At 40.5% G+C, this 144,179-nt stretch overlaps 2 long non-coding RNA genes across 2 annotated transcripts; both read left to right on the forward strand.

The window, feature by feature from the left end:
* The first annotated feature begins 8,076 nt into the window (after window positions 1-8,076).
* On the forward strand, window positions 8,077-10,827 carry LOC149124814 (uncharacterized). The gene is made up of 2 exons (XR_016211552.1): window positions 8,077-8,263; window positions 10,436-10,827. It is a non-coding gene; the product is annotated as an uncharacterized LOC149124814 (long non-coding RNA).
* A 43,358-nt stretch (window positions 10,828-54,185) lies between these two features.
* LOC149124815 (uncharacterized) lies at window positions 54,186-103,360 on the forward strand. The gene is made up of 3 exons (XR_016211551.1): window positions 54,186-54,441; window positions 56,558-56,816; window positions 100,905-103,360. It is a non-coding gene; the product is annotated as an uncharacterized LOC149124815 (long non-coding RNA).
* The last annotated feature ends 40,819 nt before the right edge of the window (window positions 103,361-144,179 follow it).

Consider the following 144,179-nt stretch of genomic DNA (forward strand, 5'->3'; position numbering starts at 1 on the left):
CTTCCCCTGTCAGGGGTTCCTGTTGGCATCAATCCTATTCATGTTAAAGATATGATGATGTTATCATCAATCTCCTTGGCTTAAAATTCTCAAAGATAACTCTGAAGTGCTTTTCCTTTGCATCCCGTGTTCTACCTATCTCCGATAGTTTCCTGCCAGCGTTCTGTGCAACTGTACCAGCATTTCGTTGTCAAACCCACAACAGATTAAGCCATTATGACCTCCAGTTTGTACTTTGATCTTAGAATTTGCCTTTAGAATTTTTTCAGATTGAAATATAAGACCGTTTTCAGAAGTATGTCATTTATCTTCTAATAAATGAATAATAAGTACAAATACTTCTAATCCTAGAACTTGAGAATTTAATGTAAATTTGTCTGAAATATTTACTACAATGAGTTTGGTTGCTGGCTCTTTTTTTTTAAATATTTTATTTGATAGTTAGAGTTACAGACAGTGAGAGGGAGAGACAGAGAGAAAGATCTCCCTTCCGTTGGTTCACTTCCCAGATGGCCACCATGGCTGGTGCTGCACCAATTTGAAGCCAGGAGCCAGGAGCTTCTTCTGGGTCTCCCACATGGGTGCAGGGGCGCAAGGACTTGAGCCATCTTCTACTGCTTTCCCAGGCCATAGCAGAGAGCTGGATCAGAAGAGGAGCAGCCGGGATTAGAACTGGCATCCATATGGGATGCCGGTGCCGCAGGCGGAGGATTAACCTACTGTGCCAGGGCACTGTAAGCTGGCTGGCTCTTTGAAAAGTATGGCATTCTGAAAACTACACAAAGTAGATGATGAGGCAGAGTATATCTTCCAGTAATAAAATATGGGATATATTCATTTATACCAGAAAATTCATTTGCCATAATCCTTTCAAATTTGAGGCGGTCACAATTGACATAGAGTAGGTAAAAAGACTTTTAAATGTTAAGAAACTTTTTACTTAAGATTGTTAACTGGGCCGGCGCCGCGGCTCACTAGGCTAATCCTCCGCCTTGTGGCACCGGCACACCGGGTTCTAGTCCCGGTTGGGGCGCCGGATTCTGTCCCGGTTGCCCCTCTTCCAGGCCAGCTCTCTGCTGTGGCCAGGGAGTGCAGTGGAGGATGGCCCAAGTGCTTGGGCCCTGCACCCACATGGAAGACCAGGAGAAGCACCTGGCTCCTGCCATCGGATCAGCGCGGTGCGCCGGCCGCGGCAGCCATTGGAGGGTGAACCAATAGCAAAAGGAAGACCTTTCTCTCTGTCTCTCTCTCACTGTCCATGCTGCCTGTCAAAAAAAAAAAAAAAAAAAAAAAAAAAAAAAAAAAAAAAAAAAAGATTGTTAACCAGAGTCTGGGTTGAGATAAAGCAGCCTGTGTAAGAATGAAAAATTTCTGCTGCACCAGGTACTAATGAGAGTCAAGTGTATGATGGCTCATGGAGGCACTGATTGGTACAGAAGTGTGAAATGTTAGGTGAATCACTGCATGTCCTATTCGAAGTCCCACAGAAATATGTGAGTCAAATGAATCCAATGTAGTCCTAGAACACCGGATGAAGTTGAAAAGGTAGAATTACCTTTAAAACTATTTTGGAGGAAAAGAAAGAATGTCATGTAATTACAGTTTCAAATAAAAAACGGCATTTATGTATTTATTTTAAACATTTCTTTATTTACTTTAAAGGCAGAGTTACAGAGAGGGAGATGGAGATGCAGGTAGCGAGGTTTTCTGTCTGCTGGCTCGCTCCCCAAATGGTCTCTATAGTCAAGGCTCCATCAGGCTGAAGCCAGAAGCCTGGAACTTCATCTGTCTGGGTCACCCATGTGCGCGCGTGAGCCCAAGTACTTGGGCCATCTCCTGCCCCTTTTCCAGGAGCATTAACAGGGATTTGGGTTAGAAGTGGAGCAGCCAGGATTGTTGTAGGTAGCTGCTGAACACATGTACTGCAACTCCGATCATTATTTTAAAAACAGTTTAAAAAGACAGGTGCCAGCTAGGCTATAATGATCAAAATAAGGCATGTACAGGTCAGTCTGTGATCATGTTTGGATCAGGGGAGAGATAGTTTATCAGTGATAACCATATCTTGTCCTCAAATCTGATTTCTAGATAAAATGAAATAAAATAACTAATCAACAAATCACCATTTTTCCTGAGGGTTTTCAGTACAGCATTGGCCACCCATTCCTTAATCATCCTATGGAGACAGCTAACACACGCTAAAACTCAACTTTCCATCCCTGGACCCTCCATAGTTCTTCCGGGGCATGTGATCACTTGCGGTATGGAAGCTGTAAACCTACCATCTTTCTGACCACAGAGAAGTCCCTGATTATTGGTGGGCTTCAACATCCACAAATGGTGAAGACTAGGAAGGCGTTTCAGCCTCTTTCAGCCTCAGTGATGTGAATAGGATTTATGCACGCGCCACATTTAAAAATTACAGAAAAGCAATCAGAGTGAAAACTTCAATATAAGCAATAAAAAGTAGATAGATCAGAATTCCGACTTGTAATATGTGCATAATAATATGTTTTAAATTTGATTAAGATTTCATTATCTTATATGAGGGACATCAAACAGCTTATGGAAAATGGAATTAAAAGATAAGTTTATTCTTCTGCAAATTTTTGAAACTCTTGCCTACATCTTTTTCATGATACACAGTTCCCATGAACTTTTTGAAGACTCCCTTATATGTATAAAATAAAAGTCTAGTATGGAATCATACTTTTTTTTTTTTTTGACAGGCAGCGTTAGACAGTGAGAGAGAGAGAGACAGAGAGAAAGGTCTTCCTTTTTCTGTTGGTTCACCCCCCAAGTGGCCGCTACAGCCGGTGCGTTGAGGCCAGCATGCAGATTCGAAGCCAGGAGCCAGGCACTTCCTCCTGGTCTCCCATGCGGGTGCAGGGCCCAAGCACTTGGGCCATCCTCCACTGCACTACCGGGCCACAGCAGAGAGCTGGACAGGAAGAGGAGCAACCATGACAGAGGCCAGTGCCCCGACTGGGACTAGAACCCGGTGTGTCTTTGTCGCAGGTGGAGGATTCGCCTAGTGAGCCACGGCACCGGCCATGGAGTCATGCTTTCTTAGAGGTAACACAAACTACTTGTGTTACTAGGTGCTGGAGGTGAAAATGCATACAAAATGTGCAGTTGCTACTCTCAGTGAACTTCCCTGAGAATTTAACATAAATAGACAGTTACAGGCCGTTATGAAGTATAACAGTGAATGTTCTAATATAACGGAGGATTCCCTGAGCGGGTCAGCACAGGCAACCTGAGGGTTCCAAAGTTCAGCAAAAGTTTTGAAGGAGAAATGGGCCTTGGGCACAAGAATAGGTTGATAGGGCTTCTATTTCTAGTTGTTAAAGAAATCTCCACACTGTTTTCACAGAGTCTGCACTGATTTACATTCTCACCGACAGTGTATAATTATTACTCTTTCTACACATCTTGGCCAGGATTTGTTACTTTTTTTATAGATTGATTTACTTTTCTTGAAAGTCACAGATACACAGAGAAAAAGAGAGGCAGAGAGAGAGAGAGAGAGAGAGAATTCTTCCAACCGCTGGTTCACTCCCCAGATGGCTGCAAAAGCTGGAGCTGTGTCGATTTGAAGCCAGGGGCCAGGAGCTTCCTCTGGGTCTCCCATGGGGGTGCAGGGGCCCAAGGACTTAGGACATCCTCCACTGCTCTCCCAGGCCACAGCAGAGAGCTGGATCGGAAGTGGAGCAGCAGAGACTTGAACTGGCGCCCACATGGGGTGCCGGCACTGCAGGCAGCGGCTTTACCCACTATGTCACAGCACCTTCTCCTACTCTATCTTTTTACTATTAGTCATTCTGATAGGAGTGAGGCGATATCTCATCATTGTTTTGATTTGCATTTCTCTGATGTCTAGTGATATTGAGCAATTTTTTCATATATTTGTTGGCCATTTGCATCTTTGTTTAAAGATTTATTTATTTATTTATTTGAAAGTCAGAGTTAGAGAGAAGGAGAGGCAGAGAGAGAGAGAGAGACAGAGAGAGAGAGAAAGTCTTCCATCCTTTGGTTCACTCCCCAGTTGGCTGCAACAGCCAGAGCTGCGTCAATCTGAAGCCAGGATTCAGGAGTTTCTTCCAGGTTTCTTAAGCAGATGCAGGGGCTCAAGCACTTGGGCCATCTTCTACTTCTTTCCCAGGCCATAGCAGAGAGCTGGATTGGAAATGGAGCAGCCGGGTCTAGAATCGATACTCATGTGAGATGCCAGCATTGCAGGCGGTGGCTTTACCTGCTATGCCACAGTGCCAGCCCCCATATCTTCTTTTGAAAACTGTCTATTGAAGTCCTTTGCCCATTTCTTAATTGGGTTGGTTGTTTTTGTTTTTGTGTTGTTGTTGAACTTTTTAAGTTGCTTATATGTTTTGGATGTCAATCCTTTGTCAGATAGGTAGCTTGCAAATCTTTTTTCCATTCTGTTGGATGTCTCTTCACTCCATTGATTGTTTCTTTTGCTGTGTAGAAGCTTCTGAGTTTGATATAGTCACATTTGTTTAATTTTTATTTTGTTTCTTGTGCTTTGAAAGTCTTGTCCAAAAAGTTGCCCCTAATACCAATGTCTTGGTGTGTTTCCCCTGCATTTTCTTCCAGCAACTTTGTAGTATCAGGACTTAAGGTTATGTCCCTGATCAATCTGATAATCCAATATTTTAATTCCATTTTTCAGAAACTTTGAAAATACCCTTATATTGGAATACAGAATTATTTTTTAAAATGCAGTCTGCTGGGGCCAGTGCTGTCCTGCAGCAGATTAAAGCCCCAGCCTGCAGCACTGACATCCTATACGGTCCCTGGTTTGTGTCCTGGCTGTCGTCTTCTGATCCAGCTCTCTGCTATGGCCTGGGAAAGCAGTAGAAGATGGCCCACCTCCTTGGGCTCCTGTACCTGTGTGGGAGACTCAGAAGCTCCTGGCTCCTGGGTTCAGATCAGCTCATCTCTGTCCTTGTGGTCATTTGGGAAGTGAACCAGTGGAATGGAAGACCTCTCTCTCTCTCTGGCTGTTTACAGCCCTTGATGAATAAGTTTGACTAAAGAGAGGGAAAGAAAGAGAGAGAGAAATAGGGATGGACTGAGTAGTGTTCTTTAAGAAGGAACTCAGATAATGAAGTCATATAAGAAAAGGAATGAATTTGGGATACACAATTATGGGCCTGGGTTTGTGTCCTGGCTGCTCCACTTCCAATCCAACTGCCTGCTAATGGCCTAGGAAAAACAGCAGAAGATGGCTCAAGTGGTTAGGCCCCTGCCACCCACATGGGAGACCTGGAGGAAGCTTCTGGCTTCTGGCTTCAGCTTGATACAGCCCTGGCTGTTGCAGCTGTTTGGGGAGTGAAGCAGTGGATGGAAGACCTCTCTCTGTCTCTCCCTCTTCATATGTAGCTCTGACTTTCAAATAAATAAATAAATAAATAGACCTTAAAAAGAAAGAACAGTACAGACTCTGTATCTGTGGCTCCAGATATGAAGCAGTACAAATTAGCTTTATGTTACACACTGAACAAAGGAGCTTCAGTGAGCAAAGAGGAAGAGGGAGGTTAGTAGAGAAGAGAGTGGAAGAAACAGAATTAGATGGGCATGTGGCCTTTTGCATACCATCTGCAGTCTAACCTGTTTCAGAGGGAGAGTGAACGTAGGCAAGAATGAGTAGGCACAGATTGTTCACTATTACCAGCACCACGATTTTCAGCAACATTTCTGCAGAGCTTGAGATTTTTACAGCAAAACTGTTAGAACAAACACTCCCAAACAATCTTCAACCACCTCAATCTAACACTCAATTAATTTTAAACATTGGTATAAAGTCTATTTAAACAAATAGACAAAGGCAAAATGATCCCGCGTATGCCTCTATAGTGTGCTTAGCCTCTCTGGTAGAAGTATGACCGGGAAGCCTAATGGCTTTCAAATGTAATTCCATTTCTAATGGTGATCTTGTCACATCTGGCACGGGGACACTGCCGTAAAGCAGGGAAGGTCTCTAGAGTCTTCTACAGCTTATGGAGTCTAAAGGCAGGGACCAGTAAATCCACAGAAATTCTTTACCCTTGAGAACTGTTGAGGACGCTCCTCACCCCTACCCCACCAAGAATATTGACAACCTGTAAGCATGGTCAAGGGGAATAAAGATTTCATGGTAGGATCTGGAAAAACTGAGAGCAAGGCCTAGGGGAATGGGAGGCGTGGGCTGAAGTTCTCTCGCTGCAATATCATTTGTAGCTTTAGAATACGAGGCTGCTCTCTGCCCTTCCTTCATGTCACTTTCTGTGCCATAGTCCGTCAGATACCTGTGGTCGTCCCCTTTCCTTTTATAACAGCAGACATTGGACTCACCAGTGTTAGCTTCTGGAATGAGGCGTTTGTCCAGTGCATCCAGAATGGCACAACAAATAGGTTTTAGTTCAGTCTCAGCCATTTGCTAATATTTTGGAATCATTTTCAGTTTGTCTTCTTCCCCCTGGGTTCTTTCTGTTCCATGCTGCTGGTTATTCTCCAGTGGGCTCTTTTAGTTTCAATCACAGTTTTATAGGAAACAGATGGGAGGTTTCTTTCTTCAACTCTCAGCTCTCCCTCCTTCCCTGCTGTTTTCTTCATTGCTTCTAGCGGTTCTTCGTATGGCTCACCTTGTTCTGCCAGCCTCACCTGGTCCAATCAGATCATCCATGGTGGCAGTGGCTCCTGCAGGGTCTACATGGCAGACAGAAGCTGAAAAGATCTCCAACTCTCTCAGCCTCTCGCCCCGTGTGGGGGCAGCCAAAACTCTATTGTAAGATGTGGAAAATCTGGTCACATTTCTTTGCTGTGGGGGAAGGATTAGAGGAGTTACATTTGCAGAAGGGAGAGCAGACCAAGGATGGAGACTTGATGCTCAAGGAGTGGATGCAGTGGAATTCAGAATGGTGGTGGGGTGGTTTTCTCAGGTATTATATTGTAGTAATTAAAAGAATAGGCTCTGGAGTTCGTTAATCTTTGCTCTGCATTTTAGCTGTGCCACTAATCATGCAACCTTGACTAATTTGCTAAATTATAATAACACCTCCCTCAAGTCAGTTATTATCACATTTCAATACGGTGGTGCAAGTAGAATTCTCTGAGATAGAACTTAGCAACAGACTTTGAGAGAGTTTTGTATAAAGTGAAAGAAGGCACATCAGCAAAGAACAAATGATAGAGAAATGTATGTGTGTGAATTCTGAACTGAGAAAGTTTCTTCTTAAGTCTTCTCCATGTCCAGTTTATTCTTCTCCCTTTCCTTGTTCTTTACCCACCTCCTGCTCCTCTCCTGCTCCTGCTGCTGCTCTTATTAAAGAGACACAGGAGTATAAAAGGCAGATTCATTCAGGATCAGGGATTACTTTCTGAGTGTGACATAGGGCAAGTGGCTTAAGGGTATTAACAAAAAAGACTTAGCTTAAATGGTGAAAAGGTGGAAGAAAGAAATTTGTAGATTAGACAAAAAGGATGGCTTAAAATATCCTTGAAGAACAAGATGTAGGAGATGAGGGTGAAAAGAACTCTGTGGATAGGCATTAAAATCAGAGTAAAAGATACAGATTAAGATTTCATGGATGGCGTGACTGGTGGGTTATGATAAACTTGGCAACAATCTATGTGAAGAGAAGAATTGAAATAAGTGCCAATTTGAAAGGATTTGAGAAGTAGGCATTATTTATGTCAGTTAGATGGTCACATGAACCATGTGCCAACATCTTAAATGAGTCTTAAAAGGTAACCAAATTGAAAGAGACAATGAGGGCGAGTATTTGGCACTGTGATTGACACACTTCTTGGGATGTCTGCATCCCATATCAGAGTGCCCAGGTTCAAGTCCCGGCTCCACTTCCGATTCCAGCTCCCTGCTAATGTGCGCCCTGGAAACAGCAGGTGATGACTCAAGTACTTGGGTGCCTACCACCCACAAGGGAGAGCTGGAGACAGCTTCCGACTCCTGACTTTGGCCTGGCCAGCCCCAGCTGTTGCACATTTCCACACTGGCATCCTACACGTGCTCAGAGTAGAACCTTTTTTTCTTTCTTTGTCTGCTTTCTTACCCTCACAATCTGACTTTTTCGCTTCCCGCTGGTGCTTCTAGGATCACCTCCCAAACAAAACAGGTTCCATGTGCCTTCAGTTCCTTGTTACAGGGAAAGTGAAACTAAGACCACACGGTAGCAAATGCCAACCCTCCTCATATTCCAAAGGCAGGAGCCAGGTCACTTACACAGGACTTGCAAAGGAGCAGGTAAGAACAATTTTTATCCTTAGTTACCAGACTATAAGGACGACGTAGGGGGCCAGGAGTGGGCCTGGTGATAGAGTGAGAATCCCTTTAGAGAGAGTGGCAGGTGTGCCTAGATGGATCCATCAGGGTGCAGGGTTGCGTTCTGCTTCTCCTGGCCTCAAGTCTGACGGTTGGGGTTCCTGAGACATCTAAACAGCTATCTAGATTTCCAGGGAAGTCTGTGCGACACAGAAGCTGAGCTGTGCTTGTTCGTGTTGTGATGGATGTGTGAGGTGTGGCCTTGAATGGCCTGCATGCACACCCAGTATTTCTGGAGGCACAGCATGTAGGTTTCTCATGGTCCAGGAGGTTCTCTGTAAGAGTGAGCTGGTCTTGAGCCTCCGTAAGAGTCTTCTGCTCTGTGGGGGTGAGGAAAGTCTGCCCAGTGCACCTCAGGGAGACCCCTGAAATCATTTGGCTTGGCCCTGCCTAGGCAATCATAGGTGGGACTTGGAACTCCATAAATCGGTAGCAGGCTAACTTTTTTTTTTTTTTTTTGACAGGCAGCATGGACAGTGAGAGAGAGACAGAGAGAAAGGTCTTCCTTTGCCATTGGTTCACCCTCCAATGGCCACTGTGGCCGGCGCGCTTCAGCCAGTGCACCACGCTGATCCGATGGCAGGAGCCAGGTGCTTCTCCTGGTCTCCCATGTGGGTGCAGGGCCCAAGCACCTGGGCCATCCTCCACTGCACTCCCTGGCCACAGCAGAGAGCTGGACTGGAAGAGGGGCAACTGGGACAGAATCCGGCGCCCCGATCAGGACTAGAACCCGGTATGCCAGCGCTGCAAGGCGGAGGATTAGCCTAGTGAGCCACGGCGCCTGCCAAGCAGGTTAACTTTTAAGTCGATCATTTTGTATGACCTGCAAATGATCTAACTACCTGAATGGGGCAGAGACAAAGGTTCTCCATCCTTGAAGGAACACAGGGAATTCAGCAACTTTAAGGAGAATTGGGTTATATGACAGAAGAGGGGCAGGAGACCTAGGTGCTGGAGGGAGGGAAAATTTCCTTGGGGAAGGGCAAGGGAGGAATTGTCACTATGTCACTATAATCCTGGGGGTGGGGGGGGGAGAGTTTAAAAACAGCATGGCCAGAAGACATTATTGTGCAGATTACATCAGTTCCCCTGGGATCAAGGGAGGAAGTGCTTGTCTGCAATGTACTTCCTCCACATAATCCCCACTTAAACTCTGCAGGGGCTCAAAGCAGGCAAGCTATCATGTTGTCCCATTCAACCATTTCCTCCTCTTCCCCAGTGCTTCTGAGGCTGAAGCCAAGGGAAGAGGAACATTTTGTAATGATTATCATTGGCAGATCCTGGGTATTTCAGTTAGATAATATGACACTGGGGACTGAAAGTGATGGCAGGATTTTTATTGTGCAAGAGAGACTTGAAATCCTGGGATGAGAACTAGTTTCACCAAATGGAGCAGCATCCACAGAGACAGTGGGGAAAGAATCTACTTTTTAAATCTGCTTTTGACCTTTGGAATCCCACTTTTCAGCATAACTGGTACAGTCTTTTTTGATATACATAAATTCATATTTGTTCCTTGGTAAGAAGAGATCCAAAAGTCTCAAATCATAGTTGATTAAAACTCATAGAATATTCTGGAAAGATGTGTATCATCAAAATTAATACTAATGATCGCTAGTGAGAAGCTGGGGAATGCTTGCCAACTTTGAATTCTAAATAGATTAACCTATGAATATTTTACTCAACATTTTTAGTCGGACACTTTAGTTCTACAAATGATGATGACCATTGATGTGGGAATCATACGTCATTTTTTACATGATGTTGCTTACAATGGTACATCAAAAGTTTGTTGAAAATAATATCAAAATGCGTCTTTTTGGAAAAAATGGAAATCTAGCAAATTTTTTCATACTGTGCATTTTCTATGAGCTCTTGGAAGGCTGCACATGTCTGTTTTGTGTGGACTAGAAATAACTGTTTAATGAATTGCCCCATTCCTACAAACTGGCTGGCTGCTCTGGCCTTGTTTAAGGCCCTCCACTCAGTGTTAGGGCGTATTTCCATCATTTCCTGTTGGGCTCTCTCCACTTTCTCCTGCCTGACAGTTACTCTTGTATTTCTCCTTGCCGCCCGGTTTCTAAACATGTCCAGCCCAAGAAGGCGAAGTGCGGTGAACTCCTGTCAGGCTGATGGACTGGCTGGCTTCCAGGCTCTGCTTGCTGGTGATCTTGTCGGACCATTACATGCTGATTATGGTTTATTGATGATGCCCGTGAAACCACTTACAGGCCAGCTGCAGCATCTTCGAGCAGCTGAAGCCTCCTGGCTGGTTCCTGTCGTGCACTCCGCTTCTGCTGTCTACACGACACGCTGCTGTATCCGTGATGCTACACCTGATAACGTCCCGAAGGGCGTGCGGTTCTTCTTGGCTGCTTTACTTTCTAGTGTCTGGATGAGTCAGTTCACGTTACTGCCTAAGTGGAATCTTGAAGTCACTGTGTACTCAATGGTATTTTTTTCTGTCATTAATAAAATGTGCCTGTTATACATATTTTCTGACTATAAATACATTTTTGAAGACTATCTTTATAGTTGAAGGTTGGTAGGTGAGTAATTTAAACATTGGAATCATTGAGTATTTAGACTGTTGAGGATGAGGGTGTGTGGATTAAGCTTGGCAAATGTTCACTCTGTTTTATTCGATCTCACAGTTCTAGAAGGATCATGATCATAAATATTCCAATTTGCACATGCCAAAGAATTCATTACAAGAATTTTTCAAAACTTTGTTTTACTTCTAAGACTGAGATAATACAATCTGGAATATCAAGAACTGTTTATTTAGTTTTGTTACCAAAGTTTTTGTGATGTGTGATTTCAAGTTTATGTAATTGCTAGAAATAACTAATCATTAACCAAGAAGTCAACTCCAAAGCAAAGCTGACTACTTGATTTGGTCAGTTGATTCTGTATGCATCTGTTCAAATATTGCCCCATGCCCCCATAAAGGTGTACAAGTATTACATGATAATCAGAATTTTAAAAATGAAGTCAAAAGAGTGAATCCTGAGTGAGTTTAGTTCCAGGCGTGAGCACTTCTATTTTTGAGCCTTACTAATTGGACAGATAATTGCTCAGTGTTACCCTTCTACTTAACATGCTATGCTTACGTTACGTCCTAATAGGTAACAATGCAAGACTCCACGACTGCTGAAATCATACTTAAAACTGGAGTCGGCCGGCGCCGCGGCTCACTAGGCTAATCCTCCGCCTTGCGGCGCCGGCACACCGGGTTCTAGTCCCGGTCAGGGCGCCGGATTCTGTCCCGGTTGCCCCTCTTCCAGGCCAGCCCTCTGCTGTGGCCCGGGAGTGCAGTGGAGGATGGCCCAAGTGCTTGGGCCCTGCACCCCATGGGAGACCAGGATAAGTCCCTGGCTCCTGCCATTGGATCAGCGCGGCGCGCCGGCCTGTAAAAACAAAACAAAACAAAACAAAACAAAACAAAACAAAACAAAAAAAACAAGAAACAAAAAACAAAAAAACAACTGGAGTTGTTCTGGGAGATTCGTGCAGTAAATTAGCTCCTGACCACTAGATGGGGCTGTAAAACCTCTTGCATTATTAACAGGGTGCTTGCGTGCTTGCTTTCCTTGAAGGAAAAACAAAAATTCCCTGAAAATTTCTGAGTCTTCTTCTCTTTCCATTTTAACTCCATCTTCCACTGATGACTGAAAACTGCTCTAGATTCTCCGTGCCATGACAAAGCAGCCTTGCAGTAATGACATGGATGTGTAATCACTCTACGAAACAGACAGATTGCTAAGGTCACTCCACAGTTAATGCAGCTCTCTGCTAATTGTAGTAGGTCCATCACGGTGACATGCTAACCTTTCTTTCTTTTTCTATTCATTGGTCCATATACAACTCATTAGTTCATCTCTTGGGTTGCAGACCACAGCCTGCTTCTGGGATATAGCGGACTATGCCAATGTGAATACACGTGGAGTGAGTGCATCCATCACTAGCGGTGTATCAAGTACAGATAATAGTTTTTCTTTTCCTTTTGTCAGTTCCTGTTGAGACTGACTGTGATAATCAACAGGTCCTGTTCCTCTCGAGTAATGATCGCTACTGAACAATCAGCATTGCCTGTGATTGAAGTATACCATTGGGTCACTTAGCTTTCATCTCTCTCTCTCTCTCTTCTTTTTTTTTTTTTTTTTTTTTTGACAGGCAGAGTGGACAGTGAGAGAGAGAGACAGAGAGAAAGGTCTTCCTTTACTGTTGGTTCACCCTCCAATGGCCGCCGCGGCCGGCGCACCGCACTGATCCGATGGCAGGAGCCAGGTGCTTTTCCTGGTCTCCCATGGGGTGCAGGGCCCAAGCACTTGGGCCATCCTCCACTGCACTCCCGGGCCACAGCAGAGAGCTGGCCTGGAAGAGGGGCAACCGGGACAGAATCTGGCGCCCTGACCGGGACTAGAACCCGGTGTGCCGGCCCCGCAAGGCAGAGGATTAGCCTAGTGAGCCGCGGCGCCGGCCTCATATCTCCTTTTATTTATTTTTTAAAAGAGTCACAGAAAAAGAAAGGGAGACAGAGACTGAACCAGAGGGAAAGAGAGGGAAAGAGAGATGGATCTTCTGGCCACTGTTTTGCTCCCCAGATGGCCACAATGGATTGGGGTGGGCCTGGCTGAAGCCAGGAGCCTGGAAATCCCTCCAGGTCTTGCGTGTTGGTGGCAGGATTCCACAAGCTCGCGCCATCGCCCGCTGTTTGATCAGAGCACTGTCAGGGAGGCGGACTGGAAGCAGAGCAGCTGGCACTCTGGTCAGCTCACGTGGGATGCTGGCTTGTCCGAGGTGGGTTCCTGGTCAGCTCACGTGGGATGCTGGCTTGTCCGAGGTGGGTTCCTGGTCAGCTCACGTGGGATGCTGGCTTGTCAGAGGTGGGTTCCTGGTCAGCTCACGTGGGATGCTGGCTTGTCAGAGGTGGGTTCCTGGTCAGCTCACATGGGATGCTGGCTTGTCCGAGGTGGGTTCCTGTGGCACCACAAGGCCGACCCCTATGTTTGCTTTGAAAGAAAGAGTTATTTCAGTTTGACTTAGAGGCATTTTGACTTTTGCGTATATTTAGTCCGCAAAAAATTTAAGAATCAGTTTTGTATTGAGTAGTTCCTAGTGTATTTCATTGTACCCTCTAATAGGAAACCATACCACTTCGCAGAAAGTGATAATTAATCAATAAATTCTTATTAGGTAAATTATATATTCATGACACCATTATTCTCTATTATATTATGGAAGCAGTGTATTTGTGTCCCTAGCTGTCATTAATGTTTTAATTTATTGAAATATAAAATTTTAAGTTACAATTATTTTTAAATTGTTAGACTTAGTATCCCATATTTATGCCATGTTTTTGGATGTTTAAATAACAGTTAAAAATCTAGAGACAACTGTTGTTCTGCATCATTCAGTTACTTAAATCTGAGAATCACAGACTGTAGTCATTTAATTAAATTGCTTCTTTTGAATCAAAGAACAGGGAGAAATTGGTAAATGAGAAAAAGTTAATTGTTAGTCAAATATTTTTCCATGAAGAATGTTTGTGAATGAAAGCATAATCAAAAGGTTTATTTTTTTAATGAATGTCTTTGGTAGAGTAGGGGAGTAAAGTGGAAGGGTGCTTCATACAGGTCTTGCTTCTAAAATGAGGCAGTCCTGGTAAACCACAGATAAAGAGTGACCCATTAATCTCTGTTGGCGTCCAAGGCAACTCAGCCTATAAAAAGAATTAAGACGATTCCCGGCCTACCAGAGAGGAAACATATTCAAATATGAATTTCATCCTGAAAATGAAATTAACATAATCCCTTGAATGGGACAACAAGAAAAATTCATGACAAAATTCAAAAATTATTAAACAGTAAACAAGAATTACCCACAATCCTATCATTTAAAGCAACTTTCTGAGTTAGATATATGTTTCTACATTTTTTAGGACAAATTGATTTCATTTATCTCTTGCTTTCTTTTCCTTGTAACATGCAGAATTTTTTTTTTTTTTTTTTTTTTTTGGACAGGCAGAGTTAGAGAGAGAGAGAGACAAAGGTCTTCCTTTTCTGTTGGTTCACCCCCCAAATGGCCGCTACAGCCGGTGTGCTGCGCTGATCCGAAGGCAGGAGCCAGGTGCTTCTCCTGGTCTCCCATGCGGGTGCAGGGCCCAAGCACTTGGGCCATCCTCCACTGCACTCCCTGGCCACAGCAGAGAGCTGGACTGGAAGAGGAGCAATCGGGCAGAACCGGCGCCCCAACCGGGACTAGAACCCGTTGTGCCGGCGCTGCAGGTGGAGGATTAACCAAGTGAACTGTGGTGCTGGCCCAGAAATTCTTTTAAAATGTCACTAATTTTCTAAAGTGTAATTAATAACTGTAAAAATTGTGTTATATAGATTTATGATGATAATTTGACCAAGTATCTATTGTGGACAATTAAATGATTTCTTATTAATCTTGACTATTGTAATCAATGATAGAATGGTCTTTTTAAAAAAACTTACTTACTAAAAAGGCAGAGTTACAGAGAGGCAGAGGCAGAGAAAGACAGAGGTCTTCCATCCACTTGTTCACTCCCCAAAAGGCCGCAATGGCCAGGGCTGGGCTGATCCGAAGTCAGGAGCTTCTTCCAGACCTCCCACACAGGTGCAGGGCCCCAGGCACTTGGGGCATCCTCCACTGCTTTCACAGGCCACAGCAGAGAGCTGGACTGGAAGTGGAGTAGCTAGATCTCGAGCTGGCACCCATATGAGATGCCGGTACTGCAGGCGGTGGTTTTACCTGCTGTGTCATAGCCTTGGCCCCTAGAATGATTTATTTAAGTGGGCAGATCTATGGTGAAAGTCTGTTTTGGGAATAATGCTGTATATATCCATTGTCACATAGTGATTACATGGTAAAGTATTTGTGCATGTTGTCTACTCATCTCTGTGTTTTAGTACCATTTTTTACGTAAAAAGGGAAGCCTTGCTCAGCTATCCAGCCCTTCCATTGGGAAGAAGGAAGGTTGGTGAGGGTTTGTTCCGTTGTAGTTGTGAAGAGTCGTCATGGAAATGTGAAGACGTTTCTACCTACACTTTCCTGGGTATTTGAACTCCTTGATTTCCGAGAAGAATCTAGACCTAGAAGGATGAGCACGGAAGCAATCGAGTTTGTGTTACGTGAAGCCGGCGAATCTTTCACACTGAGGAAAGGAATGACTGGCCTGCCACACAGGCCACTCCTGGCAGTGCCGCTGCAAGTGTTTACTGAGTTTCTCTATTTGGCCGTGACTTTATTCAAGGTCCCGTTTGTAGCAAAACTTCCGTAAGCTTAGCTGCCTTCTCTGGAAACATAATGAAAATCATGACCAAAGTCACGCATTGCTCACCGACATAGTATTACCAAGCAGTTGGCATTTGCTCATTCTACTTTAGGTAAAGCTATTTTTTTTAATTTTCTAAAGGACAATTTTTAGCTATTTTTTAAAATTTATTTACTCTTTCTCTTAAAGCAATTCCAAACTATCGAAGTTTACAAGGACAGTAGGAATGATAATACCCATAACTTTCAACCACACTTTTTTTTATTCTCTACCTACCTCGTTGTCTGCCTTCCCACCAATCTACCTTCCTACGTATCTGTGCCTGTGAGCCTGTTGGGAATATACAGAAGTGATGCTGTTCTATTTGAATAGCACTTCACACTGCAGGTTGTTTTAATGTCGACACTCTCATTCTCATGATTTGTGACTCAGCTCCGATCACGTGATTAAAGAGATGTCTCGAGGGTAAATTAGTGTTACTCTTGTCAGGAATATTACTTAGACTTTTGTCAGGAGACACTTTGAAAGTGTGTTGAAATCACTTTTCTCATCAGACTTTCACCAGCTTGTTGTAGAATACATTGAGTATTCTTGTCAAAAATGGTATTATTATTATTTTTGCCAATAACTTTTTTTAAATTTTTTTTGACAGGCAGAGTGGACAGTGAGAGAGAGAGAGAGAGAGACAGAGAAAAAGGTCTTCCTTTGCCGTTGGTTCACCCTCCAATGGCCACTGCGGCCGGCACGTTGCGGCCAGCGCATCACGCTGATCCGAAGCCAGGAGCCCGGTGCTTTTCCTGGTCTCCCATGGGGTGCAGGGCCCAAGCACTTGGGCCATCCTCCACTGCACTCCCTGGCCATAGCAGAGAGCTGGCCTGGAAGAGGGGCAACCGGGACAGAATCCGGCACCCCGACCAGGACTAGAACCCGGGGTGCCTGCGCTGCAAGGCAGAGGATTAGCCTATTGAGCCGCGGTGCCAGCCAACATTTTTCTAATTCCATTATTCCTTACTTACATGAAATGCCAACTAAAAATGCCATTTCTTCCCTCCTTAAATTGCTGAAATCTGGCAGTTGAGCCTCTTTGAGCTAGGTTATACATCATTTTCCACCGTTTTCCATCATCCTGTGGGGCTTATTTTCAGCACATTGATGTTTTCCAGGCTACTGGTGTTTTTCATGCCCCATCCCCCGAGTCAGCCTTTACTCACAGAAGTGGGGAATCTTTTTTCCGCCAAGGACCATTTGGGTATTTATAACATCATTCACAGGCCATACAAAATTACCAGTGTGAAAAGTAAGCCTCTATAGATTTACTCGATTTTGAGTGCTGCCTGCAGATGCCTTGGTACAATCAGACTAAATGATTTCAAGGGCCTTATATTGCCCGTGAACTGGACATTCCTCACCCCTGCATGAGTCTTGGCTCCTATTAGTGTGGAATGGTATTCAGAAAACAAGTTTGGTATGCTTATTGTCACTTACATTCGCTGCTCTTAGCCTCACTGTATTGGCTATTGATTGGGCTAGTAAAAAATAATGTATGTAGCTGTATACATATGAATATGTATATAGGCACAGTTGTATACACACATTGACATTTACGTTCTTTTTTTCACCTTGAATTCACACAGTGCTGTCAGTAGACCCAACTACCCCTAATTGTAGTCCAAACTCAAAAATTCATTCCAACTTTCCTCCTTTATAGTTAGAAACCATTAGAAAGCCAGCGCCGTGGCTCAATAGGCTAATCCTCCACCTAGCGGTGCCGGCACACCAGGTTCTAGTCCCGGTCGGGGCACCGGATTCTGTCCCGGTTGCCCCTCTTCCAGGCCAGCTCTCTGCTGTGGCACGGGAGGGCAGTGGAGGATGGCCCAAGTGCTTGGGCCCTGCACCCCATGGGAGACCAGGAGAAGCACCTGGCTCCTGCTTTTGGATCAGCGTGGTGCGCCGGCTGCAGCGCGCCAGCCGTGGCAGCCATTGGAGGGTGAACCAACGGTAAAGGAAGACCTTTCTCTCTCTCTCTCTCTCTCTCACTATCCACTCTGCCTGTCAAAAAAAAAAAAAAAAAAAAAAAGAAACCATTAGAAATCTTTCATCTGCTTGCTCTTCTCAATACTGTTCTTTTTTTTTTTTTTTTGCATTGGAAATATTTTTTGATTGATAAACTGTTTTCTCTGCTCAATTATTTTTTTTGAACTTTTATTTAATGAATATAAATTTCCAAAGTACGATTTATGGATTACAATGGCTTCCCCCCCATACCGTACCTCCCACCCACAATCCTCCCCTTTCCCACTCCCTCTCCCCTTCCATTCACATCAAGATTCATTTTTGATTATCTTAATATACAGAAGATCAGCTTAGTGTACATTAAGTAAGGATTTCAACAGTTTGCTCCCACACAGAAACATAAAGTGAAAATAATAGATGATTTTTTTTTAAATGATGATGAAATCAGATCAGACCTATTGTCATGTTTAATCCCAGTGAGAGTCAAGTTGGGAGTTGTTAATTTCTTTTTCTTTCTTTTTTTTTTTTTTTTACAGAGGATCAGTTTAGTATGCATTAAGTAAGCATTTCAACAGTTTGCACCCCCATAGAAACACAAAGTGAAATATATTTTTTGAGTACTCGTTATAGCATTAAATCTCAATGTACAGCACATTAAGGACAGAGATCCTACATGAGGACTAAGTGCACAGTGAATCCTGTTGTTGACTTTACAAATTGACACTCCTGTCTATGGCATCAGTAATCTCCCTATGCACCAGTCATGAGTTTCCAAGGCTATGGAAGCCCCTTGAGTTCTCCGACTCTTATCTTGTTTAGACAAGGTCATAGTCAAAGTGGAGGTTCTCTCCTCCCTTCAGAGAAAGGTACCTCTCTTTGAAGACCTGTTCTTTCCACTGAGATCTCACTCACAGAGATCTTTTGCCAGAGTGTCTTGGCTTTCCATGCCTGAAATACTCTCATGGGCTTTTCAGCCAGATCGGAATGCCTTTAGGGCTGATTCTGGGGCCAGAGTGCTATTTAGGACATCTGCCATTCTATGAGTCTGCTGAGTATCCCACTTCCCATGATGGATCACTCTCTCCTTTATTTGTTCTATCTGTTAGTATTAGCAGGTACTAGACTTGTTTATGTGCTTCCTTTGACTCTTAGTCCTTTCATTATGATCAATTGTGAACTGAAATTGATCACTTGGAATAGTGAGATGGCATTGGTACATGCCACCTTGATGGGATTGAATTGGAATCCCCTCGTATGTTTCTAACTCTACCATTTGGGGCAAGTCAGCTTGAGCATGTCCCAAATTATACATCTCTTCCCTCTCTTATTCCTACTCTTATGTTTAACAGGGATCACATTTCAGTTAAATTTCAACACTTAAGAATAACTGTGTATTAATTTCAGAATTCAACCAATAGTATTAAGTAGAACAGACAAAAAAAATACTAAGAGGGATAACGTATTAAGTTGTTCATTAGCAGTCAGGGCTATGCTGATCAAGTCACCATTTATCATAGTGTCCATTTCACTTCAGCAGGTTTCCTTTTTGGTGTTCAGTCAGTTGTCACCGATCAGGGAGAACATATGGTATTTGTCCCTTTGGGACTGGCTTACTTCACTCAGCATGATGTGTTCCAGATTCCTCCATTTTGTTGCAAATGACTGGATTTCGTTGTTTCTTACTGCGGTATAGTATTCTAAAGAGTACATATCCCATAATTTCTTTATCCAGCCTACCATTGATGGGCATTTAGGTTGGTTCCAGGTCTTGGCTATTGTGAGTTGAGCTGCAATAAACATTAGGGAGCAGACCGCTTTTTTGTTTGCCAATTTCATTTCCTTTGGGTAAATTCCAAGGAGTGGGATGGCTGGGTCGAACATTTTTAAATGATGATGAAATCAGATCAGACCTATTGTCATGTTTAATCCCAGTGAGAGTCAAGTTGGGAGTTGTTAATTTCTTTTTTTTTTTTTTTTTTTTTTTTTTACAGAGGTTCAGTTTAGTATGCATTAAGTAAAGATTTCAACAGATTGCACCCCCATAGATTCTGAGGAATCTCCAGACTGACTTCCATAGTGGCTTGACCAGTTTGCATTCCCACCAACAGTGGGTTAGTGTCCCTTTTTCCCTACATCCTCGCCAGCATCTGTTGTTGGTAGATTTCTGTATGTGAGCCATTCTAACCGGGGTGAGGTGAAACCTCATTGTGGTTTTGATTTGCATTTCCCTGATTGCTAGTGATCTTGAACATTTTTTCATGTGTCTGTTGGCCATTTGGATTTCCTCTTTTGAAAAATGTCTATTGAGATCCTTGGCCCATCTCTTAAGTGGGTTGTTGGTTTTGTTTTTGTGGAGTTTCTTGATCTCTTTGTAGATTCTGGTTATCAACCCTTTATCTGTTGCATCATTTGCAAATATTTTTTCCCATTCTGTCGGTTGTCTCTTCACTCTCCTGACTGTTTCTTTTGCAGTACAGAAACTTCTCAATTTGATGCAATCCCAAATGTTAATTTTGGCTTTGACTGCCTGTGCCTCCCGGGTCTTTTCCAGAAACTCTTTGCCTGTGCCAATATCTTGAAGGGTTTCTCCAATGTTTTCTAATAACTTATGGTGTCAGGACGTAGATTTAGGTCTTTAATCCACGTTGAGTGGATTTTTGTGTAAGGTGTAAGGTAGGGGTCTTGCTTCATGCTTCTGCACGTGGAAATCCAGTTTTCCCAGCACCATTTATTGAATAGACTGTCCTTGCTCCAGGGATTGGTTTTAGATCCTTGGTCAAATATAATTTGGCTGTAGATGTTTGGGTTGATTTCTGGTGTTTCTATTCTGTTCCATTGGTCTATCTATCTGTTTCTGTACCAGTACCATGCTGTTTTGATTACAACTGCCCTGTAGTATGTCCTGAAATCTGGTATTGTGATGCCTCTGGCTTTGTTTTTGTTGTACAAGATTGCTTTAGCTATTCGAGGTCTCTTGTGCCTCCATATGAATTTCAGCATCATTTTTTCTAGATCTGAGAAGAATGTCTTTGGTATCTTGATTGGTATTGCATTGAATCTATAAATTGCTTTTGGGAGAATGGACATTTTGATGATGTTGATTCTTCCAATCCATGAGCATGGAAGATTTTTCCATTTTTTGGCATCCTCTTCTATTTCTTTCTTTAAGATTTTGTAATTCTCATCGTAGAGATCTTTAACGTCCTTGGTTAAGTTTATTCCAAGGTATTTGATTGTTTTTGTAGCTATTGTGAATGGGATTGATCTTAGCAGTTCTTTCTCAGTCGTGGCATTGCTTGTGTATACAAAGGCTGTTGATTTTTGTGCATTGATTTTATATCCTGCCACTTTGCCAAACTCCTCTATGAGTTCCAATAGTCTCTTAGTATAGTTCTTTGGATCCTCTAAGTAAAGAATCATATCGTCTGCAAAGAGGGATAGTTTGACTTCTTCCTTCTCAATTTGTATTCCTTTGATTTCTTTTTCTTGTCTGATCGCTCTGGCTAAAACTTCCAGAACTATGTTAAATAGCAGTGGTGAGAGTGGGCATCCCTGCCTGGTGCCAGATTTCAGTGGAAATGCTTCCAACTTTTCCTCATTCAATAGGATGCTGGCTGAGGGTTTTTTATAAATTGCTTTGATTATATTGAGGAATGTTCCTTCTATACCCAATTTGCTTAGAGTTTTCATCATGAAAGGGTGTTGAATTTTATCAAATGCTTTCTCGGTGTCTATTGAGATAATCATATGGTTTTTCTTTTGCAGTCTGTTAATGTGGTGAATCACATTGATTGTTTTGCGAATGTTGAACCATCCCTGCATACCAGGGATGAATCCCACTTGGTCTGGGTGGATGATTTTCCTGATGTGTTGTTGTACTCTATTGGCCAGAATTTTATTGAGGATTTTTGCGTCTATGTTCATCAGGGATATTGGTCTGTAATTTTCTTTCAGTGTTGCATCTTTCTCTGGCTTAGGGATTAAGGTGATGCTGGCTTCATAGACAGAATTTGGGAGGATTCCATCTTTTTTGATTGTTCTGTATAGTTTGAGAAGAAATGGGATTAGTTCTTCCTTAAATGTCTGGTAGAAATCAGCAGTGAATCCATCTGGTCCTGGGCTTTTGTTTGTTGGGAGGGCCTTTATTACTGTTTCAATTTCTGTTTCAGTTATGGGTCTATTTAGGTTTTCTATGTCTTCATGGTTAAATTTTGCTAGATTGCATGTGTCCAGGAATCTGTCCATTTCTGATAGATTTTCCTGTTTGCTGACATGCAGGTCCTTGTAGTAATTTCTGATGATTCTTTTTATTTATATGGTGTCTGTTGTTACATTTCCTTTTTCATCTCTGATTTTATTGATTTGGGTCTTTTGTCTTCTTTTTTTAGTTAGTTGGGCCAATGGGGTGTCAATTTAGTTTATTTTTTCAAAAAACCAACTTCTCGCTTGGCTGATTTTTTGTAGTGTTTTTTTTTTTTTGATTCAATCCTGTTGATTTCTTCTCTGATTTTAATTATTTCTCTTCTCCTACTAGATTTGGGTTTGGTTTGCTGCAGTTTTTCTAGGTCCTTGAGATGCGCTGAAAGCTCATTTATTTGGTACCTTTCCAATTTCTTGATATAGGCAACTATTGCTATAAATTTGCCTCTCAATACTGCTTTTGCTATATCCCATAAGTTTTGATATGTTGTGTTGTTGTCTTCATTCACTTCCAGAAAGTTTTTGATTTCTCTTTTGATTTCTTGAATGACCCAGTGTTCATTCAGGAGCATGTTGTTCAGTCTCCATGTGTTTGCATACTTTCTGGGGTTTCCTGAGTTGCTAATTTCCAGCTTCATTCCCCTGTGGTCTGAGAAGCTGCATGGTATGATTCTAATTCTTTTAAATTTGCTGAGACTTGCTTTATGGCCTAGTATGTGATCAATCCTAGAGAAGGTTCCATGCACTGCTGAGAAGAATGTGAAGTCTGTAGATGTAGGGTTGAAAGTTCTGTAGATATCTGTTAGATCCATTTGGACAATAGTGTCGATTAAATCTGCTGTTTCCTTGTTGATCTTCTGTCTGGATGATCTATTTCTGAGAGTGGAGTATTGAAGTCCCCCAGTACTATTGTATTGGGGTCTAAGTCTCCCTTTAAGTCCCTTAACATATCTTTTAAATAGACCGGTGCCCTGTAATTAGGTGCATATACATTTATAATAGTTACATCTTCCTGTTGAATTGAACCCTTAATCATTATATAGTGTCCCTCTTTGTCTCTCGTAACAGTTTTTGTATTAAGTTTATTTTGTCTGATATTAATATGGCTACACCTGCTTTTTTTTGGTTTCTGTTGGCATGGAATATCTTTTTCCAACCCTTCACTTTCAGTCTGCATGCCTCTTTGTTAGAGAGATGTGTTTCTTGTAGGCAACAAATAGTTGGGTTGTGTTCTTTGAGCCAGTCAGCCAAACGGTGTCTTTTAACTGAAGAATTCAGACCATTAATGTTCAATGTGACTATTGATACGTAGTGACTTTACCCTGCCATTTTCCCGGAAATATTTTCTAGTATATGCTTTGAGCTTCCCATGCTCTTTTACTGGTAGGTGTTCTTCCTTTCCCTTCTTTCATATTGATGGCTGTGTTTCTGTGTTTCTGAGTGTAGCACATCTTTAAGTATCTTTTGCAGGGCTGGACGAGTGGCCACAAAGTCTTTCAATTTCTGTTTGCTATGAAAGGGCTTTATTTCACCTTCATTCACAAATGAGAGCTTGGCAGGATATAATATTCTGGGCTGGCAATTTTTCTCTCTTAGCACCTGTGCTATGTCTCGCCATTCCCTCCTAGCCTGTAGTGTTTCTGATGAGAAGTCTGCTGTGAGTCTGATTGGAGATCCTCTGAGAGTAATCTGACGTTTCTCTCTTGCACATTTTAGGATCTTTTCTTTATGTTTCACTGTGGTAAGTTTAATTACCACGTGTCGTGGTGAGGATCTCTTTTGGTCATGTTTATTGGGGGTTCTATGAGCTTCCTGTACTAGGATGTCTCTGTCCTTCTCCAAACCCGGAAAGTTCTCTGCTAGTATCTCACTAAAAAGGCCTTCTAATCCTTTCTCTCTCTCCATGCCTTCAGGAACTCCTAGAACTCGAATGTTGGGATTTTTTAATAGTATCCTGCAGATTCCCAACAATATTTTTTAGATTTCTAATTTCCTCTTCTTTTCTTTGGTTTGACCATATGTTTTCTGTGCTCTATCTTCTAAGTCCGATATTCTCTCTTCTGCTTCACCCATTCTGTTTTTAAAGCTTTCTAATGTGTTTGTCATTTGATCTATTGAGCTCTTCATTTCATTTTGATTTCTCTTCACTATCACACTTTCCTGTTCTACTAGTTTCTGAGTTTCATTTTAATTCTTCCTTAAAATTTCATTTTCACCAGACAGATTTTCAATCTTGTCCAATAAGGATTTCTGTAGTTCAAGGATTTGCTTTTGAAAACTTCTAAATGTTCTTATCATAAATTTTTTGAAATCCGTATCTTGCATTTCTTCTATCTCATCATCTTCATAATCTTGGTTTGGGGTGTTTTGTTTCTTTGGAGGCATCATAGTGTCATCGTTGATCTTGTTCCCTCGATTTCTGTGTTTGTTACTTGGCATAGTTAATTCTTCTTGTGTCACTGTGCGTTTCTTTTTTAATTTTTTTTTTTATTTTATACTATGTCTGTGTTAAGTGGACTGCTTGCTGTTGGAGGAGCCTTGGAGGCTTGAGATGGGTGTGGCCTGAGAGCTCTGCTTGGTTCTTCCTGGTTAAGGGTGTGCAAAGGTGACACCCTCAGGTTATGCGTGGTAAATCTCTCTCTTTTTATTTATTTATTTATTTATTTATTTATTTATTTATTTATTTTATTTATTCAGGGGGTAAGTAACATCAAGGCACGGCTGTGCAGAATTGATTGTATTTAGCTTCCAGTCTCTGGCTTCTACACAGTCTGTTTAGGCTCCTCTGGACTCCCACCGGGTTGCCTAGGCTACTGAATTGTAGTGACTCAGTTCCTTAGCTCTCCCCTGTTGATATGTAAATCCAGAGAGGGGGCCTGCTCTTTGTCTCTTAAGAATTCTTCAAGCCTTGCAGCCTTGCAACCTGTGCAAGGTTAGGGGATAGAGAAACCCCCAAGCTTTTTTTTTTTTTTTTTTTCCTTTCTTTCTGGTAGTGAGTTTGCTGCACTTTCTGGCCCCCCTCTAGATTCTGACCCCCGTTTCCCCGCCAATGTCTCAGGTTATTGAGCTCACCTCCCCTTCCAGCGCCGATGTGTGGACTCGGAGCCCTGGATGTCGCAACTCTCCCCGCTGTTGTCTGTGTGACATGCACTCCCCTTCCCGCACTGGCACACAGACCCTGCGGCTTCCGCGGCACCCCTCAATACTGTTCTAAATCATCAGTCTTGTTGATCCTTCAGAGTTTGGTAAGTTTGCTGCCCCAAACTCTGTATTAGTTTTGGATGGGACTATCCCACCAAAACTCATGCTGAAACTTGGTGTTGAAAGCTGGAGCTACCCTTAGGACGTGGCTGGGTCACAGGAGGGGTTAAAAGCCTTTCTAAGGGGAGTGAGCTCTCCCTCCTGCAGGATTGGATTAACTACTGTGTGTGCAAGTTGCTATAAAACAGGACAGCTGCTCACGTTTGTCTCTTTTGCAGAAGCCCATTTGCCCTTCGGCTTGCCTCCATGAAGTAACAGAAGACCCTCACAGAAGGTGAGTGTATGCCAGTACATGCTCTTAGACTCCCAGCCTCCAGAATCATGAGCCAACAAACTCCTTTTCTTTGTAAACTACCCAATGCAGATTTTCTGTTCTAGAACAGAAAATAGAAGGACATTTTGTCTAGTGGTCGGTTTTGCAAGAATGTCTAACTTCCTTTTTCAGCTATCTGCAAGTACTGGGGAGGAGGAAGAATAAAGAGAAAAAGAACAGAAATGAAAGGGCCCTTGTGGCTTTTTGACTAAATTATACAAGAAGGGAGGGAGGGATGGAAGGAGGGGAGGAGGGAAGGAGGGAAGAGAGAAGGAGGGAAGGAGGGAAGAGGGAAGGAGGGAAGGAGGGAAGGATGTCTATATATGTTTTAGAGGACAAATAATTTGTTTAGGAAAACATTCAAATTTACTTGAATTCCTTTAATTCAATAATCAGATAATTTTTTGGTCAAACATGGTTTCTCTAATTCTATTATTAGTTCTTAGGGAAAATGATTTCAGATTTTTGAGTATCCTTAATTTAGTCATCAGACTATATATACAAGGTTATTTTAAAATGTTTGTGAAAAATGAAATTAAAAGATAAGTTTCTCTTGGTGGTTTTTCTACTTGCTATTTGTTGAATTCTTTCTTTAGTGGGGGCTTAAGCTTGTGGTTATGAAGAAAATTGACAGCATGTCACTGTAAAAATTAAAAGAGAAATAAGAAAAGAGGGAGGAGAATGAATGGGAGAAAGTGAAGGCAGGTATGGTGGGAAGTATCATCATGCTCTTAAAACTGTATACATGAAATGAAAAAAAAGTTATTCCAAAAATTAAAGGGGAAAAAAAAGGAGGGTGGTTTGAGGAAGGGAGGCAAGTGTGGTTATCATTTTAGAATTTTATTAATGAAATCCATTATCCTTATAGTAATAGAAATTTAAGATTTTTGGTATCTATGAATATGTTTTTTTTTTTGACAGGCAGAGTGGACAGTGAGAGCGAGAGACAGAGAGAAAGGTCTTCATTTGCTGTTGGTTCACCCTCCAATGGCCGCCGCGGCCAGCGCGCTACGGCCTGTGCACTGCACTGATCTGAAGGCAGGAGCCAGGTGCTTCTCCTGGTCTCCCATGGGGTGCAGGGCCCAAGCACTTGGGCCATCCTCCACTGCACTCCCAGGCCACAGCAGAGAGCTGTCCTGGAAGAGGGGCAACCGGGACAGACTCTGGTGCCCCGACCGGGACTAGAACCTGGTGTGCCGGCGCCGCAAGGTGGAGGATTAGCCTAGTGAGCCGCGGCACTGGCCCCATATGTTTTCTTTTTTTTTTTTTTTAACTTTTATTTAATGAATATAAATTTCCAAAGTACGATTTATGGATTACAATGGCTTCCCCCCCATACCGTCCCTCCCACCCACAATCCTCCCCTTTCCCACTCCCTCTCCCCTTCCATTCACATCAAGATTCATTTTCGATTATCTTAATATACAGAAGATCAGCTTAGTGTACATTAAGTAAGGATTTCAACAGTTTGCTCCCACACAGAAACATAAAGTGAAAAATAATAGATGATTTTTTTTAAAAGATGATGAAATCAGATCAGACCTATTGTCATGTTTAATCCCAGTGAGAGTCAAGTTGGGAGTTGTTAATTTCTTTCTTTTTTTTTTTTTTTTTTTACAGAGGATCAGTTTAGTATGCATTAAGTAAAGATTTCAACAGTTTGCACCCCCATAGAAACACAAAGTGAAATATATTGTTTGAGTACTCGTTATAGCATTAAATCTCAATGCACAGCACATTAAGGACAGAGATCCTACATGAGGACTAAGTGCACAGTGACTCCTGTTGTTGACTTTACCAATTGACACTCCTGTCTATGGCATCAGTAATCTCCCTATGCTCCAGTCATGAGTTTCCAAGGCTACGGAAGCCCTCTGAGTTCTCCGATTCTTATCTTGTTTAGACAAGGTCATAGTCAAAGTGGAGGTTCTCTCCTCCCTTCAGAGAAAGGTACCTCCTTCTTTGAAGACCTGTTCTTTCCACTGAGATCTCACTCACAGAGATCTTTTGCCAGAGTGTCTTGGCTTTCCATGCCTGAAATACTCTCATGGGCTTTTCAGCCAGATCGGAATGCCTTTAGGGCTGATTCTGAGGCCAGAGTGCTATTTAGGACATCTGCCATTCTATGAGTCTGCTGAGTATCTCACTTCCCATGTTGGATCACTCTCCCCTTTATTTATTCTATTGGTTAGTGTTAGCAGGTACTAGACTTGTTTATGTGCTCCCTTTGACTCTTAGTCCTTTCATTATGATCAATTGTGAACTGAAATTGATCACTTGGAATAGTGAGATGGCATTGGCACATGCCACCTTGATGGGATTGAATTGGAATCCCCTGGTATGTTTCTAACTCTACCATTTGGGGCAAGTCCGCTTGAGCATGTCCCAAATTATACATCTCTTCCCTCTCTTATTCCTACTCTTATGTTTAACAGGGATCACATTTCAGTTAAATTTCAACACTTAAGAATAACTGTGTATTAATTTCAGAATTCAACCAATAGTATTAAGTAGAACAGACAAAAAAAATACTAAGAGGGATAACGTATTAAGTTGTTCATTAGCAGTCAGGGCTATGCTGATCAAGTCACCATTTATCATAGTGTCCATTTCACTTCAGCAGGTTTCCTTTTTGGTGTTCAGTCAGTTGTCACCGATCAGGGAGAACATATGGTATTTGTCCCTTTGGGACTGGCTTACTTCACTCAGCATGATGTGTTCCAGATTCCTCCATTTTGTTGCAAATGACTGGATTTCGTTGTTTCTTACTGCGGTATAGTATTCTAAAGAGTACATATCCCATAATTTCTTTATCCAGCCTACCATTGATGGGCATTTAGGTTGGTTCCAGGTCTTGGCTATTGTGAGTTGAGCTGCAATAAACATTAGGGAGCAGACCGCTTTTTTGTTTGCCAATTTCATTTCCTTTGGGTAAATTCCAAGGAGTCGGATGGCTGGGTCAAACGATAGGGTTATCTTCAGGTTTCTGAAGATCTCCAGACTGACTTCCATAGTGGCTTGACCAGTTTGCATTCCCACCAACAGTGGGTTAGTGTCCCTTTTTCCCTACATCCTCGCCAGCATCTGTTATTGGTATATTTCTGTATGTGAGCCATTCTAACCGGGGTGAGGTGGAACCTCATTGTGGTTTTGATTTGCATTTCCCTGATTGCTAATGACCTTGAACATTTTTTCATGTGCCTGTTGGCCATTTGGATTTCCTCTTTTGAAAAATGTCTATTGAGGTCCTTGGCCCATCTCTTAATTGGGTTGTTGGTTTTGTTTTTGTGGAGTTTCTTGATCTCTTTGTAGATTCTGGTTATTAACCCTTTATCTGTTGCATCATTTGCAAATATTTTTTCCCATTCTGTCAGTTGTCTCTTCACTCTCCTGACTGTTTCTTTTGCAGTACAGAAACTTCTCAATTTGATGCAATCCCAATAGTTGATTTTGGCTTTGACTGCCTGTGCCTCCCGGGTCTTTTCCAGAAACTCTTTGCCTGTGCCAATATCTTGAAGGGTTTCTCCAATGTTCTCTAGTAACTTGATGGTGTCGGGTCGTAGATTTAGGTCTTTAATCCACGTTGAGTGGATTTTTGTGTAAGGTGTAAGGTAGGGGTCTTGCTTCATGCTTCTGCACGTGGAAATCCAGTTTTCCCAGCACCATTTATTGAATAGACTGTCCTTGCTCCAGGAATTGGTTTTAGATCCTTGATCAAATATAATTTGGCTGTAGATGTTTGGGTTGATTTCTGGTGTTTCAATTCTGTTCCATTGGTCTATCCATCTGTTTGTGTACCAGTACCATGCTGTTTTGATTACAACTGCCCTGTAGTATGTCCTGAAATCTGGTATTGTGCTGCCTCGGGCTTTGTTTTTGTTGTACAAGATTGCTTTAGCTATTCGAGGTCTCTTGTGCCTCCATATGAATTTCAGCACCATTTTTTCCAGATCTGAGAAGAAGGTCTTCTGTATCTTGATTGGTATTGCATTGAATTTATAAATTGCTTTTGGGAGAATGGACATTTTGATGATATTGATTCTTCCAATCCATGAGCATGGAAGATTTTTCCATTTCTTGGTATCCTTTTCTATTTCTTTCTTTAAGGTTTTGTAATTCTCATCGTAGAGATCTTTAACGTCCTTGGTTAAGTTTATTCCAAGGTATTTGATTGTTTTTGTAGCTATTGTGAATGGGATTGATCTTAGAAGTTCTTCCTCAGCCATGGCATTGTCTGTGTATACAAAGGCTGTTGATTTTTGTGCATTGATTTTATACCCTGCTACTTTGCCAAAATCGTCTATGAGTTCCAATAGTCTCTTAGTAGAGTTCTTTGGGTCCCCTAAATAAAGAATCATGTCATCTGCAAAGAGGGATAGTTTGAGTTCTTCCTTCCCAATTTGTATCCCTTTAATTTCTTTTTCTTGCCTAATAGCTCTGGCTAGAACCTCCAGAACTATATTGAATAGCAGTGGTGAGAGTGGACATCCCTGTCTGGTCCCAGATCTCAGTGGAATTGCTTCCAACTTTTCTCCATTCAATAGGATGTTGGCTGTGGGTTTTTCATAGATTGCTTTGATTGTATTGAGGAATGTTCCTTCCAAACCCAGTTTGCTTAGAGTTTTCATCATGAACGGGTGTTGTATTTTATCAAATGCTTTCTCAGCATCTATTGAGATAATCATATGGGTTTTCTTCTGCAGTCTGTTAATGTGGTGTGTCACATTGATTGTCTTGCGCACATTAAACCATCCCTGCATACCAGGGATAAATCCCACTTGGTCTGGGTGGATGATCTTTCTGATGTGTTGTTGCATTCTATTGGTGAGAATTTTATTGAGGATTTTTGCATCTATGTTCATCAGGGATATTGGTCTGTAATTCTCTTTCAGTGCTGCATCTTTTTCCGGCTTAGGAATTAAGGTGATGCTGGCTTCATAGAAAGAATTTGGGAGGATTCCCTCTTCTTCGATTGTTCTGAATAGTTTGAGAAGAATTGGAGTTAGTTCTTCTTTAAATGTCTGGTAGAATTCAGCAGTGAATCCATCTGGTCCTGGGCTTTTCTTTGTTGGGAGGGCCTTTATTACTGTTTCAATTTCTGTCTCAGTTATGGGTCTGTTTAGGTTTTCAATATCTTCCTGGTTCAATTTAGGTAGGTTGCATGTGTCCAGGAATCTATCCATTTCTGATAGGTTTCCCTGTTTGCTGGCATACAAGTCCTTGTAGTAATTTCTGATGATTCTTTTTATTTCTGTGGTGTCTGTTGTTACATTTCCTTTTTCATCTCTGATTTTATTGATTTGGGTCTTTTCTCTTCTTTTTGTAGTTAGTTGGGCCAATGGGGTGTCAATTTTGTTTATTTTTTCAAAACACCAGCTCCTCGTTTGGCTGATTTTTTGTAATGTTTTTTTTGAATTGAATCCTGTTCATTTCTTCTCTGATTTTAATTATTTCTCTTCTCCTACTAGATTTGGGTCTGGTTTGCTGTAGGTTTTCTAGATCCTTGAGGTGAATTGAAAGCTCATCTATTTGGTGCCTTTTCAATTTCTTGATATAGGCACCTATTGATATAAACTTTCCTCTTAACACTGCTTTTGCTGCATCCCATAAGTTTTGGTATGTTGTGCTGTTATCCTCATTTACTTCCCGAAAGTTTTTGATTTCTCTTTTGATTTCTTCTATGACCCATTGTTCATTCAGGAGCATGTTGTTCAATCTCCATGTGTTTGCATATGCTCTAGGGATTCCTGAGTTGCTAATTTCCAACTTGATTCCTTTATGGCCTGAGAAGCTGCATGGTATGATTCTAATTCTTTTGAATTTGCTGAGACTTGCTTTATGGCCTAGTATGTGGTCAATCCTAGAGAAGGTTCCATGTACTGCTGAGAAGAATGTAAAATCTTTAGCTGTAGGATTGAAAGTTCTGTATATATCTGTTAGATCAATTTGGGCTATAGTGTCGTTTAAATCTACTGTATCCTTGTTGATCTTCTGTCCTATTGATCTGTCTATTTCTGAGAGTGGAGTATTGAAGTCCCCCAGTACTATTGTATTGGGGTCTAAGTCTCCCTTTAAGTCCGTTAACAAATCTTTTAGATAAACCGGTGCCCTGTAGTTAGGTGCATATACATTGATAATTGTTATATCTTCCTGTTGAATTGATCCCTTAATCATTATGTAGTGTCCCTCTTTGTCTCTCTTAACGGTTTTTGTGGTAAAGTTTATGGTGTCTGATATTAAGATGGCTATGCCCGCTCTTTTTTCATTTCTGTTGGCATGGTATATCTTTTTCCAGCCTTTCACTTTCAGTCTGTATGGATCTTTGTTGGAAAGATGTGTTTCTTGTAAGCAGCAAATAGATGGGTTTTGTTCTTTAACCCAATCAGCCAATCTGTGTCTTTTAACTGGACAGTTCAGGCCATTCACGTTCAATGTGACTAATGATAAGTGGTAACTTTGCCCTGCCATTTGCCAAAGATAAGATCTAATATATGCTTTGAATTCCCTGTGATCTTTTGCTGTGAGCTTTCCTTCCTTGGTTTCCTTCCTTTACCTTCTTTCATATTGATGACCGTGTTTCTTTGTTTCTGTGTGTGACACATCTTTAAGCATCTTTTGCAGGGCTGGACGAGTGGCAACAAATTCTTTCAATTTCTGTTTGTTATGAAAAGTCTTTATTTCACCTTCATTCACAAATGAGTGCTTGGCAGGATATAATATTCTGGGCTGGCAGTTGTTCTCTCTTAGTACCTGGGCTATATCTCGCCATTCCCTCCTAGCTTGTAGAGTTTCTGATGAGAAGTCAGCTGTGAGTCTGATTGGAGATCCTCTGAGAGTAATCTGACGTTTCTCTCTTGCACATTTTAGGATCTTTTCTTTATGTTTCACTGTGGAGAGTTTAATTACAACGTGTCGTGGTGAGGATCTCTTTTGGTCGTGTTTATTAGGGGTTCTGTGAGCTTCCTGTACCAGGATTTCTCTGTCCTTCTCCAAACTTGGGAAATTTTCTGCTAATATCTCACTAAAAAGGCCTTCTCATCCTTTCTCCCTCTCCATGCCTTCAGAAACTCCTAGAATCTGAATGTTGGGTTTTTTAATAGTATCCTGAAGATTCCCGACAATATGTTTCAGATTTCTAATTTCCTCTTCTTTTCTTTGGTCTGACTGTATCCTTTCCTGTTCTCTGTCTTCTAAGTCCGATATTCTCTCTTCTGCTTCACCCATTCTGTTTGTAAGGCTCTCTATTGTGTTTTTCATTTGATCTATTGAATTCTTCACTTCAGTCACTATCCCAGTTTCCTGTTGTACTAGTTGTTTCGTTTAATTTTGATTCCTCCTTAATATTTCATTTTCACGAGAGAGATTTTCTATCTTGTCCATTAAGGATTTCTGTAGTTCAAGAATTTGTTTTTGAGAACTTCTTAATGTTCTTATCAATTTTTTGAGATCTGCTTCTTGCATTTCTTCTATGTCATCATCCTCATAATCTTGAATTGGGGTGTCTTTTTCATTTGAGGGCATCATGGTGACTTCCTTGTTTTTATTACCTTGGTTTTTGCATTTGTTATTTGGCATATTGGAGATATTTGGTTTCTTCACTGTGGTGCTTTTTCTTGTTATACTATGACTCTAGATTAAGTGGACTATCTGTTTTTGATGGAGCCTTAGGGCTTGAGATGGGTGTGGCCTGAGAGCTCTCTTTGGTGTGCCAAAGGTGACACTCCCAGGTTAGGCATGGTAAACCTCTCTCTCTTTCTCTCTTTCTTTTTTTTTTTTTTTTTTTGATTCAAAAGGGAAGTTATTCTGCACAGCTGAACGAAGTTGGAGGTAGTTAGCAGGCAAATGATATACCCGCAGGAGCCAGAGATCAGAAGCTCTTTCCCAAGGACCACACAGGGAATCTGTTCGGCCCTCGGAGTGGGCTCAAATTCTCCTTCAGTCTCCCACTGGGTTGCCAAAGTTACGGAATTGTAGCGTCTCTGGAGAGTGCTCACGTGAATTCCGTGAGATCTGTCCCCCACCGTCTCTTTTTTCACAGTCTCAGTTCAGTAGCACCACAAATTTACTAGGTCCTAATCTCCTGTTAATTCGCCCCGCCCAGAGTCAGGTTTTTCTGCTAGGCTCAGGGCCGGTGCAGACCTGAGGTTGCTCTGCTTATGACGTATGTCCAAGATGGCGCCTGCTCTTTGTCTTGCTCGCCCTTGAGAGGTGAGTGGAGAGAGAGAAACCCGTGTCCGTACCAGTCACCTTTTTTTTTTCCTCTCTCTCTCTTCCAGTTAGCTTGGTGAAGTTCCCCCCCCCCCGGGGGGTCGTTCCCTCTAGTCTCCTCTCTCCGCTTGCCTGCCGGTGTCTCGGGCTATTGAGGTTCGGCTCACCTCGCGTTCCAGCGCTGGTGTGTTGAGTCTGCCGCTGGTGTCCCGAACTGTGGGCTCCCACGCTCTCCACGCAGGTCCGCTCCCCTTCCAGCGCCGATGTGTGGACTCGGAGCCCTGGATGTCCCAAGTCTCTCCGCTGTTGTCTGTGTGGCACGCACTCCCCTTCGAGCACTTGCGCGCAGACCCTGCAGCTTGCACAGCTCGGTCCCGCGGCTCGGCTTCCGCGGCTCGGTCCCGCGGCTTGGTCCCGTGGCTCGGCTTTCGCGCGGTGGGTGACCTTGTTCTCCCAGTAGGTCCTCCGATTCACGACCACTGGATCCAGAAGAGTTTCCTCTGCAATATTTTGCTGGTTCTTTTTTCTGAGGCTACCGTAACTCCCCTTTTATTAAACTAAATTTTCCCGGACTATCGGTGCGCGCCCTCACTATTCCGCCATCTTGGCTCCGCCCCTGTTTTCATCATTTACATTTTCCATGAACTTTTTGAGAATTCCATTATATACACAGAATTCAAAAACTTTTTGGACAAAAATATACTTATCCTTTAATTCTACTTTTCTTTTTTTTAAAAAAATTTTTCTATGTGTTAGAAAGGTAGAGTTACAGAGAGGGAGAGACAGAGGCAGAAAGAGAGTAATTTTTCATCTGCTGGCCACTCCCCAAATGGCCACAACAGCCAGGGGTTGTCCAGGCTGAGCCAGGAGCTTCATGCTGGTCTCCCACATTGGTAGCAGGGGTCCGAGCACTTGGGCCATCTTCCACTGCTTTCCCAGGTGCCTTAGCAGGGAGCTGGACTGGGGGTGGAGCAGCTGCTGGTCGAACCTGTGCTCATATGGGAAGTAGGCACTGCAGATGGCAGCATTACAGGCTATGCCATAGTGCCAGACCCTAGTTCTACTTTCTGTGAACGTTTTGAAGAAACGTTACAGAATATTTGAAGGAAGCATCTTAACAAAAAACATGATTCAGGTGTTTGATTAATACTGAAGGCCAATTTCATGTGAATTGATTTGGCAATCCACACAGTTTATCTCTAAATCATGATTTTTCCCTGTTCAACTTGATGATACATGCACAAAGCCATAGAGCTAACAAACATGAGTTTATCATTAATTCATTTTGATGTGGTCAATTTTGTTTAAAGTATATTCAGACGTTAAAGTTAACTGTTCAGAACACGGACTTTTGATTTTTTGAGTTGTATTCACTCAGGAGTATGAGATTCTTTCATAAAGCATCAAAGATACCCAGGGCATTTTCTATTTGATTCTTAACTGAATGAACATAACAAAATTAAAGTCACCTTCCCTATTCCTTAATTAATGACATGGCTTGCCAAATTCTTCAGTGGCACAGAGGAGTTGCGTGCAAAGAATAAAAAGTTAAAAACCCCAAAAACCATAATGAAAATTGAATATTATTTGTGAGAATATTGCACACTGGGTTGAGTTCTGTCAAGGGAAGAAAAATGTTTTGTAATACAATTAAACTCTGGACATTATGTTAGAAGGCTCCAAGGAATAGAATATAGACTTGCATGCATTAACCTTCCTAACTCTCAGGCACAAATGGTCTTATGTTTTTGAATGTTTTTTTGTTCTTTCAAGGAAGTAAGAGTTGATGTTATATAACATCATTGTCACACAGTTTTGAAATTGACACATTTATTTATTTATTAAACAAATATGCATTGAATGCCTACTAAGTTGCCGGTACTATCCTACTTTCTTGCAGTACAGTAATAAATGTGATCAATAAGTAAGATAAATGAGATTAGCTGATAGATAACCTCTGCCTTCACAAATCTTATATTGGAAAAGAGGAAGACAGTAAACATTACATATACATATACACACATTCAGATACTTCAGATAGTGCCAAAGCCAATAGAAAAAACAAAGAAGGTAAAAAACAGATTGTCAAGGTAATCTCTAGACTATTTAGAAACACTAACCCTACGGAGTAGTTAAAACCTTACATATTAGAACCGGAAATTCTTCAGATGTTGTTTAGCGCAATCCCTTTTTTCAAATATTGAGTAGCAGCTCCACAAAGGCTGTGATTTTCTTACGGCCCCTTGGTTTGTGTTGCCCGTGTTGGAATGTGGGCTTCATTAGCACAGATAGTTACCACATGGTACCTGCAGGTACCAGTGGAACCACAGAGCTCCTTCTTGCTCTCTGGGATTCAGATCCATTATGTGCTACAAAGTTTGGTTTCTAAAGTACCTTTATCCTGTGCATATCTTAACACTTGTGTACAACCTTAAATGACAAAGTACATTGTGCAATTATGTTCTATCACACATTTTCTGTTATAATATTTATAAAATAAAATAACATAAAAAGTCACAGTCTCTATCCATATCCCAGTGCCTGAATCCTATTCCTAGAAGGAACCAAGTTCCACTGTTGCTGGTTCCTTCTGGAATGTGCCTCCATAGATCCGAAGGCTATGCCCATACTTCCTTTTTGTTTTTTAAATTTTTGTACCTAATTGATTCATTGAACAGGCACAATTCCTGGCATGTTGTAACAGCAGGAGTTAAAATGTCTCCTAGCACTCTCTTAAATTTGTATTTATTTGTAATTTTCAGTAGTATTATCATTGATCCTAGTGAAAAGTTAGGACAATCACTGTGTGGGGAGCAACTCAGACTAGACTGTTACTGGAATTAAGACTTATTCTATGCATCTGCTCTCCCACAATATGGCACTGGGAGAGGAGTAAACAGCTTCTACACAGCTGCTTCTCACCAACTTGACAAGCTGTAGGAGCTGCTCCTGATTGGAGGAGAGCAGCGTACTCGGCGTGTGGGCAGCAGAGTTGGGATTGGTGGAAGAGGACTATAAAGGAGGAGAGAGACAACATGCACCAGGAACACCTGAGGAACATCTGAGCAGCCCCCGAGAGAGCTGGCCGGCGGTGTGCCGCTCCCCCGCGGAAGTGGGGAAAGTGGCAGGGGGAACCGCCCTTCCACGGAGGTGGAAGGGACGGTAGCCAACCCGGGAAGAACCAGCAGCAAACCCGGGGAGGGCCGAGCAGACAAAAGAACAACGCAGGGTCCTGTGTCGTTCCTCCGCGAAGAGGGGGAGTGACATAATGGTGCCGTGACTCGGATAGGAAGCCTAGGCAGGGTTTAGTGTCGTTCCTCCACGAAGAGGGGGAGCGACATCACTGTGTGCTCAACTTGAGGATAAAATAAAATCTGCTATATTTGGTAACTAATAGTTGTGTTCTAAATCATAATGAAGCATTGAAACATGGCTACATGTTGAGGAACCCATGCTTTTCTCCTGTGTGGGCTGTTATGGGCTGTTTGCTTGCAAAGTTTCACACCCAAGGGAGACCCCTTCAGATTCTTTGACTGCTGTTCCCTCTTTGGGCTTCTGTGACTTTCCTCCCTCATTCACTAAAACTTTAAGGTCCACTGTTGGGGTGGGTATGAAAGCTGAGAAGGGCTTTCTAGGCTGTAGTAACTTGAGATGGTAAAGTTCCATGCAAGGTTTGGTATAGGCTGATCCATTCTCTTGTGAAGTTGTTTCATTGAGCTTTTAGAAAAGTGGTCTATTTCCTTAAGAGGCACACACACACTCACACACACAGCTCCCATCCACTGGTTCACTCCTCAAATACCTGCCAGGCCAGGGTGGCCCAGGCCAAAGCCAGGAACCAGGAATACGGTCTAGAGCTTCCACATGGGTGGCAGGACTACAAATGTTTGTGCTGTCACCTGCTACTTCTAGGGTGTACACTGGCAAGAAGCTAGAATCAGGGCAGAGCCAAGATTTGAATCCAGGCACTCCGATATGTTTTTGTTTGATTGATTTTTTTCTTTTTGAATCTGTTTATGCACTTACTATTAATTAGCTATAACACATTACAACTGAATTAAAAATATTTCTCTAATATGTTCAAAAATCAGTAAAAGACACCAACTTTATTTTTTCAGAGAAAATCTTCATTCTCAGGCACCATTGGGACTGCCCTTTCTCATTCTCTGTCTTTAAAGATTTATTTTAAAGGCAGAGTTACAGAGAAAGAAGGGGAAAGAGAAAAAGATAGAGGGAGGGAGAGAGAGAGAGAGAGTGAGGGAGAGAGAGAGATACGAGAGATCTTTCATCTGCTGGTTGGCTCAATCCTCAAATGACCAAAATGACTGGGGTTAGACCAGGAAAAGCCAGGAGCCAGGAGCTTCTTCCAAGTGCTCGGACCATTTTTAGCTGCTTTTCTCAGGCTGTTCACAGGGAGATGGGTTGGAAGTGGAGCAGCTGGACCAAACCAGCTCCCACGTGGGATGCCAGCAGTGTAAGTGGTGGCTTAACCTGCTGCGCCCCTGTGCCAGCCCAGCCCCCTCACTGCTGGGGACGGGTGGGAGATTGCCTTCTCTAAGTTGGCTGCAGGGCTCTGATTTGGGGCATTTCTTTGGTCATCACTGATTTTGTGAGAGTGTAAAGGAGGTATGCTTTTGAGCTTTAGTGGTCTGAAAATGTCTTTTCAACATTCACATTTGATTGATAGCAGAATTAAAAAGAATATTTGAGAGGGAGAAGGAAAGGGTGAGATTGAGAGATCTCCTTTACTGGTCCAGTTCCCCACTTTGCCGTTGGTTCACCCCCCAAAGGCCACTCCAGCGGCGTGCTGCAGCCGGTGCACCATGCTGATCCTAAGGCAGGAGCCAGGTGCTTCTCCTGGTCTCCCATGCGGGTGCAGGGCACAAGCACTTGGGCCATCCTCCACTGCACTCCCGGGCCACAGCAGAGAGCTGGCCTGGAAGAGGGGCAACCGGGACAGAATGCGGTGCCCCAACCGGGACTAGAACCCGGTGTGCCGGCGCCGCAGGCGGAGGATTAGCCTAGTGAGCTGCGGCGCTGGCTGGTTTGACAGCTCTTAAATCCTGGCGGATGTTTTTATAATTTCCTGAATAACTCCTTTTATCTCTATCCCATATTTCTATTCTTTTCTGGAACATCCAACTTGTTTTTAGAACCTGCTTGGTGCTAGCACTGTGGCATAGTGGGTTAGGCCTTCATCTGCAGTGGCAACATCTCACATTGGCTCTGGTTTGTGTCCTGGCTGCTTCTCTTCCGATCCAGCTCTCTGCTATGGCCTGGGGAAACAGCAGAACATATCCCAAGTGCTTGGTCCCCTGCACCCACATGGGAGACCCGGAGAAAGCTCCTGGCTCCTGGCTTCAAATCAGCCCAGCTCTGGCCATTACGGCCACTTGGGTGGTGAGCCAGCAGATAGAAGACCACTTTCTACGTCTCTCCCTCTGTCGGTAACTCTGCCTCTTGAATAAATAAATAAAATTTTAAATAAAGAAACTCTTAGATCCTCTAATTATTCCTGTTATGTTCCTGCAATTTCCCGCATTTTTACCATTTTGTTTCTGATTTGCAAAGAATTTTCCCATTTTTTAAATTCTATAACTTCTGAATTTTAATAGTACTTTGGGACAAATATTTTCCAGAAACTGCTTATTGTTTTTTTGAATATTCTCATTTAAAAATAGCAAAAAGCAACTGATGCTTTTACCTAAGCCATACTGTACCTACTCTCCTCTGACTAGGTTGGATATTTGTCTGACGTTCCCTGATGGTTTCCCTGGATTCCTGGTTTATATTGTAATAGTCTCTGAGAGCAAAGCCTCTTTCCAAACCTCTGTCAGTCCTTTCATCTGTTCCTGTGCAAACCTGAGCACTGAAATGCAGTTTGAAAGTGGTTTATGCAGAGGTCTGCAGTCCCCGGGACTTGACTGTGGTGTCAGCAGGAGGGAACCTGCCAGTCTGATGGGCGTACCCTCAGATAGCAGTGTTTCTGTATCTTTTCCTGGAGGTTAGACTTCCTAGAAAGGACTCTGCAGATTTCCTGCCAGTGTTGTTGTGAATATGGTTCCTCACATTACTGGAGTTAATTTGTAAGGTAGGCTATAGTTTTCACCATTTCCTATGTCCATTTTTGCATAATTCTGCTTTTTTTAAAGATTTATTTATTTATTTAAAAGATTTACACAAAGAGAGAAGGAGAGGCAGAGAGAGAGGTCTTCCATCTGCTGGTTCATCCCTCAGTTGTCCACAACACCTGAAGCCAGGAGCCAGGAGTATTTTCCAGGTCTCCCATGCAGGTGCAGGGGCCCAAGGTCTTGGGCCATCTTCTACTATTTTCCCAGGCCACAATAGAGAGCTTGATTGAAAGTGGAGCAGCTGCACTGGAACGGGTGCCCATTTGGGATGCTGACACTGCAGGAGGCAGCATTACCCAATAAGCCACAGCACCAGTCCCCACATCTTGCCTTTTTAACACAGCACCCCACCTAATGCCATCCCTATGCTTTTGTCTAAAAGCTTTGTCCTCCCAGCTCTCCAGACAGTAGATTTGTGGTTTTCTATTATAGTAGGGAAGGAGGAGAACTTTCTTGCTGAGTTGGATAGATGATGGTTTTGTTTTTTGGCCATTTAACCACTGCCCATAAAGACTTTCAATCCATCTTTTAGCATTTGGTACAAGAGTACTTCAAAACGTTCATGGACAATGGAGTGAAAAGCTAAGTTTACTTTGTGGCAAAAACATAATTTGAAGTCTTTGTATGTGAGGAATCTTCAAGAAGTTCGTGGAGGGGCCAGTGTTATGGCACAGTGAGCTAATCTGCTGCACCCAACACTTGCAACCTGTAGCACTGTTCCAGGGCCTGCTGCCTGACTTCCAAACCAGTTCTCTGCTAATGCATCTGGCAAAGCAGCAGATGATGGTCCAAGTGCTTGGGTCCCTGCCATCCATGTGGGAGACCCTCATGGAGTTCTAGGCTCTTGGGTTCGGCTTGGACCAGCCATAGCAGTTGTGGCCCTTGGGGGAGTGAACCAATATCTGGAAGATCTTTCTCTCTCCCACCATCCCTCTCTATCATTCTGCCTTTCAAATAAATAAATGGATCTTTTTAAAAAGTTCATGGAAAATGTATATTATGGAAAAACTATGAATGAATTGCATCTTTTTGGTCTTTTAATTCTGTTTTCCTACACAATTTTTAAAGTACCCTTCTAACACATAGAAGTCTATGTTCAGTACAGATTTTCCCACTCAGTTGGGTTAGTCAGCACTCCTCTATTCACATTTTGAAATTCATTTTTTTTTTTTTTTGACAGGCAGAGTTAGACAGTGAGAGGGAGAGACAGAGAGAAAAGTCTTCCTTTTCCATTGGTTCACCCCCAAAATGGTCACTACGGCCAGCGCTGTGCCGATCCAAAGCCAGGAGCCAGGTACCTCTCCTGGTCTCCCAGGCGGGTGCAGGGCCCAAGCACTTGGGCCATCCTCCACTGCCCTCCCGGGCCACAGCAAAGAGCTGGACTGGAAGAGGGGCAGCCAGGACAGAATCCAGCGCCTCAATGGGGACTAGAACCCAGGGTGCTGGCGCCACAGGCGGAGGATTAGCGGCGCCGGCCGAGTTTCTTTTTTTCTATTCTTTCTTTCTTTCTTTTTTTTTTTTTTTTTTTTTGAGAACTGTTTCTACTTTTCTGCATTGGGCTCCTCATTCTTGCAGATGTGCAGGTTTTTAATTCGTTTGTTCCATTATCAGTAAGTTTTGGAGATGGAGTAGAAATAATCACATCAGTCAACCGCTTGTTTTGTCAGGAAGTCTCGGCTCTTCTTATCCTGTCTGTTTATTGCACATTTGAAAAGGATCAACTTCAAAAAATCAATTTAATTTGATTTTTAAGTCCTGAGACATGTTAACTTATTTTCACAAAAAGATAAAAACTACACATATTTATTAAGAATTATTTACATGGTTTGGGGAGGCATATTAATGCAAAAATGCATTTCATTTGTGTATCTCTTTTTACTAATAAGCAAATTAGTCTCTTCAGATTGCACTCTTCAGAAGAACACAAACTGTGATAAACTACATATCATATGCAATGTTACTGCTTTTTGCATTGTCATTGTGTGTTTCAGAAGTGAATTCAGAAAAAATCTTTTGAGGATAAGACAGGGACAGAAATTCATAAAAATAATTTCAGGTGAATATTCAATAATGAAATATAATTTTATTATATATCAGTAAGCAAATCCTATCATCCAGTATTCCTTATTGTTATTATGTACAAAAGGTGTTATTCAATAATAACAGTATTAAATTTTAAAAGTATTTCTGTGGAAAGATGTAAAAATACAGAAGATAATTAAGTTTTCCTTCTTACTAAGCTATGATTGCATTGATCAGTTTTCTTTTTAACTTTTATCAAAGATTTATTTTATCTGAAAGCAAGTTGCAGACATAGAGAGAAAAAAACATTTCATCCATTGCTTCATTCCACAATTGGCTTCAACGGCCAGAGTTTGGCCAGACCAGTCAGGAGCCCAGAACTCTACCCAGGTATCCCACATAGGTGGAGGGACACAAGTACTTGAACCATCTTCTTCCATTTTCCCAGCTGCAGGGAGCTGGATGGAGGCAGGTGCTATGGAATGGGATGCCAGCATTGCAGGCAGCGGCTTACCCCACTAGTCCAGGATACCAGCCCTCTTTAACTTAGTTCTTATACAAGCTAATAATCAGAGTCAGTTTATTATATAAAAAAATTCTACTTATTCTTTCTACTACTTTATATACCTTTCATCCCCTCCCTGCCAACACACTGCACATACGTTTTCAAGCTTGACTTTGTCATGCAGAACTTGACTGTGATCTTGAACTGACTGAGTTCAGATAGTACCGCTCTCAACTTTTCATCTGCTGTCTTGGAGACATTGCGTATAGATCTAAATGTCTAGAATTCTGGAAGACATACTGTTATTGTTAAGGGATCAGGGCATTTTCTTGTTATTAAAGAGTTATTTACAAATCCAGTTTTTGTTATCCTAGATAGTTAATAGCAGAAGAATAGTGAATTTTTCAGTCTGTTATATGACATAAAGTACTGATAAAGCATAAACTCGGCCGGCGCCGCGGCTCACTAGGCTAATCCTCCACCTTGCGGCGCCGGCACACCGGGTTCTAGTCCCGGTTGGGGCACCGGATTCTGTCCCGGTTGCCCCTCTTCCAGGCCAGCTCTCTGCTGTGGCCAGGGAGTGCAGTGGAGGATGGCCCAAGTGCTTGGGCCCTGCACCTGCTTGGGAGACGAGGAGAAGCACCTGGCTCCTGCCATCGGATCAGCACGATGCACCGGCCATAGTGCGCCGGCCGCGGTGGCCATTGGAGGGTGAACCAACAGCAAAAGAAGACCTTTCTCTCTCTCTCTCTCTCTCACTGTCCACTCTGCCTGTCAAAAAATTAAAAAAAAGAAAAAAAAAGCGTAAACTCAGAAAAAAAGGGAAAAATTAGGTAGGTGACTATGTCAATATGAGAGTACTACAGAAACCTAAGCTCTAAATGTGAACGCAAGTGTGAGAAATGAAAGAAAGGAAAGAAAACCCATGATGCAGATAGGGAAGGAAACTGAAAATTTTAATAAGTGTTTAGATATTATTAATGAAAAATATTCATGAAGGTCCCAAATAAGAGAGAGTATAAATGGAGAGATATTTAAAGTTGTCTGTGGTGATACAGAGCACAGCTGCCAGCCCATTATAGACAAATGGAATAGTCGAAGTTGCATTTAACCAAACTCCATTATTACTAAATCTTCTGTAGGTTACGTGAGTCTGATTTCTAAATATCCTGAAACCTTTCTGGAGTCATTTAATAGCGTTTTCATGACAATGAGTAAAAAGAATGTACTTGGTCAAAGTGAAACGGGCTGTAATAAGAAATTTAATGTTTTTTAGAGAAAAACAACAACCACTTAGCATGATCAAGGAGTTCATTTATAAGAGTAATTTGTCAGAGACAAATAGGAAACCACTAAGAAGTACTCAACTTCTACAAGATATATGTCCCAATTGCATAGAAGGCTGCACTTGACATTGGGAGTTCTTTGCTCTTTGGAAGTGAAGGGTTCTATTAAACAGCAAAACGCTCTTCTTATATGGACTATTGCCTCTAATTTGTGTTATAAATTTCTGCAAATGACATTTCAAAGTCAAGAGAGTTAACACCATGGATGCTATTACTACGAATGTGTGAATGATTTTAAATGTTGCAATTGATTTGTATGCTTTAATTTGAAAATGCTGAGTAACTACTGGTGTTTCATAGAAATTAAAAATATTGATTAGAAGTTGTACACTGGTGTTATTCAATAGTGTGAGAGTTACATTATTAATAGCTTTACTGTTTGTAAATTTAAAATTTATTATATTGATGTTTATTATATATATATTTAATATAGTTTAGGGTTAGTTTATCTCTTTGAAAATGATTTTGCTACTTATGGGGTTTTATTATAATTTATAAATTTGAATTTTTTGTACAATTTGTTTCACTTTTTATTTTTGACAATGACAGTGAGTACATATTCATGATGATTATAATTACGTTTCATTTAAGTTTCTTTTTGGCTCCCTAATAGATTTAGAATGTGGAATTCTCACCTTAATTCTAAATATTTTAACGTTTTAACTAATGGTTCCATTTCAAATTCATTGGTCTCTTACTAGTATATATTTGAAGATTGGTAAAGAGATTTTCTTTTGATTTTTGTTTTTTTCTTCCTATTTGTCAGTTTATATCATTATTGATATAGGTTAATGAAAGTGAAATATTGAATTTCTGGAAATTACCAAGACATCATTTGTAAACCACTTACAGTTGATTTCTAAAATAAATATTCCTTGTTTTTTCCCAAAATAATCAGCATATTTTTTGTTATAAATAATGGCATGGCCTTGACAAAGGTCTTGCATGGATCGGTGCTCAGCGGAAAGCTAGTGAGGAATGTCTCACAGACTTCTGAACATGCTGCATTTACCTCCGCTTTGCTCTTGCATTCTTTTCCACAATCTCCAGCTTTCTCAGCAGTCCAAGCACTAATATTTATCTCCTCAACGCAGAGAGCCCACTGTCCTTTTTTTCCCAAGCTTTTATGTATTGAACACAAATTTGATAGGTACAATTTTAGGAATATAGTGGTTCTTCCCCCAATACGTGCCTTCCCACCCCTACTCCCATCCCACTTCCTACTCCTTCTCCCATCCATTCTTCAGTAAGATTTGTTTTAATTAACTTTATGTGCAGAAGACCAACTCTATGCTAAGTAAAGATTTCCACAGTTTGCACCCCCAGCACGCAATGTATAAAGACTGTTTGAGAACAAGTTTGCAGTTAATTCTCATAGTACAACTGATTAAGGACAGAAGTCCTACATGGGGAATAAGTGTACAGTGACTTCTGTTGTTAATTTGGCAATTAACACTCTTACTTATGACGTCGGTGATCACCTGAGGCTCTTGCCATGAACTGCCAAGGCTATGGAAGCCTTTTGAGACCACAAACTCCATCAGTATTTAGACAGGGCCATAAGGAAAGTGGAAGTTCTCTCCTCCCTTCAGAGAAAAGTACATCCTTCTTTATAGCCCCTTCTTTCCACTGGGGTCTCACAGAGATCCTTCATGTAGAACATTTTTTGCCACAGTGTCTTGATTCCCATGCCTGCAATACTCTCATGTCCTTTTCAGACAGATCCACATAACTTAAGGGCTGATTCTGAGGTCAGAGTACTATTTAGGATGTTTGTCATTCTGTGAGTCTGCTGTGTGGCCTGCTTCCCATGTAGGAACTTTCTCTGCTTTTTAATTCTATCTATTGTTGTTACCAGACACTTGGTCATATTTATGTGATCCCTTTGACTTTAATGCTATCTATATAATCAATTACACACTTAATATAATCACTTTAATCCATAAGATGGCATAGTACCACCCTGCTTAATGGAACTTGGTGTCCCATGGCAAGTTTTTAGCTTTATCTTTAGGAATAAGTCTGTGGGAATGTGTGCTGGACTATACTCTCTTACTCTCATTCTTATTTTTTTACTGGGATCTATTTTCAATTGACTTTATACACCTATGGTTGATTCTATGTAAAGTAAGGAGTTCAACCAATGGTGTTAAGTAGAAAAATATTAAAAATGTAAAATAAAATAATAAATTATTCATTGACAGTCAACATAAGTGCTGCGCAAGTCATTGTTTCTGTGTCAATCTCATTCTACGGGTTTCCTTTAAGGTGCTCTGTTAGTTATCTCAGATCAAGGAGAATAGATGTTCTTTGTCTCTTTGGGACTGGCTTATTTCACTATAAATGAAGTTTTCCAGATTCACCTATTTTGTTGCAAATGACCGGATTTCATTTATTTGATTGTTGTGTAGTATTGCATAGATTACATATCTCATAATTTGTTTATCCAGTTTTCCATTGATGGGCATTTAGGTTGATTACATGTCTTAGCTATTGTGAATTGAGCTGAAAAAAACATGGGGGTATAGATAACTCTTCTATTTGCTGATTGCATTTCCCTTGGGTAAATAAGCAAGAGTGGGATGTCTGAGTCATATGGTAGGACTATGTTGAGGTTTCTTTTTTTTCTTTATTTTTTTTAAAACTTTTATTTAGTAAATATAAATTTCCAAAGTACAGTTTATGGATTACAATGGCTTTTTCACCCCCATAACTTCACTCCCACCCACACCCCTCCCATCTCCCACTCCATTCCATTCGCATCAAGATTCATTTTCAATTATCTTTATATACAGAAGATCGATTTAGTATATATTAAGTAAAGATTTCATCAGTTTGCACCCACACAGAACATAAAGTGTAAAATACTGTTTGAGTACTAGTTATAGCATTAATTCACATTGTACAACACATTAAGGACAGAGATCCCACATGGGGAGAAGTACACAGTGACTCCTGTTGTTGACTTAAAAATTGACACTCTTGTTTATGGCGTCAGCCATCTCCCTAGGCGCTAGTCCTGAGTTGCCAAGACTATGGAAGCCTTTTGAGTTCGCCAAATTCGATATTATTTAGACAGGATCATAGTCAAAGTGGAAGTTCTCTCCTCCCTTCAGAGAAAGGTACCTCCTTCTTTGATGGCCTGTTCTTTCTACTGTGATCTCACTCATGGAGATCTTTCATTTAGGTCCTCTTTTTTTTTTTTGCCAGAGTGTCTTGGCTTTCCATGCCTAAAATACTCTCATGGGCTCTTCAGCCAGATCCAAATGCCTTAAGGGCTGATTCTGAGGCCAGAGTGCAGTTTAGGACATCTGCCATTCTAAGAGTCTGCTATGTATCCCTCTTCCCATATTGAATCGTTCTCTCCCTTTTTTATTCTGTGAGTTAGTATTAGCAGACACTAGACTTGTTTGTGTGATCTCTTTGACTCTTAGACCTATCAGTGTGATCAATCATGAACTGAAATTGATCACTTTGACTAGTGAGATGGCATTGGTACATGCCACCTTGATGGGATTGAATTGGAATCCCCTGGCACATTTCTAACTCTACCATTTGTGGCAAGTCTGATTGAGCATGTCCCAAATTGTACCTCCCCTCCCTCTCTTATTCCCACTCTTATATTTAACAGGGATCACTTTTCAGTTAAATTTAAACACCTAAGTATATTTGTGTGTTAATTACATAATTACAGAGTTTAACCAATAGTATTAACTAGAACAAAAAAAATACTAAAAGGTATCTCCAAACTGTCTTCCATAGTGGTTTTACCAGTTTGCATTCCCACCAACAGTGGCTTAGGGTACCTTTTTCCACACATACTCACCAGCATTTGTTGTTTGTTGATTTCTGTATGAAAGCCATTCTAACTGGGATAGTTGAAACATTTTTGTGATTTTGATTTGCATTTCCCTGACCACTATGATCCTGAGCATTTTTTAATGTATCTGTGGGCCATTTGGATTTCCTCTTCTGAGAAATGTCTGTTTACGTCCTTTGCCCAATTCTTGACTGGGTTTTTTGTTTTGTTGTTGTTGACTTTTTTGATCACTTTATATATTCTGGTTATTTATCCTTTATCAATTGCATGGTTTGTAAATAATTTTTCCCAATCTGTGAGTTGCCTCTTTACTTTCCTGATTGATTTTTGCTATACAGAACCTTCTCAATTTGGTGTGATCCCATTTATTAATTTTGGTTTTTATTTCCTGTACCTTTGGAGTCTTCTCCAGGAACACTATACCTATGCCAATATCATGCAAGATTTCCTCAAAGCTCTCTAGTAATTTGATGGTATTGTGTCATAGACTTAGTTCTTTCATCCATTTTGAATATGTTTTTGTATAAGATGTAAGATAGTGGTCCTGCTTCATACTCTGCATATGGAAATCCAGTTTTCCTACCACCATTTGTTGAGGAGACTGTCCTTGCAGTGGCCCCAGCAATTGTTGGGTGTGTGCAGGGGAGGCAAATTTGACAGCCCCTGCTTACATTTGAAAATGTGAACAATGTAAACAATCAATATGGCTTCTCCCCACTGGCTGCTGGTCCGGTTGTGGGGAGGGATGAGATGTAGATGGATAGGGGCAAGCCCGACCTCTCTTCTGGTTCCACTATACTTTTTCTTCTTGCTTGGAGCTTCAAACACAGTTTGCCAGGTCCCCCCACCCACTGCTATCCCTAGCTCTGTGGACTTGCAGTTTCTCACTTGTTTCACTGGGTGAGTGGTGCTAGTCTCTGCCTGGCCTTCATTATGCCTCCGCTATGCCTCTGCCACTTCCTTTTTTTTGCTCCCTCAGCAGGGACCTGCCAATCTCTGTTGTTCTCCACCCATTGTTCTTTGAGATCAACTTCATGCCATGGTCCCAATGTCCAGAAGTGATCCTGGCGTAAAACTAGGGGAACAGGAGCCTAAGCTACCCAATTTCATTTCTTTCAAAAATCACCTGTCTGCATTGCATGCTTTCCAGTGCTTTGAACCCACTAGTCTCCTGCATATTATCCACTTATATATTCACTTAGGGTACAGGGCAACTTCAGTCACAGACCTAATTTTTAATAGTACACATTTGAGACATTTTTATCCAAGAAGGAGAGATGAGCAGTATAATTTCTGAGCTCCTGGTCTTTTGAGAATATGTTCTTCTTTATATCAAGCATCATATGAGGAAACCTGATTTATATTTCCCCTCAAACTCTGTAAAAGGTGTACCATTTTCCCTGAGTATTTTTGACAGAAGATATAAATTTATAACTATCTTAGAGCTCCTATGAAATATATGAATACATGTATACAGTGTGTACTGATCACAACAGGATAATCAGCACTTCCCCTTCTCTGACATCACTTTACGACTGGGGGTTTGGAGCTTTTCCTTTTGTTTGTTCATACATCATATACTAGGTTGTGAACTATATCCCCATACTATGCTGTGTGACACCAGGAACTTATCATGACTTAAAACTGACATGGTAACCATTGTACAAACTCCTCCTATCCCCACCATTTCTTGATGTCTCTAGTAATTACCATTATGATTGAGCTTTTTATTGCTCCCACATATGAGGCAGAACCTACAGAATTTCATCTTCCACTAGCTTTTTTCAGTTAACATTATGTCTGCCAGCTTCATCCGTTTTGTTGCATACATATACTTAAACACATACACAATGGACTAAAATTCAGCCATAAAAATAATGAAATTCTGGAAATCCAGTTTTCCCAGCACCATTTATTGAATAGACTGTCCTTACTCCAGAAATTGGTTTTAGATCCTTGATCACATATAAATTGGCTGTAGATGTTTGGATTGATTTCTGGTGTTTCTATTCTGTTCCATTGGTCTATCCATCTGTTTCTGTACCAGTACCATGCTGTTTTGATAACAACTGCCCTGTAGTATGTCCTGAAACCTGGTATTGCGATGCCACCGGCTTTGTTTTTGTTGTACAAGATTGCTTTAGCTATTTGAGGTCTCCTGTGCCTGCATATGAATTTCAGCATCATTTTTTCCAGATCTGAGAAGAATGTCTTTGGCATTTTGATTGGTATCACATTGAATCTATAAATTGATTTTGGGAGAATGGACATTTTGATGATATGTGCAGAAGCATGAAGCAAGACCCCTACCTTACACCTTACACAAAAAAAAAAACACTCAACATGGATTAAAGATATAAATCTATGACCTGACACCATCAAATTATTAGAGAACATTGGAGAAATCCTGCAAGATATAGGCACCGGCAAAGACTTCTTGGAAAAGACCCCGGAAGCACAGGCAGTCAAAGCCAAAATTAAATATTGGGATTGCATCAAATTGAGAAGTTTGTATACTTCAAAAGAAACAGTCAGGAAAGTGAAGAGGCAACTGACAGAATGGGGAAAAGTATTTGCAAACTATGCAACAGATAAAGGGTTAATAACCAGAATCTACAAAGAGATCAAGGAACTCCACAACATCCAAAAAAAAAAAAAAACAAACAAACAAACAAACAAAAAACACGTAAGAGGTGGGCCAAGGACCTCAATAGACATTTTTCAAAAGAGGAAATCCAAAGGGCCAACAGACACATGAAAAAATGTTCAAGGTCACTAGCAATCAGGGAAATGCAAATCAAAACCACAATGAGGTTTCACCTCACCCCGGTTAGAATGGCTCACTTTCAGAAATCTACCAACAACAGATGCTGGCGGGGATGTGGAGAAAAAGGGACACTAACCCACTGTTGGTGGGAATGCAAACTGGTAAAGCCACTATGGAAGTCAATCTGGAGATTCCTCAGAAACCAGAATATAGCCCTACCATTCAACCCAGCCATCCCACTCCTTGGAATTTACCCAAAGGAACTCAAATTGGCAAACAAAAAAACAGTCTGCACATTAATGTTTATTGCAGCTCAATTCACAATAGCCAAGACCTGGAACCAACCTTAATGCCCATCAACGGTAGACTGGATAAAGAAATTATGGGATATGTACTCTTTAGAATACTATACAGCAGTAAAAAAATGAAATCAGGTCATTTGCAACAAAATGGAGGAATCTGGGAAACATCATGCTGAGTGAATTAAGCCAGTCCCAAAGGGATAAATATGATATGTTCTCCCTGATCTGTGACAACTAACTGAGCACCAAAAAGGTAACCTGTTGAAGTAAAATGGACACTATGAGAAATGGTGACTTGATCAGCCCTTTTCCAGACTGTTGATGAACAACTTAATATTTTATACCTTTTAGTATTTTTTTGTTCTAGTTAATACTATTGGTTGAACTCTGTAATTAACACACAATTATTCTCAGGTGTTTAAATTTTAACTGAAAAGTGATCCCTGTTAAATATAAGAGTGGGAATAACAGAGGGAGGAGATGTACAATTTGAGACATGCTCAATCAGACTTGCCCCAAATGGTAGAGTTAGAAACGTGCCAGGGGATTCCAATTCAATCCCATCACGGTGGCATGTACCAATGCCATCTCACTAGTCAAAGTGATCAGTTTCAGTTCACAGTTGATCATACTGATAGGTCTAAGAGTCAAAGGGATCACATAAACAAGACTAGTGTCTACTAATACTGATAGAATTAGCAAGGAGAGAATGATCTAACATGGGAAGCGGGATACACAGCAGAGTCATAGAATGGCAGATGTCCTAAACTGCACTCTGGCCTTAGAATCAGCCCTTAAGGCATTTGGATCTGGCTGAAGAGCCCATGAGAGTATTTTACGCATGGAAAGCCAAGACACTCTGGCAAAAAAAAGAGGACCTAAATGAAAGATCTCTGTGAGTGAGATCTCAGTAGAAAGAATGGGCCATCAAAGAAGGAGGTACCTTTCTCTGAAGGGAGGAGAGAACTTCCACTTTGACTATGACCTTGTCTAAATAAGATCGAATTCGGCAAACTCGAAAGGCTTCCATCGCCTTGGCAACTCAGGACTAGAGCCTAGGGAGATTACTGAGTCCATAAACAAGAGTGTAAATTGTTAAGTCAACAACAGGAGTCACTGTGTACTTACTTCCCATGTGGGATCTCTGTCCTTAATGTGTTGTACAATGTGAATTAATGCTATAACTAGTACTCAAACAGTATTTTACACTTTGTGTTTCTGTGTGGGTGCAATCTGTTGAAATCTTTACTTTATATAAACTAAATTGATCTTCTGTATGTAAAGATAATTGAAAATGAATCTTTATGTGAATGGAATGGGAGAGGGAGCGGGAAATGGGAGGGTTGCGGGTGGGAGGGAATTTATGGGGGGTAAAAAGCCATTGTAATCCATAAGCTGTAGTTTGGAAATTTATATTTATTAAATAAAAGTTTAAAAAATGACATTCTATCATTTGCAAGGTATTGTCCTGAAATGTGTGTGTGTGTATCTATATATCACATATTCTTTATCCATTCATTAAAAATCATGGACACCTTGGTTGATTCTTTATCTTGGTTGCAATGAACAGTGCTGTGATAAATATGGTGGAGCAGTTTTATCTCTTTGATACATTGACTTCATGTGTTTTGGATACATAATCCCAGTGGGACTTCTGGATCAATGGTAGTTTTCAGCTCTGAAATTCCTAGTGCATTCTCTTTTCATGATTTCTATCTCCTTGATAGATATCATTCCATTTCTCATTCACATCCTGCAATTTTTTACTCATTTCTTTAAACTGTCAGTATTCCCTCACATCTCATTGAGTTTCCTTAACACCATTATTTTCACCTTTTTTTTGCAGGCATTTCATAAATCTCCTTCACGTCAGGCTCATGTCTGGAGAACTATTGTGTTCTTTCGACATTGGCATGCTCCCTTCCTTCTTTTTTTCCCATGTCCCTAGGTGGATATTTATATATTTGTATAATTGCTCCTTTTTCTTTATAGGTTTTTTGTTAGAAAATACTTTTTTACTTAGAGGGAATGAGGGCTGTCAGTTGAGTGGTGATTTGGCAGTGAGCCTAGAAGTGTCGTCACTGAATGATCCCTTCAGCTATAATCAGTGTCATCTGTGTCTTAAGAAGCCACAGTTAAACACTCTGCTGTGTTGCATGCGGGTAGTATTGTGACTTGGAAATCAATACAGGTGTGTCTTCAGTCCCAAGAGAGTTGTGTATCTGTCACATTAGGGTTTTGATGGCTATAACCACACTGCTGGTGCTATGAAAAACAGAGCGGGGTGTCTCCTGTCTTGCCAGGCAAGGCTGACTGATGCTGAGGCTTGTGGTACCAGTATCTGTGGTGATGGAACTGTGTTAAGTAGACGGTACCTGATCCTCCCAGGTGGATGTGGGTGATCCTTGGGCTTATGTCACCGGCAGCTCTTATCTTAGCTTTGAGGGTTGTGACAGGAACTTTGCTGTGGTCTCATGGGATAAATACAGGTTAGTCTTGGAATTGTGCACTGACAGCTGTATGCCTGGAGCAGCACTATACAGATGGGACCCTCCTTAGGTGTCAGAGAGTGGATGTAGAAATCTTGGGCACAGTGGAATGGAGACAGAGTGCTCTTCAGGTCCCACAGGGAAAGTGCAAGTCTTCCTGGGAATTATAAAACCAACAGTCTTAGACTCAGAGAGATGCAGGGTGCAATGGCTACCTTCCCTACTCCTTGCATTTCATGTGCGAGTTATACTGGCATGGTACACTGGCAGGCTCAGGCTGGAGCAGCGGAACGCAGATACAGTCCTCCCTGTTTCCCCTGGAACAGAGCTCCAGCAATCCTAGTCTCAGAGCTGCAGGACCTTGAGGATGTCTTACCCAGAGCCCACAGCTTAGTTACAGTTTATTCTGGGAATTGTCCTTTAACCTGGGCAAGCCTGACTCAGTGGTATACAAACGGAACATTCCCCAGTGCACGTAGGCAAGGGCAGGCATTACTGGAACTTGCAAACGGTAATAGAACCCACACGACAGAACGCACTGGGGCTACTCCCGTCCTTGAGGAGATCTCAGGTGACTGGGTGGAATATAATGAGGAGTTCGGAGGTCACCTCAGTCATGGCCCAGGTGGTGACTGCACAGTAGAGTGGGTGTTGTGCACTTCAAGTGACATTCTGGAGAACCATGCAGATAGGGTCTCTAGGCTGCCCGAGAGAGGGCAGGTGTGTCTGCACTTACAGAACCATTCAGTAGGATCTCTAGGCTGCCTGAGAGTGGGCAGGTGTGCCTGCACTTACAGAACCATGCAGATAGGGTCTCTAGGCTGCCTGAGAGAGGGCAGGTGTGCCTGCACTTACAGAACCATGCAGATAGGGTCTCTAGGCTGCCTGAGAGAGGGCAGGTGTCCCTGCACTTACAGAACCATGCAGATAGGGTCTCTAGGCTGCCTGAGAGAGGGCAGGTGTGCCTGCACTTACAGAACCATGCAGATAGGGTCTCTAGGCTGCCTGAGAGAGGGCAGGTGTGCCTGCACTTACAGAACCATGCAGATAGGGTCTCTAGGCTGCCCGAGAGAGGGCAGGTGTGCCTGCACTTACAGAACCATGCAGATAGGGTCTCTAGGCTGCCCGAGAGAGGGCAGGTGTGCCTGCACTTACAGAACCATGCAGATAGGGTCTCTAGGCTGCCTGAGAGAGGGCAGGTGTGCCTGCACTTACAGAACCATGCAGATAGGGTCTCTAGGCTGCCCGAGAGTGGGCAGGTGTGCCTGAACTTACAGAACCATTCCCAGAGCTGCAGGATGTAGTGGAGATGTTATTCAGGTCTCACAGGCAGAGCTCCAGTTGTGTGGATATTGTGGACTGGCAGCTGCCAACCTGAAACAGAGGATGCAAAAATACCATCCAGGTCCCTTCAGTGAGTGTAAGTTAACCCAGGGGTTGTAGCAGCAATAACCACAGTCCCAGAACTGCAGGAAGTAGAAGGGACTGTCCCCAGTCTCACAGGGCAAATAAGGATGCTGCTGAGGACTGTGCCCTGGCCACATGGCACCTTGCGCTGATACGCGGAAGCAGACTGCCTCGGGACTGGTCTCCTCACCTGGTACATCTGCTACTGTTGGCACCAAGCCCCAAGCAGTAGAAGGAACTTCTCTAGGCTGTGCAGAGTGAGGAAGTATGGTTTGGAGCTCAGCAATCCCACAGCTTCAGGATGCAAGAGGGGCCTGCCTTCTGTTGTGTGAAGTGCCCTGGCTCTGAGTCGGGGGGGTTCTGGGTAGGAGGTTCCTTGTGCTTTGTCCTCTCCTGGCTTTTAGAGTCTCTGTGCTGATAACAGTTCCCATTACTTCTTTACAGCAGTTCTGTTCAGTGACTCTCCTGGAAATGCAGGCATACCTTCCATTCACTTTCTGGTTTTTTTTTTTTTTTTTTTTTTTTTTTTTTTTTTTTTTTTTGTAGAGTTTTCATGTACTTAAGTGAATTATATTGGGGCTCAAGAATTGATGAAAATATGCTTTCTCTTGCTATGTCATTTTTATTGGTATATGACCTCATAGTAGGTAGGCATGGGCAGCTTTTAGTGCTGGAATATTTTTTAATTTGGAAATATGTATAGACATATAAAATTTTGATTGAGATTCAGTCATAGAGACAAAGCCTCTGTGTACTTCAGTGTGGAGGAAATTCACAGAAATGTTAGCTTACCCCTGAAAGACTGGGGACCGTGGAGGACAGAGGTTCATTGCACCGATGTGGGTTATTCACAAGAATATCCTGTGTGCCTTTACCTGCCAGTGCCTATCCTTGTAGAATAATGCTGCTCTAGATTTTCCAGATCTCATGTTTGTCCTGAGGGCTCTCACGTACAGCCATACGGGGAAAGGGATTCTGAGGGATGTAGTTCCTGACCTCCTTGGAGAGCATTATAGAAGATCACCTTGGCATGCTGCTTTGATAACAAACAGTTCAGGACACTATGGTTTGCCGCAACATCTCAAAGAATTTGATTTTTCTATATAGGGAAAAACAAATTTGAGAATTATTTTTATAGGCTGGGAGTTCTGAACATAGTTCAGTTCTTTACATATTTTACTTTTTGACTTTATTGAGTTATATGTTTAATAGTTTTTCTGTGTGAACTGAATGCATATATATATATATATGGGATATGTTTGAGAACATCTGAGTTATTTTACACATGGAAAAAGAAGTTTTTGATTATATTATGAAGTTAAAATAACTATAATAATCTTAAGAGAAAATATTGTCCTTAAGTTTTAAAATTAAACCTTCTATAAGTTAATGTCTAAATGCTCATCTAAATGTTTCCCGCTTTTTTACGTGTGTGGAAATGGCTTTGTGTAGCACTCTAAATTAATTTTAAAGAACAAAATTAATAAAGTGAGTACTTAAAAAGCAGAAAAGCATCTAAATTTTGTTCCTGGTGGGGCATATGTTTTCCTCCAAAGACAGGGAATATTCCCTCTCCTTTAAGGCATTGGTAAGATGCCAGCATTGTGATGAAGAGAATTAAGCCATGGCTCATGATGCTGGGGTCCCATATCAAATCACCAGTTCAAGCCCTGGCTGCTTCACTTCCCATCCAGTTCCCTGTCAATGCACCTGGGAAAGCAGTGTAGAGATGCCCAAGGACGTGGATTCCTGCCACCTCTTGGTAGATCTGATGGAGATGCAGGCTCCTGGCTTCAGCCTTGCCCAACCCTGGCTGGTGTGGCTATTAGGGAGTGAACTAGTGATTGCAAGGTCTCTCTCTCTCTCTCTCTGCCATTGTCTTATAATTAAAAAAAAAATAAACCTGTAGAAAAGAAGAAATGCTGTCTTTTCACCAGGATACTACCTCCACAGTTTGAACCTGGAGCGTGTTGTGAAATACGTACAACCCTTCGCACATCTTGATTGCGTGGCCATTCACCGGTGCCTATTTCATGTGTCACAGGCAATCTTAGGTGGAATTGGTTGTTATGCTCTTGACAGCAATTTAGGTATTCCCAAATGCCCATGTGTTCGTCTTGTATTTCTAGGATTAGAGTTGGAGCATAATCTAAAGTTGGAGACTTTGGGAGATGATTAGATTAAGGTGCTGGGATGGAGGCTGCAAGATCCAACCGTGGTGGCTTTATGAAGAAAGACCCATGGATATGGAGGAAAAACTTGCACTCGAGCTCTCTGCTTCCTGGCTTAGCATGCATTTCTCCACAGCTTCTCTGCCAGTGACAACTTCCACTCTCATCAGATGCCAGACCAGTGGAGTTTGAGTTCAAACTCTCATCCAACTAAACTGTGAGTGAAAATAAGCCATTTCCTTTATACATTATATCCTTTTTGGTATTTTAGTTGTATTAATGAAATGATGAAATAATTAACAAAACATATTAATGAATTATCCAGTATCCTTTAGTATTTTAAGTCACAGTACTGTGTACCATGGTTATTCCTGGAATACAATTGGGAAAAAGACTTAAAGCACAGTGGGAAAAAGTAGAGGTTAGCTAACCTACTGGGAATAACAGATCTCTTTAAGAAACTATGGGCTCAGCTTTCTAGAAACACCATATCAGTTATGCCAGCTTTCTCTATCAAATTGTTTTCACTCACTACTCTAAGCACTGTTGATGTAGACAATATGGCTGCCATTTCTTTTTTAATTATTACTATGGCATTTCCTTGTTTCTTTTTCATTCATTTTTTCAGCAATATATAGTAAATGTTTATCATGAACCAAGAATTTTACTAGGCTGTGGGTATACAATGGTGATCAAAATGGTCAGAAATCCCTATTTTCACAGACATTGTATTGTAGTAACTAGAGTAATAAAATGTAGAAGAGTTAGGAATTGTTGATATATAGAGTTACTAAAGTTGTGGTCACCTGAGGTAGTAGTTGAATAATCAATCATGTGCTCAGAGAAGACTCCTTTAAAACTCTAACAGTTCAGCCATTTGCAGCAGTTGTTTGCTTTGTCTAAGTACTTTGTCTAATACTTGGTCTAATACTTTGTCTAAGGTCATTCCAATTTTTTTTTCTCTATCCTCCATCCATTCTTTACATTATTACTTATAACTCTTTAGCATACTACGTGTATACAGAATCTTACAATGTTTACTGACCCCATTAGAATACAAGCACTAAACAGTGATTTTGGTTGGAATGCTTTGTTCGCTGTGGTATCCCTAGGTTGTAGAAAGTGCTTATGCTGTATAGAAGTGATAAATAAATATAAGAGTGAATGAGGGAATGAATATAGGAATTTCAGGCAAAAGGAACAGCAAGTTCAAGGACCGTGAAGTGAGAATGTGTTCAGTGAATTAAATGAGCAATCAAGGGAGAATTGCAGCTATAGTGGAGTGAGTTTGGGAACCAACAGCAGATGATGAAAGTAGAGGAGAGATGGTGTAGGGGAGGGCAGCAGCCAATGCAAGGCTGTTAGGCCACTGTAATGACTTTGGCTTCTACCTCCAGCGAAACAGAAAGCAATTTGGATGGGTCATATTAGTGGCACAACCTCACTATCATTTTCACAGGATCACTCTGACGGTTGTGTTGAGAATTGATTGAAGAGCCAAGGATAGAAGCAGAAAGACCAGTTAGAAGTTTATTTAATAACTGCCTCCTCGATGTTTGCTATTGTCCAATCTCTGTACTTTAACTACCTTGTTGTCCAGAGTCCCATGTCTTCAGTTCAAAGCAGGGAATAATAAAAGAAAACATAAAGTATCATTATAGATAAATGAAGAGAGAAAGATCCTGAAAATTATGTGACACTAATCATGGGCATGAGATCAAACATTTCATACCTAATACTAATTACCCTTAATGCCACAGTCCAAAAATTTCAATGAATGTAAATGTGAAAAGAAGGAACACTTCAAATAACACACAAAAATACTCTGGTAAAATAATAAATAAAAATAATAATAAAAGATCATTCAATCATGTCTGAATATGATATATTTTCTAATCCTGATATAAATTTAATGTTCTCTGGAGGATTTGGGATATTTTCAACATAAAGAAATAAATATTTGAAGAGATAAATGTATTTATCTGATTGGACATTACACAATGTATACATGTATCCAAATACCACATAGTACCCTATACATATGTGTAATTTATATATAACTATTCATTTTTACAGTTTTGAAAAATAAAATTTTTTTAAAAAATGGTAAGATGAAGTTCTTATATTTAGGCAACATGTTTCCTACTCTAAATAAGTTTTCATGGAGAAACTTTTAATGGAAAATTGGTATACTCCTAATTTTGGCAATAATTTTATCCTAAATTGCCATTTCAATGAAATAGTTGCAAGTTGTCATAACCTTAACTGTGACTATAATGAGCATACCAGCAACAAATTCTAACCTGTTTCCATGGACTTGAGGAGTCTTTACTCTCTATGGCCCCCACACACATGCAAACTTACCGTCATTTACCAACCGTAGAGATCACTTAGAAATATTTTGGCAGATATACAATAGTGAACTCTGTTCTTTGTTCTTGTGTGCATGTATTGAGAGTCTTGTATATATTTCTAAAATTTCTTTAGTTATTAATAATCTGGAAACTAAGAGTGACAAACATTTCATCAATGCTCACTCATCATGTGCTAAGCAACATGCCGTATGCATGCTCTCTCTCTCAATGTACTTATTCTCTTTTAAAATTTGCCAAATCTTGTGGGTAATGGGCTATCATAATGGTCATTTTAGAGATGAGAAATCAAGGCCAATGTTCAGTTTCTAGGTTTAAATGGGCTGTACGTACTTCCCTGAGATTCAGACCCTGGTTCTATAAGGTAGACATTACCTGGAGTCCCAGGGGGCTGTGGTCAGATGCAAGCTGAACTTGAGTGATCTGAAGGCTTGGCTGGGCTGGCCATTCACGCTGACTCGACTTCTGGCAGAACAGAGGATGACAACTTAGAGAACAGGTTTAGCTGGGTCTGTTGATGATTTAAAAGGGTCCTGTAAGACTCCCCTTCTCTGCATCCTTGCAGCCTTTGCTATTTTTTGTCTTTTTGACAATAGCCGTTCTAACTGCAGTACATCTCCTCCTGGCTTTGATTTGCATTTCCCTGTGACTACCAGTATTTTAAAATACATGTTTCTTGGCCATTGTTACTGCTTTCTTTGAAGAATGTCTGTTCATTCAGATCATTGTCCTATTTTATAATTGGATTTTTTTTTGTTATTGTAGAGCTTTTTGAGTTCCTTATGTATTCTTTATTATGTATGTCTGTTGGAGAATGCTATTTTTTAAATTTTATCACATATTCCGTATATCCAGATTTAGGAACATAGTGACTCTTCCCCCCTACACTCCCTCCCACTCCCACTCCAACCCTTCCTCCTCCTCCCTCTCATGTATTTCTTGATATTAGTACTTTGTCAGATGGATAACTGGCAACTGTCTGCCCACATACTCTAGATTGTCTTCTAAGTCTGCTAATCATTTCCTTTCTGTGCAGAATATTCTTAGTTTAATGAATGAAATCTCATTTGTCTGGTTTTGCTTTTATTGCCTGTCATGTGTGTCTTATCACAGAGTATCCCATACATATATATATATATAATTAATGTAACAAAGATAATTTGTGAAAAAGGAAATTAAAAATAAGTTTATTGTGATGTGAAGAAACTTTTAAACTTGTGTATAGTTTTTCCATGATACATATTTTCATGAACATGATTATTTTTGCACCGAAATAAACTTAATTCCATTTCTTACAAGTTTATTAAATTTTCATCATATATGGCCATTCCATGATACTGGATTTTTCAGAACTGGGATTCTGAGTGTACAGTTCTCAGCTCAAAACCAGGTCTTCCTGGAACCCACCTGGAAGCTATAAAAAATTCCCAAAACATCGCTGTCTTACTACACCATACAACAAATCAGTAAAGCCAACCAAGGTCAAGGAGAGAGAAATTAGATTTCTCCTCTTGATGGAGGATATGGATTAAAGAATCCATTTGGGAATAGAGTGATGAAAGTCATGATGGCTATATGTAGGGATGCAATATACTTTTTAAATCAAATCATTGTCACAATACTATTGATAGTTTCAGTTGTATTTGAAAGCAATTGATAGATTATGAAATGAAGTACTACATGAAAAGCTTAATGCAACGAAAGACGTTCATGCAACTTGTGATATTTCTTCTTTTAAAGGACACATATGAAGCGGACATTTGGTGCAGCACTTAGAATGCTGTTTGGGTTTTTCCCACATGAGATCATCGATAGCCTGGATTCAAGACCCAGTGATAAATTCTGCCCTGTTTCAGTAAGGTTGAGCAGCCTTAACTCCCTATGGTTATAAGGTTTGATAAAAGGGCTTTGGTTAAAAACAAACAAACCTGCTAATGTGCACCCTGAGAGGCAGCAGGCAATGATTCATACGGTTATGTCCCTGCCAGACACCTTGGAGGCCTAGATTGAATTGCAAGCTCCAGGCTTCTGCCTGGCCCAGCCACACCTGTTGTGGGAATTTGGGAGTGTATCAGTGGATGGGAAATCTCTGTCTGCCCCTCTATCTTTGCCTTTAGAGAAATTTTCAAAAATTTCATAGAAGGGACAGGAGTTCAGATTTTGAGAAGAAAGCAAAAACAAAAAACGTGTTGATTTAACATAACCAAGAGTTTCTATCTGTTGTTTAGACATGAGACACCTTAAAGCAAGTGTTGTGGAATGCATTTATGTCTGTTTTTTAAATAACAGCCTGATAGTAAACTTGGCATTTCTGGACTTAATAGAGGAAAATATTTTTACATTAAAGACGAATTAAATTCACTCGCTTTATAGAATAAATTAATTATAGTAATTTGAGTTGTTTCCATTCAAAGACAGTGGTATAGAAAGGGTGACTTCAGTATGGATTTAAATGGATGAACCTCCTTTTATGGAGGTTAACTATTGAAAGGAACTTTTTTTTTAGTGGGATATATTTGCTAGAGATGCCATAATAAGGTACCAAAAACTGAGTGATTTCGACAACTGAAATTCTTCGTCTCATAGTCTCACTGTTCTTTCAACTGGACGCCTGGGAAGGTGTCAACAATTCTGGTTCTTTTTAAGATTTATTTATTTATTTGAGAGGCAGAGTTTCAGACAGAGAGAGATCTTCCATGCACTGGTTTTCTCTCCAGATGGCCACAACGGCCAGCTGGAGCTAGGCTGATCCGCAGGCAGGAGCTTCTACCCAGTTCTCCCATGTCAGTGCAGGGGCCCAAGGGCTTGGGCCATCTTCCACTGCTTTCCCAGGCCATCAAGCAAGGAGCTGGACAGGAAGTGGAGCAGCCAAAAATCAAAGTGACTTCTATATGGGATGCCTGCACAGTAGGCAGAAGCTTAATCCACTATGCCACAGCGCTGGCTCCAAGGTTGGTTCTTTCTCAGGACTACGAGGAAGAAACTGTTCCAAGGACCTACTCCACACCTGTTCACTTCTGGAGGTTAGCTCGCCAGCCTCGGGCCATTTTGGCCTGTAGAAACATTCGCCTCATTTCTGTCCTCATCTTTTTACACCATTCTTCACAGAGTGTGTGTCTCTTTTCCAAAGTTCACTTTTATTAGTCATATTGGATTAGGGCACTCTCCAAGGCCCACTGAAAAATTTTAGTAGAACTGTTTACTTGACAATCTACTTATTTTTAGATTTTAAGTTTCTTGTAAAATCAGTGCTGCTGATTTTGTGGGAGATTGAGTTTCTGTTATTTGGTCATCTCTTTAGACAGTTATATCCTACACTTTTATGTTCACATAATCAGTAGCTCAAGCATTTTGTGAGGAGGAGGTCCTACGGTAGTTTGTACCTTGTTTTATAAAATATATCAGTGTATTTATAATATATAAAGGAACAGGTATAATATATGAGATTCAACACAAACCCTGTTACGTAGCAATAGAGGGTGAAAGTGTATGTCTCAGAATGAGGTCTGGAAATGCATATACCCACGGCACAGAATTTCAAACAGGAAATTCTCGTTTCTTTCCTTCCCTCCTGCCTCCTTCCCTTCTACTTTGATTGGAGAATAAAAAAAAAATGATCTCACACTCTAAAGAAAAATTGGCTATTCTTTATTTATGGTAACCAATAGCCACCTAAATTCATTCCTTGATCAATAACGCTTCTTTACAGTGAACACACTTCTTTAGTCTACGCATCAGTGATAGTCCCATACTTTGGAAGCCAGGCAGCCAGGAAAAGACTTCAATAAACATACCCCTCATGCCAACCAATCAACTAGTACATTCTAGCACCAGCCAAGCTTCCACACAGAGTTAGCCTTTGCAATTTTTTAAAGATTTATTTATTTATTTGACAAGCAAAGTTAAAGAGAGAGGGAGAGAGAAATCTCCCATCCACTGGTTCCCTCCAGGCTGACCCAAAGCAGGGAGCCAGGAGCCTCCTCTGAGTCTCCCATGTGGGTACAAGAGCCCAAGTACTTGGGCCATCCTCCACTGCTGTCCCAGGCCATAGCAGAGAAGAGCTGGATAGGAAGTGGAGCAGCCGGGCCTTGAACCAGTGCCCATATGGGATGCCGGTGCTTCAGGCCAGGGTGTTAACCCAGGCCCGTCGTCAGGGCGCTGGATGGAAAATGGAGCAGCAGACACCTGAACTGGTGCCTGCATATACACCAGCATCATATGCATCAGCCTCAGCTTTTATGCCACCGCAGCAGCCTGGCCTTTGCAGTTTTCACTATTCCTGGGCTTCACATTTCCCCCAAACCCTGTGTAGGGTCAGTAGTACTCTCCACCCTAGAGTGACTCTGTCTGACCAGTCTAACTTTCTCTTTTTTTTTTTTTTCTTTTTGACAGGCAGAGTGGACAGTGAGAGAGAGTGACAGAGAGAAAGGTCTTCCTTTGCTGTTGGTTCACCCTCCAATGGCCCCCGCGGCCGGTGCATTGCGCTGATCTGAAGCCAGGAGCCAGGTGCTTCTCCTGGTCTTCCATGGGGTGCAGGGCCCAAGCACTTGGGCCATCCTCCACTGCACTCCCTGGCCACAGCAGAGAGCTGGCCTGGAAGGGGGGCAACTGGGACAGAATCCAGTGCCCCCTAGCTTTCTCTCAATATGCCTCGTAATAAGTTCAACGCTGTCTTTTGGTTTCAGATATTAAGTAATATTTTATCATTCATTATCAGATTGAACTAAATATATTAAATATTTATCAACAAGAATATATTAATGGCCCTTCAGTCAGTAAGTGGTAGTTTATATACTAAATCAATGCAAAGGATCATATTGTCAACTTGTGTGCAAAAGAAAGAAAAGGCTTTACCCGATATTAGCCTTATTAACAATTCCCAGGGTTTAAGCCATCCTGAGACCCATATGGAGGACAGATTCTTGAGTTTCAGTCTCTGTTTGGGCAAACGTGTAATGCCCATCTGTAATATCCATGCCTGTGCTATTTACACAGGATAGAACCTTCTGGCCAAGAGGAGCAGGGCTGTGAAACTGAAGAAAGAGGAAAAATGTAAGATTACACGGAATGCAGTTTATTGGAGGGAGGACCCAAAGACAAAACCATGGTGTTGTGGCTGAGGGTTGGCTACTAGACATGCGATTTCTGCCCAAGGCACAAGAAAAAGTGTTTTATAGACAAAGGTGGTCATGGCTAATCAGAATGCACTTGGCCATCTTTAAGAAATTGTAACATTGCAGGTATTAGAAAAGGGACATTGCAGGATATGGGCCAGCAAGGCTAGTCTGATAGGAGCTAAAGGAAATCACTAAGATAACCCTAGGCTTGGGATGACTGTCAGGGTTACCTAAAGGGCAAGGTGGGGGTTGTATCCAAAGAGGCCTTGGTATGCTGACCTGAATCCCTACACTGTCATGACACCTTTTCATTTTATGCACAGTTACTTTATACACAGATTGTTTTCCAGGGAACTGACATTCATAGATTCCAGGTTTGCTTACCTTAAATGATTCAGGACAACTGAGCCCTCCACAGATAAGAACATTTTATCTAGCAAATAAAATTTTGGTTGGCCATATCCGTCTACTACATTGCCATGGATAGTGGGGACAAAGTGTATACTGACCTGATACTTCCTGTGTTCTTGAAAATTATCAATGAAAATGTAATTAACATTTTGGAATAATAATTAAATGGTAGAGTGGTATTTGGTACAGCGGTTAAGTCATTGTTTGAGATGTTTGCAACCCATATTAGAGTGCCTGGTTTGAGTCCTGGCTGCTCAATTTCCAATCCAGCTACTTGCTAATGTGCACCTTTGGAGGGAGCAGGTGATAGTACAAGTATGTGGGTCTCTGCCATCCAAATGGGAGACCAAGACTGGGTTCCTGGCTTCTGCCTGGTACAGCCCTGTCTGTTGGAGGAAATTGGTGGGTACATCAGCACATAGAGGTTCTGTCTCTGTTCTATCTGTCTGCCCTTCAAATAAAATGAAAATTAATAAAAATTTTAAAATTAATATTTAAATGGTAAAATTTTCTTTTAGGATTAGGGCAGAGGCTTTACTTCATAGCTCTTATTATTATTAACATTAGTATTTAAAGATGAACTCCAATATAGAAATAAAATTATTGCCTCAAGGGCACTGAGACATTCCTCTGGTTTCCCTGACAATATTTAAATCAGAATGCAACATAAAATTTTTCTGATAACACTATAACACTAAATGCCTTGAAACTTAACCTAATGTATAAGTGTGAGACATGATAAAATTATTATTTGACACATTGTCTAGAAGAGAAGTCTGGTAAACTTGACTTTTTACCCTCAATCAGGAGTCAGCATTGCCTGAGCTCACACAGACACCACTGCATTAACTTCCTGTATCTTACCACAGTGTTATCCCAATTTGTCTGAATTAGCTCATTCAAGACCAAGGAGAACATAAAAGTGGATTCTCGCATCAGAGATGTCAAGTGTAGTAGATTATTTCCAAAATGAAAGCTAACAATTTCTTCCCTCTAAGCACATGTCACTTATCATACCAATAGGAGAGGTCTAATTCCAATTTCCTCTCATTAATCAGGGAAGGAAAACTCATCCTTTGTCCGTTGATTCACTCCCCAATGGCCGCTGCGGCCGGTGCACCGTGCTAATCCGAAGCCAGGAGCCAGGTGCCTCTCCTGGTCTCCCATGCGGGTGCAGGGCCCAAGCACTTGGGCCATCCTCCACTGCACTCCCGGGCCACAGCAGAGAGCTGGCCTGGAAGAGGGGCAACCGGGACAGAATCAGGCACCCCGACTGGGACTAGAACCCAGTGTGCTGGTGCTGCAGGCGGAGAATTAGCTTATTGAGCCGAGGCGCCGGCCCAGAAGAATTCTTATAATTTCTTCCTGAGTCTCTTAGAACTATTCATCTGGGGATGCTACCTCTTGGGAGCCCAGATGTTGCGGTTTGAGAAGTCCACAGGGACAGTGTGTGTGTAGGTGTTTCAAGGGCAGCCTGTGATGGTCTGCTCAAGCTGCCGTAACAAGAGAGCCCAGATTAATTGGCTTAAACAAAGAAAACTGCTGAATTCTGAGATCAAGGTGCCAACACAGTTGAGCTCTGCTGAGGACGCGTTTCCTGGCTTGCAAAGGTTTTCTTCTTATCATGCCCCCCCTTGCAGGGAGAAAGAAAGAGAAAGAGAGAAAGTTCTCTGATGTTTCTCCAAGGACACCAATTCCCATTAGACTTGGTCCCCACTCTCGTGTGGTTAACTCCCAAAGGCTCTTCCTCTAAATACCATTGCAAGCTGGTGCTTAGGGCTTCCATACCTTCTGCCAATAACACAGTCCTACGTGAGCCAGCACTACCATCCAGCCATGTGAATGAGTAATCCTCACACGGAGCCCAGTGGGACTGCAGACGACTGTAGTCACAACCGACATTTCACTGCTGCTGCATGAGGAATTCCAAGGTAGAAACTCTCAACCAATTGCAATTAATACACTCGTCCATGAATGATAACAAATTACTGTTAGAGGACACTCAGCTTTGAGCTGGCTTACGATGCAAGGACGGCTCATCTGAATGGAAATTAGCATCAACAGCCCAGGAGCTGCCACAACAAAAACCAGGACGTGTGGCATTGTGGTGCCAGGAGACAGCAGATGTGCAGGTTCCTTAAGGAGAGTGCAAGCAAGGGCTGGGTGATTAGATTGTATAACTGGAGAATGCAGCAAATGCAGGATGGATTTCATATTAGGGCTCGATATGTGGCAAAACCATTGACTGCAGTAATATTGACAATAAAATATGACCAATAAAATGGTAGATTAGATGGAGATTTCCAAACAGAATGTTGAAAATTAACTTTTTAAAATCATGTATGGTAAAATGGGGACATCAAGAAATAATGAGGCCGGCGCCGTGGCTCACTAGGCTAATCCTCCACCTTGCGGCGCCAGCACTCCAGGTTCTAGTCCCGCTCAGGGTGCCGGATTCTGTCCCGGTTGCCCCTCTTCCAGGCCAGTTCTCTGCTATGGCCAGGGGGTGCAGTGGAGGATGGCCCAAGTGCTTGGGCCCTGCACCCCATGGGAGACCAGGAGAAGCACCTGGCTCCTAGCTTCGGATCAGCGCGATGTGCTGGCTGCAGCGCGCTGGCCGCGGCAGCCATTGGAGAGTGAACCAACGGCAAAAAGGAAGACCTTTCTCTCTGTCTCTCTCTCTCACTGTCCACTCTGCCTGTCAAAAAAAAAATAATAATGAAAGAAGAATAGTTCAGAATTTAGAGAGATACAATGGCGTTAGAACCTGCCTGGATCAAACATACAAATTCTGAGTCTTCCAAGATATCAAAGAATAAAACCAAAATTTTCAAACTAAGAAATGGACTCATTCTTTGTGTTCCTTTTCCTGTTCAAATTATTTTCATGTTCCATTTTTTTCAATCACTAACTCCAGCACCTTAAATTTTTACAAGCAATTTTGACAAGTTTTTGTTGAGCAAAGTTGGATATTTTTAAAATAATCTCTGTACTGTGGCGTTTACTAGAATGGAATTAGATATTTAAAATATTATTAGAGATGAAATGAGGAAGCTAATTTGGGGCAGAGATTCATTAGGAGACCTGGGCTGTTCGAACCATACGTGTTCCAAAGAACGGTTTCACCCTTGATCTGCTCCTTGGACGTAACCTCTAGGAATATCCAGCCTGTTTCCTTGGAGGCCTGAGTCATGCCAACATTGCTCATGCCACCAGTGTGACTTCTGCTGTGGATGTTTTATCCAGATCATGGTGTCAGCCTGACCTCTGGATGATGTGAAGACTAAATAACAAAACTCAGCTAGAGGGGCGCTGCTGATGACCTGGATTTGAGCGACTTGTCAGTCAAATGTTGTTTGTGACGGTCACCACAATTTTCTGGGCCTCAACTTCTTGTATGTAAATGAGGATATGAATAGTTACTCTAGATATGTCATACAATCGTCATGAAAGCCCACATATGATATTGGGAAGGATGTACTGCCATTACAGTGTGTGGCTCTACACATTTGTCAATGCCTGTGTTGTAATTTCTGAATCCCTCTTCCAACTCTGTGACCCCGGCTACCACCACCTCCACAACCAGCTCAGTCTGTTACTATTAAAGATCAGACTTGGGGCAAAAAGTACAAAGAAGGACATTGCTCTGGGCTTGCTTTAACGAAAATCACATGTAAAACTGATCTTCACCTTTTCCCTTCAAAATTAGAGAAATGACATTAATTGGAGAAGCTATTATTATTAGCCATATTCTTGAATGAATTGTATAGCCACCAGTATTTTTTTCAGAAGGAGAAATAATTTCTACTAGAAAGTGTTTAATGCAGTTTGTATTTTATTATCTACAGTCTATACTGAAAATATCATGGCTGAAATTGTTTTTGGTCAAAGCATTCTTTCTTCAGCAAGAGAGAGAAACTCAAAGACAATCTAATCTGGTGCATATTGTTTATTTGTCTCAGATGGTTGTGGATAAAGAAAAAGCAAAAATATTTTAGAGAACAAGAATTCCTCAAGGAATCATGGAAAATAGGTGTTGTCTAAAATGAAAAGAACCACCTCATTGTTCCTTACACTTCACTTGAGGATTGTACGCACTGTTAATTTATTCATTGAATTCTGGTTCTAAATGCTCCAGTGGAATCAAGACCGCTTTTCTCAATGGGTAGGAAAAATGCCACAGGGTTTTCAAATCAGAATTCATGTTGATAATTCTGAGAGCAAAGGCTTGTCTCGTAGAACGGGAAGATTAACTCTGCGTGTAATTCTGTCCCTCACTTTTTTATAAAAAAGTTTGGCATTAACACAGAATGTGTTTTGTTGACTCATGGTGTGCCATATTAGTTAAATTAAACATCAAACATCTGTCTAACTTGAAGATTCCAACATGAGTATGTTGGCAGTCTCTGTAAAACTTGAGCCGCTAAGGGCCCTCAATCAGTCAAAAGGATAGAGCTGCTGTAATGGCAAACTCAGCAAGCAATTACATCAAAGGATTTAAAATCTATTTCAGTGATGCCTTCTGGATAATGACATTGATCTCAGCACTCCCCTTGCAGATTTCCTGGTATCGCAAAGCAGGGTTCTTCATGGTTCACATTTAGAAAAACACCATTCACTATTTATTTTTATGCGAACATTGTTCAGTTCCCTGGAATACACCTACACAGCTATTTCTAGAAAGCTAATCGGCTTTTATTCATAAAGCCCAAATTCATGTTAGGTACATAAATCTTTCTTTGTTCCCTTCTGTCACACCAGTTTTGCCGAAGTGTTGTAAGTAATGAGAGTACTATCTTTTACATTCATTGTTTTTTTTAAAAAAACATTCAACACTATAATTAGATCAATCAATCGATCCATATTTGATCTTTTCTTATATTTGCGTTTTCACACAGTTTACTTATCTTTAGTGGTTGATATGTATAAATGAAATTATTGCAGCTGAGAATATTTCAAATGACAAGAAATTGTATAACTTAATCCCTCATACACACTTTCCTTTATTTAAGGGTGAGGTGTTGGTCAGGGAGCAGATTTGTTTGGGGATATTTGTGAATCATTTAAGTGGGTTTACTGCTGGTCATGTAGTTTTTTTTTTTCTTTTTTAAGAAAACATTTGTTCTAGTAAAGAAGTACCTGAATGTATTTTCAGTATAGTTATTAGGAAAATCAAAGATAGTTTCCTGGTTTTGTTTCCTCGTCTCTCTTTTCTTTTTTAAAGATTTATTTATTTGAAAGGTAGATTTAAAGAGGGAGAGACGCAGAGAGATACCTTCCACATGCAAGTTCGCTCTCCAAATGGCTGCAATAGGCCAGCGCTGGGCCAGGCTGAAGGCAGGCAGACACATTAGCAGGGAGCTGGATGGAAAGTGGAGCAGTTGAGGCTAGCACCTGTGCCCATCTGGGATGCAGACCCTGCAGGCCATGGCTTAACCCGCTGGTGCACAGTGCTGGCCCCTCTTCTTCTATTCTAAAGTAAATCTTTGCAGCTGGTGTCATGGTGCCGTGGGGTAAGACACCATGTGTGACACCAGCATCCTAAAGAGACACTGGTTCCAATCCCAGCTGGTCCACTTCTGATCCAGCTCCCTACTTATGTGCTGGGAAAACAACAGAACACGGCCCAAGGGCTTGGGTCCCTACACCCATACTAGAGACCAAGTGGAGTGGCAGGATCCTGGCTACAGCATGAGCCAGTTCCAGTCACTGTGGGCATTTCAAGAGTGAATCAGGGCCGGCTCTGCGGCTCACTAAGCTAATCCTCCGCCTTGCACCACCGGCACATCGGGTTCTAGTCCCGGTCGGGGCGCCATATTCTGTCCCGGTTGCCCCTCTTCCAGGCCAGTTCTCTGCTGTGGCCCGGGAGTGCAGTGGAGGATGGCCCAAGTGCTTGGGCCCTGCACCCCATGGGAGACCAGGAGAAGCACCTGGCTCCTGCCATCGGATCAGCGCAGCGCACCAGCCGCAGCAACCATTGGAGGGTGAACCAACAGCAAAGGAAGACCTTTCTCTCTGTCTCTCTCTCTCACTGTCCACTCTGCCTGTCAAAAAAAAATAATAATAATAAAAAAAAGAGTGAATCAGTGGATCCAAGATCTCTCTCTCTCTCCCCCTCTTTCTGTAACTCTCCCTTTCATATACATAAAATAAATCTTGAAAACATAAACTTTCAATTAAAATTCTGCAGGTCTAGTTTAAAGATTAAATATTTTTGATTTATATAAAATTTCTATATGAGATAATTTGGTTATTTATTATTTATTCTCTGAATCTGGAACCTACTCTATGCCAGGAAACTCTTTGTGTCATTACTTAAGAGTAGTGTAAAAGTTGCATTGTTAAATATCTTTGTATTGGGGCTGGCGCTGTGGTGTCATGGGCTAAGCTTCCGCCTTTGGTATCAGCATCCCATATGGGCGCCTGTTCATGTCCTGGCTGCTCCTGTTCTGATCCAGCTCTCTGCTATGGCCTGGGAAAGCAGTAGAAAATGGCCCGAGTGTTTGAGCCCTTTTACCCATGTCGGAGATATGAAAGAAGCCCCTGGCATCTGGTTTCAGATTGGCCTAGCTCTGGCTGTTGTGGCCACATGGGGAATACACCAGTGACTGGAAGACCTTTCTCTCTGTCTTTCCCTCTCCCAGTCTGTAACTGCACCTCTCAAACAATAATCTGTAAAAAAAAATGAACCTCTTTGTATCATCGTCTGAATGTGCTGACTTTCAATCTTAAACACTCATTTGGCACCACATCTTTCAGTTTTCTGCCCGATGTTTCTCACCTTTACAGTCAGATAGTTCAACATTGTTCTCAAAAAATATTTCCTATTGTGAATTGAGCTGTAATAAACATTAGGGTGCAGACCTCTTTTTTGTTTGCCAATTTAAATTCCTTTGGGTAAATTCCAAGGAGTGGGATGGCTGGGTCGAACGGTAGGGTTATCTTCAGGTTTCTGAGGAATCTCCAGACTGACTTCCATAGTGGCTTGACCAGTTTGCATTCCCACCAACAGTGGGTTAGTGTTACAGCTCAATTCACAATAGCTAAGACCTGGAACCAACCTAAATGCTCATCAACGATAGACTGGATAAAGAAATTATGGGATATGTACTCTTTAGAATACTATACCGCAGTAAGAAACAACGAAATCCAGTCATTTGCAACAAAATGGAGGAATCTGGAACACATCATGCTGAGTGAAATAAGCCAGTCCCAAAGGGACAAATACCATATGTTCTCCCTGATCGGTGATGACTGACTGAACACCAAGAGGGAAACCTGTGGGAGTGAGGTGGACACTATGGGAAATGGTGGCTTGATCAGCATAGCCCTGACTGTTAATGAACAACTAAATACATTATCCCTCTTAGTAGTTTTTTTATCTGTTCTACTTAATATGACTGGTTTAGATCTGTAATTGATGCACAGTTATTCTTAAGTGTTGAAAATTAACTGAAATGTGATCCCTGTTGAACATGGTGGTGGGAATGGGAGAGGGAAGAGATGTATAATTTGGGACATGCTCAGGCTGACTTGCCCCAAGTGGTGGAGTTGGAAGCATACCAGGGGATTCCAATTCAATCCCATCGAGGTGGCATGTACCAATGCCATCTCACTGTTCCAGGTGAGCAGTTTCAGTTCACAGTTGGTCATGGTGAAGGGACTGGGAGTCAAAGGGAGCACATAGACAAGTCTAGTACCTGCTAACGCTAACTGATGGAGTAAATAAAGGGGAGAGTGATCCAACATGGGAAGTGAGATACTCAGCAGACTCATAGAATGGCAGATGTCCTAAATAGCACTCTGGCCTCAGAATCAGCCCTAAAGGCATTCGGAGCTGGCTGAAAAGCTCACGAGAGTATTTCAGGCATGGAAAGCCAAGACACTCTGGCAAAAGATCTCTGCGAGTGAGATCCCAGTGGAAAGAACAGGTCATCAAAGAAGGAGGTACCTTTCTCTGAAGGGAGGAGAGAACCTCCACTTTGACTATGACCTTGTCTAAACAAGATAAGAGTCGGAGAACTCAGAGGGCTTCCATAGCCTTGGAAACTCATGACTGGAGCATAGGGAGATTACTGATGCCATAGACAGGAGTGTCAATTGGTAAAGTCAACAACAGGAGTCACTGTGCACTTACTCCTCATGTAGGATCTCTATCCTTAATGTGCTGTACATTGAGATTTAATGCTGTAACGAGTACTCAAACAATATATTTCACTTTGTGTTTCTATGGGGGTGCAAACTGTTGAAATCCTTACTTAATGCATACTAAACTGATCCTCTGTAAAAAAAAAAAAAAAAATTATCAATTCCCAACTTGACTCTCACTGGGATTAAACATGACAATAGGTCTGCTCTGATTTCATCATCATTTAAAAAAATCATCTATTATTTTTTACTTTATGTTTCTGTGTGGGAGCAAACTGTTGAAATCCATACTTAATGTATACTAAGCTGATCTTCTGTATATTAAGATAATCGAAAATGAATCTTGATGTGAATGGAAGGGGAGAGGGAGTGGGAAAGGGGAGGGTTGTGGGTGGGAGGGACGGTATGGGGGGGAAGCCATTGTAATCCATAAGTCGTACTTTGGAAATTTATATGCATTAAATAAAAGTCTAAAAAAAAAAAGAACTTTAAATAAAAAAAAAAATATTTCCATTTCTTACCTCCAATTCATTCCTCTACCTTGAACTCAACTTCTAGGAAAAAGATGATTTGGGGTGGATATGATATCTCCCACCTGGAGGTACACTTTGGAATTTGGGACTTGTGGCTTCACGACAAAGCTTGCCACTAAGCCTGATCCAGTAACATCTTACAACTCTGTAGTCTAATAATGCACACTTTGGGGTGATAACTCGGATGTATTCACTATCAATGTGGAAACGTAAATTTGTCAGCGGCCCATCCAACAAAGTGGCTAGTCTGACCCCAGCCATAAATCAATTCTACATGGAAAATACTACTTACCTATTCAGGAGAAATTTATACTGCAATTTGCTTTCTGAAGCAAATCTGCTGTTTCAGTGAGACCCTTGATTCATAGAGGTTCTCCTGAATGCCTAGGAGAGACTGACTGAGGATTTAGCTTAGCTGGAAAATGACATTTTCTGGGTTATTCAGCCATTCATAGCACAAGTATGTAGATTCCAAAATGCACAGTCATCCTACCTGGTAGGCGGTGCTGAAAATAATTCTCATGGCTGTGGTCAATGCTCTGTAGATAAACCTCATTGTACTTTACTGACTCCAACTGTTTGGTCTACCAGTTAGACAGCTTCAGTTGTATAGATGAAACATATCCATTTTTGCTCCATGGACTGTGGAAACAAATACAGATTATTGATGAGTTTCTGTGTGATTGATGTTAACGCACATGGTAAATCTTTTCTGATGAGGCTGATTGGCATCAATCTGCGGATTGAGCCGTACCACCCAGATTGTCATGGTTGCTGCATGAATCCATATTTCCGCTGATTCTGATGTGGAGGCTACCACTGGACTCCCACTTGCGACTCTTGATAAAATATGGCCACTTTGTGTCTCACTGAGGGTTGCATTATGGCACAGGGCATTTTCCTTGATCACTTCTGATATGTTGACTATGTAGATTTTTGATGCTGTCTTACTTATCAGTCCACCCTACTGTTATTTTGTAACAGCTTACAGTGTTATCTTTCTAGTCTGATCAGGTGACCTAAGTCATTCTAATCCTTAAAGCTAATGTATTTATAGGTTACTTGCAAATTGAAAATGTCTTCAAATCAATACTTTCATTATTCCATATTTATCTGATATTGCTAAATTTTGGAACAGTATCCTTACAGTTGACTCAAAAGATTTCTTATTCTTCTTCCTATTTAATAAGGTAGTATGGTCATTTAGGGTGACTATTCTCAAAAAATAATTATCTCCCCTCGATACTTCCTAATAAATGCTGATGATGGAGCTTCTCAGAGCTTGTTGTAATCCAATTTGTCGATTTTGGTTTGATTGCCTGTTCTTCTGAGATCTTTACCAAGAAGTCTATACCTATGTCATTTTCTTACAAAGTTTCCCCGATGTTCTGTAGTAACCTGATGGTATCAGGTCATAGATTTAGGTCTCTGATCCATTTTGAGTGGATTTTTGTGTAAGGTGTAAGGTAGGGGTCCTGTTTCATACTTCTTCATGTGGAGATCCAGTTTTCCCAGCATTATTTGTTGAAGAGAGTATCCTTGCTCCAGGGATTGATTTTGGCTCCTTTGCCAAAGCCAACTTGGTTATAGATGTGTGAATTGATTTATGGAGTTTTTAATCTGTTCCATCAGTCTACATGTCTGTTTTTTTTTGCCAGTCCCAGGGTGTTTTGATTATAGCTATTCTGTAGTATGTCTTGAAGTCTGTTATTGTGATGACTCCAACTTTGTTTTTGGTGTGTAAGATTGCTTTAGCTAATTGAGGTCTCTTGTATTTTCATATGAATTTTAGCATAATTTTTTCTAGATCTGAGAAGAATGTTGTTGAATTTTGATTGGAATCATATTGAATCTGTATATTACATTCAGGAATATGGATATTTTGAAGATATTAATTCTTCAATCCATGAGTATGGAATATTTTTTCTACTTTTAGTGTGTCTTTTTATTCTTTCTTTAAATTTTTTCTTTGAATTTTTTATTCCAAAGTAATTAATTCTTTTTGTAGCTATTGTGAGTGGGATTAATCTTAGAAGCCATGGCCTTGTCTGTGTATATAAAGGCTATTGGTTTTTGTGTGTTGATTTTATATCCTGCCACTTAACCAAATTCTTTTATGAGTTCCAGTAGTCTCTCAGTGGAGTATCTTGGATCCCCTATATATAGAATCATGTCATCTGCAATTAGGGGTAGTTTGACTTACTCCTTTATAATTCGTACCCCTTTGATTTCTTTTTCTTGCCTAATGGCTCTTCCTAATACTTCCAAGACTGTTTGAATAGCAATGGTGAGAGTGGGCATCTTTTCTGGTTTCAAATCTTAGAATCTTTCCAATATTTCCTCATTCAATAAGATGATGGCTGTGGGTTTTTCAGCAAATTTCCTTACTTGTGTTGAGGATGTTCCCTCCATACCCAGTTTGCATAAGGTTTTCATCATGAACATGTGTTGCATTTTATTAAGTGATTTCTATGCATCTACTGAAATTATCATATGGTGCTTGTTGTTTAGTTTATTAATGAGAAGTGTTACCTTTATTGATTTGTGTATGTTGAACCACTTCTGCAGACCAGCGATAAATCCCACTTGGTCTGGGTGATTGATCTTTCTGAGGTGTTGTTGGATTTGATTGGCTAGTATTTTGGTGAGGATTTTTGTATCTGTGTTCACCAGAGAAATTGGTCTATAGTTCTCTTTCTGTTGTATCTTGTTCTGTTTTAGTAATTAAGGAGATGGTGGCTTCCTGGAGTTTGGGAGGACTCCCTCCTTTTCAGTTGTTTTGATTATCATGAGAAGAATTGGTATTAGTATTTTGTTGAATTTCTGGTAGAGTTTTCTACTTCTTCTTTTTTTAAAATGTAGGATTTCCAAAGATTTGTCTTCTAACATGGATATTATTTCTTCTGCCTTACCAATTCTGCTATTAAGGCTTTCCACCACATTTTTAATTAGATCTACTGAAATATTCATTTGTAATATTTCATTTTGATTTCCTTCTTAAACTGTCAATCAATCTCATGGGAAAATTTTCGATCATGTCATGTATGGTTTTCTTTAGGTTGTGCGTTTGCTTTCGATTACTTTTGCGTAATCCTATGATTAATTGTTTTGAATTCCATTTCCAGGATTTCCTCATTCTCTGTCTTTACATTTGATGTTGAAATGTTCTTGTGTTCCTCTGGTGGGAGGGGAGGATCAGGGTACCTTCCTTATTCTTGTTTCTTGAATTTCTGCATTTCTATTTAGGCATTTGTAGAGTTGATTTTTTTCTATGATGGCTTTTGTCTTTGAGCTGTGCCTCTGTGGCTTAGTGGAATGTCTGCACTTTCAGTGAATACAAAGAGGTGTGTAGTGGGTGTGGCCAGGGAATTCTGGTCAGTGCTCCAAGGGGGGTCAGGTATCCAGGGTAATACCAAAGTTAGGTGTGGTGGATCTCAATGCCCAGGTGTTAGCCTCCAGGGTGTTCCTCCCCACCATTTGATCTGCACATTCCTCACTGTAAGCGTTGTTCCGCTGCAGTGATCTGCTCTAGACAAACAAGCAGTTCAGCCACCTCAAGCCAGGCTCAGAGTCAATGAGGACTGTGGATTGTTCTCTCCGCTAGAATACCTGGATCACACACCTACAAGAGCCACTGGCCGTACTGCCAAGCAGATCCTGTCTCAGCCGGTTGCTGTGTGCATGCAGTCTTCTGCAGCTCCCGCCCAAACCCAAAATGGCGCCCACCCTTTTTCAGCCAGGCAGTGGGCACTGTTGTGGGGAAGTTGGGGTGAGATAGATGTGCCCCCTCTACTTCCACTGTGTCCATGGACAACCACTAGCAGCAGCTAGACCCCAGGGCTCCACGCTCTCCCTCTGGCTGTATCACCGCGGGTGGCTGCAGTCCCAGCTCACCTCTGCTGCTGCCTGTTTTGGCTCTCCTGCAGTTGTGCATTGTGTTCATGTTTGTGCTGCGTGTCTGCACCCTCCACACAGGTCCACGGCATTCCTCTTCCTCTTGTGGGATTTCACTGTGATTTTCACTCCAATTCTTCAATAAGAGGGCACTTCCTACACTTTTTTTTTTTTTTTTTTTTTTGCTGTTTATCCTTAGCCTAACACAGTATGTCATTCCCTATTCTGCCATGTTGGAATCTGCTCATACTAATTTCTTATAGTAGATTTTTAATATAAAAATACCTTTTGTTTGAAAAGAAAAGATATCCAGGTTGAATAGAAGACTTTTGTAAAAATTTTTAAAGATTTTATTTATTTATTTGACAGGTAGAGTTACAGACAGTGAGAGAGAGAGAGACAGAGAAAAAGGTCTTCCCTCCATTGGTTCACTCCCCCAAATGGCCGCCATGGCTGGCCCTGTGCCGATCCGAAGACAGGAACCAGGAGCTTTCTCCTGGTCTCCCATGAGGGTGCAGGGGCCCAAGCACCTGGACTATCCTCCACTGCTTTCCCAGGCCACAGCAGAGAGCTGGATGGAAGAGGAGCAACTGGGACTAGAACTGGTGCCCATATGGGATGCCGGCACTGCAGGTGGAGGATTAACCTAGTGCACCACGGCTGGCCCTGAATAGAAGACTTTTATACATTCCTAGTAGACAGGAACCAACCACATGACTTGATAAGTCTTCTGAAAATCCTTGCCTTTGTGTTTAAGCTTTCTATGTCTTCATGACTCAATTTTGGCAGATTTTATGTGTCCAGGAGTCTGTTTTTCCTAGGTTTCCAAATTTGTTGGCATACAGCTCAGTAGTAATTCCTGATGATTGTTTTTATTTGTGGTATCTTTAGTTACATTTCCTTTTTCATCTCTGATTCTATTGATTTGGATCTTCTCTCTCTCTCTCTCTCTCTCTCTCTCTCTCTCTCAGGTTAATTGGGCCAATGGTGTGTAAATTTTAATTTTTCAAAAAACCCAGCACTTTGTTTCACTCATCTTTTGTATTTTTGTTTCAATTTTGTTTCTCTAATTTTAATTATCTTTTTCTTCCTACTAATTTTGGATTTGGTTTGTTGTTGTTTTTCTAGGTCCTTGAGATGCATTGATAGCTCACTTATTTGGTAACTTTTCAACTTCACGTAGGCATCAATTGCTATAAAATTCCCTCTTAATTCTGCTTTTGCTGTATCCAGTAATTTAGAATATGATTATTGTTGCCTTCATTTCTAGAAATTTTTTGATTTCTCTTTTGATTTCATCTATGACTCCCTGTGCATTCAGGAGCATGTTAAATAAACACTTAGCAAAGTAAAGAGAGAACCAGCAGAATGGGAGAAAATGTTCACAAACTATACAACTGGTAAAGGGTTAATATCCAGAATCTATAATGAGATCAAGTAATTCAACAACAAACAAATGAACAATCCAATTAATAAATGGGCAAAAGACTTTAGCAGGCATTTTTCAATAGAGGAAATTCAAATGACCAATGAACACATGAAAAAGTGCTCATATCACTAACCATTAAGAAAATGCAAATCAAAACCACAATGAGGTTTCACCTAATGCCAGTTAGAATGGCTCTCATACAGAAATCAACAGACAGATAGATGCTGGTGAAGATGTGTGGAAAAACGTATCCTAATCCACCATTGGTGGTAATGTAACCTGGTGCAGCCACTGTAGAATACAGTATGGAGATACCTTAGAAATCTGAATATAGACCTGCCATTTGATCCAACCATCCCACTCCTTGGAATTTACCCAAACCAAGAGAAATAACCATATGGAAGAGTTCTGTACCTCCATGTTTACAGTAGCTCAGGTCACAATAGCTAAAATATGGAGTCAACCCAGATATCCATCGACTGTTGACTGGATAAAAAAATTATCGTATATATACACTACTGAGTACAAAAAAAAAAAAAAAAGTGCAATCCTGTCTTTTGCAGCACGATGGACTCAACTGGAAAGCATTGCACTCAGTGAAATAAAGTGGTCCCAAAAAGACAGATATCATATATTTTCCCTGATCTGGAGTAGTTAATAGAGTGCCTAAAATGTAATGCACTAGAGTGAAATGGGAATTTTGAGGTTTGATGATTGTTACAGTCCTTCTATCTACTTCTGAGGAGCAGTGTTTTTTCTTCATACTAGTTTTTGAACTCTTTACTAGTGCAGGTTTAACCTTATGGGTATAAAGCAAACTGAAAAAAAGTCTTTGTAAAAATTGGAGTGGGAATATGAGAGAGAGGAGGAAGAAGGGTTGGAGTGTGGTCAGGAGGGAGGGTATAGTGGCAGTATCACTATTTTCCTAAATTTGTATATATGAAATACATGAGACTTGTGTACCTTAAATACAATTAAAATAAAAATGATCATGATGGAAGGGGTAGATCTCTATCCTGACCATTTCTGGCCCTGACACACTTTTTTCATTCCTGTAACAGCAGCTTTAGGATGCCTAGTTTTCCTCTGTGTGGAAACCTGACCATCAGAAAGTCTTCTAAATTAAAACTTGATTCTGGGTCAGCAACCAAGAGTGTCTTGTTAAGTTAGCATGATCACAGGTCACACAGACAATCGGCATTTGGTTAAACGTATTATTTGTTGATTTTCCCTGTGATGGAACATATGGGGCAAAGTGAGATGGACCATGGTTTTCTGAATATTTTCTAAGTAGTATCATCTTTCTTGAACCTGACATTGAAGGAGTTGAATTCCATGCAAGAGCTGATTGCAAAAAAGTTGAATTTATAGCAATAGTAGTAGGACCCTTGAATTTCGCAGTGGTGGAAGGATAACAATGCTGATGCCCATGGAGAGAATGTCTTAGCCCCTTGGAAGTACAAGTGAAGGAAGAACTTGAATTATTTCTGTCTTTGAGAATCCCCTCTGGAGCATTACTCATGAAGAAGACCATCTCTCTTCAACTCCTTGAAAACATTGTACGTTTAGGTGACTGCCAAGTCTACCATCCCTGTCATAACGCTATGATCATTGCTACTAATTTTACTGAGATATATGCTGGAAACAGATTTGATGGTGCAGTACCTCTACTTCGCTGCACATTCCTGCCAACAGTTTTGGATGTATTCCCCATCCCGTTTTCATAGGCATTGCTTAGCCTTTCTGCAGAGTAAAATAATGCTGTGGAAGAGAAGCAGGGCAAGTTGGACTGCTGCCTTTAAAAATTCCCTCCAAAAACACAAGCTGGAATCAATTATTTAGCCGAACTCAGAGAATTTTAAGGTCCTCCAGCTGGTCTTGCGGCTCCTTGGGAGGCACAGTGAACCTGTGTTTCCTGGCGTATATAGGTCCTTCTTAAGTCCCCAAACAATTTCAGCAATACTTTGTCATTACAGGGGCATCATGTACACCCCTAGAACTATAATTGTATGGAAACTAGACATTAATTTAGGAATGATCATAATAAGCATTCAATACAGGTGACTATAGAGTTCTTTCCAAAATGAGACTATAATCGATTATTCAGGGGGACCTTACCGTAGGAATAATTGTTCTTTTTTATTGCATATATGTAAAATTACAACATAATGTTTTTATATACATGCATGTAGTGAAGTGATCGCAATAGTCAATCAAATTAACATACAGAGTTACCTTGTATATTGCTGTCGTAAGAGTATCTAGGCTGGTGCCGTGGCTCACTAGGCTAATCCTCCACCTGCGGTTCTAGTCCCAGTTGGGGCACTGGATTCTGTCCCGGTTGCCCCTCTTCCAGGCCAGCTCTCTGCTGTGGCCAGGGAGTGCAGTGGAGGATGGCCCAAGTGCTTGGGCCCTGCACCCGCATGGGAGACTAGGAGAAGCACCTGGCTCCTGGCTTCAGATCAGCGCAGTGCACCGCAGCAGCCATTGGAGGGTAAACCAATGGTAAAGGAAGATCTTTCTCTCTGTCTCTCTCTCTCACTGTCTAACTCTGCCTGTCTAAAAAAAACAAACAAACAAACAAAAAAGAGTATCTAACGTCTGTCCTCTTAGCGAATTTTAAACCTATAATACAATATCGTTAACTACAAATTTCCTAATGCATGTTAGATGTTTAGACTTATTCATCCTACATAACACTTTGAGGAAGAGGAAATAGAGAATTGATCTGCCTTCTTTATGTGACTTTTGTGGGCCATTTTCCTTAAAAGTGGAGAAATCCAATTAGAAAAATGGTATGGAATCTGTTAGTGGTATTAGCTGATAAATAATATAAACCTTGGTCCCAAACTTGATTTCAAGTTTTCAGTCACTAGAAATGTGAGAAGTTAATGTCTTTATTTAAACCACCAGTCTTTTTGTTCACATTTGAAACTAAGAGTTTTTTTTTTTTTTAATTTTTTAGGGCTAACAGAGTCTATGAATCATTAATCATATTCCAGAAACACAGTTGGATTCACCCTACTGCTTGTAGTCATGTTGATTGTGACCTTAGTTAAATGCTGTATTGGACTAATTGGAAAAATTTGGTTCTAAACTCTGCAGTTGGAAATATTTTGACAGAAAACAGAATTATGAAGAAATGCATTTATTCACATTGTTGGAAGACAATTCTTTATTTCTGCATCTACAGTGAGATCCTAAGTATCCTTTATTCTAGACTACTATTAAAAACATTGTCTAGAAAACAGCCTTCGACTCATACAGGCTTCTGCCTGTAGAGCACAGAGTAGACTTGTTTATAGACTTGGAGACTGAGAGACCATCTAAAAGGGAAGGATGCTCTTAGTCCTGTCTGCATCTAGGGCAGCGGGCATTCTGTTTGCTGCCTGCTACAAAAGAGTCAGTCTCTAAACCTCAGTGTTTCTTTCTTGTATTGCAAATCTCTACTTTTGTAGGTGGGCATTCATTTGAGCTCCCCTTTCACTGCATGGGGACTTGTGGCAGGATGCAAATACGCGTTAGCTTATGTTGCTTATTGTGCCATGGCTTAGGAGTCTACCAGCATGTAGGCTTGGCCATCAAGTACAGTAAAATCTCAGACCCTTCACAGTTCTGACAGATGTTGCTTAATTTGAGTCAAGGTCATACCTTGAGAATTTATTTTGTTATTTCAAAAAGATGAGAATTATTACCAAGCATATACCTCAAGAATTGTGTTAAAGGACGATAACATTTTTAAAGAAATAATGAGCATGTTAAACCAAAGGCATAAAGCTATGCATGATTTGTAAAACAGAAGAAAAGAATAAACTTAATAAATAAACAAAAGATCTGATTAAATAAAAGCAGCAATCTGGATAATCATTGCCAAGCTAATATCTGAAATACCTCGTGTAGGCAAAAACATTTCAAAGAATAAGGAAACCTTGTTATTAGAAATTGGGGACTAGTATAATCATTGTGGGGAGCAACTGGGAGCAACTCGGACTAGACTAAGTTACTGGAATTAAGACTTATTCTATGCATCTGCTCTCCCACAATATGGCGCTGAGAAGGGAAACAGCTTCTACACAGCTGCCTCCAGTTCAACCAATAAACAGCAGGACCTGCTCCTGATTGGAGGAGAGCAGCGTACTCGGCGTGTGGGTAGCAGAGTTGGGATTGGTGGAAGAGGACTATAAGGGAGGAGAGAGACAACATGCACCAGGAACATCTATCTGAAGGAACACCTGTGCAGCTCCCGAGAGAGCCGGCCGGCGGTGTGCCGCTCCCCCGCGGAAGTGGGGAATGTGGCAGGGGGAACCGCCCTTCCACGGAGGTGGAAGGGACGGTAGCCAACCCGGGAAGAACCAGCAGCAAACCCGGGGAGGGCTGAGCAGACAAAAGAACAGCGCAGGGTCCTGTGTCGTTCCTCCACGAAGACGGGGAGCGACAATCATAAGTCAGACTGATCAGATGTGGAATCATGATGTTAAATGTCTAGGAATCCTTTAATGTTCCCTAACTGGAGGCAGGATTTATTGATCATTTGAGAAGGAGCTACCATTTTGATTACATAATTATTTAAATTCTTCCATGTTTTGCATATGTATGTGTATACAGGTGTGTGTGTGTGTGTGTATTTATTTACTGAAGGGTGTGACAAGCAGAAACTTTGTGATACTGTCCCTTATACTCCAGATGTATCAGCCATTTCAGGGTACTAATAAGTAGAAACTCTAGCCAAAGATATGCACCTAAGAAATATATTGAGGATACTTGAAAAATTTAAAAAATGGAATTAACAGATGAGTGTATTTTAGTGAAAAAATTTTGAAATGCACGCCAAAACTTCAAAAAATTTATGGACATGTGGGTGTTTGGTGCAGTTGTTAAAATACCAAGTGGGATACCCACATGACGCACTTGGGTTCACCTCCTGTCTGCACGCGCCTAGATTTGAGTCCTGGCTCTGCTCCTGGTTCTAGATACCTGCTAATACACACCCTGGGAAGGGGTGGATGATGGCCCAAGTACCTGAGTTCCTGCAGAATTGGGTTGAATTCTAGCCTTGGCCTAGTCCAGCCCTGATTATTTTGTACATTTGGAGAGCGAATGAGTACATGGAAGATTTCTGTTAATTTGTCTATCCCTCTGCCTTTCAAACAAATACTTTTAAAAAGTTCATGGAAAATGCATATTGTGAAAAATCTGTGCATGGATTTCAAAATATTCTCCTCCCAAATAAACTCTTATTGTTCAATTTTCCATGAACTTTTTATAGTTCCCTTCAAATATGCTTTGAGTGAATTTAGAAGCTCTTCTAATACTGGTTTCTGTAACTTATGAGGTAGGTAACCATATGTCGTGTTGGGTTTTAGTTGATCAGTGTTTAATTTTAATGCTTGGAGCAATGACAGAGGAGGAAGTAAGAAAAACACAGCTTTATGGACAGCAAGTCTGGTAAAACTACATGGAATTTCTGGCAGTTTTAGGGTGATTGGGAATGAAAAAGTTGATTATCTGAAAGCATAAGGAAACAATTTTAAAATTGTTATTAAAGACTCCTTAACCTTCACTTCACTAGTGTAATGATGTCAAATATTGGTAACAGAAAATAAATAAATATAAAATAAATACAATCTCGCCCTGACTTCCTGACATAAGAATAATGGAACCCATCAGCCACACCACATGCACAGTTAAAATTCCTAGGGGAAGTACTGATAGAAATGGATTGTGGTAGCTAAAATTAAACCCTTAGAAAGTTAGACTAGTTAATAGAATGTTAACTGCTGACACAGTTTCAATTAGTGTATACTGTAGCTTGTGTAATACTATTTCAAGCGTGGACTATAAAAAATTAGTGAGCTGAAAATAATGAAAGATAATTTGAATAATGGTTACATCACTGTTTCCGATCTAATATTTATAACATATTTGCAGTTTTACATTCATCCACATTACCATCGAATGGCAGCAGCAAGAACAGAAATGTACCCTCATTGCTTTTCTGTAATATATCTTCCTAAGCAATAATATAAACTTCCTAAGTTGGAAAAAGAAAGTTCCATTTCAGTAATGAGATTAGAACTCTGATCCATTATTGAAGAGAGAAATACTTAAGCTGTAGGCTAATAATGTTGTGACTCTCAAAGGAATAGGACTTGAGTTTCCATTCTTATTAGTCTGCATATTTCCTATGGGCACAGGAAAGCTAGGGGTGATATTCCCAAATACAGATAATTCACTCCGCAAAGGATCAGTTAACTTTGCATTTCGTTTGTTCATGGTTTGTCCAAAACATTATTTGTGTTTCTGACTAAAATGTGATGGCAAAGAAAAATATTTTGATTTTGCATCTTTGTGTATTTTATACTAATGCTTATAATAATAGCCATAAGATAATACATTGCCACAGAAATATATGACATATATATGTTTTATTAATAATTCAAGTTATGTGTCTCTTTATTTTGCAAGTAATTTTTCCTGATAGTTTTTTCCACTGTTATTAACTGCATTTTCTGCTTTTTTAGAATTATCAGACACAGAGTAGTTGTTTTTTTACTTACTATAATAACCCGTAGATTCTAGTACATTATGTAACAATCAACAATAAAAATATATTAGTAAGAAAATTAATTTTATAATATACCAGTATAGAGTTCTAGATTCCCACCTATAAATCATTGCTTAACGATTTTTCTGGTGGGAAGGTGAGTGTCTAGCTATTCAGGGTGTCTATAAATCTGCATCTGTTTCCCACAAATAGGATCTTCAAGAACACATCAGTGTTTTCAAATAGGAAAACAGACACATTGCAGCTTAGTCCTGCTAAGCCACACTGTCAGGGATGAGCAAGGTGGGGGTGCCTGTCCCTCCACAGACACTGAGGACAAGTTTCCGTGAACTTGTCATGTCTATTCACAAGCAGGTACATTATAAAGGGCAGGTAAAAGGGGTGTGACCAATTCTGGGGAGTGCTGAGCACAGGGCAGAATGGACACTGGTGCCAGTATGCCTATCCAATCAGCTTAAAGGTCAAGTAGACAGGACGGCTCCCCAGGTTGCACCCGGGAGCAGTTTACCTGATTGGCAGGTGGCGGGGTGAGGAGAAATGTGCCTGGGCTCTGTAACTGCAGAGATCGCCCACAAAACATGAACGACAGATTTCTGCCATTCATCAGAGGAAGCAATTCACCATATTTTGTGGTGTGATTGAATGGAGTATTATAAACCTTAGGTTCTAGTACAGCATGTAACATACACCCAACGTTAAAATGTACTAATAAGAAAATAAAATTATTATAATATACCAATATGGGGAGTAGTTACACTCAACACTTATTTATATACTGGCTGTCTTATAACCTTTCTTCTGTATCTTGAGACTAATAGGTACAACTATGCTTAATTGTATTCTTTCTTTTTTAAAAAAAACCTTCATTTTGAGCTAATTTTAGGCTTCAGAAAAGTTGCAAAGATATTACATGGATTTTCATACACTCCTTACTCAGCTGCCCCTCATTAACCTTTTACATAAGTAGCACAGTTATCTAAATCAGCAAGTCAATATTGGTGCTATTAAGCAAACTATAGACCTTATCTAAATTTCACCAGTTTTTCCATTAGTATCCTTGTTTTCAGGTTATGTAACCTATTCAGCATCCCATGTTGCATTTACTTTTCTCTCTTTTATTTCTTCTAATCTGTGAATATTCCTCCATCTTTTCTTTCATGATTTTGTCATTTTTAAGAAGCCAATCAATTGTATATATATGCAGAAGGCAGAGGGAGAGGAGGAGGGGGAGGGGGAGGGAGGGCAGTCACAGAGAGATGGGGAGATTTATCATCCGCTGGTTTGCTCTTCCCGTGCCTATTCCAGTCAAGGTGAGGGATCCAGTAAGTGAATCCGGTTTTCCTCGTGAATGGCGGGGACCCCACTGCTTGAGCCATCGCCTGCTGCCTGCCATGACACCCATTACAGGAAGCTGGCTCTGGGAGAGAGCCAGTCCTGCAGCAGAGGCACTCGCTGCTACAGGAGGCAGGGTCCAAGGCCACATTCTACATTTCCTCACCAAATGACTGTTACAGATGTCACTTTGAAGAACGCTGCTCAGTTATTTTTGTAAAGTGTCCCTAATTTTGGTTTGTCTGGCATTTTCTTATGATTGAAATAAGGATATTACCTCACTGACACAGTGTAGCAAGGGGTCGATGATGTGGCTATGTCTTATTGCTGATGGTGTCAATCTTGATTACTTAGGGAAAGCGGTATTTGGCAAATTTCTGTACTATGAACATGCTATCCTTGCCTTTGTAGTTAGTAAATATTCTAGAAAGAATACTTGAAAACTCTGCAAATCTTATTTCTCTTCAGTTTCCCTGTGCATTTTGTACATATCACAGGATCTTTAATTATTACTATCATGTGTACCTAATAATGTCCTTCTATTTCTCTTTTTCATCTGTATTTATTAACTGGAATTTTACTGTAGGGAAGATCTCATTTTCTAAATATTAAATTACTTGATTATTGATTTGTATCAGCGTGGACATGTGGATGTTTATTTTATCCTATGGGGTAAAATATACTACTCTCATTAAGTATTTTGTTGCACAAATATTCTATTTTTGATCATGACTTACACCTTCAGGTTGGTTCCTCTGTAGTTTCAAAACATCCCTATCCTTATTTATTTATTTAAGTGTCTTGTTACTTTCTGAGACAATAAGATATCCTGGTGTGCTCTGAACCCAGGGCTGTCATCACCACTTCTCCAAGAGATCATAATTCCTTCTATTAGAGGGAGATATTTAGAGACCATGGTATGACACTTGGTTGTGCCTGTTGTTATAGGGATGTCATTCTGCCTCTATCTTGTCCATAGAACTAACCCTGTATAGGTATGCGTTACAACGTGTGTGAGGGCACTTAAAAAAGTGTGTATAAAAATGAAATTAAAAGACAATCTTAACTTGCTGTGAAAATTTTTAAAATCCATGCATAGTTTTTTATATGCATTTTCTACAAATATTTTAAAAACCTTGTATTATATTTCCATATCAACATATCTGAATTTATGTGTATGTACATACATATCATATATATATATATATATAAAATGAAACATGTTTCAAACTGATATCTCTGATTCAAATTCAGTACCACTGTATTCGTGTTAGTCTCTTGAATTATTTATTAGTAAAATTTTTTCCAACAGTATTGAAATTTATTGGGGCCGGTGCTGTGGCAAAGCGGGTTAACGCCTTGGCATGAAGCACCGGCATCCCATATGGGTGCCGGTTCTAGACCTGGCTGCTCTATTTCTGATCCAGCTCTCTGCTGTGGCCTGGGAAAGCAGTGGAGGATGGCCCAAGTCCTTGGGCCCCTGCACCCACATGGGAAACCTGGAAAATGCTCCTGGCTCCTGGCTTCAGATCGGCACAGTTCCGGCTGTTGTGGCCAACTGGGGAGTGAAGCAGCAGAAGGAAGACCTCTTTTTCTTTCTCTCTCTCTCTGCCTCTCCTTGTCTCTTTGTGTAACTCTGACTTTCAAGTAAATAAAAAAAAGAAATTTATTGACTTTTTTTCCTTTGTCTCTCAGTTATTTGTAGCTCAGGCATACCCTGTCTTCAGCTAATTCTGTGGGTGTGGTTTTGTAATTTTTAATTTTAATGTGATTTTTTCTACTAATTAGTGGAGATATTTTGAGGGATTGAACACTGCAGAGCCTGCATTGTCCTTAACCCCCACCAAGTAACCCAACTTTTTATTAACTGAAACAAAGAGAGTGAAATTATGTGAAATCAATAACACTGGGTTCCAGTAAATTGCTACTGGCATCTTTGTGACTTTAAACAACTTCATATGCAATTAACAGCTATGAGAATCAGTCTTTCTTATCATCAAAAATGGAGAATTTAGGCTAAACTTCTGGATTCTTTCTACTGTATTCAATAGTTAATTTGGAAAATTACTGTAAAATTATTGTTAGATGAATTTTGTGTCAAAATCAAATAATATGGACTCAGTATTCTGCAATTGTTGAGAAAAGTATTACTTGTCAAATTTATTATTCATGTTCAAATATTGCATATCCTCTTCATGGTTTTCTTCTATTAATTACTGTATAAAGTAGATTAAAAATCCACATTGCTGTATTTTTCTTTTACTAATTATTTTTCTGACAATTGCGCTGCTTTAACATTCTGAGGTCATATTGCTAAATATATTCATTTAGAATTTTCCTGATAATTCAAGTTTTTCTCCCTATGAAATATCTTTATCCATAGAATCAGTTTTTGATTTAGGCCCATTCCCATTATGTCTTTCATTATTACACCTACACTAACTGCTTTGTGGGGAAATACTGATTTCATAGTGTATGTATTTTCAATCTTGTACTCTCAATGTATTTTCTATTCTTATATTTTATATGACTTATAAATGCCCAGTGTTCTTTAATCATTATTTAAATAATGGGGCATTAATTTTGACTTATTCTAATGACTGGTACACTTAAGTTTGAATTAGTATCTTTTTATGAGTTTTCTATTTTCTTATCTGGTCTTTGCATTTCTGTTTCTTTGCTTAGTTGGATTGATGACTTTGTCAAATATTACATTTGTTATATCCTTTGCCCTTCTATTCCTTTTAGAAATCTCAAGATGTTTTCTTGTATTTTATTGATTTTTTTTTTTTGACAGGCAGAATGGACAGTGAGAGAGAGAGACAGAGAGAAAGGTCTTCCTTTGCCGTTGGTTCACCCTCCAATGGCTGCCGCGGCCGGCGCACTGTGCTGATCCGACGGCAAGAGCCAGGTGCTTCTCCTGGTTTCCCATGTGGGTGCAGGGCCCAGGCATTTGGGCCACCCTCCACTGCCTTCCCAGGCCACAGCAGAGAGCTGGCCTGGAAGAGGGGCAACCAGGACAGAATCCAGCGCTCCGACTGGGACTAGAACCCGGTGTGCCGGCCCCGCAAGGCAGAGGATTAGCCTAGTGAGCTGCGGCACCAGCAAATTTATGAAAGCCTATGCCTTTTTGTCTCTTCCCAGTTAATGAAAGAAATTTATAGCATTTTCATCCTCACTCACTTTCTGATACAATATTTTTATTGTATAGTTCTCTAAATATTTTAATAGTATACAATATAGTAGCTGGTGCTGTGGAGTAGCTGATGAAGTTGCTGACTTCACGACTGGCATCCCATATGGGTGCTGGTTCGAGTCTCAGCTGCTCCACTTTTGATGCAGCTCCCTGTTAATGCGCCTGGGAAAGCAGTGGAGGATGATCCATGTTCTTGGTTCCCTGCCTCCTGTACGAGAGACTCAGAAGAAGCTCCTGGCTCCTGGCTTTGGCCTGGCCCTAGATGAGTGTTGAACACACTGCAGGCTAATACTTGGGCATTGCTCAACTTGAACAAGATGCGGTGAGGGGATGATCTCACCAACAGAGGGGACTGTTGGCCCCTTTCTGTTAACAAGGGAGTTCTACCATGCCCAACTTGGGCGTAACCTTGGATACTCAACCCACTCTGGGGCACTGCCCAGAGCTCCCTGGCCATACCCACCACATACCTCTTGGTATTCACTAAAAGTACAGATATTCCACTAAGCCACAGAGGCATGGCTCAAAGATAAAAGCCATCAGAGGGAAAAAGCAAAAATGAACTCCACAAATGCCTAAAACTGAATGCAGAAATTCAAGAAACAAGAATAAGGGAAACACCATGACAGCTCCCCCAAAAGGAACACAACAGCATTTCATTCTTAAAATGTGAAGAAGAAATTGATGAAATGCTTGAAATGGAATTCAAAACATTAATCATAGGATTACTCAAAAGCAATCAGAAGCAAATCCATGAACTAAAGAAAACCATACATGACATGAATGAAATTTGTTCCAATGAAATTGAGATTCTAAATATAAATCAAAATGAAAAAATTTGATAGAGCAAATGAAAAGTGTGATGGAAAGCTTTAATGCAGAGGCAGAAGAAAGAATATCTGAGCTAGAAGACAAATCTTTGAAAATCTTACAGTCAAACCAAAAAAAAAAAAAAAAAAAAAAGAAGAAGAAGAAGAAGAAGAAAATAGAAAAAAAAAAAAAAAAACACATGTTGGAGAGATTTAGGGAATACTATCAAACAACCCAGCACTTTGCTGGCAGGATTTCCTGAAGGTATGGAAAGACCAAATGGCCTAGAAGGCCTATTTAGTGGTGATGTAATTACAGATAATTCTGCAATTTGGAGAAAGAAAAGGACATCCAGTTAGAAAAAGCACACAAAACTGCTGACAGACATGAGCAGAAAAGACCCTCACCACACCATCTTATAGTCAAAGTTTCCAAGGTAAAATATAAAGATTCTAAAATGTTCATGAGAGATATACCAGATTACTTTCAGGGGACCTCCAAGTGGACTCACAGCTGACTTATCAAAAACCCTACATCCAAGAAGAAAATGGTAAGTTTTAAAAGAAAAAAAAAAAACTGTCAACCCAGAATACTGTACCCTGGAAAGCTGTAATTTATGAATGAAAGCGGAATAAATACCTTTACATAACAAACAAAAATTGAAAGAATTTGTCATTATTCATCCAGCTTACAAAAGATGCTTAAGAATGTGATATACAGGCCGGCGCCGCGGCTCACTAGGCTAATCCTCCGCCTTGCGGCGCCGGCACACCGGGTTCTAGTCCCGGTCGGGGCGCCGGATTCTGTCCCGGTTGCCCCTCTTCCAGGCCAGCCCTCTGCTGTGGCCAGGGAGTGCAGTGGAGGATGGCCCAGGTGCTTGGGCCCTGCACCCCATGGGAGACCAGGAAAAGCACCTGGCTCCTGGCTCCTGCCATCGGATCAGCGCGGTGCGCCGGCCGCAGCGCGCCGGCCGCGGCGGCCATTGGAGGGTGAACCAACGGCAAAGGAAGACCTTTCTCTCTGTCTCTCTCTCTCACTGTCCACTCTGCCTGTCAAAAAAAAAAAAAAAAAAAAAGAATGTGATATACACAGAAACACAGAATGATAGTCATCATTTAAGAAGAATGTGAAGGCAAGAAATCCAACAGTAAAAGTACAAAGGAAATCCAAAGTAAAAAATAGGACTGTTTATGGAGCAATGGTAGGGCCAATCATTACTTACCAATAGACATTTTGATTGTAAGTGGCCTCAACTCTCCAGTTAAAAGGAACAGACTAGCTGAACAGATTGAAAAATAAGCCCCATCTATGTACTGCCTACAAGAAAGACATCTCACCAACAAAGACATATACAGACTGTAAGTGAAAGGATGGAAAAAATTATTCCATGTTAATGGAAAGCAAAAAATGGCAGGTGTTGCCATCCTAATATCAGACAAAATAGATTTTAACACAAAAACTGTTTAAAGATATGAAGAAGGGCACCATGTAATGGTTAAGAGATCAATTCAAAAGGGATATATGACTATAATAAATGTATATGCACCCAATTACAGGGTGCCCAGCTGTTTAAAAGAAATGTTAATGGATCTAAAGGAGACATAGACTCCAATACAATAGTAATGGGGAGCCTCCACATGCCACTTTCATCAATGGACAGAAGAACTAGACAGAAAATCTATAAGGAAACAGCAGAGCTAATCGACACTATGGATCATATGGACCTAACTGATATCTACACAGCTTTTCACCCCGCAGTCACCAAATACACATTCTTTTCATCGGTGCATGGAACTTTCTCTAGGATAGACCTTACACTGGGCCATGGAACAAGTCTCAGCAAATTTAAAAAATTGAAATCATACCGTGATCTTCTCTGACCACAGTGGAATAAAGCTGGGACCCAGTAACTCAAGCATCTCTAGATCCTTTCCAACCACAGGTTCCTGAGTGGACAGTGGGCCAGAAAAGAGATCTAAAAGCTTCTGGAAATGACTGAAGATGACAAAGAATCATTTCAGACGTATGGGATACAGTAAAAGCAGTGTTAAGAGAGAAGTTTATAACAACTGATGCCTACATGAAGAAACTGTAAAGGTTCCAAATGAATGAATTGTCAGTGCATCTGAAGAACTTAAAAAACAACAACAAACCAAACCCCGAATTAGTAAGAAAGATAAATAATTAAAATTAGAGAAGAAATCAACAAACTGAAACCAAAAGAAATACAAAAGATCAATGAAATGAAGAGCTGGTGTTTTGAAAAATGAAGTGATATTGATACACCATTGGTTCAATTAACCAAAAAGAAGACTGAGATGACCCAGACCTATGAAATCCTAGATGAAAAAGGAAATGTAGCAGCAGATACCATAAAAATAAAAAGAATCATCAAGAATTACTACAAAGTGCTGTATTTCAACAAATTTGGAAACCCAGAAGAAATGGATAGATTCCTGGACACATATAATCTACCAAAATTGAGTCATAAAGACATAGAAAACCTAAGAGTCAGTGAACTCAAAAGGCTTCCATAGCCCTGGCAACTCATGACTGGAGCCTAGGGAGATTTCTGACACCATAAACAAGAGTGTCAAATTGTTAAGTCAACAACAGGAGTCACTGTGCACTTACTCCGCATGTAGGATCTCTGTCCTTAATGTGCTGTACATTGTGATTTAATGCTATAACTAGTACTCAAACAGTATTTTTCACTTTGTGGGTGCAAACTGTTGAAATCTTTACTTAACATATACTAAGCTGATCTTCTGTATATAAAGAGAATTGAAAATGAATCTTGATGTGAATGGAAGGGGAGAGGGAGCGGGAAAGGGGAGGGTTGCGGGTGGGAGGGAAGTTATGGGGCGGGAAGCCATTGTAATCCATAAGCTGTACTTTGGAAATTTATATTCATTAAATAAAAGTTAAAAAGAAAGACATAGAAAACCTAAACAGACCAATAAGCAAGATGGAAATCGAGTTGGGAATAAAAGCCCTCCATCAGGGAAAAGACAGGTAGGTAGAAGTGCAGAGTGTGCTGTGGTTGCAGAGAGATTAGTAACAGTGGTTAAGGAATGATAAAGGAATGATATTCACTGGGAGGACAAGAAAGACTAAGAAAAAAGGGGCAAGACTCACAGGTAAAGGAGTCCTAGGAAAAGAAGAAGAGTCTCCTTTGCATATTCAAAAGGCCCAGACAGAGAGAATACCAAAGGGTAGGTAGCATAGTCAAACAAATGACAGAAAACTTCCCAAATAGAGAAAGATACAAATATCCAGTTATAGGAAGGTCGAAGTTCACCAGTCATTCAATGCAGGCAGGTCTACTTGAGACATTATTGTAGTTATAGTCTCTGAAGTTAAAGGTAAAGACAGGATTATCAAAGCTATGTGAGAAAAGAAGCAAATAATACATACAGGAGTCCCAATTCCCATGGTTTCAGACTTTTCAGGAGAAAGTTTACAGACCAAGAGTGAGTAGGATGACACTTTTACAGTACTGGAGGAAAAAAATTACTGCAAGAATATTGTATCCAGCAAAGGTATCCTTCAAATATGACCAGAGATAAAGTCATTCCTAGAAAAACATAAGCTAAGAGAATTTATCACACCAGGACCTGTGTTATAAGAAATGCTAAAGGCCGGTGCCATGGCTCACTTAGCTAATCCTCCGCCTGCAGTGCCAGCACCCCGGGTTCTAGTCCCAGTTGGGGTGCCGGATTCTGTCCAGGTTGCTCCTCTTCCAGTCCAGCTCTCTGCTATGGCCCGGGAAGGCAGTGGAGGATGGCCCAAGCACTTGGGCCCTGCACTTGCATGGGAGACCAGGAGGAAGCTCCTGGCTCCTGCCTTCAGATCGGTGCAGCGTGCTGGCTATAGCAGCCATTTGGGGGGTGAACCAACGGAAGGAAGACCTTTCTCTCTGCCTCTCTGTCTAACTCTGCCTGTCAAAAAAAAAAAAATTCTAAAGGTTGTACTTCACAGTGAAAGAACAAGCTGCTAACACATAAGAAGAAAGTATCAAAAGTTCACAGGTAATATTAACTGCAGAAACAAAATCAGAATACTCTAATATTGTATAATTGGTGTATGAACCATTTACTGTCAAGACTAAATGATTATCACCTCATTAAAATGCTGAGGCAAAGTTGAAAGAGGTCAAAATGTGGAAAAAAATGGAGCACAAATGTAAATATTAGGATATCTTGCCTCTTTGTTTTTTTGCCATCTCTTTTGCTATCTTCATAATTGTTGAGCTATTATTTCAAGACAGCTTTTTATAACCATAGCCACGAAATAAGAACCTGTAACAGACCTATCAAAAATAGTTAGCAAAGAGCAGAAACATACCACTAGGGAAAATAGCTTAACCACAAAAATCAAGAATGTAAGCTATGGAGAAAGAAAAAATTGAACTAGAATAACAACACAAAATAAGTATCAAATGGAACTAATAAGACTTTGTCTATCAATAATTATCTTAAATGTAAACGGGCTATTAAATTAAATCTCCAATTAAAACATAGAGTAACCAAGTAGATTAAAAAACAGCACCCATCTATATATGCTGTCTACAAAAAACTCACTTCACTTTGAAGGACACAAAAAGATAGAAAGTGAAAGGATGGATCCAGATATTCCATTCAAATGGAACCCCTCAAAAACAGGAGTATACATACTTTTAGGAGATAAAATGATTTTAATTAAAAAAACATAAAGGTCATTAAATAATGATAAAGGGCTCAATTGAGAAAGAAGAAATAACACTTACATTTGCGCCTAATATTGGAGCACTCAAAGGCATACAACAAATATGAATAAAGAGAGAGATTCAATATAATACAATGAGATTGGGAGAATTTAACTCTGGAAAACATCATGCTGAGTGAAATAAGCCAGTACCAAAAGGACAAATATCGTATATTCTTCTGATCTGAGACAAATAACTGACCTAATTGAAAGATCTCTGTGAGTGAGATCCCAGCGGAAAGAATGGGCCATCAAAGAAGGAGGCACCTTTCTCTGAAGGGAGGAGAGAACTTCCACTTTGATTATGGCCTTGTCTAAATAAGATAGGAGTTGGTGAACCCAAAAGGCTTCCATAGCCTTGGCAGCTCATGACTGGAGCCTTGGGTGATTACTGACACCATAAATAAGAGTGTCAATGGTTAAATCAACAACAGGAGTAACTATGCACTTACTCCATATGTAGGATCTCGGTCCTTAATGTGTTGTACTATGTGAATTGCTGGTAAAACTAGTATTCAAACAGTACTTTATACTTTGTGTATCTGCGTCAGTGCAAACTGTTGAAATCTTTACTTAGTAAATACTAAGTTGATCTTCTGTATATAAAGATAATTGAAAATGAATCTTGATGAAGAATGGAATGGGAGAGGGAGTGGTCTCTCTCTCTTTCTCTCTAATTCCCTGTAACTCTGCCTTTCAAATAAAATAAATAAATAAATCTTTTTTTTAAAGACAACCAAGAAGAAACAGCAGAATTAAATTATACCCTAGAGAAAGAGGACCTAACAGACATCTATTAATCTTTCCATCTTACAGCTTCAGAATACATATTCTTCTCAACAGCACATGGAACCTTTTCCAGGATAGATCATACAATAGGTCACAAAAGTCTCAAAAAATTTAATAACCAAATTGAAAAGAATATTAATCATATCAAGGATGAAATATAAATCATAGGGGCCTGTACTGTGGCATAATAGGTCAAGCCTCTGCAGTGTCGTCATCCCATATGGGTGCTGGCTTGAGTCCTGACTGCTCCACTTCCAATCTGGCTCCCTGCTAATGTACTTGGGAAAGCTGTAGAAGATGGTCCAAGTCCTTGGGCCCCTGCACCTAGATGGGAGACCCGGAAGAAGCTCCTGGCTCCTGGCTTTGGATCAGTCCAGCTCTCATGCTTACTGGAGCACTATTCATAATAACTCAGAAATGACAATGACCTATGTGTCCATCCCCTGATTTAGGGACAAAGAACATGTGGTACACACAACAATAGAATACTACTCAGCCATTTAAAGAGTCAAAATGAGTTATTTACAGTATTATAGATGGAACTAGATGCCATTACGTTAAGTGAAATAAACGAAGCACAGAAAGGCAAAGACCATGTGATCTCATTCCCATGTGGACTCTAAAGTATAGATGGTCTCGTAGAAGTTAACAATATATCTGTGACTACCAGAGCCTGGTCAGGGATGTGGGCTGGGAGGGATTGGAAAGGTCGATTGAGATGAGCTAGATTATGGACGGATAAGAGTAAGAAGTCTTGGGGTGGTACCACACAATAGGGTGACTTTGAATAATGTTAATATACTGTTTATTTCTCCACTAAAAACCTAGGAGATAGGATTTTTAATGCTTTCACTACAAATAAACACTAAGTGCTTTGAAGAATAGATATATTTAACCTGTTTGGTTAGTACACAATGAATACTTGTAACAAAATGTCACATAATATCCTGTAAATACTAAAAATTTTAAATATCTGTTGAGTAAAAAATATGAAAATATTAAATATACCTAAAATACATTCACCATAGTATCTAGGCTGGTGTTTGACCACAAACTCTATATCCTGGTACAGCCCAGTTGACACATAAAATCAATCTTAACAATAAGGACTGGGTTAGATTTTTTTTTTTTTTAATCTGAATTCTGTTTCAATTTTTCCCAAATACTGGTGAAGCTTGACTCCTCTGTAGGTGCTAGAATAAGAGAAAGAAGATATCTATTCCAAACAGAAAATAGAGGTTGGAATCAATATCCCATGAATTGAAGCTAGATGTCAAATATGGTACATTAAGTTTCTTTAGAAGTAAAGAAATAGCTCTCTGTTGTCTGTAACGAACTGCTCCTTTTGGGAACTGAAGATGGCCAAGCCCTAGACCAGAGTGTCAGACCTGTATCACAGCTACAGAACATTCAAAAAGTGTCCTTTTTAATTTGGAGGTGGGTTCATAGGTGCAGCCCCTTGTGCCACCGTCACGGTTAGCTGACTGTTCTACCACTACACCTTTCTCTGGGCATTCTTATTTTCCAGTCACACCTCTACATTGTATCATACAAAGCCCTCATTAAGCTCCCCTTCTATCTAGGCTGTAACTTGACATTAGTCGTTTTCCTTTACCCAGGGTAGGCGTTTTGAAGAACTGTGATTGCCTGCCCCAAAACTAGAAGGAAAATTGAGAAATAGCCTGGTAAAAAGAGTGAGCCACTATAATAAATTAATATAAATAAATCAGGAATTTCAGGAAGAGAAAGCATTATGGGCAAAAACACAGGCCCACTGGGCAGCATGGGAGCTAAGTGACTGAACTTTGGGACTGAAATTACATGGAAGAGAGTGACTTTAGGAGAAAAATAAAGAAGTAGGAAAAGACAGAGGGAGGAAGAGAAGGGGAAGAGAGAGATAGATATGACCTAGTGGCCCTATATACTGTGTGGGGGAATACAGATTTTATTTGACAATAGGAAATCACTAAGGGTTTAATACAGATGAGTATTACCGTCATTTTTGTTTTAGGCAGATTGTTTTGTTAGTAGTAAGCAGAAAGAATAAAAGAGACACAAAATAGAAGAAACAGATCCCTTAGGAGGCTTCTGAACATTTCTGGTGACAGACAATGAGGGTCTCAACTATCATGGTGTTATAATTTGAAGAAGAGACAGATTTGGGTTATATTTAGACGGTAACATTTAAAATTCTTGGCAGGTGTCTAGTCTTGGGAAGAATGAAGAAGGAGGAAAGAGGGATGGCTTTTGTGTTTCTTGCTTGACTGAGTGCCACTAAATGATACGAGGAAATAAAAGGAAAGCAGGTTGGTGGCAGAGGGCTACATTTTGAAATTCTCAGCGTTGTGGTTTCTGTGGGGAATTGAGTTTGGGAATGTTTAGGAAGGACCTGGATTGATGAGTTTATAATTTAAAGAAAACGTAAGCAGTGAAATAACTGGCCACCTACGTCTATAAGTCACCTTCTAGCATCAAAGGTGGTTGTGAAAGGAGAGCAGTGTCAGAGGCATGCTTTCTGCCGCTGTGTGTGGCACACAGGGGCACTTGACCGATCGGGAATGCATCGATGCTTGAGTTTGTGCAGGCATTTTCCAAGGGTCTTCTGTTTGCAAAAAGCTTGCAGCCCACACCCTAGGCTACACGGACTCTCAGAGGCGCTCACAGGACAAGGTCACTCACCGTTTCCATGTGGCAACTACGGCAGGGACCCAAACCTAGGCTGTTACTGTCACTGTGAAACTCTCCCTACCAAGTGTGATGTGTGATGCCACTCCTGGCAAGGGCCTTGTTGGGTGGATATTAATCCCTTCTTTTTAGCTGTGTTCTGTGACCGAGGCTTAGTGACTTAGTCAAGGCCTGGGAGCCAGTGTCGGTGGCCTCAAGCAATAGACATTATGATGATGATAACAATGGTCATCTCTCTCTCTAGCTGGCAGAGAAGTTGGCTCCCATCTTCCACAGGCCCGGGTTTGTGTGGGACCTGTGGGCATGCTGTGTGCCTGTGCCCAGACAGCAGCATGGAGAATCCCTGCTTACCCCCAGCTGGCGACTTGTGACACTTAACAGCTGCATCAGCACGAGCCCTGAGAGCCTGGCAGAAATAGCGGGACCCTCCAGTAGTCCCGCTATTTCTGCCAGGCAAAAGACAGAGAGTTGAGCTTTTTCCAGGCAGGAATGGTGGAATAAAGTGGGTGTGGGTGTTTAGGATGGTGCTTAACTCATGGACCATGACATCCACTGTGAAGAAGGAGAAGTGACAGGGACAGGTTGTAGGTAGAAGAATCAGTGGCCTGAGTACTGGCAGGACTGGAAAATGACATCATAAGCCACAAGTCCTGGAGACTGGGGTCGTAAGTGGCATGCCTGCCTGTGTTGTTCAGAAGGAAGAACTGTCCTTTGTGGTATGGTCGATGTTATGGCCATACCTGTACTGGAATAAAGATAAAGACCTGGGAATTGAGAGGTCAGCCTCTGGGAGGGTCCGTCCATGGGGATCTTGGGGTCTCCCAGTTACTTTCCCCTCCTCAAGACGCTTGCTCTGAGGGAGCCTCCGTCACCTTGAGTCCATGAAAGAACCTGCACCAGCCTTCACAGCAAGCGTTAGAACCTGAAGGGGCAAATAGTGATGACTGTGGGTTCAGAATCAGGAGCTGAGTGATAAGACAGGGCTGTGCCAGGTATCACTTTGGGTTTTAACATTTTCTCTTACAATAGTTTTAGATCTACAAAACAAAAAAACCATGAATTAGGAATGCAAACAGTTTCCACAAACCGACATCCCTTGTCTCCTGTCATTAACATCTCATGTTAATGCATTTGTCACAATTACTGAACTACACCCATGTTCCCTATTTTCATTATTCAAAAAATTTTTTTTTATTTTTATTTTTTATTTTTGACAGGCAGAGTGGACAGTGAGAGAGAGAGACAGAGACAGAGAGAGAAAGGTCTTCCTTTGCCGTTGGTTCACCCTCCAATGGCCGCCGCTGCAGCCGGCGCACCGCGCTGATCCGATGGCAGGAGCCAGGAGCCAGGTGCTTTTCCTGGTCTCCCATGGGGTGCAGGGCCCAAGCACCTGGGCCATCCTCCACTGCACTCCCTGGCCATAGCAGAGAGCTGGCCTGGAAGAGGGGCAACCGGGACAGAATCCGGCGCCCCAACCGGGACTAGAACCCGGTGTGCCGGCGCCGCAAGGTGGAGGATTAGCCTATTGAGCCACGGCGCCGGCCCCTATTTTCATTATTCAAACTCCTCTATCCCACTCAGCCCTCCCAGACTCTAGTTACCAACATTCTGCATTCAGATTGAGGTTTTTTTTTTTTTTTTTTTTTTTTTTTTTTTTTTTTTGGACAGGCAGAGTGGACAGTGAGAGAGAGAGAAAGAGAGAAAGGTCTTCCTTTGCCGTTGGTTCACCCTCCAATGGCCGCCGCGGCTGGTTGGTTGCTGTTGGTTCCAATGGCTGCCGCAGCTGGCGCACCGCGCTGATCCGATGGCAGGAGCCAGGTGCTTCTCCTGGTCTCCCATGGGGTGCAGGGCCCAAGCACTTGGGCCATCCTCCACTGCACTCCCTGGCCACAGCAGAGAGCTGGCCTGGAAGAGGGGCAACCGGGACAGAATCCAGCGCCCTGACCGGGACTAGAACCCAGTGTGCCGGTGCCGCAAGGTGGAGGATTAGCCTGTTGAGCCGTGGTGCTGGCCCAGATTGCCCAGATTGAGTTTTTTTTTTTTTTTTTCTTCTTCAGCTCTCATTTATGAAGGAGCATATGTGGGATTCGCTTTCTGTGTCTGGTTTATGTCAGTCATCATGATGTCCTCCAGTTGCATCCACGTTATTTCACCACCATTGTTCCTTTATGCTCTGTAAACTACACTTTGCTTGCACTCTGGGGAAGCTAGTCTGGGTTTTCAGGCACAGTCTATGCTTGCTTGCACAGTTGCATACCCTCACTTCCATTCCATTCAGGCTTGGCCGGAAGAGGATTCTACTCCACAATGACGGTTTCGTGATCCAGTTGGCACTGGCTGCTGGAGTGCTACGAAAAAGCATCACATTTTCTGTACTTTTGAACCTGGCTGGATTTTGCTGTGAACTTTCGGCTTCTACATTTAGCTTCCACCTAAAGCCTGAGAATGAAACCAGCACAGAAGAGCGAGAATAAAATATGGAAGCAGAACTAAATCCTGATGACATCCATGGAGGCCCTGCATTAGTATGGCTGCAAAAGCTGCCTGCTCCCAAGCATTTCAGTTATGTGAGTCAATACTTTCCCTGATGACTGCTTACAATGCGAGAATGTTCCCCACCACAGGCTCACTGGCTCCATCATCTATGTCCGTCCACTAAACATTTATTAACTTTCCTGTGTTTCAGGAGGTACAAACAATACCTTCTTCGAAGAGCTGTGGGGATTAAATGGGATAATAAATGTGAAACCATAAATTTGTTCCACAGCACTGAGGGGCAAGCAAAAGCTTATAAAATTTTTCATTTAAATTAAGTTTAGCTCCCAGCCACTGTTTACTTAGGTGAGGAGAAAACCATTCGGTGTTCACAGCAGCTCATTTTCCTGTTTAGTAGGGTAGACACTGTTAAAATTACTTAGAAAAGAGCCCCAGACATTTACTGTGCTTTTCCTGCCTAGAGACTGCTAAGCTTGCATGATCCAACTGAATGCAGATGGCTGCACAACCTCTCTACCACATATGGTCAATGGCATCTTCTGTTGTGTGAACCAAGACCTTCTGTTGTTATTGAGCTCTCAGGAAATGCACGCATGCTCCAAATCAAGTCCACTGTCTCCACACAGGGGCTCGGCTATGGAGCTTATCACAATATTCCATTTCTCATGTTGCTGCCCCACTAAAGCCCTTGAGCAAGTGCCTTTCTTTCAATTTAACCCTATCCCCTGTTTCTCACCCTTCCTGAACACTAAGATAAATAGCAACCCCATATAAAAGTCTGGGTAGGGATGTATAACCAGTATCTATAAAATTCAGTTTAAGTCAGAAAATGCAAAAGATTAATAACCCTTGAGACCCGAAATGCAAACTTGCCAGAAGACAGGAAGGCAGAATTAGTCTTGCATCCTTCTGGGAGTAGACTGGCAATGGATAGGAGGTGGCAATGAATAGCTTGACAAATTGCCCTGTCACAAATGTAAACCACATGGTGTACAGTGTAGAGGTGGAGCAGGAGTGCTTCAGACAGCTACAGTCAGCCCCTTCCCCTCAGCAAGGCATCTCCATGCCCCATGAAATCGTGTGATCACCAGTCTGTTTCCAGCGACCCCAGGTTCTGGGTCCTGGGAGAGATGTGGAAGTAGCTGCTTTAAGATCCTCAACTGTCATCTTTTTTCCTAGTAAAATTAAAGCATATTCCATGATCCAAGGAAATCAACAGCATCCTTTAGATTGAAGTTTTCAGCGACACAGGAAATAAGTGGTGAGAGGCCTAACGTTTGCCTCTGTGCAAACCTTCAGATTATCACTAATTTCTCAATTCTAAATCATACCCTGGAGGCTGCCTCCAGGTATCTGAGCCTCTTAGACTAAACTTTACTTTGGGGAGAAATTTATTATTTTGTTTCTGGTCCCTATGATGCCCATGTCTTCTCCATACTCAAAGTACTTGGTCGATAATGTTTTTGTCTGTCCTGGTACTACATGTATTCGTGGAGGACATGTGTTTATAACTCCAAGGTACTTGGTTTCCTTTGTATTTTACTTTAATGGCAGCTTCTAGAGTCTGCCCCTTAAAATGTAAATTATGTCCTCAAGGTTGACCTACACTCTGTGCAAAGGTATTTGAGCACATTTCTAAGAGAAGTAACTCCTTCTCTGTATTGCTGTTCTCCAGCTGGTGAGCTTTGCTCTTAGATGTAAGGCTTGAGTGGGGATTCACTGCTGGCCTGTGCTGTGCCCCTACCTCATTTTGGACAGGTGTCTTAATGGCCCCTCCTGAGTTTGCAGTCCTGTCTAGTTGCCTCTTTATTGTGTGCCATTAACTTTCTATGTAACCCTAGGATGATTACTCAGCTCTTTTAAGCCACCTTCTCTTTCTTGGCCAGAAGTCTTTGGGTCTTGTGAACATAGGAAACCCCTCCTTATTGGAAGTCCTGTTTCCTGGATTCTTTGGTCTTAGCTTTCTCCTTTTTGATGTAACTAAGCCACTTTAAATTTCAAGTTGTGAGACTGACTAAAATTGCAAGTGTCCCATATTAGCAAATACATTATTTAAGACAAAGGAATCTCAATCTGGGGGCTCTGTTTCCCCTAAAAGCTTCAGCCCCTTGCAGAGCCATTCGGTGCTTCTCTAGGCAGTGTTGTAACATGCAGGGAAAATTAGAGACAGAGGTGCAGCCCGGATGAGCCACGATACCCTCTCTAATCCCCTTCTAAGACTGAAGATCAGTGATATATTAGACAATTGCAGGGGCACACAAATCATGTCATTTTTCTTTTTCTTTGGTGATTCCAACTCATTCAATAATTTCTCTATCATCAGTTTTTCCCTTTGACCTTTCAGCCGTTTTGACCCAGACACATGGATGGGAATGAGGTTACATTTGTACATTGGGCTGTTTTGACGGTAGTGGGTCAAGTAGGGGTCCAAGGTTAACCCAAACCACTGCCTTCTCAGTATAATGGGTAGAGACTACGTCTGATGCATCAGCTGAGGGTCTGTCTGGAAGAGATCTTATCGGGGCTCCACCAAGATTACAAAGGAGGCTCCGGAAACTGAAGAACTATGTGCCGAGGGCTAGATCCTGCACGTTGTCACCCACCATGGCTGGAAGCCAACAAGACACTAACAACTCTCACAATATAAAAGTTAAGTGAACGCGGTCTTGCTCTCTCAAGATATTTTATCCTACTGTACTCATCTGCCTTTTTATGATGACATCAGGTTATAAAATGCCTATGTGATGCGATGAAATGAGGTGAAACATGCCGGCATTGTGATGTAACATTAGGCTCCTGGGGATGGGTTACCTGAATAGCACACACTGAGAGTCGGCCACAGCAGCTCTGATAACTGAGATGGATAAGAGACGAATGGTAAGAGACGAAGGGGAGTACTGTGTTTACAGTGTGTGTATGCTGGAAAAAGGGATGATTCATGTCCCGGGCAGGAGCTGGAGAAGGATGACATATGATTTCATTTCACTATTCAGAGAGGTACTTAGCACTTAAGGACTTCTGCAGTTTTCCATTTAATACTTTAAGAACGCAGTTGACTGTGGAAGGGAAATCTGCAGTTAAGGGGAATTACTGTGTGTTCATTAGGAACTTGAATAATAATATTATCACTTCCTATTCTATGCTTGTCTTTACATAAAGACAGACATAATGTTCTCATTCAGATCATCTGGTTCCTACTTCTTTCTTCCACTGTCGTATGTCACAAGCCAAAAATGTTAAGCCAAAGTCTCCCATTACTACTTCTGTTACTTATTTATGTCTTATAGATTCTTTAAAATATTTGCTTTCTTCTTTATGTCACAGTGTTTGCAATGATTTCCATCTTCATTATTTGTATCTATGATAATTTATATAGAAGGTTTTTCAACTTTGTCCTTTTACTCTTATGCCCAAATATCATTTTTTTAAAAAAGATTTATTTATTTATTTGAAATGTAGAGTTACAGAGAGGCAGACACACACACACACACACACAGAGAGAGAGAGAGAGAGAGAGAGAGAGAGAGAGATCCTCCATCTGCTGGTTCACTCACAATGGCTGGAGCTGCGCTGATCTGAAGCCAGGAGCCAGGAGCTTCTTCTAGGTCTCCCACATGGGTTCAGGGACCTAAGGACTTGGGCCATCTTCTACTGCTTTCCTAGACCATAGAAGAGAGCTGGATCAGAAGTGGAGCAGCCAGGACTCAAGCTGGTTCGCATATGGGATTCTGGCACTGCAGGCAGTGGCTTAACCTGCTACACCACAGCACCAGCCCCCAGATATCATCTTATAATGCAGCACGTCTATTTAAATGATGTGTAGATCTTTTAAGATCGTTAATTTTTTTCTTTTTTAAAAAAGCTGTATATCACATAAAACATTATTTAGATGTTTTTAATTATACTTAACTATATCTATTTTTAATTAATATCAATGCCATTCTTTACATGAATAAATCTTTTTAAATTTATTTGAGAATCAGAAAAGTAGAACAGCAGTGAGAGACAGACAGAAAGCGAGCTCCATCTGTGGGCTTGCTCCCCAGATGCCTGTTCTTCGGTGGGTCACATCTGGGAGCTTTGCAGCTCCATCCAAGTCCACCAGGTGGACAGCAGGAAACCCGTCACTCTTGCCTTCCCAGGTCTGCATTAACAGGAAGCCGGAGTCAGGCGCCAGAGCCAGGCATGAAACCCAGGTACTGCAAGGTAGAACAAGGATGTCCTAAGTGATGTATTAGTCATTAGGCCAAATGCTCTCCTCTGTGTACTAAATTTTTAATTATGAAATTTTCAGTTTTGACTTACACGATGTTTTGCTGTTTTATCTTTCAGAGTAGTTTCCATAAGAATTTCAATACCATCATACGTCCTGAGTTTGGAATATTGGAAACTATGTTGCTGTTGCCTGTATACTTGAATGCTAGCCTTACTAGATAAATATTTAAATGTTGTCCTTTTCTCTTTGTTACTTCCCCTTCCTGACTGTGTTGCAGGGTTTCTTAGTCCTAGTGCCATGGATATTTGGTCTGGGTAATTTCTGACTGTAGGAGGCTGCACTATGGGTTATCGGATATTCAGTAGCATCCTTGGCATCTACTCATTAGGGGAAATAGTGCTACCCCTAGTTGTGAAGATAAAGATATTCTTAGATGCTGTCAGGTATCCCTGTGGGAAGTGGCCCTGACTAGAAACACGGTTTTACTGCTTCATGAAATCTGGTGTTGTTGAGAATCTCAGAATTGTCTCCATTTACAATGATATACATCCTTTCAGCCATGTGATGAAGACTGTGTTTTTTATTTAGATTGTTCTTGGTTTAGGTAGTTTGTATCCCAGACGTGGAAGGATTTTCCTGATTCTCCTCATTCCAATATGCCCTTTTGTTTCATAGCTTCACATCTCCCTTTGAGTTTTGCCCCCCACCCCATTTTATCTTTAAATTATTTTTTTTCTCTCATATTTTTTCTGTTCCTTTCTTTCTGATACCAGTAATGGTTATGTTAGAGTTAAATCCTTTGACTGTCATAGCAACAGTTTTACCTATATTGAAATTCCTTTCTTTATCTTCTTCCCTTGTGAGGGTATTTCTGTGATTTACAAAGCGTATCTCTTACTGAAAACCAAAGTCAACTCAAACTCCTGGCATATAGTTATATACCACAGATATCTACCTTAATGTGTAATGGTTTCATTAATTTAGGGTTTCTGTGTTATATATTTTTGTTTTTGAATAACTTTTATTAACAAATATAATTGATTCCAAGTTATTATTTTACATCATTTATATATCCCTATATTCTCCCACAAGACTATTTTTGAAAATTAAAATAATGCATCAGAGGGAAAAATGTATTTTCTTCCTTAATTCTCTTTGAACCAACTCTCCTTGTGTGAAATTCTGAAGTTCTTCAGGGTCTTGTTCTTGGCTTTGTTAATTATTGAAAATGGCAAATTGATATGGATGAAATATTAGAAAAAAATTCAGTAGTATTGTACCTGTTTCCTGGAAAATAAGTTTTGATTTTTACAATCATAAATGTAACATTCATGAAAATCATTTTGTGCATAAAGCTCTGTTCGTGTTCACTATCGTATACTAACTTAGCAAGACACTAATTTATGTTCTTGCTATAAGATAAGAAAATGAGGGACAGAGAATTCATGAACCGGAAAGCAGGAAGCTGCTTCTTTCAGATTCTGATGATCATGATTGTTGCCATTATGCTATTTAAGCCTCTGAACTGCTGCAGTTAGTAATGACCATGAGGAATCACAAATTTGAAGCAGGAATAATTTGATTGGTAAAATTTGAATTCCAGTGGATGCAGAAAAATATGGAGTATGCACACTTGGAATAAAAAAAATCCTATGAGCTTAGTCAACTAATTCTTTAGTTATTAGCATGTCATATAAAGAGAATGAATATTAACAATGTACCTTCATCTTCCTCTCTATCTCTTTATCTTTAGATATACCCATTTCTGGCTCAATCTTAGCCTCTGACCTGTATCTTTCCTGAAATATTTATTATTGCCCTTTGCACATGTGTGCTGTCTGTAACAATTCTGCTGATGAATGGTAACCTCTCCAGTGTTTCAGCCCTCTCTGAAGGACCACAAACAAGACATGAGAAAGGTCTGCTCAATTCTGCCTTGGCCTCCTTAGGAAGGCAGCCCCTTCACGGGCTTCAGAGAAGAAGTCCTGAGAAGCACTGTTCTTACTTTTCCTACTAAATCTAAGACACTGAAATTGTTTAATAGAGAACTAATTTTAATGATTTCACACATTTCATCTTTTTTAGTTTATCAGTTTTTTAGGAATTAATTAACCTTGTGATTTGAATAAGGATTTTTCCCTATTCTTGGAAGAATCAGTAGTAAGTTAAAAACTATATAAAGGAACTGAAATAAAAATGACTTTGGTTTTAGCAACAGTGGTTTTTGCCTAAGTTTAGAGGTTTCAGAAGTAATCAGTTAATAGACATATCTTGCATATTTTTACAAAAGCCTATGTTTATTTTGGAAATTCCTAATCCATGCTTAAGTGTGGGAGTTAATGTTGGGCATATGGTGAAGAGTAATGCTTTCCTGCCTCTTATTTTTTCTTATTTTTTTCTTTTCCTAATGACATTGCCATTGCTATGAAATGCAGACAACAAATCACAAAAAGTACTTCTAAGTATTTATCGTGGATATCCATAACATTCGTTTTTAATCATCAGCTGTATATGTGTAAATCTAGACAATTAAACTCACAAAAATGTCTGTAGTTATTTCCCTTCCAATTTAGACAGTGAGCAACCAAGAGAACAAAGAATAATTTTACATAAAAATTAATGAGACACAAATAATTTGTCTTTCTTTTTGCTGCAAGGGCAGAATTTGCCATGGGGTATTGAACAGAACAGTGTGTAGGGAGATGGGAGGTGATATTTTCCCTTTAGTACAGAATACTTTACATTTAAACCTATTTTTCATCCCTAGTTCTCATTATGCAGAACTGAATGTTCCTGTCAAGTTGTACAACGTGTGATGATTTCACTGCTTTCAATGACAATATTTTGTGTATTTGGTAGTAATTAGAAGGGAATTACTTAGAAACATTCCAATTAGTTTAGGTTGTAAATTGCTTAGAAAATAAGAAATAATCACTTGACACAGGTCAATGTTATTGTTTTCACAAGTTACAAATCAAACAGTAGAAAAAATGGAATAGTAGGAAAAACAGTTGTGATAGCGAATGAGCTGTAAGGCACTGTCAGGGTCTCCTCTACTTAGATGCAGAAAGTGGCTGCAAACATGCATACACATAGGCACATTTACACTATTGAATTGATTCATCCAATTTCAAATCAAAATGTAATCAGCCACCTTCATAAATCACAACCCATATATCCCCTGAACTCATTTGAACGATAAAATTAATGTTAAGCTGCATAGCTGATGGAACGTCATAGTGGTTAACTTCTTTTGACCTGTTTTTTAGTTTTTGGTTTGCCTTCCATAGGAAACACGTTGCTTTCTCTTAAATGCACTTTCCCATCAATACTGCATATGACTCTGAGAAGTAAGAGAGAAGGAGAAGCAGAGTGAGGATCCAGCTTAGGAGTAACTGGATCTTTACCCAGTAAGTCACTGAAGATACCCAGACTTGTTTGGTGGCAATTTTCTTTTCTAGGAGGCTAGGAGCACTTCTCTGAAACAGTTGAGTAATGCATCCACATTGAATAAGAAACACTTGGAAAAAATGTATAACAGAAGGTTTTAAAAAAAATACACTAGCACATTCACATATAAAGAAATAGACCGCAGATAATTTTCTTAGGAAAGAATATAAGAACAACTATATTCAACTGTATTATATATTTTTTCTTGTTTAGGTAAATTAAGACAGATAATTTTTGGCCGGCGCCGTGGCTCACTAGGCTAATCCTCCGCCTTGCGGTGCCGGCACACCGGGTTCTAGTCCCGGTCGGGGCGCTGGATTCTGTCCTGGTTGCCCCTCTTCCAGGCCAGCTCTCTGCTGTGGCCAGGGAGTGCAGTGGAGGATGGCCCAAGTGCTTGGGCCCTGCACCCCATGGGAGACCCGGAGAAGCACCTGGCTCCTGCCATCGGATCAGCGCGTGCGTGCCGGCCGTGGCAGCCATTGGAGGGTGAACCAAGGGCAAAGGAAGACCTTTCTCTCTGTCTCTCTCTCTCACTGTCCACTCTGCCTGTGGGAAAAAAAAAAAAAAAAAAAAAAAAAAAAGAAAGACAGATAGTTTCAAGGTCACTGTGACCACATACTTACGGGAATGTCCTGGTGCAGAGGTGTCACATAACTACACCGTATTTTATACTAACTTGGCTTTTCAAATGCACAGTATATTTAGTGCTTTAGAACAGTACAGGTTATGTCATTTTTCAGTTTGAAAAATCAACAAGGAAATCATATACATGCATGGAGAACAAAATCAAATGTGGCAATATTTTACATAAACTAATTGATGTAGGTTAAAGACAGAGAGGCTGTAGGTATATAGATAGAGACAGACAGATAAAGATAGATGCATATATGTGGTTAGAATAGTAATAGTGTCACACTATGATAATATGTCTGTAAGTATTTTTTAAATATACAGATTTGAATCAAGTAATTAATTCACTCACAGTCAGTAAAATATGCTGATTTAGTAAATTATATAGTCACTAAAGCGTGTTTACTTGATAAAAGAAGATTGGATCATTTGAGGCCCTTGTGTTATTGGGATTGGCCATAATCATCAAATTTCAGTGTCTAAAAACAACAATACCTTAATTTTTGATTGTGTTACATGTCCTACATAGGTAAGATGGTGGTATCATTGTACCGCATTCTCATTCAGAAATCCAGGATGAAGGAGAACCTATTGTGGTGCTTTCCTATTAAGGGATAAAAATACAATATGGGAATATGTTTCCTGATTTGTAGGTCTTCCATCTGGAATTGACGCATGTCACTTCTACTTACAGTGCATTGGCCAACAAAAGACGAAGGTGGGAGTGCCATTTGGAGTCCCAGCCGCTCTGTCTCTGATCAGCTTCCTGATGTTGCTCTCGGGAAGCAGTCTGTGGTGGCCCAAGTGCCGGAGTTCTTGTCTCCCACATGCTGATTCTGGCTGGAGTTCCTGGCTCCTGGCTTGGGCCTGGTACAGCCCCAACTGTTGCAAGCCTGGGGGAAGCAAACCAGTGAACCGAGGATCTTGCTCCGTCTCTGTCACTCTTCTTTTCAAATAAATAGGTAGATTTTTAGAAAATATACTCATTCCTACCTACTCAAAGCAATCCCTTTCAGTCTTAACAAGAGGCCCAGATTCAAAGTTCTTGGCACTTGTGAGGTACTTACTTTAATCAGTAATCATTTGCAGTAGACACTACATCAGCTCCGAGTCTTAATAAAAAGACAAATTAGCTGTTCCCATATACCTAATATATAATGGGGTGAGAGAGATAGGATGACCATACAAAAACAGTGTCATAAAAATACTAAGTGGTAAATGGGAGACAGAGATGTTAGCATATGACAACTATGAGATTTGTGTGGTTAGATATCTTGAGCACAATTCAGTTGTCACTCAAGAATGTTCCTTATTGCACAGGACCTGATGTGATCACCAGGCTGCAGATCCCTGGTCTGTTGCTCTCTGTGGAGCCAGTTTCTCCCCTGTACAAGACTCTTCCTTTTCTATTATCCTGGTGAACATCTATTCTTGGGATGTGGACAATACATCTTTCCCTATTTCCTGTCCACGGACACTTCAGGTACCATACATTGTTTTCTTAAGTCACCATGGAATGCTTTGGAAAAAGCTGGTGGTTTTTTTTTTTTAAAGATTTATTTATTTTACTTGAAGTCAGAGTTACACAGAGAAAGGAGAGGCAGAGAGAGAGAGAGAGAGAGAGAGAGAGAGAGAGGGCTTCCATCTGCTGATTCACTCCCCAGTTGGCCGTAACAGCTGGAACTGTGCTGATCCAAAGCCAGGAGCCAGGAGTCCCTTCTGGGTCTCCTACGTGGGTGCAGGGGCCCAAGGAGTTGGGCCATCTTCCACTGCTTTCCCAGGCCACAGCAGAGAGCTGAATCGGAAGTGGAGCAGCTGGGTTTTGAACCAGCGCCCATAAGGGATGCCGGCGCTTCAGGCCAGGGCATTAACCTGCTGCGCCACAGCGCCAGCCCTGGACATGCAGTTTTGTTATAGTCACTTGCATGTGACAACAGCCACTTTCCGATATTTTTCTGAATTATTTCTTAGATTTTCTATAATTCTGTGCATTCTATTGTTCATTCTTTCCTCTCTCATTTATCTCTAATACTATAATTTTCTGGTATCTTGACTTTTTTAAGGCTTAAGAGAAATAGATATAATTTAGTGGTTTTTTTCTTCAATTGAGAAAATTCTCAACATCTTATTACTTGGACTTTTACTCTGAGATATCTAATCCTTTCAGCATTTATAACCAGGGATATGAGCCAATATAATTGATTTTATCTTTCTTGTTCAGCATATTTTCTATTTGTGTATTTTACAATTTGGTTCTGAAAAACAGTTACATATTCTACAAAATGTTGGATTTGGAAACTCATATACTCCATTCTTGTTCACAAAGGGCAAATACTCTGAGGTTGTCACATAATTCCAATGTTTTCTGCTTTTAGTTCTAGGGTTATAGATTTAATAAATACATGCTGAGCTCCAGTTTGTGATTTTGAAATTTTGCTGTTTCAAAGTCAACGCCTGCATTTATCATCTTCTATATCACTTTTTTCTTGCTGATGCTCCATGATTGAGACAATGCTACATAATTTAGCTGTTTTGTTGTTATTATAGCATCTCCTCACATGTAGCTATCAATTTCTGCATCGATCAGGGTAAGTTAGAACATTAGATTACCAGGATTTTCATAAGAAAATACCACAGGATGGGTGGCATAAATAATAGACTGTTTTTCTCACAGTTCTGATGGCTGGAATTGCAAGATGTAGGCAGGTGTGGTTGCTTGTGAGGACTGTCTTTGGCCACCTTTGTGGTGTGTCCTCAAGTGATTATTTCTCTGTGCACATGCACCCCTGCTGTCTCTTTATGTCCAATTTTCCATTTACAATGACACCAGGTGGGTTGGATGATGGCCCATATTTTGTGCTTCATTTTAAATTCACCACCTGTTTGAAAGTCGTATCACCAAACAGAGTTGCATTCTGAGGTTTGGGCTTCAACATGCAAATTTCGAGAGAGGGTATCGTTCACCCTATAACATTTAGGATACGATGAGGTAATAGACAACATCGGTGTGCTAAAGTAGAATCAGCAAACGTTTACCACAAAGACCAGACAGAGGGTTACTTGGGACTTTGAGGTCAATAGAAGTTTCAATGATTAGTTGCACTGAGTAGTGTTTTCCTGCAAGTATTCAATGTAGCCACCATGGCACTGAAGCAGACATAGACAGAATGTTATCTAGTAAGTATGGGTTTATTAAAAACATAAGTGGTTAACTGCATTTGGCTTCTATGGTAGTTTGCTGATTCCTGACTTTAGACAGCAGAGATTTGTCTTTCACTACATTGGAGTTGATTCTGCTTTGTGCTATCCACACTCATGGGCTCACACTAAAGTCTCTTCCACTTAGTGTTTATTCAGCCCAAGAAAACTGAGTGGGAAAACAACATGGGGCGATTCTCTCACATGCTTGCAATGGATGGGAAAGCAGAAATATTTAGTAAACAATTCTAATGATACCATCAGTGATGTTTGTATAAATATGTGTTTTAGTAATACACCCATGCTAGATACTTATGGAAATATTAAGAATTTCAGAATCATAAATGGAATTGAAGTTCCATGAGAGTTTGTGCTGAGTTTCATTAATTGCTGAATCCTCAGCATTTCAGAGCATTACCTATGGTAGAAGACTAACAGATAGTTGTGTAATGAATAAGTGAATGAAAGAGATTTGATGAAGTGAAAAAATACCTCGTTTTATTGAAAACATACTTCATTTAATTCACAGCATAAAATATTGCTGAAGAATTGTCTTCTGAATTGATTTTAATTTTATTCCCTCATAGAGAGGATTGTAAATGTATTGAGAAAGCAATTTCAACTTTGTTATTTTACTCTTGGGGATATTTATCTTCTTATTTTCAATTTTCTTTGTCTTACATGTTTTGAAAAGTTTAAGCAGGTCTGTTATAACGACCCTTGACATGAATTAGAACTTTTTCTCTACTGTTGAGGAACAGTGTTTTTTTTATTTATACTATTTGTTGAACTCAGTACTTAGTGTAGGTTAATCTTATGAGTCTAAAAATCAGAGAGTTGATCATTGTAAAAATTTAGAGAGGGAATAGTAGAGGAAGGAGGAGGGAAGGTGGGAGGTAAGGTAGGGTGAAAAATATCATTTTGTTCCTCAATCTGTATACCTTAAATAAAAATTTTTAAAGTGAGATAAAAGACTTAGATATCTTAAAATATATTTAAAAATAAGTAATATCTTTTATACTATTTTTCATTAATTTTTAGGTTTATCAGCTTATTTTAGTATTAATGCAGATATGTTGATATGTCCTTTCCCATTATTTGAATTCCTAAAATTCTTTCTGACATAAATATAATTTGAGAACTGCAAACCACACTTCAAGAATGGTGCCAACTACATGGTAGAATAGGCAGTAATATCTGTCAATCTCCCCCAGAAATGACAATTTAAGAAAAATATATGGGCCAAAATAAGTCTATAAGAATCTTAGGGTCCAGTCAAGAGGTTTTAGTATGCCAGATGAGCACAAAACAATGACCAAATTGATTTGGGTAGGAAGAGCAACTTCATTGAACCCACGTCACCTCCTACAACAAGCTTGCACAGCTCAACCCTGAAATAGAACTCCTGCAGAATTCCCCTTACTGATAACTAAGAGACTAAGTGTGGAACATGCCTTCCACATGGTGACTTTTTATGGCACTGCCAGGGAGCCAGCTTCTTTCTTACCTTATCCACAGTGATGATGGAGTCAGCATAGTCTGGAAGCCTATTGTCGGCTAAGTACACAGAAAAGGTTCTCACCTGTCCCTTCCTCATTGGTTATGGAAGCTTGGTGTGGTTTACATGATGCTCTGTGTGCTGGGAGAAGGCATAACCTGAGGCTCTGCAACATGAGAGAGGTAGTTGAGTGCAGCATGCCTCCAATACACCAGCATGAGTGTATTCATCAGGCACCAGAACAAGCAAGAGTTCGTGTGTTCTTTAAAAACAGAAAGAAGTAAATCTCTCTAATAGTTTAATGCAGAATTCTGGAGAACCCACATCCAGAGAAAATGCTTAAGAGACTCCCAAGATCCTACCCAGGCTGATTGGTGAAGGCATTTCTTACTGAAATTTGTAAAGTTTGAGATGGGTGGCTATTTCTTCAAATGTAAAGATGAAAATGCAAAACTGTAAGAAAAATGAAGAAACAGGGAAACATGGCTCAATCAAAGGGACAGACTAAATCTCTAAAAATATCTATGAACTACCTGGAAAAGAATTAAAAGTAGTTTAAAAAGTTAGTGAGTATAAGAGAACACAGAAAACTAAACTACATTAGAATGAAAGTTCATGAACAAAATGAGACTAGCACCAAAGAGATTTAGCAGAAAAAAGGACAAAGCAAATTACAGACTTGAAGAACAGAATAACTGAATTGAAAAGGTCAAGAGGTAATGTGATCAGGCAGCAAGAACTGATTCAGGCAGCTGGCCTCTGAGCTTGTTGTATCTGTAGAATGAGGCTAGAATTTTCCCTTTTGATAAGGGAACACAGAAAGAACTTGATCTTTGTAAACTGGTGTTTAGTAACTAGCTATAAACTTGAAATATTACAATACATTGTAAGCCTAATTCTAGGTAGTCATATTAAAATGTACCTGTTTTAATTACCTTTGAACCTATCTTCACATTGAGTTTTCTAAATATTTTAAGTTACACTTTTTCTCCTTTTCTTTAAGAACTGCTCATTTTTTTTGTTGTTGTTGTTGAGGTCTAATTCACAAGGACCTGCATTGTATTGTTTTGGTGAGGCTTCTATCATGGCTTTCTATTTTGCTCTAGTCTTCGAAAGCCATTGCATTTATTTTATTTTATTTTATTTTAATTTTTTTTTACTTTTTGACAGGCAGAGTGGACAGAGAGAGAGAGAGAGACAGAGAGAAAGGTCTTCCTTTGCCCTTGGTTCACCCTCCAATGGCCGCCGTGGCCGGCGCACCGCACTGATCCGATGGCAGGAGCCAGGTGCTTCTCCTGGTCTCCCATGGGGTGCAGGGCCCAAGCACCCGGGCCATCCTCCACTGCACTCCCTGGCCACAGCAGAGAGCTGGACTGGAAGAGGAGCAACCAGGACAGAATCCGGCGCTCCTACGGGGACTAGAACCCGGTGTGTCGGCGCCGCAAGGCAGAGGATTAGCCTAGTGAGCCGCAGCGCCAGCTGCCATTGCATTCTTTAGAGTCACTTCTGAAGTCTTGTGCTTAATAACTCTGGAGAGTGGTTTGTATCAGTGTTGATGCAGTTGTTAACCCAGTAGACCTCATCACATGCCATCTGTGAATGCTGATGATAGAAGCAAAGCCTTGCCTGTAGTGTGTCATCGCCTCAGCATTGAAGCCCTGGGAGGAAACTTACTATATGCATAAATCATAAAACTTACAGCTGGTGCGCTGGGTTTCTTTGTTAGCCTTGGCAGATGAAAGGAACTGACAGTATTCAGATTTTAAAAAGTATCTCTGTAAGTTCGCAATCTACAGGCAGTATTACCTAATTCACAGAGTTCTTATGGTCCCATAAGTGTACATAGGCTCTTACACTTCCCCTTCCTGATTGCTTATGGAACTTCATAAACTGGCTTTACAAGGATGCTTCATTGTATCGATTTTATAAACTTCTGCTGTGTAATAGCTGTTACTTCTCTGAGGCAAACCAAAAGTAAATTTTTTCAGGTTTTTGCTGCCTTCTTATACAGCATTTGATGGAAGGTCTTTTATACATTTGTAACAGATAAAAATAAACTAGATTGAAAATCCTTCAAAAAAATACCCTTAAATTGTATACCAGGTTTTTGGTCAAAATTGTAGGATAAGTTAAAATTAAATTGTGTTCTATTAACCAATATGAGTGTATTTCTGTAATTACATTGAAATGACATTTAATAAAAAAGAAATTGCCCATATGGAGGAGCTAACATTAAGAAGGTGGAATAAGAGTCAAAAAATCTTAAAGGATTTATGGACATCATCATGTGAAATAATATATGCATTAAGAGATGAGAGAGAAAAAGGGAAAAGATTATTTAAACTAATAATGATACAAAACTTAACAAATCTGGGCAGTGAAATGGGTATACAAATTACTGAAGCATAGAGGAATATATTGTAAACTCACAGTTCATAGCACAAATCCAATGAAGAGCATGATGAGACATGTTATAATCAAATTATCAATATCAAGAACAGAGTGAATTTTGAAATCATCACGAGAATAATGGCTCATGACTTACAAAGCTGACATCATAAAAGTTTTAGTGGATTTCTCAGCAGAGACTTTGCCTATTAGGTATAATGTTTTCAAATTTCTTAAAGAAAAATAAACTCTTCCAGTTCTTCCAATCAACAGTACTTTATATGGGGAAACCATCATTTGAAAATGAAGAAGATGTAAAGATTTTCTCCAGTAGAAATTGAGGAAATTCATTATTACTGGACTTGCCTTCTAAGAAATGCAAAAAAAGAGTCTTTCAGGTTGAAATGAAAAGCCATTAAACACAACCTGATAACAGATAAAAGTAAAAACTACTGTTAAAGGTACTTATCTAGGGCCAGCATTGTGGCTCAATAGGCTAATCTTCCACCTGTGGCACCGGCACCCCAGGTTCTAGTCCCGGTCGGGGCGCCGGATTCTGTCCTGGTTGCCCCTCTTCCAGGCCAGCTCTCTGCTGTGGCCAGGGAGTGCAGTGGAGGATGACCCAAGTGCTTGGGTCCTGCACCCACATGGGAGACCAAGAGAAGCACCTGGCACCTGGCTTGGAATCAGCATGGTGCGGCAGCCCGCGCTGGCCTTAGTGGCCATTGGAGGGTGAACCAACGGTAAAAGGAAGACCTTTCTGTCTCTCTCTCTGTCCACCAAAAAAAAAAAAAAAGTACTTATCTAGATAAATACACTGATATATCTAGAAAAATACACTTATATATCTAGAAAAATCCAGTTAATGATGTAACAGTGGAGGGTAAATCACTTTTAATTATAGTGTGAACAATACAGGGCTGGACATTTTGTCTGGTGGCTGTGACACCTGTTAAGAAGCCCGTATCTCCTATCAGAATGCCAGGGTTTGATTTTCATCTCTGGATTCTGACTTGAGCTTCCTGCCAATGCAGACTCTGCAAAGCGGCGAGTGCTAGCTCAAGTAGCTGAGTCTCTTCCAACCATATGTTGGACTGAATGTCTGGGTCCCAACCCCGTCCCTGGACCCAGCCCTGAGTGAACTGGTGGGGAGGAGCTCTGTCTGTCTACTTTTTCAGTTTCTCCACATCTCAAATGAATAGATTTAAAAAGTTAAAAGACAGGGGCTTGCATTATGGTATAGTGGATTAAACCACTGCCTGAATGCTGGCATCACATACAGGCACCAGTTGGAGTCCCGCTGCTCCACTTTCAATCCAGCTCCCTGCTGATGTATCGGGGAGAGCAGCGGAAGGTGGATCAAGTTCTTGGTCCCCTGCAACCCACGTGGGAGACCCAGGCTCTGGGTTTCAGCCTGGTCAAGACCCAGGCATTGCAGCCATGTCGGGGGAGTGAACCCGTGGATAGAACACTCTGCTTCTCTCCCTTCCTCTCCCTCCTTCTCTTGGTAACTGCCTTTGAAATAAATACATCTTTGAAAAATGCTTAAAAACTAGGTATTAAAATATCTATAATGATTAAATATATAAATGGACACACAGTAATATGCATGTGAATTATGCCATTACTACTATGAGAAACATGAAACTAAAAGAGGTATAAATCAAAGCATATCACTAAAAACATCACAAAACACACAGGAATACAAGAGAAGAAACAGAGACAAAAGAACTGTAAAATATAAAGCAATAAACACAATGCAGATAGTAAATTCTTCTCTATCAGTAATTACTTAATGATCTAAATTCCCTCCAAAAACCCCAAAAAGGATGGATAGCTCTAAAAAACTCAAATTCCAGCCATACACTGTCTATAAGAAACTCACCCTAGCTTTAAGGGTATAAATAGGTTGAAAGTGAAAGGTTTAAAAAGATAACCCACACAAATGATTAAAAAGGAGAACAGGGATGGTTATCCTTAAATCAGAGAAAATAGATTCTAAACTTAAATCTGTCACAGGACACAAAGAAGGTCAATATAAAATGATAAAATATTAGTTCATCACACAGATATAATTATTATAAATATCCATATATGTGTGGGTATCAATGTGCATATATATTAGGAATATTTGAATTTTCATTGAAATGCAGATTATGAAAGACCTGTACATGATTCAATTTTGTTTTTCACCAAAATCTTTCAGTTGCATTTTTTTATGAAGTATCCTCATATCTCACATATCAGATAACAAAAGGAGGAATTAATGCAGATGTTTCCCAAACTTTTCCAAAAACTGAAAGGCAGGGAAAACCTCCAAACTCATTTTGGGAGGCCAACATCTCCCTGATATCAAAGCTTGATAATAAAACTACGAAAAAAAAAAAAAACCCACAAGGCTTATGTCCTTCACATATAGAATTGTAAAAATCCTTGAGAACTAGGAAATTTAATTCAGAACCATATTAAAAGAATCATACACCATGACCAAGTGGGATTTATTCCTGAGATTTAAATATTCTTCTACATGCAAAAATCTCTTAATGGGATACACTACATTAAGAGAATAAAGAATAAAATCCACATGACCATCTCAATAGACACCAGAAAAAGCATTTAACAAAATTCAATACCCTTTCATGATAAAAAGCTCGAACAAAAGGGAAATCACCTCTACACAGCAAAGATCATACATGAAAGTCCATAGCTAACACCATATTCAATGGTGAAAAATGAACATTTTCCTCAAGATGCAGAACAAGGCATAGATAGATTTTCCACTTCGGTTCAACATCATAATAGATGTTATAGCCACAGGCATTTGGTGAGAATACAAGAAAAAGTTATCCAAATTAAAAAAAAAAAAAAGGAAGTAAAGGGTCTGTGTGCAGATGATATTATCTTTTTTTTTTTTTTTTTTTTGACAGGCAGAGTTGGACAGTGATAGATACAGAGAGAAAGGTCTTCCTTTTTCAGTTGATTCACCCTCATAAATGGCCGCTACACTGATCTGAAGGCAGGAGCCAGGTGCTTCTCCTGGTCTCCCATGGGGTGCAGGGCCCAAGCACTTGGGCCATCCTCCACTGCACTCCCGGGCCACAGCAGAGAGCTGGCCTGAAAGAGGAACAACTGGAACAGAATCCGGCGCCCTAACTGGGACTAGGACCCGGGGTGCTGGCGCCGCAAGGCGGAGGATTAGCCTAGTCAGCTGCAGTGCCGGCCCAGATGATATTAACTTATATATATATACATATCACCCTCAAGACTCTGTCCAAATATATTTTAACCAATACACAAATTCAGTAAATTGTAGGGTGTAAAATCAACATAAAAATCAATTGCATTTCTATATACTAATATATATGTTATATATATACTTTATACTGTATATATATATATATATATACTATATACTAATATATCTGAAAATGAAATTAAGAAAATACTACCATTTAAAATAACACTGAGGTCTTCCTGCCTACTAGTTATATTGTCTCTTGGGATATCCACATCCCATAGCATAGTGTCTGGTTGTGGGAGTCCTGGACACTCCACTTCTGGTCCAGCCTCCTGTGTGTGCGTACCTTGGGAGGCAGCAGGTAAAGGTTTAGTACATGGATCCCTGCCACACATGTGAGAAACTTAGACTGAGTTCTGGGCTCCTGTCTGGCCTGACCCAGACCAAAATGTTGCAATGTCACTTCTTCCATTTCTATATCTCACTGTGTGTCTCTCTTCTCTCTGCTTTTCAGATTTAAATAAGTGAAATAAAAAACAAAATAGCCTCAAGCAGTATAAAATATTTAAAGTTGACTTGACCAAGAAGGTAAAAGTCTGTACACTAACTAATATATATTTTTTTGACAGGCAGATTTAGACAGTGAGAGAGAGAGAGACAGAGAGAAAGGTCTCCCTTCCATTGATTCACCACCCCCTTCCCCCAGATGGCTGCTAAAGCCAGCATGCTGCGCCAATTTGAAGCCAGGAGCCAGGTGCTTCCTCCTGGTCTCCCATGCGGGTGCAGGGCCCAAGCACTTGGGCCATCCTCCACTGTCTTCCTGGGCCACAGCAGGGAGCTGGACTGGAAGAGGAGCAACCAGGACTGAATCTGGCACCCCAACTGGGACTAGAACCCTGGGGTGCCAGCGCCGCAGGTTGAGGATTAGCCAAGTGAGCCAGTGCACCGGCCCACTACCAAATATTTATGAAAAATTTGAGAAGGCAGAAATAGATAGTGTTAAAATAAATACATATACATATATATAAATATATATATATATATATATATATATAGAACTAGCGGATGCTGAATATCAGTTGCTTTTTTGCTTCTATAACTGTGCTGCTTGCTCAATGACTTGATGCAGGATGCCCGGTGTGAGAAAAGGGGGTGCATAATGGTACCTCCATGAAAGGCTTCACAAACTCTAAGACAGGAAGGCCCAATTCTTAGAAATCGAAACTTAGTAAATACTTCCTGAAATTAATGGTCTCCTACTTCCTTGTGTGACCACTTCCTTCTGAGACACGTAGTCCCAGATTTCTGGGATGCACCAATAAAATGCTCAAATTTAGGTAATTGACATATAAAGAATAAGGAACTAGCATACGTGCGTAATGACGAATATACTTGTTTACTCAAGTGGTTAAAAACGCTCAGAAGGAGAGAGGCGGGGCTTCACACCCTGCACTGCACTATGTTGTATGTGTGGTGGGAGCCCCAGCTCCTGGCAATAAAACCATCAATCCTCTTGCACTTGCATCTGTCACTGTCTTCTGTGGGTTAATTGGGAAAGATCTCGGATCCCATAATTGAACAATACAATTGGATTTCATATTCATGGATTGGAAGATAATGCTGTTAAAATGCCTATGCTAAACTGTTGAAATGTTTACTTAATGTATGCTAAACTGATCTTCTGTATATAAAGAGAATCGAAAATGAATCCTCATGTGAATGGAAGGGGAGAGGGAGTGAGGGGAAAGGGGAGGGTTGCGGGTGGGAGGGACGTTATGTGGGGGGGAGCATTGTAATCCATAAGCCGTACTTTGGAAATTTATATTCATTAAATAAAAGTTAAAAAAATAAAATGCCTATGCTATCCAAATGATTTACATATTTAATACAACCAATATTGAAATCCCAATGGTACTCTTTAAGAATATTTAAGAAAGAACCCTAAAATTCATATATGACCAAGAAAGACTCCAAATAGTCAAAACAATCTTGATCATTAAGAACAAAATTGGAGGCATCACACTTTCTGTCTTCACAATATGTCACAAAATGGCTATATTCAAAGAAGCATGATACTGACATGAGGGCAGGTATATTGAGCAAGGAAACAGATTAGAACCCCCAGAAAAAATTCCAGTTCATACGTGGTCAACTGACACTCCCTGGGGTTGCCAAGAATGCGATGGAGAGTGGATAATCTCTTCCACAGTGTTTCTTCATGGATAGGCACATGCAAAAGAACGGTATTGGACCCTTATCTGATACCATACACAAAAAGACTTAAATGTCTGACTTTGCCACATGCTAGAAGAAAACGTAAGGGGAAATCCTCACAATATTGATCTTGACAGTGCTTTAGCGGATGTAGCATCTAAAGCCCAGGCAATGGAAATTAAGCATTCTACCAGGACCACAACAAACTAAACAGCCTCTGTAAAACAAAGGAAACCAGTAACAAAAAAGGCTTTCTAAAGAATGGGGAAAAATGTTCATAAACTATATGTCTGCTGGGGTGATATTCTAATATACCAGGAACTCCTAAAACTCAACATTTCAAAAAATCCAATCACAAAATTGGCAAAGGACTTGAAAGAGCATACAGATGCACAGATGGTCAGTAGGTATATGAAAGAGAACTCAGCACCACTGACCATCAGGGAAATGCAAATAAAAATCGCAGTTACATCTCTTCTCACACCTATGTTGATGGCCATTACCTTAAAATATGCTAAGTGTCGGTGAAGATATGGACCATTTGCAATGCCATTGTTGGGACTATCACATGATGCAACCTCTGTGGGAAAGAATATAGAGGATCCTCCAAGAAGAAAAATAGATGTATCTATTCCCATTTCTGTGTATTAATCCAAAAGAATTAAAATCAGGATGTTAGATAGGCATATACACCACCACATAACTTGCAGCATTATCTGAATAGTCAAGATATGCAAATGACCTAAATGCCTATTGATGGAAAAATGGATAAAGAAAATAGGGCGGGCCGGCGCCACGGCTCAATAGGCTAATCCTCTGCCTTGCGGCGCCGGCACACCGGGTTCTAGTCCTGGTCGGGGTGCCGGATTCTGTCCAGGTTGCCCCTCTTCCAGGCCAGCTCTCTGCTGTGGCCCGGGAGTGCAGTGGAGGATGGCCCAAGTGTTTGGGCCCTGCACCCCATGGGAGACCAGGAGAAGAACCTGGCTCCTGCCATCGGATCAGCACGGTGCGCCGGCCACAGCAGCCATTGGAGGGTGAACCAACAGCAAAGGAAGACCTTTCTCTCTGTCTCTCTCTCACTGTCCACTCTGCCTGTCCAAAATAGGGCACCTATATAAAGTGCAACGTTTCAGCCATACACAACAACGAAGCTCAACTTTGAGAAACTTTTGCACACTGTGATAAGCCAGTTAAACAAGAACATTTATTACATGGCTTCATTTATATGAAATATCTAAAAATGTTTACACATAAAGTAGCGGAAAGTATGGTAGACTCCAGATGCTCAGCATAAGAGCAAAGGTGGAGTTTCTGTCCCCCGATGAGATTCAGACGGGCAGAGTGGGTGAGTTGTGGGCGCCTACTATAAACATTGTGCTCACAGCGAACAATGCTGTACTGAAGCCTAAGTATTTGAGAAGGGATATCTGTTGTTCCTTTCTAAACTACAAGGAGAACACAAAACAAAGCAAAGCAAGACTGCAAACTCTCCCTCCCCTTGGCTTTGGCAGCTCTTAGCCTGTTAATAAGATTAGCTTCCCTTTCCAGTTACTCATTCAGCTTTTTGAGCTCCCACTTCACTTAAACATCTCTGTCTAAAATAGGAAGAGTGTGGGGTAATTTGACAGTGATGCCTTACAAAATATGGTGTCCGGGCTGACTTTCCTGATGCCGCTAAGGAAGAAGATGTTCCCTTCTGTGCCCATTCATGGGCATTACTCTTGAAAAAAGTGTAACCACGGGGCCAGCACTGTGGCGTATCAGGTAAAGCCACTGCCTGCAGTGCTGGCATCCCATATGGGCGCCGGTTCAAGTCCCGGCTGCTCCACTTCCAATCCAACTCTCTGCTGCAGCCTGGGAAAGCAGTAGAAGATGACCCAACTCCTTGGGCCCCTGCACCTGCGTGGGAAACCCGGAGAAGGCTCCTTGCTCCTGGCTTTGCATCAGCACAGCTCCAGCCATTGCAGCCAACTGGAGAGTGAACCAGCAAATGAAAGACCTCTCTCTCTCACACTCTCTCTCTTCTCTCTGTGTAATGCTGACTTTCAAGTAAATAAATCTTACAAATAAAGTATAATCAGTGGCTCATTCTATACTTCAATGTGAAGCAGAACTTTTCTCCAGGTTTTAGAGATTGATTCCAAGTTCTTTATACAGAGAAGCGATGCATTCATTTCAAAATCCCAAAGTTATTGACAAATTTCAAACCACCAAATGAATATGATTGGGTTTTGAAACTTGAAATAAATAGTAAATATGACAAACTAACAGACTCATTTATGATTTAAACTATATTCTCCATCATCTCTTTTAAAAATGATTTATTTATTTTCATGTTATTTCAAAGGAAGAGAAACAGAGAACTAGAGAGACAGAGATGTTTCATCCACTCACTCACCCCTCAAATGCTTGCAACAGCTGAGGACTTGGGCAGGCTGAAGCCAGGAGTTCTAGACAGTCCAGGTCTCCTGTGCTGCTGGCAGAGGCTCACGTACTTGAGTCGTCATCTGCCACCTCCCAGAGTGTGAACTGGGAAAAAGCTGGTTTGGAAGTGCAGGAGCTGGGACTCAAATCATACTGCAATTCAGGATACTTAACTGCTGCACCAAACACCCACCCTGCAGGGTCCTTTTACAGCAAAACCTGTATTTTTAAAGTAATAGACCTGATAGCTCTGCACTTAAGAAAAATATAAATTTTCATAACACTGTCTAGTTAGCATAAAGACTGGAGCTAGAGATATGCTGCCTATTTATTAAATTAATTTTAATTAGTTTTTCACAGATTCAATGTGATTTGTATATACAATATAAGAACATAATGATATTCCAATTTGATTCACAGAAAATGGTAACAAATTATTCCATTACATGTTTCTCTAGCCCTGTATTAAATAAATTAGGCACAAATACCAGCATGTTCTCTGAACATGTGTAAAGAAGGCTAAGTTATCACATGCCATAGGTTAGGCATATTAAATGCATTCTTGACTTACTTTCCATTGGTTATTATTGTTAGAGTGTGATATGTTGAGGAGCGGCTGTAAATGGATTGATCTGAAATAATGCTCGTCTTCCACTGCACAGTGTGCCTGAGTGCGTGCCTTCGTGTCTGAAGCCAGTTTTATTAACGGCTATGGAACTTCCCAATGTGCTTGGTCAAACACTGTTTTTAGCTCTTCTAAAGCCTTTTGTTTTCTTCAGAGACTGGTCTATGCCATACCCTTGACTAGTGTCAAAGATCCTAATTCACAATATTTGCTTGAATTGGGATATTATTGCATCCCTGCCTCTGACTGCCATGGCTCATCCGCTGGAGTGGACTCCTTTTGCATTGATTTTTGCCAAAATCGTGTCAGGGTAATAAAACTTCTTTCTGGTTCCAATATAGATGCTGGAATCTAGACATCTAAATGGATGCTTCCCATGCCAAGCTAGTCAGCGTGGCAGCGAGGCCTTCCCTCCAATAATGCTGCCATTAGTTTAAACGTTTTTGAATTAGTCTGTGAGAATTGCATTCACAGCTTGAACAACTTAGAATTTAGAAAGTATTTATTCAGCATTTGCTGAGTAGCACATTACACTAAATAGTGCATGGGATGTTTAAACATGAAAAATAAAAGTGTTTCAATCTGTAATGGGCTTGCTGAATACCACCAACAGACACATGTTACCAAAACTATTTCAATGGAGGTAGTAAATTTAGGCAATAGTGAAAACAGGCGCTTAGAGTTGTCTGGTGAATAGGAAGGAAACAACCTTTGATGCACACGTCAGTGTGAAAACATAAGGTGTGACTACAACATCGATGTTCTCATGTCTCTGAAAATAAGTCCAAATTATTCAGTGATGTGATAGATACACCATTGTCACAAAATCGTTCCGCGTAACCTCCCTTGGAAGAGATGTTTAATTTACACGTATAGTCTTTGGTGTTTACATGTAGATGTCACATCATATGTAATTTTGAGCATATGAGGACTGGGTTTAATAAATAAAGCCTCACATTATTCTTTTACCATTTTATCTATCAGGCAACTGGAATTACTGGTTTTTTTTTTTTTTTTTTTTTTTTTTTTTTTTTTTTTTTTTTTTTTTTTTAGAGGAAAAGAGAGAAAAAGAAAAAGAGGGAGAGAGAGAAAGGAAATGAAGCTGTTATCTACTATTTAACTCTACATATTTGCAGTAGCCTAAGGCTGGGCTGGGGCCAGAGCTGGGAGCCAAGAACTGAATTCAGGTCTCCCACGTGGTAACAGGAACATGATTGCTGAAGCCTTCAGCGCTGCCTCCGGGGCTGTCAGGAGTCAGGGCTATGTATGGAACCTAGGCAACCAAAATGCAGGTGTCCTAACTAGAATTTTAAGCACCAGACCAAATGCTTGCTTCGTGGCACTATTGCTTTTAAATTATCTTCAATAAATCCCAGGTTTTATATTTTTATAAAGATAAAATAATTATCAGGGCGGTTGAACATTGTAAGGAAAAACAGTACATATCCATCATATACACACCCCCTTGGAAAAGGCCGGCAGGCACCAAGGGAATGAATGACTCAAGGCCTTCGGAAAGGATGTGTTTACTTTGTGTGCTCCAGATAGATTAAAGCAAATAAAATGAAACAATAGCAAGTTCTGACCTCTGTGTGCACACAGAATTTGTTTACACTGTCCCAAAGAGTGTATTTGTGAGAATTAATTTAAATTCTACTCCAAGACAAATGTGTAAGGAATGAGCAAGGCCGTGTTCTGAGATGCGAAGAACAGTGTCGTAGTTTCAAAAGAAAGCTGCGAGCTAAGATGGGATGCAAGATGCCAGGTGTATTCTCATAGTTCATGTCTTGAAGTTTAAAAATTTTGACTATGCAAGTAAGCATTATTATTTAACAATGAAAACATTTGAGTTATAAATGTACGGTAAAGGTCTAATATTTCTAAATATACTTCTAAGAATTTAAAAGAAAAAAGCAAGCATTCCAATAAAAAATTGGCAAAGGATATGAATAAACGTGTTAGAAAGAGATATTTAAATGGTTAATGAATGAAATGCAGAGTTTTAAGCGACCAATCATCAGGGAGGTGAGGGTGAAGACATGAGGCCAGCAGTTTTAGTATTGCTCACTAGGTGTTTGATGCCATACAGTGCTGGCAGACCGTGAGTAGTGAAGTCATCGCTCACGTATCCTCATGGTAGGAGAGTGCATACTCACACAGGTGTTATCTCCCTGAACTTGCACTTGCTTCCTGATGGGAAAGGGTATATGAACACTCATGTTTATCTGTGACATTCTCAAATACATTTCTCTCCTTTCAAGCTGGCAGTTTGGTAACAGCAATGTGAGTGGTACAGGATCCCCAATCAGTGTGTTAATTGCATAATGCTTTCTTTACTTATAAAAGGGAAGAGATGTGTGTTTCATCTAAGAGAATAATGATACTTCCCATTGTACCCTCTGAGACTTGATATTTGCCTTGTGGAGTCTGCGGAAATTCCATTTACTTATTTAAATTCTAATATTTTTAGTACTCCTATTTTTTATGCAAATTCTCAGATCACGCATTTCAAAAGAAAGTGAGCTGGTAATAATATTGATTAAAGTAAGATAGAAATGCATGTGGTTGGGTCCATCAGACAGCCAGAGCCAAGGGCTGAGGAAGTATCTGCTTTTCCTCCACATGCTTCTCTATTGGATGAATTACCGCCATGCTGGAGAACAAGTCTGCTGAAACACGTTGAGTAAACTGTGATTCATAAAAGTGAGTCATCTACATTCCAATCATCAAGATTTAGATGAGGCAGCATCCCTGGCTAAGATCAACGCTAATGCAGATAATTGCATTTGAGCTTTAAAGTCATGGTCACTTTGGATGTGGATAATCGTTAAGCCTTAAGGTGTGACAATGATCCAATTATGTCACTTTATTACCAAGACTTAAGTAGTAGTAAAGAACCACATTTTCATTCATCCTTCTCCATTTTCTTGCAGAAAATACCCTTTAGGGGTTACTTTTAAAGGAAAACAAATAGAGCCTTGGTTCCTCATACGCAGTGCTTCAGATAAATGCCCACTCCACTCTTCAGACATTTTTGCTTTTCAGTTTTCTCTGCATTCTTTTGATTAAGTCTACAAGAAACCCTCAGTGGGGATAGTCCTGGCTCATGGCTCTGAGTGCAGACAGAAACCTCATTGAATCTGCTCTGTAACTAGTTGAAACTACAACTTTGAACTCATAAATCTAAATTCTGGAATAAAAATTCCTATAAAATGCTGTGTAAAATTCTAGTCAAATGATCTTATTGAACTGGAACTAGTTGCTATTGAGGGGTAAAGAAAATAAAGAGGAAACCGTACATATAATAGATCATTAAATATTTGTTAACATAAAATATGAAATGATTTTTTTACTTAATTATGCTTATGATTATTGCGAATTTTACTTGAAAGTGTTTTTTAAATTATTTAAATACATAGCAACAGAAAAAGGAAGAGGTAGAGAGAGAACAAGAGTGAGAGCGAGAGCGAGAGCGAGAGCGAGAGAGAGAGAGAGAGAGAGAGAAAGACATGTTCCATCACCTGGTTCATTCCCCAAATAGCTGTAATAGCCAGGTCTGTGCCAGGCTGAAGCCAGGAGCCAGGAGTTCTATCTTGATTCCCCCACATACATGGTAGGGTCCCAAGTGCATGGGCCATCTTTGTTGCTGCCTTTTCAGGTGCGTTAGCAGGGAGCTGGATCAAAGGTAACGCATCTGGGAATCCATATGGGATCCTTGGGTCTCAGGCAGAAGCTTAACCCACTGTACATCAATATCGACCTCAAGTAAAACTTTTAAGAAAACTTTTAAACTCTCACGTTGGGTACAGGACTGTGGCACAGTGGGTTAAAGCCTCAGCCTGCAGTGCCAGCGTCCCATGTGGGTACCATTTCCAGTCTTGGCTGCTCTACTTCTGATCCTGCTCCCTGCATATGTGTCCGGGAACGTGGCAGAGGTTGGCCCAAGTCCTTGGGCCCCTGCACCCACATGGGAGACCTAGAAGAAGATCCTGGCTCCTGGTTTCAGATTGGCTCAGCTCCGGTCTTTGTGGCCACTTGGAGAGTAAACCAGCAGAAGAAAGACCTCTCACTCTCTTTCTGTTTATACCTCTCTCTGTAACTCTATTTCAAATAAATAAAATAAATCTTTAAAAAGTTACATCATAACCACTTCTATTGAATAGGTTCAATTCAGAGTGATCCAGACAGCACAGTAATTACTTAGAACATATAGTTCAATACCCACAAGATTTGATCCTCTCTTCAAGACATACACCTAGTCTGGAGAAGTCTTTAAAGCGTTTGCAGGGGAAACATGGATAAGGAAGACAAACTCTTGCAGTGTTGGTCCATTATCCATCACATGTGTCGCAGTGCACAGGAGCTAACAGGCCCATACATAACATATCAGCGAAGGAACACAGTGTTTGTAAAGGGCCTGAATTTTGCGTGACTGTAGAAGCCCTGGCCTTTCCATGGCATGATCTGGAACTTGAGACCCAAGCCTCATGGTCTCAGGATGGACTAGAGGCCTCTAGCATTGTTAGTTCTCTTCCTCAGCATGCTACCACAATTGATTGTGCCAGCACTTAGCTAAGTCTGTTTTCCAGTAGGATTTTGCAAGAGAACATTTCTTTCCACAAGGTTACTTTGCTAGGATCATATTTGGCAAAGTTGATAGTTCCCTTAAGTACTCATAAGACCTTTTTAAGGGGACAGGCATGATGGTCTTGCAGGCTAACTGCTGCTTACCCATCCCATTTTATAGTACTATTTCTAGTCCTTGTTGTCCCACTTTTTCCTGCTAATCATTTGGGAAGGCAGCAGAATATGGCTTAAGAGCTTGGGCCCTGAAACTGATTTGGGAAACCAGGGTGGCATTCCCAGCTCCTGGCTTGGGCCTTGGCCAGATCTGGCTGTTACAGCTATCTGGGGGGAATGAACCTGTCTCTGTGTCTGTTGGTCTGCTTGAGCTCTGTCTCTCATTCTGTCTCTCTCTCTCTGTTGCTCTGCCTTATAACTAAATAAATAAATATTTAAAAATATTACAGACACAGGGAGAGACAGAGAGAGAGAGGTCTTCCATCTGCTGGTTAACTCCCCAGATGGCTACAACAGTGGAGCTGGGCTGATCTGCAGCCAGGAGTCAGGAATTTCTTCCAGGTCTAGAACATGGGTGCAGGGGCCCAAGCAGTTGGGCCATCTTCCACTTGTTTCCAAAGCCATAAGCAGAGAGCCAGATTGGAAGAGGAGCAGCCAGGAGATGAACTGGTGCCCTATGGGATGCCGGGCTGAAGGCAGAAGCTTAACCTACTATGCAACAGTGCTGACCCCGATAAATAAATCTTAAAGAAATAGATCTTATTCGGTGTTAGCAAACCTTAGGAATAGTGATAACTGATTTTAACAATATGGAGAGTTTGACATTGTCAGAGTACTCAGAAAAATTATCAATGAGAAAATGTATTCTTATTTTTTTACTCTATTTCTCACCACATCTTACATGCAAATCTTTTCTTAGCCCTAATCCTCATCCAAGGCCTCACATGGAGTTTCTTGTTTCTTTGTTCCATTGAGCAGAGTGATATCCACTCAAAACTCGTTTCCATCATGAAAGAAGATGCCCATTCCTTCTGTGTGATTCTTCAAGAATCAGTTATGTGCCCGTCACTCTTCTGGATGCCAGGGAGATGACGATAGATAAGACATGGGGTCTTCCTTCAAAGAACTTACGGTTTTGGGGAAAAATATAGATGTGCATAGAACATCAGTTTTAGGCAATCGGGACCAGATTGGAATAATTCACAAAAAGTTGTAAATCAGTCTGGTACCCAAGGCTTGCATTATCTAGGTTATTTATAGATTAAGAAAGTCTGTTGATTCAAATTAGCTTTAATTGATAAAAAAAAAAGGGTTAGAGTTTTAGAATTTTTAAAAAATACTGCAACGTAGTTCAATCAATTTTTCAAAAATTCATTTTGTAACATTGGTAATTATAAGCCTTGAGGACTGGGTTATCATGTATCCAAAAAGGAAATAGACAAGAAACAAGATGTATTGATTTTTTTTAAATGTTTCCTTCTTTATATATTTTATGTACATATTTTATTAAATTATGGAAGTTTCAAATAGTTCCTTTATACCATTACAGGAACATAGTGGCACTTCCCTCACCCTCGCTCCACTCTTCCTCCCACCCACACTCCAATCCTTCATCCTGCTCCCTCATATTCCCACTATTCCCACTCTTAATTTTTATAATTTTTTTACTACATTTAATCCTTGTATAGTTAACTCTAATCTAAAGTAAAAGCGTGCAACAAATAGTATGAAGAGAATGCAAAACAAAACAATATACCGTTCCTTAACAAAAGAGACAAGGGCTATAGACCATCACTGATTATTAAAATGTCCATTTCACTACAATACATCATATTTCAGTTACTCTATTCATTACCTCTGATCAGGGAAAACATGATACCTGTGTTTTGGGGACTGGCTTATTTCACTAAGCATAATGGATTCCAGTTGTGACCATTTTGTTGCAAAGGACAGAATTTCATTTTTTTTTTACAGCTGAGTAGTACTACATAGTGTATATATACAATAATTTCTTTATCCAGTCATCAGTTGATGGACATCTGGGTTGATTCCATGTCTTGGCTATTGTGAATTATGCTGCAGTGAACATGGTGGTACAGATAACTCATATAATTATTTCTTTTGGTTTGGGTAAATTCCCAGGAGTGGGGTGACTGGACCATATGGTAGGTCTGTATTCAGATTTCTGAGTTATCTCCATGTTGTCTTCCACAGTGCCCATTTCTTAACTGGATTGCTTTTTTATTGTTGTTGAATATCTTGAGCTCGGTATAGATTCAGGATGTTAACTCTTTATCACTTACATAGTTTGCAGATATTTTCTCCTATTTTGTTGGCTGCCTCTTCGCTTTGCTGATTGTGTGTTTCACATTGTGGAAGCTTCTCAGCTTGATGTAGTCATGTTTGTCAATTTTGGATTTGATTGTCTGTGCTTCTGGGGTCTTTTCTAAGAAGTCTTTGCCTATGCCAAAGTCTTGCAGGGTTTCTTCAGTGTTCTAATGATTTGATCATTTCAGGACATAGATTTAGGCCTTTGATCCATTTTGAGTGGATTTTTGTGTAAAGTGTAAGGTAGGGGTCTAGTTTCATACTTCTGCACATGGAGACAGTTTTCCTAGCACTACTTGTTGAAGAGACTGTCGTTACTCCAGGGATTGATTTTAGCTCCTTTGCCAAAGCCAACTTGGTTAAGACGTGTGAATTGATTTACAGAGTTTTTAATCTGTTCCATTGGTCTACATGTCTGTTTTTTGAATTCCAGGCTGCTTTGATTATAGCTGTTCTGTAGTATGTCTTGAGGTCTAGTATTGTGATGCCTCTGGCTTTGTTTTTGTTGCACAAGATTGCTTTAGCTATATGAGGTCTCCTGTGTTTCCATGTGAATTCTAGCATCATTTTTACTAGATCTGCAGAATTTCATTGGTATTTTGAATGGGATCACATTGAATCTGTAAATTGCTTTTGGTAATATGGATATTTTGATTATGTTAGTCTTCTAATCATGAACATGGAAGATTTAAAGGGTGTCATATTGTCTTCCTTACTCTTGTTGCTTGAAATGCTTTGTTTATTTTTAGGCATTTGTGGAGATATTGATTGCCCCTCCCTCCACCCTCTATGATAATCCTTGTTCCTGCTTATTTCCGAGAATGGATTGGTACAATCCCATTTTATTACTATGTGAATTCCAGTTTAGTGCTGTTGTAAGCTTTTGATGCATCTCAGACCTCTATTAAATACCATTCACCTCTTCCCGATATTTCTGCATCTCTGGGGGCTCCTAAGGAGTCAGCGAGGCCCCCACAGGATATTGCTCGTCTTGTGGGCCTCTCTTGTCTTCCACAAAACTACTCAGTGTGCATGGGGTAGTGCAGTGTGCTCAGGGATTGCTCTGGCCATTTCCGATAATATGATGGGAAGTTCTCACAATGTCATCATTGTGCTGTATTCCCTGACAAAATTGGGTAAAAGCTCAGCCCCCCTCCTTCATCATAGTTTCTCATGTGAATATAGTGGATTTTTTTTTTTTCAAGAAAATAGCTTGAATAACTTTGTGGGAGAACCTAAAGCATTGGCTCCATGATGATGGGATTTTCCAGGTTTGCTCCCAGAGTACAAATTTTTGAAAAGAGTTGTCCAGCCAGTTGATGCCAATTTTCGCTACTTTTCAGAAACAAAAAAGGTAAACAAATAACTATTACCAATTTTAATTTATTTTGTGTAAATTTTTCTTAACATTTTGGCTCCTGGTTCATCTATTTTGACACTTTTGGTATTCAAAATTACTTTTTAAAATTATGTTTTGTTATTTTGTTTCACATGTTGATATTTCTAAGAGTTAAAGAAAATTTCACAATAAATCCAGTAGTTCTGATGCCTGAGTACATTTGAACTCCACAACAATTTTCTTTACTTGATAAGAAGACAGCTGGAAATATAGACAAATAGAAATAGAAGGCAGATGGATGGTTGGATGGATGGATAGATAGATAGATAGAGACAGACAGACAGACAGACAGACATTCCATCAGATGGTTCACTCCCCAAAAGCCTGCAACAGTTGGCATTGGGCTGGGGCTAAAGCAAGGAACCATGAAAACAACCCAGGTCTCCCATGCGTGTGGTGGCAACCTGATTATCTGAACCATAACTGTGAAGTCTCAAGGTCTTCGCAGGTGGGGAGATGGAGTTGGAAATTGAACCCAAGCACTCTGATATAGGACCAGTGCATCTTAACCACCATGCTCAATGTCTGCTCCTTGAATTCCACATCATTAACTTGCAGTATGGTGTTCTTCTGAGATTATCTAGTGTGTGTAATTTTACCTTTCTTGGTAGACCAATATATTTCACATAATTTAGTAATCTTCAAATATCTACATTTTGGGAACATTGTATTTAGTTCCTTTCTAAATTAAATAGTTTGTTTATTTTTCAGAGAATAGAGTTTAGGTAAAAATAAATCAGAATTCTTATTTACTCATCCTGGATTGATATACTAGACTTATTCTTGAAATTCTGGACTATTTTTTTCTTCTCTTTCAAAGAAGAAGAAACAAACTTTGTAAAGAGTTTTTTTGTTGTTGTTTGCTTGTTTTTTTTTTTTTTTTTTTTTTTTTAAAGCAGAAAGGAGTGTTTGGCACAGGGACAATAGAGCAATGATATGACTATAAAGTTAATTTTAAGACAGAATCATGGTGATACTAGAATTGTTTACTCTACATTGCCCTTGACTGCATTTTGAACATACTGTTTCTGTAAACAACACCTTATCCTTCAAGACGAATTTCAACAGCTCCAATTCAAAACCATCTTTAACTTCACATTGCATTTTCAAGGTGTAAGCTTTTAAAAAACCCACATGGATTGTAAGGACTGAACTACTGAGCCATTGCTCCTGTCTTCCAGTGCCTACATTAACAGAAAGCTGGAGTTTGGAGCAGAGTTGGGGAGTAAACCCAGAGTCTCAGATCTGGAATGTGAGTGTCTTAACCAGTGTCTTTACCACTAGGTCAACCACCTGCTGATATCTACTATTTTCATCATGTAATTTTAATACTTTTATATAAAACATATTTTACAACTAGCACTAATACTGCTATGTTTTCACAGAAATATAACTTATATTAGAAAACCTAACACAAAATTACCTGAATCATTGTATAATTTTAATAAACAATTCACAAAACTTCTAGCCATGGCATAAGTAGTGACTAATTTATTCAGCTTCTGTTACTGTAGATGAGTCTATTCATTTGTTCAGTTGTTATAATTCATTTTTAATTATTTTAGGTTCCTAAACAACAGTGACAACAAAGGTACTCTATATAAATATGGTTCTAATGGACTTACTAATGGAATATTGACTACTCTTTCTTTAATCTGTCTTCTGTTGGCAAGATGTTGATTGCTATTCATTGAATAATTCCCAGATTGGTCCACATGTACCTAAATTGCTTTTACAATATCATACATTTTCAATTACCTTTAATAATCCTCAATATAAAATAAAGAATGGTCCTATTTTTAAAAAAAATATTTAAAATGACAACATGCAAACATATTTAATATCTGTAAGAGGTGCTATTAACTTCAGGGTTACTCAATACTTTCCATCGTTACGATATGTTCCTTGAAAATCACAGATTGAAGGTTCCAGTGGATAGGAAATCTTCATACCACATGGAATGAATTATGTCCTATTCTATGATGGTCTGTTGTAAATAATAAGCCCAAGATGGTAAGATTGGTGTCCTAAAATTGTAGCGCTCATCTTTAGCTGGCTATATTTGTCACTCCATGTGAAGAGATGTTTGATCCCCGTAAGTCCCTATTGTACCTCTGAATACTCATATATCCTCATATGTTGGACTGTTTTGTAACAAACATAGCAACACAATTCTCTTGTTGACTGATGGAACTGCTACAAATATACAACCTCTAAATTTCAGCTTTTATTAAATTACAATGTTGTCCAGTTTCAGAAAAGAAATAAAAGTAATCCTCACTGATAGATTTTTACTTCTTATTGCTGGTAGTCTTACGGCCTTTGAAAAATTGTGTAAGATGTAATAACTATGATAGGTGGTGTAATTACAAAGTATGTATAATTTTGGAGGTTTTTGAGTTAAAATAGTATATTTTAAATTGAGAGGGAGGTAATTTCATCTTAGACAAAAGGTTAGTGAACAGAGAGAAAAATTTTGCCTTTATTTATATTTTACTAGACTATAAGTTATTATACATTCTATCAGCATTTTCTTTTATTTGTGTTATATTATCTTGTATGTTCATAACAATTACTATAAGTTTTGTTTATTTATTTTCAGAGAATTTTTTTAAAAATATTTTATATTGACATGTTTTTACTCCCAACGAAACTTTGTAATTTCAAAGTATTTGAGGTTAAGACTAGAGGTCAAACTCTCCTCACATTTTCCTACTGAATGAAGGAGAGTATTCTTATCTGCTTTTGCAGAAATGACTTTTGCCACAATTAAGCTTAGCATATGAAATGAGCATGAGAGACTCAGCTATTATTGCCATTAATACTCATTAGAAATGGTTTGTTCTTAAAATATATGAATTTCATTGACTGTTTTGCTTGATGTATAGGCTAATTTGACAAAATATACTTTAATAATTTTAGTATAGTAGACAATTTCTATAGACAATAGAAAATAATGTTCTAATCTCTGATCTCCAGTATCATGTCTCTAACTAAGAAGAAATATAGCATCCATAACATCTCTCTTGATGGAGATAAAACCTTAGTATGATTTTAAACTTTATCATCAAGAACGTCTTACTTATAACTGAATTTCCATATGAAATAATTTTCTTGGTAGAAAAAGAAATAGGCAAACATTCATCAGGTAGAGTGCTTTATATTTTCAATATGGCTAAAGCGTATGTTCTTTAATTTTTATATATTTGTGGATCTTCAATCTTTCATTCTCTAACTTTTTTATTGGTTAATTTCCTTATGGATTGTTAACACGCTTTTCATCATTTTGATGCTTTTAAATATTAAGTTTTATGGCACAGATTATGATTTGTCTTGGCTAATGCTGCATGAGTTTGAAAAGAGTGTGTATTCTGCTACTGTTGTAGAGAACACTCAATAAATGTCATTAGACCAAGTAGAGTGATAGTGTTATGCAGCTTAACGATATCTTTACTAAGAGGGATATTTTGAAGTCTCAAACCATAATTGTGGATTTCTCTGTTTTTCATTTCTGTTCCGTTGATTTGCCTTATGTGTTTTGTGGATATGCTGTTAAATATATAAAATGTAAGTACTGTTATGATTCTTGGAGAACTGATCACTTTGACATCATGTAATTCCTCTATTTTTTCCTGATAAATTTCTTTGCTATGAATTCTTCACCATGTGATATTTTAAAACTACACTGGATATTTTTTGTTGGCATGATGACTATTTCTCTTTTAAATATTTAAGTCTTTATATTTAAAGGAACTTTATCATAGATGACAAATATTTTGGTTTTCTTTTTAATACACTTTTAAAGTCTCTCTCTTTTTTTTTTTTTTTGACAGGCAGAGTTAGACAGTGAGGGAGAGAGAGACAGAGAGAAAGGTCTTCCTTTCCGTTGGTTCACCCTCCAATGGCTGCCAAGGCTGGTGTGCTGCGCCCATCTGAAGCCAGGAGCCAGGTGCTTCCTCCTGGTCTCCCAATGGGGTACAGGGCCCAAGCACTTGGGCCATCCTCCACTGCCCTCCCGGGCCACAGCAGAGAGCTGGACTGGAAGAGGAGCAACCGGGACAGAATCTGGCACCCCGACCGGGACTAGAACCCAGTGTGCTGTCGCCGCAAGGCAGAGGATTAGCCTAGTAAGCCGCGGCACCGGCCTAATTGGTTATTTAGGCTATTACAATTTAAAGGTTTTGTAGAATAATATTTACCATGTTTACAGATTTTTGTTTTATTCTTTGTTTTCTTCTATTTTTCTGCTTTTAAAAAAAGTGTTCTTGTTTTTATTTATTTGAAAGGTAGATCAAGAGAAAGAGAAAGATGGGAGAGAGAGAGAGAGACCGAGCGAGCAAGCAAGCTATCATTCATCTATTGATTAATTCCCCAAACACCTGCAATAGCAGGTGCTCGGCCAGGTTGAAGCCGGCAGCCAGGAACTCCACCCCGTTCTCCCAAGTAGGTGGTAGGGACTCATCATTTGCTGCCTCCTAGAGTCAGCGTTAGTAGGAAACTGAGTCAGAAGTGGAACTGAAACCCAGTGATTCTAATATAGTACATTGTTTTTATATTCCCATCATGTCTTCTTGATCCCTCTTAGGTTTTTCACATTTTTGCTTATATTACATGTATATTGATATATGTTGCTGACTTTTCCCATTAGAGCATCAACATGTTAACTATTGAAATTTAAATTTCATGTAGTTCCTTTCATGTCCTATGAATCTGGCTATAATGCCTGCTTCTCTCCTCAGACTGTTCTTTCTTGTGTCTTTTACATCTGTTATAATTTTTTGCTGAAATCTAATTACTGTATTAAATAATATTCTTTTAAAGATTTATTTATTTTACTTGAAAGAGTTACACAGAGAGAGGAGAGGCAGATAGAGAGAGAGGTCTTCCATCCGCTGGTTCACTCCCCAGATGGCCGCAACGGCCGGAACTGCACTGATCCGAAACCAGGAGCCAGGAGCTTCTTCCAGGTTTCCCATGCAGGTACAGGAGCCCAAGGACTTGGGCCATCTTCTACTGCTATCCCAGGCCATAGCAGAGAGCTGGATTGGAAGTGGAGCAGCTGGGTCTTGAACCGGTGCACATATAGGATGTCAGCGCTTCAGGCCAGGGCGTTAACCAGCTGTGCCACAGCACTGGCCCCATAAGTAATATTTTAAGCAGGTCTTCAGTGTGATGCTTCTGGTGTCAGGCTGCATGTCCCTTCTACCACAGCAGTGAGTGCCATAGATTTCCCATTCTTTTTCTTTGAGTACTCACCCTCAGAGAGGGCCTACACTCTGCAATTCTTTCTATTGTCGCTGCAGTGGGGCCCTGTTGATGGAGCTCTCCTTAGAGGGACAGTTGGTGTTCTGTAACCTTCCAGTTATATCTTTACTGGGTCTGTGTCTTGACATTCGTAAGTGTTCCTCCGATGAGTTTTCTGTTTGGCTTTCCCGGTTTTTTATCCTACAGTGTTTCCAATCTGTTTCCTTGCTGTGTTGATGGATTCCTTCACCCTCTTCCAGCTCAAGGACTTTCCCTCAACCTGGATAAAGCTCCGACAAGGCCTTTTCCCTGGGATGTCGGTCTTTGTTTGGGGAAGTGCAGGGAGCCCATTTCATAGTAATTACTCTTCCCATTCCTTTTGCAGAGACATAAGGAGAACCTTCTGTTTTTCATCATGATAGCCTTCTGGGGTTCTCTAGGTAAAGCCTACAGAAACGAGGGATACCACCAAAGCTAGAGCATGCAGGAATTTCTTACTCATATCCCCATAAATATGAAAAACTATCATTCGTGTGTTCCTGCCAGTTTATGGCTTCAGCGGCTGCTGTGGTAGTTCAGCATGTGTGGGCTGTGTCTGCCATTTCAGATTTGGAAGTGGTAGTTATTCCTGTGGCCCAAACTCCCTGATATTTAGCTTCGTCATCTTTGAAGAATGGGAATGTATATTTTAAGCTCTTTACTTACCAGAGCTATAAGGTGAAGTCACCTCTTTTATTTTAAATTTGCATTTCCATTAGTATTATTAGAGTTGAGTGCTTTTCCCATTCTTAAAAGGGTTTTGTTTCTATTTTTGTAAATTCTCTGTTCATTTTTTTCTTTTCCAGTACATGTGTTTTTTCCCAGTTCTCTCTCTCTCTCTGTGTGTGTGTCTCTGTCTCTCTGCCCGCCCTTCCTCTCTCCTCTCCCCTCTCTTTCTCCTTTTAAAGGTTTATTTATTTATTTCAATGGGTATATTTACACACAGAGAGAGATCTTTCATGCACTGGTTCACTGCTCAGGTGGCTTTAGTGGCCGGTCTGGGCCAAGCCGAATCCAGGAGCTTGGAACTCCATCCAGGTCTCCCACAGGGTTGGCAAGGGCCCAGGCGTTTGGACCATCTCCTGCTGTTTTCCCAAGCACATTATAGGGAGCTGGATCAGAAGCGGAGCAGTCAGCTTAAACTGGTACTTATACAGGATGCCACATTGCAGGCTGTGGCTTAACCTGCTGTGCCACAATGCCAGCCCCTCCAGTTCTCTCTTGTTCCACAAAAATAGCTATGCGAATGAGAGGCTGAAACCTGCCAGCTATCGCATGTTTCTGAGTTAACTGTGTTCAGCTCAGGATTTCTGTTTGGTATTTTATGCAGTTCCTGGCATAGGGCGAATACAGAGCTAAGCCAAAGTCATCTGAAGACTCGATTGGACCGAATGTCCACAGTAGCTCCTTTGCAGGAATCTTAGCTTGACCCTTGCATTAGTGTTTTGTTTCTTCCATAGAAAATGAGAGCAGGATCTTCTATCTGTTGATTTATTCCCCAAATGCCCACAACAGCCAGGGCTAGATCAGGTGTCTGGCTCTTCCATGTTGGTGGCCGGGTTTCAAGTATTTGAGTTTCAAGTATTTGAGCTATCTCCTACTGCCTTACAGGGTGTATGCTAGCAGGAAGCTTGATCTAAAATGAAGCTAGGACTTGAATCTGGTGACTTCAATATGGGATGCAAGGGAGCCCTCCAAGGTTGCCACATTTCTTTACTTGGTCGCTTACTTCCAAAAAGGGACTCTCCAAAACCAAGTGTTCTAAAAATGCAGGGATCTGGAGCTGCCTGGTCATTTCAGAACTATGCTGAGAAAGAGCACAACATATCTTCTATACTATGTAGCTGAAAGCGGCCTCCATAGGGGCTATTCAGAGTCCTTGATATGAAGACATCAAATCAGCAACACTTCTCTTCCTAAGGGAATCAAATTGGAGACAAACACAGGATGGAAACAGAATAAGACACACATCTCCATTTCAGTCACTGCATAAAAATTATCCCAAATGAATAGCTCTAAAAACTTCTCATGATCTTGTGGGGAGAGTTCTCTCTGAGGCAGTCACAGTGAGGTGGCATAGGAGACTTCAGTAACCTGAATTCTCAACAGATTTATCCACCGGAGGTAATGCACTCACTTGGCTACAACTGAAGCTGGTTGCTGGGAGCTCCGTTTGGGCACTGAGTGGAGAACCTGCCCTTGGATGCTCCGTGTTTGGGATTTATCACAGTGCAGCAGCTGGATGCTGAGGTATATCCTGAGTATGAGTGCCAAGAAAACTGAGTGTGAATTCAAAGTTAGCGCATGATTTCACCCTAGCTGTCTCAGACTCTCATTTGATTTTTATTTAGTGAAACAGCCTAAGTTCAAGGAAAAGAGAAGTTGATGTGGGGATGGGAAAGCTCATTCAAAAGAATATGTAGATCAGAGCTATTGTTGCTGTCATCTTGGCAAAATAATAGTATAAGATTTATGTTTTGGTCATTTTTTTTTGTTATGGGATTTTTATTATTATTTTATATGAGTTCCATTTTTAATGTCCGGGTTCCTATTACTTCATAAGCCATATTGAAAACTCAATGACATAGCAATGATTTTTCATTACCTTTTATAACTTTTCAAAGTTTTTGTTATCATGTGATGTCAGTCAGATAACCAGTTACCTGAATGCATTTTTCTAGGAGGTTGCCAAAAATATGTTTCCTTGTAGTTTCTCAGTATAGGCAACTTGGACTTCATCACGTACGCAGCTGGCTAAGTTGCTGAATAGGATGCTAGAGACCCTCACTGAAGAGCCAGTTTGAGTTTCAGTACTTCACTCCCAGTCCAGCGCCCTGCTAATGCACTGACGAATCAGCATATGAGGCTCAAATGTTTGAGCTCCTGCCACACCCATGGGAGACCTAGATGGAGTTTCTGACTCCTGCCTTTGCACTGACCATGTCTGGCTATTGCTTCTGTCTGGGGATTAAACCACTAGATGAAAGATTCTCTCTCTCTCTCTCCCTCTTCCTTCTCCTTCTCTCTGCCATTCTTTCAAATAAATAAACATATCTTTAAAAAATAAAAAATGAAAAAATATGGAAATCACAGTGCTGTATTTTTTAAAGATTTATGTCATTGCTTGAAAAGGAAAATTTACCATAGTTGACCTAGTAAAGAAATATGCAGCAAATTATGTTCATCAGAAATACAGAATTCTATGTAATTAACTGACAAATACACTAAGGATACATTACATTCAGGAGCTTTTGAGAAGTGGTAGCATTATGATGAGTGTTTGAAGTCTGTTTTATCACAAAGGAATAGATTGGAAAAACCTGAATACATTACCTGTCCTGGTAGGCGATAAACAAGATGAACTCCTTATACAAAATACCTTTTCTCTCCAGAAAGGTGGGTTTTTACCTGTCTTATTTGAATTGCTTTTCTTCACCGACTGTGCCATCTGTTATTCTGACACACTGCATGGGGAAGGGACATGCAGAGTGCTGCTGTGTGCCTCCATAGGCACTCTTTCTTTTATTCACACAGTCACAGTTCAGGATGCATCACCCGCACTACTAAACGTCTTTTTTGAAAGTCAGTCATTTGAAGAGTAGCCTCAAACAACACTTTTTTGATACACAAATAACTGAACAATATTTTATTCTATTTAATATTTTTTCCTGCAGATATTTTTTAGGTTTTTATTTAATGACAGCATTTTTCAAAGGTACAGCTTTAGGAATATAGTGGTTCTTTCCAACATACCCACTCTCCACCCTGACTCCAATCCCACCTCCTACTTCCTCTCCCGTCCCTTTCTTCATCATGGTTCACTATTAGTTTCATTTTATATACAGAGGACCAACTCCATGTTAAGCACAGATTTCAACAGTTTGCACCCCCCCCACACACAACATACAAGAGTACAGTTTGTGAACAAGATTTGCAGTCAATTCTCATGGTACAACTCATTAAGGATGGAGGTCCCATATGGGGAGTAAGTGCACAGTGAATTCTGTTGTTCCTTTAACAATTAACACTCTTACTTATGATGTCAGTGATCACTCAAGGCCCTTGCCATGAGCTGCCACGGCTATAGAAGCCTTTTGTGACCATAGACTCCATCAGTATTTGGGCAAGGCCATAAGCAAAGTGGAAGTTCTCTCTTCCCTTCAGAGAAAAGTACATCCTTTGATGGTCCTTTCTTTCCACTGAGTTCTCACAGAGATCCTTTATGTTGCGGCCAGTTGGGGAGTGAACCAGTGGATTGAAGACCTTTTTCTCTGTCTCTCCCTGTCACTGTCTACCTCTCAAATAAATAAGTAAAATCTTAAAAAAAAAAGAATTAAAAATGACCAAACTACAAGGTAACTAAAAATATGAATACATCATACACACACACACACAGTATGCAGAGAGACATGCAATAAATCTGCATACTGAAAGAGTACAATTAAATAAACTTCAGAACCAATGGAATTAATCTATTCTGTTCAAACCAAAGCTAGTGGGATAGTGGCTGGAGGTGGTCCTTCAAGAATAATGGAGTGAGCCAGCGCCGCGGCTCACTAAGCTAATCCTCCACCTAGCAGTGCCGGCACACCGGGTTCTAGTCCCGGTCAGGGCGCCGGATTCTGTCCCGGTTGCCCCTCTTCCAGGCCAGCTCTCTGCTGTGGCCAGGGAGTGCAGTGGAGTGCTTGGGCCCTGCACCCCATGGGAGACCAGGAGAAGCACCTGGCTCCTGGCTTTGGATCAGCGCGGTGCGCCGGCCGCGGCGGCCATTGGAGGGTGAACCAACGGCAAAGGAAGACCTTTCTCTCTGTCTCTCTCTCTCACTGTCCACTCTGCCTGTCAAAAATAATAATAATAATAATGGAGTGAGCCTTGGTATGATTGCTTGTTAAATGGGTGTACTCTGCTTCAGAAAAATCATTAAATTTATGAACTTATGACATATTTTCATGTATTTGTTAATTCAATAAAACATTATAAATACTTTCTGATCCACTGGAAAATAAGATTTGTGCATTAACAATCAAATTATTGGGACCACTTAATGGCAAATTCCCTAATTCACTTGTCACAACACTTAGGAAGCAACTGTGCATACTTCAACAACCCACATAAAAACAGTACATTCTTAATAGAAATCTTGTGTGAAATAATATAATACCTCCATGGAAATTTTCCAATTTACAAGGTATGAAATACATCAGTTATTTCTTTTTCTCATTCCCCTAACTCTGCTGGATTTAAGAATGACTATAGTCGGTCTTACAGTTTCTTTTGTAAGATTTATTTTTTTTTTTATTTCGAAAGCCAGAATTACAGAGAAAGGGGAGACAGAAATCATCCATCCACTGCTTCACAGTGTTGGGCCAGGCTGAAGCCATGAGTCAGGAGCCAGGAGCCATGGGCTCCATCTGAGTCTCCCTCATGCGTGGAAGTGGCCCAAATATTTGGACTGCCTTGAACTGCTTTCCCAGGTCACTGGCAGGGAGCTGGATTGGAAGTGGAACAGCTGGGACGTGAACTGGTGCCTACATGGGAAACTGGCCTCACAACTGGTGCTACCTGCCATGCCACAATGCTGGGTT

The sequence above is a fragment of the Oryctolagus cuniculus genome, chromosome 8 (assembly GCF_051225735.1).
Source record: "Oryctolagus cuniculus isolate XC-2025 breed Fujian yellow rabbit chromosome 8, ASM5122573v1, whole genome shotgun sequence".
NCBI classification, from domain to species: Eukaryota; Metazoa; Chordata; class Mammalia; order Lagomorpha; family Leporidae; genus Oryctolagus; species Oryctolagus cuniculus.